General features: G+C 48.6%; 5 protein-coding genes across 8 annotated transcripts; 3 read left to right on the top strand and 2 right to left on the bottom strand.

The window, feature by feature from the left end:
• Positions 1 to 10,371: 10,371 nt before the first annotated feature.
• Positions 10,372 to 14,430, top strand: CUNH3orf22 (chromosome unknown C3orf22 homolog). Its single transcript, XM_027428991.1, has 3 exons — positions 10,372 to 10,460; positions 10,780 to 10,905; positions 14,379 to 14,430. The coding sequence occupies exons 1-3, from the start codon at positions 10,372 to 10,374 to the stop codon at positions 14,428 to 14,430; spliced, it is 267 nt and encodes an 88-aa protein (XP_027284792.1).
• An 815-nt stretch (positions 14,431 to 15,245) lies between these two features.
• On the bottom strand, positions 15,246 to 30,202 carry Chst13 (carbohydrate sulfotransferase 13). Its single transcript, XM_027428849.2, has 3 exons — positions 30,100 to 30,202; positions 22,988 to 23,070; positions 15,246 to 16,085 (listed from the first exon to the last, which is right to left on the bottom strand). Exons 1-3 carry the CDS (start codon positions 30,200 to 30,202, stop codon positions 15,246 to 15,248), a joined length of 1,026 nt encoding a protein of 341 aa, XP_027284650.1.
• Positions 30,203 to 36,979: 6,777 nt separating this feature from the next.
• Positions 36,980 to 67,937, top strand: Uroc1 (urocanate hydratase 1). The gene is made up of 20 exons (XM_027428850.2): positions 36,980 to 37,105; positions 40,119 to 40,249; positions 41,192 to 41,285; positions 41,803 to 41,862; positions 42,148 to 42,276; positions 42,401 to 42,462; positions 47,594 to 47,660; positions 47,752 to 47,895; positions 48,940 to 49,028; positions 50,043 to 50,105; positions 50,368 to 50,547; positions 51,008 to 51,105; positions 51,646 to 51,718; positions 52,841 to 52,962; positions 54,761 to 54,831; positions 58,331 to 58,429; positions 61,728 to 61,827; positions 63,036 to 63,117; positions 65,900 to 65,999; positions 67,580 to 67,937. Exons 1-20 carry the CDS (start codon positions 36,980 to 36,982, stop codon positions 67,718 to 67,720), a joined length of 2,031 nt encoding a protein of 676 aa, XP_027284651.1. The 3' UTR covers positions 67,721 to 67,937.
• A 4,893-nt stretch (positions 67,938 to 72,830) lies between these two features.
• Positions 72,831 to 103,710, top strand: Zxdc (ZXD family zinc finger C). 4 transcript variants are annotated; one of them, XM_027428851.2, is made up of 11 exons: positions 72,831 to 73,898; positions 75,915 to 76,067; positions 76,161 to 76,239; positions 77,130 to 77,260; positions 82,260 to 82,430; positions 85,055 to 85,743; positions 87,322 to 87,406; positions 99,071 to 99,240; positions 99,381 to 99,434; positions 101,044 to 101,145; positions 102,220 to 103,710. In XM_027428851.2, exons 1-11 carry the CDS (start codon positions 72,923 to 72,925, stop codon positions 102,304 to 102,306), a joined length of 2,697 nt encoding a protein of 898 aa, XP_027284652.1. In that variant the 5' UTR covers positions 72,831 to 72,922; the 3' UTR covers positions 102,307 to 103,710. The 4 variants fall into 4 exon arrangements, with proteins under 4 accessions (XP_027284652.1, XP_027284653.1, XP_035304465.1 ...); XM_027428852.2 differs by lacking the exon at positions 99,381 to 99,434; XM_035448574.1 differs by lacking the exons at positions 99,071 to 99,240; positions 99,381 to 99,434; positions 101,044 to 101,145; positions 102,220 to 103,710 and adding an exon at positions 89,315 to 94,101.
• Positions 103,711 to 104,107: 397 nt separating this feature from the next.
• Positions 104,108 to 130,926, bottom strand: Cfap100 (cilia and flagella associated protein 100). The gene is made up of 16 exons (XM_035449035.1): positions 130,887 to 130,926; positions 118,342 to 118,419; positions 117,032 to 117,126; positions 115,027 to 115,219; positions 114,241 to 114,308; positions 113,995 to 114,158; positions 113,671 to 113,751; positions 113,139 to 113,320; positions 112,777 to 112,815; positions 112,575 to 112,701; positions 109,530 to 109,578; positions 109,284 to 109,435; positions 107,012 to 107,147; positions 106,156 to 106,361; positions 105,550 to 105,643; positions 104,108 to 104,221 (listed from the first exon to the last, which is right to left on the bottom strand). The coding sequence occupies exons 1-16, from the start codon at positions 130,924 to 130,926 to the stop codon at positions 104,108 to 104,110; spliced, it is 1,818 nt and encodes a 605-aa protein (XP_035304926.1).
• Between the last annotated feature and the right edge of the window lie 9,666 nt (positions 130,927 to 140,592).

Genomic DNA, 140,592 nt, shown 5'->3' with positions numbered 1-140,592 from the left:
GACCCCTTCATGCCTTCTAAAACAGTACCACCTGGGCCACTCTCACACTACCAACTTCAGGTGCCAGCACAAGGTATAACCTTGGCTACTTCTGGAACACAGATTCTGTGTGCTGACTTTTGGGAAATACTTCCCAGAAGATTTCACTTCAATGATGTTGGTCTTTTCTTAATCACTGCTAATTTCTCAGCTCCAGCTAACCAGCATCAATTGTTCCAGTAAAGCAAAGGTTTCCCTTCAATAGTGCCAATCTCTTGTTAAATCACCACTGACTCTTAAGCCCCAGCTGCCCAGAAACTAAGGATTCTTCAAATACAGCCATGTAGAGTCTTTGCTTCCCTCTGAAACTGAATGCCAGGTCTCCATCATCTGCATTGCTCACAATTCTTATTTTCCAAGCTCCTACAGAAAAGCTCACTGAGTTCTCAACACTCAATAGTTTCCTAGTCAGGAGTTCCAAAGTCCTTCCACAGTTCTCCCCAAAACACATGGTCAGGTCTCTCACAGAAATACCCCACTCGTAGTACCAAGTTCTTAATTTGGGTTAGTATAGCTGTGAAATATCCAGCACAAACGCCAACCCAAGTGACCTATTTCTTCCAACAAGGTACATCTTCTGTCTCCATTATCCCTAATGGTACCACCAAGTCATGAATTCATTAGTGAGTTGACCCTTCGATTTTATTAGAGCTCTCCTTATCTAATCACCTCTCACGGTTGGATCCACCAGCTGGGGACCACACCTGAAGCACACGAGCCTTTGGAGAGAGTCTGAACCACCAGACTGTAAGAGATGTTTTCTCATCTGACTCTTCGAGTTCAGTCTTTGCCAACCCCAACTACTGTAAGGTGGTCCCAGTGAAGAAACAGCATCATCTATTCAAACTCTGTGTCCTCACCTGAATTTCCTGATGTCCTGTTCAAGACACTTGTCTAAGAAGCTGAGAAGATCATCTGGCCCAGAGAAGAAAAGGGAGAAAGCCTAAATCTAGGCTTAAGGATTTGAGCAGCCTTCTGGGAATTCAAGCTCCTAAACAACCCTGGTTAGGTCATCAGAAACAGCTGATTTGACTTTCCAAACTCTTGGGCGTCTCTGCCCAAATCTCCAGACCTCTCAAGTCCTTTCCTCTTTCCTCTCTCCTCTCCTCTCCCTCCCTCTCCTCCCTCCCTCCCTCCCTCCCTCCCTCCCTCCCTCCCTCCCTCCCTCCCTCCCTACCTCTCTCTCTCTCTCTCCCTCTGTGTGTGTGTGTGTGTGTCTGTCTCTGTCTCTCTGTGTCTCTGTTTCTCTTTCCCCCTCTCTCCACCCCCTTAGCAAGATAAGATAAGCAGATCTGTGCTGGCAGGTATACCTGCCCCTCAGCTGCTGTGAGAGATGTCAACAGCTACCTTGTCACTGATTGTGACCTCAGAGGTTTCTGACCTTGCAATGGGCCTGTGGGCCCTGTGGGCCCAACGCCATGGGGTTATGGCTCCCTGGGTGGCCTGGCACCCAGAACCATGGCCAGTGTCAACCCCTGTGGTGTCACTTAAGTCTGTGCACCAATGTGCAGCTCTGATGGTTTGCTTGCTCCCAGAACACCCTGGGCCTGGGCCTCCCATCTGACCAAGACTTCTAAGTGTGGCAGCCGAGTCCAGCTGTGGGGCCACAGTGAAAGACCCCTGCAGAGGTACTTTCGTAGAAGGAGACCCGCACCCAGGAATCAGCGAAACCACGAACTTTGGATGCAAGAGCAAGAGGCTTTATTAATAACATGGATATCCGGGGCTTAGCTTCTGTTTTGCCAAGCCCCGAGCCCCAGAAGGGGGGTCCTTTTTATAGGGGAAAACAGGCACAGTACAGAAGCGAAAAGCATCAAATCAGCATTTTCTCAAGGTTTAATAGTCAGGCGAAACGGCCTTATCTTCTGCTGGTCCAGATGGCTGGCCTTGGGACGGAGCTATCCGGAGCGATCCGGCGGGGGTTGGCCTTGCGCGGGGCGGGGAGTGAGAGCCAGCAGCTGCAGGGATCAAGGGTCGGGGAGAGTGCTGGGGAGGGAAGGATGTATTCGCGCGCGCCCCGCCAGCTGCCGACCAGAGTAGGGGCCAAACTTAAGAGAAAAGCTACGGCGGGGGGGGGGTCTTTCATCCCCCATTTCTCTTGTAACTGAATGGAATCTTTCATTCAGAGGTCTCTGGATATTTTGGATCTATCTGCTTTAGCTGGTGGTATTGTTGAGTTAAGACTAAGGTTTGTATGGCAGATAATCGTTCTCTAATGAATTGAGTTATCTTGTTCAGAATGCAGGGATCAAGTATAAGGATTAATAATAGAATAATCAGAGGTCCCATGAGAGTAGATACAAGGGTAGTGAGCCAGGGAGACATAGCAAACCATCCTTCGAACCATCCCTGTTGGGATTCAAATAATTGTCGTCTCTGGTTAAGTCTTTCTCTAAGCTTGGCCATGCTGTCTCTAACTATTCCTGTATGGTCTACATAAAAGCAGCATTCTTCCTTGAGGGCAGCACATAGCCCCCCTTCCTGTAAAAATAATAAATCTAACCCTCGTCTGTTCTGCAGGACCACCTCAGAGAGTGATGTTAAGGATTTCTCGAGTGCACTGACTGACTCTTCTAGGACCTGGATATCTGTGTGCATGGCTTGTTGTAGAAGCTTAAAATGATTAATTCCCTGTAGGGCAAGCCGGTCCCTATGCCGGCTGCTATGCCCCCCACTGTTATCCCTCCTAATAATAGGGCCACGGTAAAGGATATTGGCTCCCTCTTATATCGGGTTGATTTCCCTAGTACGCTGTAAACATATTCAGGCTGGTGGTATGTGACTTTGGGCCAAAGTTCTATCAATATACAAAAGTCAATGGTGGTATTGAGAACAGTGGTAGAGACACAGGGAGTCAACCCAGTACTGCAAGCCCAGTAAGTTCCATAAGGGGCAACAAGGTATCGGCTGTCCTGAGATAATGGCTCTACTTGGTTACATAATTCTTGATGTGAGGGAGGAATCCTGCCTATGCATAGCCCCTTTCCTGAGACCTCAGATATTGTGAGCTTGTGCTGCATAGCAGCTCCACAACTGGTAGGTGCTGAGGTCTGGTTGGAGTAGTTGCCCAGTATTGCCACGCCTTCATAATATGGGGGCCGGGAAACTAGGCATAACCAGCATTCCTGAGTCTTGTTGGGGTCTGAAAAATTTAAGGCTTGGTAAACTCCTTGGATTAATTGTAATAATCTATCTCCGGTACCTGGAGGGTCTCTGGTTATCTCGATGTTTAGGGCGTCTGGGGTGGGGGAGAAGATGATAGCACCTGGGGTAGGAGTGATAGCTTTAGGAACGGTAGGGGGTTCAGGGACTTGGAATTGGGTTGGGGCTCTCTGGTCCGCTATTACTGGGTTTGGCCCGACTGATTGTTGGCTTAGGGGAGTAATTTGTCTGTACAGGGAGAATAAGGTCACCGGATCTTTCCCTGCTCGGTACAGCCGGAGTCTCCAGACTTTAGGACTATCCCAAGTAGTCCTTTTTCCAGCATCTGTGAACCTTAGGATGAGAGGGTTGCATTTTCCTCCGGGGGTGGCGCCTTGAAAACCTCCCCCTCCGGCACTATCATAACAGGGTCAGCAGGCTCTTTGCCCACATCTCCATGGTCCTTTCCCTGCGTACCCTGGGATCTCCCTCCATTTGAGAGTGATGAAATCCCAATAGGAAGAGGGTTTCCAGTAAGCCTCCCCTGTGGTTTCACATCCCCAGCTTGCACAGTACCCTTCCTGTGGCCCCCCGCAGTCATGAGTTGGTTTATGGCCGGGGCAAACATAAAAATCCTTGCTTCTTGTTCCTATCCTTCCCCCAGGGTGGTGGCATCCGTACCCTGGGAATGGTTCCTGGTCAGAGGGATCCCAGTCAGACCCTACTAAGTCACATAGGTCGACATAGAGAGGAGGGAACCCATCATGTAGAGTCCCTATATAAGTGCTGAGGTTGGCTATTTCCCCGGTCCCTAGATTGGCTATTTTCCAGGTGATATTATAAACCCTGTGGGGGTTAGTTGCTACATGGGGGGTAAACAGACAACCAATCAACAGGAGGGTGTACGAGAGAGTCTTATCTTTAAAGGATTTTGAGTGCGGTGTGCGGTCCATTCTGATGCAGTGGCTGAATCGGTGGGTCGGGCTGGCTTTACATGTGAAGCATGTATCCAAGCTGCAATGCCGTCTACTTTGAGTGCGGTGGGAGTGGTAAGCAAAACGATGTAGGGTCCCTTCCAGCGGGGTTCAAGGTTCTTGGCCTGGTGACGCCGGACCCAAACGGTGTCCCCCATCTGGTAGGAATGGGGGATGGTGGGATGGTCCCTCTGGTCTTTATAAGCTTGAGCAAGGGGTTTCCAGACCTCCCGTTGTACTAATTGTAGTGCCTGTAAATGAGCTGGTTTAATCTCAGTGAAATCTATCTCCCAATGTGTTCCGGGCCGGTAGCCTCTGACTCGGTTCCCAGGAGGAAGCTTCAGTCTGGATGCGTTGACTCGGGTGCACGCATCACATTGCTCAGTTACCTGTTTTAGAATATCATTCTTCCCCAAAAGGAGGTTGAATTCCTCTTCTCGTTCGAGGAGCTACCGCATCTTCTTGGAGCTCAGATGTGTCATCTTATGTAAAAATGTCACTAGGTACTTGGTTACCCGGTAGGGGATGACAGTCTTTCCTTCATAAGTCCAATCCCCGTTTGGTTCCTTTGTGGCTCCCAATTTCTCTAGGGTTTGGATGTCTCTTTGTTCATAGTCCCATGAGGGGGAGGGATGGTCGTTGGTGGGCTCTAGAGCCAGGAGGTTAGTGGTGTCTGTGGTTAGGGCCGCCTCTCTGGCCGCCAAGTCTGCCCTTCGATTGCCCCTGACTTCAAGAGAATCCCCTTTTTGATGTCCGGGGCAATGTATGATACTTAAGGCGGAGGGCAGATGAAGAGCTCTTAGGAGAGCGAGGATTTCCTCCTTATTCTTAATGTCCTTTCCTTCTGAGGTAAGCAACCCCCTCCGTTTGTAAATTTCTCCATGTATGTGTGCAGTGGCGAAGGCATAACGACTGTCTGTATACACGGTGAGCCTCTTACCTTCTGCCAACTTTAGAGCCTGCGTGAGTGCTATGAGTTCTGCCCTCTGCGTGGAAGTTCCAGGGGGGAGTGCCTGGGCCCAGACGACCTGATTCTCTGTGGTGACTGCCGCGCCCGCCCTTCGTTCTCCTTGATGCAAAAAGCTGCTTCCATCCGTGAACCAGATGTGGTCTGGGCTGGGTAGAGGCTGGTCAGTCAGGTCGGGTCTCGCCCCATGGGCCTCGGCCAGTACCTGTAAGCAATCATGAGCCTCGGGCTCCCCAGGGAGGGGGAGCAGGGTGGCTGGGTTCAGAGTCACCAAAGGCCCGAAGTGGACCCGGTCTTTGTCCAACAGCATAGTCTGGTAATGAGTCATTCGGGCATTAGTAAGCCATCTATCTGGAGGCTGTCTGATGACTGCCTCAACTGCATGAGGAGCATATATGGTCAAAGGCTGCCCTAAGGTTAGCTTGTGAGAATCTTTTACAAGCAGGGCTATAGCGGCAATCATTCGAAGGCAGGGTGGCCATCACGATGCCACAGGATCCAATTTCTTGGAGAGGTATGCAGTGGGCCTTCTCCAAGGCCCCAGTTTTTGGGTGAGGACTCCCTTAGCATAGCCCTCTTTCTCATCTATAAAGAGTTCAAATGGCTTAGCTAAGTCCGGTAGACCCAGGGCTGGTGATTCAAGGAGAGCCTTTTTGATGTCGGTGAAGGCTTTCTTTTGGGGCTCTTCCCATTTAAAAGCAACCCCTGGCCGAGTGAGGGGGTAGAGGGGAGCCGCCATTTCGGCAAACCCGGGGATCCATAGGCGGCAGAAGCCTGCCGTTCCCAAGAACTCTCTCAGTTGGCGGGGATTTTGTGGGGTGGGAATGTCTAAGATGGCTCGCATACGGGCTTCCGTTAGCCATCGCCATCCATCCTTTATCTTGTATCCTAAATAGGTCACCTGTTTCTGACATATCTGGGCCTTCTTGGCGGATGCCCGGTACCCTAGGCTCCCAAGAGTCTGGAGGAGGGCTTGAGTGCCTTCCTTGCATTCTCCTTTGGTTTTGGCTGCCAGGAGGATGTCATCTACATACTGTAAGAGGATTAGCGCGGGGTACCAGACCCGGAATCCTGCCAGGTCCTGATGTAAAGCTTCATCAAAAAGGGTGGGGCTGTTCTTAAACCCTTGAGGTAACCTAGTCCAAGTTAGCTGCCCAGAGATTCCAAGGTCAGCATCCTGCCATTCAAAGGCAAATATAGGTTGGCTGGTGGGATGCAGGCAGAGGCAGAAGAAGGCATCTTTAAGATCTAAAACTGTATACCAGGTATAGTTGGGTGGCAATCCGCTCAGCAAATTATAAGGGTTGGGGACAGTAGGGTGTATGTCCTCTATCCTTTTATTGACCTCCCTCAGATCCTGTACTGGCCTATAGTCATTGGTTCCTGGCTTCCTGACGGGCAACAAGGGTGTATTCCAAGGAGATTTACAGGGCGTCAGAATCCCTTGTTCAAGTAACCTTTTAATGTGTGGCCGGATTCCTTCTCGGGCCTCTTTAGGCATCGGGTACTGCTTGACGGATGCAGGAAGGGCGGCAGCTTTTAAGGTTACTATAATTGGGGCCTGGTTGATGGCAAGGCCCATCCCGCCTATCTCAGCCCAGGCTTGGGGAAACTCCGAGAGCCAGTGGTCAAGGGTTTCCTGGTTGCCTGGGCTAGTCTCTTTTTCATGGAGCCTATATTCATCTTCTATGGACATTGTCAAGATGGTGAGGGGAATTCCTTCTGGCCCTGTGACTTTGACTTTTGATTTCTCAAAGTGTATTTGAGCTTTTAGTTTGGACAATAGGTCCCGTCCTAGTAAGGGATAGGGGCAATCAGGCACATGGAGGAAAGAGTGCATGACTTTACCGGTCGCGAGCTGGAGCTGCCGATCTGTGGTCCAACGGTACTGCTTTCCACCCGTAGCCCCCTGTACCCATGCAGTCCGGTGACTCAGGGGTCCGGGTGACTGATTCAGAACGGAATATTGTGCCCCTGTATCTACTAGGAAGGTGACCGGATGCCCCCCGACTTGCAGTGTTATCCTGGGCTCAGAGGGGGGGGGGCTCCTGGCCCTGACTTCTCTAATCTTCTAGGTTTAGAAGGTCAGAGGTTCTTGGCCGTGGAGGCTTGGCCCGGGGGTTCTTAGGGCATTCTTTTGCCCAATGTCCTTTTTCTTTGCAGTAAGCGCATTGATCCCTGTCCAGGTGGGGCCCCCTTCTGCCATCCCTCTGCCTATTCTGTCTCTGACCTGTCACTACTGTGGCCAATAGCCTGCTCATCTCTCTATTCTGCTTACGGTCTCTTGCAGCCTCTTTTTCCTCTGCTTCTTTTCTCAGTCTTTCCTCTCTTTCCTGGGCTTCCTTTCTCCAACGTTCTTCTCTTTCTGTCTGTGTCTCTCTCTTATTAAAAATACGTTCTGCTTCCTTTAACAAGTCTTGGAGCGTATATCCTTGTAAATTTTCTAGCCTTTGGAGCTTGTTTCTTATGTCCGGAGCTGACTGCCAAATAAAGGACATAGAAACGCTGGTGGCCTGCCCTGGATCTTCCGGATCATAGGGAGTATACATTCTATATGCTCCTTTTAGTCTCTCTAGAAAAGTGGCGGGCGATTCCTCCGCCCCCTGTATCACCTGCTTTACCTGGGCCAAATTGGTGGGTCGGCGTCCTGCCCCCCGGAGACCCGCTACCAGCAACTGGCGATAGAGACGTAGATGGGTCCTACCTGCTTCAGTAGTAAAATCCCATTCAGGTCTTTCAAGAGGGCAAGCCGCATCGATTTCATTGGGCAGCTGGGTGGGCTGCCCGTTGGCTCCTGGGACATTCTTTCGTGCTTCTAGTAGAACGCGCTGTTTCTCCTCCGAGGTTGAGAGAACCTGCAAAATCTGTTCACAATCATCCCAGGTAGGTTGGTGAGTTGTGAGGACCGATTCTATGAGAGATGTCAGCCTCACAGGGTCTGCAGAGAAGGAAGGATTATTATTTTTCCAGTTATAGAGGTCCGATGCTGAGAATGGCCAATATTGAGTTGGCCATTCGGTCCAGTTCGGAGGGGCAAAGCGGTTGAATCTGGAGCGGGCTGCTCCCTGCGACCTCTTAGTCGGTGAGCCATTGGGGAAGGGTCAGGTGGGGGAGCTGAAGCCGTCTCTGCCGAGACGGCGGGGGCCGCTTCTGCCTCTGGCGGGGGCGGCAGCGCCGGGTATGGCGGGGGCTCCTCAGTCAATAGGTCAGCCAACAGGTTTTCTCCCGGGGGAAGCACCTCAGGCGTCTTCTTTTCTTCAGCTTTAGCGTCCTTTACCACTGTAGGGTAAAGGCTGGAGTGGGGAGGGAGCTGGGTATTGGAAAGGGTAGGGGTTGAGGGAATGGGCCAGTTGGGGCGGTTAGAGGGAGGAAGGGAGGGGGAGCCCTTGGGGTGTAGGAAAGGACGTATCCAGGGGGGAGGGTCCTGAACCAAGGCCTCCCAAGTGACTATGTATGCCACCTGGTCGGGATGCCCCTGTGGTCCAGGATCCATAGTCTTCTCTTTCACCTGAAATATAGTTTGGAGGTTAAAGGTACCATCTCGCGGCCAGCCCACGTCAAAGGCTGGCCATTCTGAGGAACAAAGAGTAATCCATTTGCGTTTACGCACATCAACAGATTGGTTATGAGCATAATCCTGCACATCTCTCCAGTGTGAGAGTGTTAGGGACAAGGGAGTGGTGATAGTTTGTTCCATAGTTTCTAGACTTAGTAGAACACAGATAATGCTTATAATACAAAGACTAAGCAAAACAGAACAGGCTTTCGCTGCGCGGTTTCGACAGAGAGTCGAGAGTAAGATTTGAGAGGGGGTCGAAGAAGGGGGCCGGCCTTCTTCGTCCCCGGTAAGGATTGCAAATCCCTCAAGCCGAGGACCCTCTCCAAAGAGGCTGGGAAGATGCCCAGTCATAGATCTCAGCTCAAAAACAAAAGTACAAAGGTGAGCCCACTAATGCTTCAATCGCTACCAGGACGTCTCCTGGAGCCGCGGTCGGGAGTCCGAACCCGTCAAATACAAATGTACGCAGCTGTGTACTACCAACGCGGGCGCGCAGTTCATAAAATGGTTTCAGACAGAAAGACAGGACAAGACGAGACAAGACAGTGGATCCACATAACACTTATCTCCCAAATGTGGGTCGGTGGTCCCTGGGCGGGGGTCTCGATCCCGGACCGAGCCCCCAAATGAAAGACCCCTGCAGAGGTACTTTCGTAGAAGGAGACCCGCACCCAGGAATCAGCGAAACCACAAACTTTGGATGCAAGAGCAAGAGGCTTTATTAATAATACGGATATCCGGGGCTTAGCTTCTGTTTTGCCAAGCCCCGAGCCCCGGAAGGGGGGTCCTTTTTATAGGGGAAAACAGGCACAGTACAGAAGCGAAAAGCATCAAATCAGCATTTTCTCAAGGTTTAATAGTCAGGCGAAATGGCCTTATCTTCTGCTGGTCCAGATGGCTGGCCTTGGGACGGAGCGATCCGGAGCTATCCGGAGCGATCCGGCGGGGGTTGGCCTTGCGCGGGGCGGGGAGTGAGAGCCAGCAGCTGCAGGGATCAAGGGTCGGGGAGAGTGCTGGGGAGGGAAGGATGTATTCGCGCGCGCCCCGCCAGCTGCCGACCAGAGTAGGGGCCAAACTTAAGAGAAAAGCTACCGCCGGGGGGGGGGGGCGGTCTTTCAACAGCAGGTCTCCAACTTACAACTTCCTGGGCAGGAACAGTTTTGGGGCTTTGTGATCCAAGTCCTAAACCTTGTCACATTGGAGATTTAAGCTAGGTTGCCTTGGTGAGTTCCAGTAGCCTGTGGGGACCACCCCACAACAGTAAAGTTACAGTTACTGCTGTACAGTAGAGATGCCTGGGTTTCATGGAATCAAAAAGGTTCCCTGGACTCTACAGTAGTCCTAGTCCCACAGGGAAACAGCAGTTGACAGGGCCATCCTGCAAATGGATGGCAGGTGGCTGGATGAGACTCCTGCCACCTACTTGGTCATTCAGGATTGTCTGAGCTATTCTGGAATTCCAACACTCCTAACTATTTTTCTTGGGTGGATGTACACAAAGCAGTAAACTTGCTGTTTCTCTTTCTTCCCTTCCCACAAAAAACGAGGCAATAACAATATTCTCCATCAGTGGGGAAGTCAAATGAGCTCTCCAGATACCACTCATGACCTCCTACCCTTGCTTCTGCTCTGGCAGTGTCCTCTTGTTTTCTAGCTATGGCTGAGAGGGACATAGCCTGACTCCCTCTGTGATGGAATCGAGTGACTCCAAGAAGCCCCGCCGATATAAGAAACACAAAACCAACACCCAGGAGAGACTCATCAAGAAGTTTCCTTACAGGTACAAGATGCCTAGACACCTAGGGCTGAGTCCAGTTGCCATCCCTATATGATTCCTAGGTCTGAGGAGCTGGGATTTTCTGAGGAGCTGGAGATGGGAGGAGAGACTCTAGTCCAAGGGACCCCTCAGGAACACTGTGCTGTGGCCAGTGATCTAACTCTCTCTTCTTCACCTGCTATTCAAGTCCAGGGAAGCTGAAGGGTGGAACAGAGGTTTTGTAAAGCATTGAATATGAGGCCAGACACATAGGAATGTCCAGGTGTGAACTCCTCTGGGTGTGTCTGGCTGCAGGCACTTAACCACTCAGGGGCTCTTCTAGGTTATGTCTGTTGACAGAGCCCGACCAAGCATCCCAACAGTCCTGGAAGGCCAAGAGCAACTCACTGAAGGATCAGCTGCCCTTACAGAAGAATCTGGTGCCAACTCGGTCTATTCCCATGCCAGGGTAAGTTCCTGTACGTGGCTGATCTGGATGGTCACATCCAGACAAATATGTCTCATTGACATCACCCTACCCTATACAGGGAAACCTCAGTCGCCTTTGGGTAGGTCCTCTCAGAGAGTCAGCAGACATTTGACTACAGTGCTCCATCCTAAACCAGCAGGCTGCAAGTGCTGCCTATACAAAGGCATGGTGGACAAGCTGCTCCATCCTGAGGGACTTCCAGCCTGGGCTCTGGAGCTAGGAAACATATATGGGGGCTGTGCAGCCTGCCACATTAGAAGGGTGGGGTGCAAGTGGGGAAATCCCAGGCCCATGACGTCCTCTAGTTCTAAACCCTTGCCTGCTTTTTACCAGTTGTAGGACCCAGGGCATAGAGAAAGGAGAAGGAACAGGGTGAAAAGGGAACAGGGACCTTGAAGGAGAAGCCTGGTGTAGGGGATTGCACTTGCAGGCTCCATAAGGGGGAAGAGAGCAAGGATCCACCTAGCACAATTGTGAAGGCAGCCTTGGGCTAGAAGGTTAAGAGGAGCCAGTCTCAGGTTGAGGACAATCGCTGGTGGGGAGCTAGGAGGTAGTCTCAGGTAGTGGTAACCACAGAAGAAAAATGAGCACGACTTAGCTGAGCCTATCAACCAACATAGCTCACCCAGTGGATGGGCAGGACCAGGGTACACCCTGAGGTCCAAGAAGCATTTGAAATCTCCTGTGTCTAACTTGGATTCCCAAGGCTGGACAAGCAGGTGGCAGGAGGAGTGTGTGGGCCACTCCCTGTGCCTCTTTGGCAGCCATTGACTACAGAGGCTGCATATGAGGCTGGGACAGGCCTGACTTAAGACATCCGCCAAGAGCACTGTCTGCTCTGGCTGGTTGGAACCTGCAGGGTTCCCTGGGCCAGGTGTGGTTCTGTGTGGTTTCTCTAGGTTCGGAGCTTCGGATGCTACACCACAATCCAGTTCAAAGTCTCGACAACCCCCACTGTATAGGCAGTGGGAACTTAAATTACTGAGCCTCCGTTTCCCTAGACTAGACCTTGGCAAGCTGTTTCCTCGGAAGGCCAGTGCTGACCATCCCCACACCACTGAGACTTCAGGGCCATCTAAGAACGTTTCCTAGAATGTCCACTCTCCATGGCCCCTTTCTCAGCCACCTTCTCTCTGCTCCAGGCAACTGCCACAGAAACATTTGTAAAAGGGAGCAATCTTGTAGGCCACCAGAAACCAGGAGTGGTCCATCCCCCACGCCCAAAGACTGTACAGCACCAATAAACTTTGCAGGTTCAAATTCCATTTCTGCTTGGACTGGTCAATTTGCCTCTAGTTTCTCATTTTTTAAAATGGGTATAATATTTAATCACATGGCTTTGGAGTAAAGATTAAATAGAGCAAATAACATTTCTAGAACTTTATCCGGATACATGTGCATGTAAGCCAAGGTGTCGGGACAATAATGGCAGTCATTCTAGTAGTTGGAAATAGCAAGAGTGGGAAGCCAACTAAACACCTGCTAGTAGGTATTGCTGATGCTCACAGCTGCACCTGCAACCTTAGGTAGCCATTAGAAGAAAGAAGCAACTATGTATTGATCTGGAATGATTGATAAGGTATAATAATATTCTTAAATTATAGAAGTACCTGAGAAACTGTCTTGTGTATATTAAAATGTGTGTGTGTGTGTGTGTGTGTGTGAGAGAGAGAGAGAGAGAGAGAGAGAGAGAGAGAGAGAGAGAAAGAGAGAGAGAGAGAGAGAGAGAGAGAGAGAGTATGTGTTGCCTGCAAAGGGACATGTTGGCATGTGTGGGGACATCTAGATGGAGCATAGTAGTTGGTGCCTCATTAGAGGGCACGTGAGTGTGACCATCAGCATGCATAAACACTGAAGTGGTGGTAGCAGCACAGCACTTCGGGGCGTCTGGATGTGACACACCAGGGAGTGTGGCATAGTCAGGTGCCAGCTTCAGCAAAAAGTTTCCATCAGGGGCTCTGTGGAAGCTGAGTTGAGCTGGGAACCAAGGTGAGTGATATAGAAACAGGTGTGAACAGCTGAGCACCCAGTGAACTGTTACAGTGTGAGGGCCAGGATATACCTAATCCTGCTTTTTTTATTTGTGCTTTTTTTATTTGTCGAAATATACGCTTCCCATTCCATAATGAGAATGCTTTCAGTCCAAATCTCTTCGTGAATATTATAAGGTTCGTGTTCCAATGCTCAGGACTCCATCTCCATAGTGATCTTTCCCATTCCCCTTAAACAATTGACCAACTCTGGAGAAGTGAAAGTCATTGAGGCTCTCTGTGAACTCTTTCCATACCTGCTCAGGCAGAGAGGGTGGGTGAGGCAGGCCCCAGCCTCTCACTCCACAGGTTGGTTGGAAGGGCAGAGCTATGGTTGTGGGTTGCTGGGAAAGATACCAGGCCCTGGACTCTCCACGTTCCTCCAGTGGGGAGAAGGGCAGGCTTGGGACAAGGATTCATACATACAGCCATCAGCAGAAGTGGTAGCTCCTTTCAAGATCCATAGAGGCAAGGGCCCGCACGGGCCAATGGCTGCTCACAGAAGTGCTCTGAAGGCCTCATGCAGGTTCCTGTGAGGGAGAACCCAGCTGAAATAAAGGCCAGGGGTGAGTGACTGAGGAGGCAGACCCCAGGGCCCGTCTGCACCTCACAGATGAGGTCTGACTTTGCCTGCTCACTCAGCTGCCTGAGGTCCTTCTTTAACTAGATAGAACTCAGGGTGGATGAGGAGAAACTCTGTAGTGCTGGCAGACCCAACCCTTGAGTGCCTGAGGCCCACAGCTGGACTGGCACAGCCAGAGCCTGCAGCTCAAATCCTGAGAGCCAGGGCCTGTTGCTCCAGGCTGTAGAAGCCAGAGACTAGGGGTTCCACATGCTCAGGCTGGGAGATCGTTTCCCTTAACTTTAACCAGAAGTCCATCTCTAGGCAGTTGTCACCCTCAGCTTCTGGCAACAGAGAAAAAACAGCACCACCAGCAGGCATCAGACAGAAGGCAGCAGGCAGTGTCTGCTATTGTCACAGCTTCCTCCTCCTCCTCCTCCTCCTCTTCCTTCACTTCCTCCTCCTCCTCCTCCTCTTCCTTCACTTCCTCCTCCTCCTCCTCCTCCTCCTCCTCCTCCCCCTCTTCCTCCTCCTCCTCCTCCTCCTTCGGTTTTTTGAGACAGGGTTTCTCTGTATTGCTTTGGAGCCTATCCTGGAACTTGCTCTGTAGCCCAGACTGGCTTCGAACTCAAGATCAATCAGCCTGCCTCTGCCTTCCAAGTGCTGGGATTAAAGGCTTGGGTCACCAACACCCAGTTTAAGGTCACAGCTTCTTGACAGGAATTTGCTCCCCCATGAGCCCCACCCCCACAGCCACTTTTCTTCAGCCACAGCATTTGGCCCTCTGTCTGCCGTCCTTTGTCTCCTTCTCCACCATTTCTGCTCCCTGTTGGTTACCTTTGGCTGCTCTCTAACTCCAGCTGCCCTCTTGCTGCCACCATCACCACCACCTGTGTGCTGCTTGGGAAGTGACCTAGGTTCCATGACCATGTTCCTGTGATCTGCCTACCACCTGGCACTCATGTGCCACTCAACAGCAGAAGAAACTGAGGTTCAGAAACAGTGAGTTGCCCAAGTTCTGGCAGGTAAATGACCCAAGGAGGCAGAGAAAATCCCCAAAGTGAAAATGTAATAAAACATATTTATTTTTTAAAAAAACAAATGACCAAAAACGATCACCATATTGCATCCTGGCCTCTGATGACACAGGGGCAGACCCTGAATCTTGAAATGAGACCAAAGGTAGACCAGTCAGGTATAGGTGGGATGGCACTACTCCACCATCTAGTGACTGCCAAGGTGGCAGGCAGCTCACACTGACTCCTAAGCAGTGCCTGCTGACAAGGATAGCCATACATCCCGAACTGGCCAGGGCATAGCTTCTCTCTGGCTATGTCTGCCCTTGCCAGCCTGAGTGAAGAGAAGACATGACACAGGGCCAGACATCAGACCACACTGAACCAAACCCTAGCATTCAGTCTTGTAGCACTGCGTAGACATGGCCGAAAATGGCCTCTCACAACCACACCACCACCACAAAACAAAGCCTGCCACCTGCAGCAGAAGAGACACTGATCAAACCAAAGGCAGAAAGGGCCAGAACCGTCACCTGAGGCAAGCTGTGCCCAACCCAGTTGGTATGAGTGTGGCCTGTTTCCAGGATCTTGGTCAGGCCCACTGGGTAAGGTATGAGAATGGTTCTCCAGTCCACACTACCAGGTTCATTTCAGACCTCCTGGCGGCCTCTTGGTCACAGCAGTCACAGGTCTTCTCCACACCCACTACCCCTAATGCAGCCGCAGGTAGGAGGGGGCCGAGTAGTTAAAGAGCAGAAAGTCCATCTTATAGAGGTCAAAGAGGCGACGCTGGTAGAAGGGGCTGATGTCCTGGAAGAGGCGCTGGGCCTGCTCACGAGTGGGGTTCTTCTCCGGCCTCCGTGGTGGAGCGGGGAAGCGTAGGCCAGGCTCACCCACCAGGTCCAGCACAAAGGCTGCATCATCTGCCAGCGTCTCGAACTTGCCCACTATGTCATAGCGCACTAGGCACGGGTGGCACAGCGCGTGCGCGCGCTCCCAGTGTTCATTGAAGGGCTCATGGCGCCGCGTGCGCGGGTCGAGCAGGTAGGCCAGGAACTCGGCAAAGCGCACATCGTGGCCGCGGGCCAGCGCGTCGGGCTGCGCGTGTGGTCGTAGGCGGCGCACGATGCGCGTGCCATAGCGCCGCTGGAAGGCCGCGCTGTGTGGCCGCGCTAGCTTGTTGCGGTAGGCGGAGGCCAGGCGCTCGAAGGGCTCGCGCACGAAAAGAAAGGCCAGGTAGTCGCGCAGCCTTCGGTTGACCTCGGCTGGTGCAAAGTCAGCCAGCGAGGGCAGCAGGCCAGGCGCATGCGCCTCGTGCGCAGGGATTGAGCCCGGGTCCCCACGGCCACGCAGCGCCAGCAGCACGCGCTTCCAGTTGGTGCAGGCCACCTTGGGCACGTAGCAGTACAGCAGCCGGTGTGCGTCGTCCACCAGCACGTGCCGCAGGTCCTCTGGCTGCAGCAGGCGCTGGCGTCGTGTGTGGCGCCTGCAGGCCTGGTGTAGCAGCTCGCGCCGCTGCTGGTGTACCTCGGCCATGGTGGAGTGCCCATCCTGGAGGCGACAAGTGATGGAGGCGGGCAGGATGGAGCATCAGAGTGCAGCAGGCTCCAGGCCAAGGCTGCACAGATGCCATGTGCCCAGGAACTCAGGCAAGGGATTCCCCCTACCCCAGGAAACTGGAATCCCAGAGGTGTTACCAGTCTCTGCATGGTCTGGGGTCAGAGTCTGCCCTGGACTTGGAGGAAATGCAGTCTAACTGTTGAGGCGGGAAGGATGTGAAGACCTGGATGTGCTTGCTACTGTGTGTACACTAGGATTGCCGAGAAATTTGGTTTTTCGAGACAGGGTTTCTCTGTAGCTTTGGAGCCTATCCTGGCACTCGCTCTGGAGACCAGGCTGGCCTTGAACTCACAGAGATCTGCCTGCCTCTGCCTCCCGAGTGCTGGGATTAAAGGCATGTGCCACCAATGCCCGGCCTGAGAATGAGTCTTTACAGGACTGGGTAAACTGGATAAAGAAGGATGGCCAAGGGCAGGATGAACAGCATATAACCGCAGACACACAGAGACCCTCTGTTTAAATTCTGACGCCTTATTATGTCCTCCCCACTTCACACACTCTGGCAAGGACAACAGCAAGGCTGTGTGCCCAGGCTACCCCTGAAGTATAGCCCTCCCTTGGCAGCAGTCATTCAGCTACTTGTAGGATATGGGCTTTTATGTGTGTGGTGGTTAAATAGACTTCTGATTCTGTACTAATGAATGGACACATTTCTTTGGACCTTGATTTAATTTTTCCCCCCAACAAAGTTTTTCCTTTTATATGCATGGGTATTTTGCCTTCGTGTACATTGGTGTGCCATGTGCATGCAGTGCCCAAAGAGGCCAGAAGAGGGCATCAGATCCCCTGGAACTAGAACTGCAATTGGGAATGAGCCACCATGTGGGAGCTAGGAATCAAACCTGGATTCTCTACGAGGGCAGTGAGTGGTCTTAACACTGAGCCATCACTCCAGCCCACCACCAGAAAATGTTAATCACAGTGCTTTGTCAGGTAACTTGGCCTTTTCCATGTCTGTCTTTGCTGTGGGGGAAGGGGCACCAGCCACCAGCATTCATTCTAGCACTTCCTGTATTCCAATCACAATATAGCACTGTGAATTAGTTTCTATTCAGAGGATCATGGGCGTGGTCCACTTAGCCTGCTTCAGCCATGCAAAGAACCAAGCTGTACTTCAGAGTAACCCTTCAAATTTATTCTTCAATAGGGTCCTCATCTCTTAAGACCACCTCCTACCACCATTCCACCTCCATCAGATCAGAGACAGAAGGGTAGCTGCTAGGGTACAGGGCTCTGTTAAAATGTATTAAAGTTACTCTTAGTGTTGATAATTGTGCCATCCTTCTGCTGTTCGCTTTTCTGGGAAAAAAAATCAAAGACTTTGGGGAATGAGTAGTTTGGGTCCCTAATTAGCAGCTGCTGGACTTTCCCTGGATCCCCTGACTAAAAGGATGGCATTAAAACAGGCAAACTCCCCGTATGCCAGCACAGGCCATCTTGGACACTTAGAGACACTTTGAGAAAACTGTACAAAGATCACAGCTGCTTCCCCCAGCTCCTGAAGGCACAGCTTCCGCCAGGGGGTAAAACTGTGTTTCCAACTTTTGTTATTACAAGGCTTGATGAGATCTAGAAAACTCTGCAGCCATTTCTGCCTGGGACAGAGGGAGAACATATCTATTCTCATCATCTGTCCCTCTACTCCTCTCTCTTGCCAGCAGAAGGACTGCTGTAGCTGGTCTAAGACACAGGTCTGTGACTGGCCCAAATACAAACCTCCATGTCTGTGATGGGTGATAAAGAAACAAATGCCGTGTTTGGTACCAATGCCCCTTTTAGGCTTTGTGAACAGAGAGTACTCAGACTGCTTCCCTGTAAGGCCCTCTGCACTGTTCCGGGTACTGCAGCATCAGGCCCTCCTCTGGAAGGTCTTCTCATGCTTTCTGTAGTGTGGCCTGAGATTGGCGGCAGGCAGGAGAGTCAGCAAGGGAAGAACACTGCTGCTGCAGCCTGCCCTGAGGCAGGGGCAAGGCAGTCAGCTGTCTGGCAGCTGGACAGTCAGAGAATGGCCAGAGCACATAGCAGGCTTAAAGAGAAGGGGAAAGTGCATGCCCTGCTTCCTGGAAATTCTAGAATGCTGCCAGGTATTTAGGGTCAAGAGTCTCAAATGCAAACCCAAGCACTGTGACGTTGGCTCGTGTAAAGGGTTTAGGAACCCTAACTTTCTGCACTGACATAGGAGCACCAGCATTAGTAGGACTAGATAACCCAGGTCTGGGTAAGGGCTATAACACCATATGGCACCATTTACTGCTGTTCCCACCTGCCTATCCATAGCTCAAAGCTGCCAAGCAACTAAAAACTTGTAGATGGATGTTCATAGCAGCATTATTCCTATTGGCAAAAACGTGGAAACATCTTAAGTGTTCATTATCTGACAAATGGATAAATAGTATATGGCATATCTATAACAATATTATTTGCCATTAATGGGAATGAAAGTATGACAAATGCCACAACACAGATAAGCCTTGAAAGCTTGCTGGGTAAAAGAAGCCAGGCATAAAAGGCCAACTATTGCATGGTTCTAAGGTTCTCTGTCTCTCTCTCTCTGTGTCTCTTTCTCTGTCTCTCTCTGTCTCTGTCTCTCTCTCCCTCTCTCCCTGTCTCCCTCCCTCCCCCTCTCTCTGACACAGGGTAGCCCTGACTGTCCTGGAACTTGCAAGGTAGACCCAAGCTGGCCTTGAACTCACAGTTATCCTCCTGCCTCCTCCTCCCGAGTGTGACTGATAGCACATTCATATAATTCCTTTTGAATGGATGATCAAAACAGGTGAATCTACAGACAGGAAGTGAATTAGTGGTTGTCAGGGGCTAGAAGAGAAGGAAGAGGAATGACCACAATATAATCATAGTCTCTTAGGTTACAAATGTTCTGGAATCATGTAATGGTGAGGTCACATGTAAAATACGAAAAACCACTGAATCAGCCATTTCAAAAGAGTTAATTTATGCTAAGTTATTTCTCAGAAAGTTAAAGTCCTTAGGGATATTTCCAGCTCAGAGGCCATAGTAGAGGGAGAAATGGTAGAGCCCCAGCCTTAGACATGAGATCATGGGTGCTGGTGGTATGGAAGTATGTGGATGTGTGCCCACATGGACATATGTGTTTCTGGGGCTTTTAAAATTATTCTGCAGAGGCCCATGATTCATTAAGTGCCCTGACCTTTGTATTTTATGGGGGAGGGAAGAAAACAAAGTGTTTCAGAAAGGATGGGTGGAGGAGCACTTTTTTTTTTCCTTTAAGTGCTGACAGTTCCAGAATCCATGGGCTGCGATGGGCTTTAGAGTAAGAGGGAGAGAGCTGGTGATGTAATGTGGGGGTTCTATGTCAGTCATCCTGCTTGTGTTAATTCCAAAGGAGAGCTAAAGCAGGGAAGTAGACAAGCAGAGACACACAACTTGAATTCCAAAAAGTGACATTTTGGAAGAGTTAAAATGCACTGTTGTGGGATTTGCACACTGTGTGAATATGGTGTAATAAAAGTAGCTAGTCAGGAGGTATAGGACATCCTGGCAGAGAGAGGAAGGAAGAGGAGGTATCCAGGTATGTAGGAGATACCAGGAGACCAAAACAGTGCAAGGTGGAGAGAGGTAACATCACCTAATAGAACGTAGATTAATATAAATGGGTTAATTTATTTAGGTTATAAGAGCTAGTTAGGAACTAGCCTTCATAATTAATATGAAGTCCCTATGTCATTATTTGGGAGCTGTCTGGAAGAACAGAAAAAGACACATTACAACGCACATCCTAGATCTTGCCTGGAAGCCCACACAAGGACCAGTCTCATCTGGGGAGGACCAGGACCTGGCTGAGGAGACGTGTACGGCACTGAACTTTCACCGTTCTTTGTCACCATGTCAAGTTCAGCCATGCCATTGGGTCCGTAGACTCTAAAAAGATCCTGTTCTTTCTATCAGGAGTGCTTTGGAAACCTGGCCGCACCTGGAGCCCCACAGGCCAGGCTCCCCTCAACCTCCTCACAGCCAGCACATCCTTGTGGAGGAATGCCAGCCATCTATTCCTTGGCTCACTTCCCTACTCATTAACTGTGTTGGGACCTGTGCTTAGCCTCAGAAGAACCATCCTGCAGCCTCACACCTCCACATAAGGGATGAGTCTAGGGTAGGTATGTGGCCTGGCTCTGATCAAAGAGATGTAGGGAAGTTGCCGGCTGCTCCTGGAAAAGGCTTTTCCTGGAGATACAAAGCAAGAGGGCATAGGGGGAAAACCCAAACCTTTAACCACCCACCCCCCATCCCAGGATCCTCTCCTGTGAGGATGGCAGTCATCTTGTAGTCATGAGGCTGCGAATCTGTAACGGCAGTTAACAGAGGATGACAGGGCACTATGCCACTGCTGTCCCATGGGGCTGCTGGCCTTTCTGTCAACACTGCTGTTGTTTACAGACTTGTGAATTCTAAGACAGTCAACATGGTCCTCTCAGCAGATGACAAAACCCAGGTGTGGGAGAAGTGAGCTCCCGGAGGTCATGGCATTTTGTGGGAGGCTGGCTCTTAAACTTGGGACTGTAGGGACTGAACAGCTGGGACCACATCTGCACTACAGCTCTTGTCCCCTCTATTGAGCTTCCCAGTTGTCCAGTTGACTCCATTCTTTGTGAGCTCCATGACTTCTGCAGGGTCCTTGGCCCCTTGCTTCAATTTCCCATCAGTAGATCTGTCTAATGGTAGCCTTATCTAATGGTTTGCATAAGTGGCCAGGTGCATGCCACAAGATCAGTCCTCGTCCCCTGACATTTCTATTGCTGCCATTTCTCCAGAGGCAAGGTATATGGCCTCAAAGTATTCGACTTCAACAGTCCCTGGATCCTGGGACTAAAGACCCGTCTGTCCCAGGCTGCAGAGCTAGTAGAATCTGGGACCCCTTAAAAGTCTGTCCTCCACCTGCTCAATGTGCAACCAGGAGTGAGCCAGACATATTCTGTGAACCAAGACTTCCTTATCTGCAACCCGAGGGCAGACTACCTCACCATTCCCCACACAGCAGTCCAAGAGAATCTTCTGCCCCTGCTTAAAATCCTCCACAGCTCCCCATTGCCCTTGCCACTGTTTGGGCCTTGTGGAATGCTGCCTGCCTCCCAGGCTCAACATAGACAACCTCTCTGCCCTCCTCTCTCTAAGGCTGTTGGTCTAGCTCTTCCCTCTGTCTGTAGTGTCCGAGTTATCCTCTTCAGGTCCCACTACAAATCCCTCTCTCAGGGAGTAGCCTCTCCCCGTCTCTACTGGAATCCCCTTGGGGAGTTCCTTGTAATCCACACTGTTCCCTCAGAGCACAACTCGATTTCATGGACGTGTAAATGCTGGTCAGACTATGTCCTACCTAACTGTGCTGTCTGCTTGTGAGGGCAGGACCCTGGTCCAGCTGTTTGCCACTAAGTCTCAGCACAAGAGAATGTGTTGAGGAATGTTATTTTAACTGGGCAAAGGTGGATTGTGTTTATTTATGGGGCAGAATATTTAACTGTATAAAGGTGTGTTACATTTGTATGCTGCCTTTGTTTAATGATGAAAGGATGTGTAATTATAAAAAGAGATGTGTTGCATTTATTTCATCTTGCCTAAGGCACCTGATTGGTCTAATAAAAAGCTGAATCGCCAGTATATAGTAATGAGAAGGATAGGCAGGGTTGTTGGGCAGAGAAATAGGAGAGAGAAGAGGAATGAGAGAGGAGGAGAGAATAAGGGCAAGAAGCCAGGCAGTTGCCATTCAGCTGGACAGGAGAAGCAGTGAAAGTAAGATATACAGAAAGTAAGAAAAGGTAATAAGCCCCGAGCAAAAGGCAGATAAAGAGAAAGAGGTTAATTTAAAAAGAGCTAGTCAGAAATGAGCCTACGCTAGACCAAGCATTCAAAACTAGCAAGTCCCTGTGTCATGATTTGGAACTGGTTGGTGGCTCAAAAAGAAAAGGCCTGGTACAAGAATGGCTGCATACAGTAGGTGCTAATACATGCTGTCTGTGTTTTTTGGCTGAGCCAAGTATGGGTTCTCCTATGTATGGGTATCAGGCAGGCAGCATTACTTGTATGATTTTAGTCTTTAAAAAGACAACTTTATGATGGTGGCATTCAGAAAGAGCTGCTGCTAGATTTGAATGTAGACTTTATCCTGGGCTTGAGTGACACTTTGTATAGATATCTCCCTGTAGGAGGAGAGGATAGTTGAGTCTAATCCCTACTCACACCATCACCAGGGGAGCAGCTACATCTGCAGTGTCCTGTATGGCCAAGGGTCTGAGCATCAAGGGTCCCAGATGTTAGGAGCATTTTGATTTAGCAATATTTAAGCAGGCTGGGTTCCTTGGGAGATAACCCCACCCTAAGTAAAGGAGTGCTTTGCTGTTGGGTGTGTGGGAGCATATCTGAGGCTGTGTGTGGTCCCAGTAGGGCCACTTGCTCCATCTGCTTGGAGATGATTGGGTGTATGTGTGTTGGGAGGGGGGTCCTCTGAACATTCCCTTGTTGTGCCACAAACTAAAATTTGGGAACTTAATGGCCATCTTCCTGAACTCCTGGGACAGGCATAGATTAATGACCATCTGTTTGCTGGTCCCCTGGGACAAGCATGGCTTAATGACCATCTGTTCACCACTGGTCCCCTGTGACAGACATGGGCTGTTTTACTTCCCTGTGTCTGCAATACATAGCACAAAGCAAGCACAGGCCTCAGTGTGGTGGGAGGGATGATAAGCAGGAGAAACTGGACTTCCAGGCTACCCACTGCCCATACAGGACAGAGCTATGACAGAGGGTATGCAGGAGACTATGGCTTCCTATCCAGGACGTAAGAGGGCATCCCAGCCACTTACCTGGTCCAGGTCGTGCAACAGCTGTAGGGGACTCTTCTTCACTCCTCCGAACCAGCTAAAGCCCAGGGCTTTGTTTTCAAATGCTGAAGGGCAACAAGGAGAGAGAGAGAGAGAGAGAGAGAGAGAGAGAGAGAGAGAGAGAGAGAGAGAGAGAGAGAGAGAGAGAGAGAGATCACTGCCGACATTGGATAAAGTGTGGTCTTGCCAGTATCCCTAGGACACATTTATCCTACTTGTGTGACTTCTCTTCCTTCTGGGGACTAGGTAAGGGGTGGGCACTGGTAGGGCAGTGTCCTTGGGTCATTCCCACACCCATGCCTTACCCTCCACTATTGGAGAGTGGCAAGTACAGGGGACAAGAAGAAAGAAACCTGCCTGCCTTCTGGGAAGAGCACCCAGCCCCATGCTATTCTACTCCCCCGTCTCAGCGCCACCGCCAGTCACTTCTGGAGGCTCACAAGTCTGATGGCTTTCCAGAAAGGCTGGACTGTGGCACAGCCAAGCTGCAGGCTACTAGAGTGAGGGCACCAGGCTATATGAGGCACCACGAAAGCCCTTGGAAGCATGTCCATGTTCCGAGGTATGGATGCTACTCTTGATAAATGCAGCTTTACCTGTTTCCAGAACTGGACAAGGACACCCTGTTTTTAATCTTGCCTTCTTCACTGTACTTAAGACTACAGAGCTGTCTGCACACCCCAGACCTTCTGTGTGTGTGTGTGTGTGTGTGTGTGTGTGTGTGTACTTAGAATAAGGGGGCCACTTGGACCAGGGCTCATGCAGGAAGCCTGTTTTGAGGATGCCTATGAACCCAGCCCTTGAACTTTTCCAGACTCTACTCAGGGAAGGATTTCTGATCCTGCTTCCTTTTTGGTAGAATACCACCTTCATCGGAGAATGAGCTGCCAGGATAGGCGGGCACCGCTAATTATAAGCTGTTGCTAAATACAGCAACTGGCATCAGGAGTCTGAGCAGGGTTGCAACATCTCTCAACACTTGGGGAAAATAGTGTCCTTGCCATCCTTCACGTTAAGATGTGCCACTCTAGGCCACCTAGTAAAGGGGTCATCTTAAAGCCTCAGCAAGCAACTGGGGGACTGTGGTTCCCTCTAGGTCTGTGGGCAGGGTAGGGAGAGTAGCCTGGAGGGACCACATCATAGCCATCTGACCCAAAGCCCTCTTTGGAGGTTCCTGTTCTTCCAGAAGCCACTCCTTGCCCAAGGCCTTCCATTTCCTGGCCAGACCACAGCTGTCTAAGAGCGGGTCCCACAACAGATGCCAAAGGCTCCGTGGGTGGAGGACAGGCACCAGGGGTTCCCAGAATAGCTGTGGTCACAGATTATAGGGCCAAACTATCTCAACCCTGGCAATGAAGAGCCCAGGGCTCCATGCCTGACAAGGACAGGCTGGCTATAGAGGGATGAATGTGTACACACACACACACACACACACACACACACACACACACACACACACACGCCCCACACAGTTGATCAGAAGGGGTTGCCCTTATAGTCCATGGGTCCAGCCCACTATGGACCACTGAGGCTTGCTCCAAATAGGGCCACACTGGAGCCCCATAACCTTCACCCCCCAGCCTTGCTTAACCTGCTCCCAGCTGTACTCCCTCCCCTTCCCGAGACACGCAGAATGGAATGAAGAGGAGACAGCAGGCTTGTATTTCCAGGGAGAGGCCTCAACAGAACTAAGACTACCCCTAACCCCAAGCAGCAGGGAAGTTAACAACTACCCTGCCTTAAAGAGGGAAGAGAAAGAAGAGGAAGGGATGGAGTGCCAACAACAGGAGATAGATGGAGACAGCCCTGGACTGCAGCTGGGAGAAAGCCTAGTTACAGAGAGCCTGGAAGCAACAATACTTTGGAAGGAGACCAGAGCAGACCTGCGGATGAGAAACAGGCCTGTGACAAGCAGAAACATGCTGACTGTTCAGACAGGCTGCCCCCCTCAGCTCAGGACACCAATGTGAGGCCCACCAGAACTTTTGGTACCCAGCCTTGGGTAGAGTCAGTGCCCCTAGAGGGTGGGAGGAAATCCTGGAGAAAGTGCTATAGGCCACAGCAGAGAGCTTTCCCCAGGACCCTATGTCCGCACAAAGATGGGGCCCTTGGGGTACTGGGCAGGTGACACAGGACACTGTGTAACTGTGCTGTGTAGAACTGACCTATGTTGTCCTGTCAGGTGGAAACTTTTACTTTCCCACTTACTAGATGGGGAAACTGACAGTCACAAGGCCAAAACTTCAAGGCTATTGGATTCAAAGACACCTTAGGTTCCAGTGTCTGCACTGCTAAGGCCCAGGCTTCCTGCACATCATAGGGGTCCCCAAGGTCCCCAAGCTCTGCTTTACTAAGGAAGTGCCCACCATGTTGGGGAGGGACAAGGCACACAAGGTCAGAGGGTGAAATACAGTAGAACACACGCTTGCAGGAACCGGTGGTTCCATCACAGAAACCTCCGCAAAAGTTGACCCCAGTCCTCAGCCCCCACTTCTAGCAGGAAGCCCTGTGCCCCAAGGCAGGGCAGGTTGCTTTGGGGGATGGGAGTGAGGTGGGGGTGAGTCCATCCCAGGGCACATTGCAACAACCACATCCTGGTTAATAAGTTCTCAATGCTCTGTTGCAAGACAAACCAACACAAGCACCAGCTGGGGCTGGGGCTGGGGCTGGGTCTACTGGCCCCACTGAGGCCCCCCAAATGCTATAGGGGAGCCCTGCAATCCAGTGTCAGGGGCATTCTTTCCCATGATTGTCCTGAAGGGAGAGGGGGACACATTGGACAAGCTCTTCACAGGAAGAAAGGTCATTCTGTCTCTTTCCAGGCCTACTTAAACTCTATTCACTGACTTTTACAAGCCAGCTGCTGTGAGGAGATTCCTATCTGACCAGTCATCACCAGGTCCACATTGGCTCTGAACTGACAGCCCTCCTGGCTCCCATCCCTGCCCAGGGGCACTAGGAAACTATCTCATTAACCTACTGCTTAGCCCAGTGGGTCATCTCAAAATCCATACAGCAGCCCTACTTTGTGGTGCAGGCCTGTGATCCTAGCTGCTTAGAAGGCTGAGGCAGGAGGATCACAAGTTTAAATACAGCTTAGAGTACCCAGATATCCTAGACAAATATTGAAACCCTGACTCAAAGTTGAAATTGAGGAGGAAGGGCTAGGAAGCTACAAGTAAAGCCCAATGGTAGAGCACATGACATTTGCCTAGCATGAAGGACACTTGCTGCTGGTTTGTCTCCCATCAGAGTCCAGATGCTGTCCATGTTTCCACTGAATGTGACAGAAAACATCTGCAGTCACTGTGCTGGATAGCTTCCTGTCAAGTTGACACAGGCTAAAGTCTTTTGGGAGGAGGAAACCTCAATTAAGAAAATGTCCCTACCAGATGGGCCCATGGGGAATTTTCTTTTTTTATTTATTTTTTTTATATATTTGTATTAGAAACAAGATTGAATTACATGACGATCCCAGTTCCCATGGGGCATTTTCAAATGATTGATCTGATAGGACCCACTGTGGGCAGTGCCAACCCTGGGCTGGTGTTCCTGGGTACTATAAGAAAGCGGGCTGAGGAAGCCAATAAGCAGCCCTCCTCCGTGACCTCTGGTTCATCTCCTGCCTCCAGGTTCCTGCCTTGAGTTCTTTTGATGATGGACTGCCATGGAAGTATAAACTGAAACAAACTCTCTTTGGGTCGTGGTATTTATCACATCAACATACACCTTAACTAAAGCCCAGTCTAAGTCAGCCTCCTTTTAATTTGTTCACAGTGCTTACTACTGATGGAATCATTTGACCTGGGGTAGGGGTAACCCTCTGGAAGTCAGTTCTGTGAGTAAGGGAACCCTGATGTTTTCCTCACCCAGTGTCAATGACTAAAGACTGGAGAATGTCTCACCTCCTAACCTGCCATTCAAACCCATTCAGTGTTGAGAACTGGTCTCCAGATTACAGCACCTCTCCGCCAGTTTTCAGAACCCTACGCACCAAAGCCCAGCACCGCACAGCATGCACAGGCCTTCTGCTCCTCCAATAGACGTACCCACATGGATTCAAACCCCACTCTTAGTACTTATTTCTGTCCCAGTTTGCTTTCAGTTGCCGTGATAAAGCACCATGACCAAAAGCAACTTGGGGAGGAAAGGTTTTGTTTATTTCATCACAAGTCATTCTCCATCACTGAAGGAAGTCACTCAAACAGGAACCTACAGTCAGGAATAAAGGAGATACCATGGAGAAACAGCTTACTGACTTGATCCCTGTGGCCTGCTTGGCATGCTTTTTTATACAGCCAGGACCACCTGCCCAAGGATGACACTGCCCACAGTGCCTTGGGCCCTCCTATATCAACTATTAATCCAGAAAATGCCCCTTCAGGCTAGTCTGATGGAAGCATTTTCTCAACTGGGTTTTCCTCTCTCTAGATGAACCTTAGCTGTGTCGAGTTGACAAAAAACTAACCAGTTTATTCAGTTTCCCATCTAATCAACTGCTATGCTTCTTTCAGTCTACTCCAAGTATCTTTGCTTTGTAAAGTGGAAAGAATAAACCCAAATCACCATCCACCACCATGCAAGGATGGCAGAGGAACAAAGCCGTGCGAACATCCTTGGAGCTGCAATGGCACTGTCACCTGTGGGGATAATGGTGTATTGGGCAGCTGTCCTATCACCCCCTCCCTTGACTCTGGGCTCTAGGACTCAAATCCTGTCCCCACAACTCTTGGCTTAAGAAAGCCGATTCTTTCCCCCTGATCACAGTTAACTCCCTGCTCCTACCTGAGTTGACTGACCTGTCAGAGAGCATTTCCCCAGGAGTCTCCTGAGCTCTGGACTCCAGTTGACCTGGTGAGCCTCTCCATCCAACAGCCACGCCCTCTCCTTTTGCTATCAGTCTGACATTTAGGCTAAGGGATTCTGAGACTCTTCCAATCTCTTGGTTGGCAGATCAAATACCCTAGCCCCACCCCTCAATGTGGGTCTAAGAGCAGATGACATGGAGACCTGGGGTTTTAGTATCAAAATGCAACTCTTTGAGGTGGGACACCTATAAGTTCTCCTGCTCCTAGACAAGCTCAGTGGCAACAGGTTCAACAGACATGTGGTTAGCGGTGTGAGCAGTGGGGGAGCCCAGCCACCAGGCCCAGGCCAAAGGAGCAAAGGACAGAAGGGGGCCTTGGCGATGGGCTGTGGCACCAACACTAGGAGCCCAAAGGGAAGGGTGGCATGAGGGGACAGAGATGTCTTAGGCAGCTGTCCTACTCCACCATGCTATCTTCTCTCTGATTTGGCTCTGAGCCAGAGTTGGTAGCGGATCCTGGGGTGGGAGGACTAGAATTGGCTCCTCCCTAAAATGAGGCCAGTGAGATCCCCAGGGCAGCTAGAACCCAGCCCCTAAGCCCTCATTCGCCCATAAATTTCTCCCCATGAGCCACTGATGACCCAAACTTGGCTGGAAAAACAGGGGCATGTCCCCCTGAGGTCTAGGACAGTGGGACCCTGCCCCCTGCAGCCAGACCAGTCTACCTGTCAGTAGACTGGTCCCACTGTCTACCTGTCAGTGCCTACCACAAGCACACGTTTCTCCCCTGAAGTGAGTGAAGAGCTAGCTCTTGGAGATGAGGTGGGGTTCGCTCTGGTGCACCAAAGACTGAAAAGCTAGCAGCTGGAAACCTAGTCTAGTGGGGTGTGCACATCAGGAGAGACTGGAAGGTAGGGATGGCAGCTGAGGAAGCTCAGAGACCTATCTCAGGCTATGGGGAATGGAGCCAGGGTCCGTGGGGACTTCCCAGGCTAGACAGCATGAGGCCAGCCTGGGGGTGACAGGTGTAGATGACAGCCCAACCTGAGCAAAAGTGCTGAGAGGAAAGCATGAGCCCCTTCTCTAAACAGACTTACACTTTTCTCTCCCCCCACTCACACCCCCTCTCCTCCAGATCCTGTAGGCAAGGATGATCCCAGGGAAGTGGTTGTTTCTTTTCTCTTCTCAGACCTAGCTAGATGAGGTGGCAGGAGGGATGTGTCCCAAGAGGCATGAAGACATGCTGAGAGCCACCAAGACACATGCTCCTCTGCAGACACCACCCAGGGCCCAGACTCTCATCTATCCTCTCATACCACACAGCAGTGATTGAGCGCTGAGGGGCCGGAACCACCATGGCCCAGGACTGGGTAAACATTTGTCTACAATGAATGACAGGGTGGACAGAGACTGTGGCAACAGCAGACACTGGGACCACACCCTAGACTATGCCAAGTGACACTTTAGACATGAGGAAGAACCTATACAGGGCTTAGCCATCCACCAATAGGTCCTCCGTAAGGGCAGGAAGGCTCCCTCGGGGTGGCAGGAGGAGGGCTTTCAGAGGTATCTAGGCACAGCCACTTGTGTCTGGTCATGGAGAGGTAACTTAGTTGGCAGAGTGAGTAGGCATGGACCTGTTGACTACTCCTCAGGCCTCCCCAGTTCTGTTAACCTGTATCCCAGCCCAACCCTGGCCTCCATCTAGGGGTCCCTAAGGAATCCAATGTGATGAAAGGGCTGGGGGTCAAGCACCTTCTACTGTAACATTCAAGCTCACCCTCCCAAAAGCCCTGTAAAGATAGATTCAGCACCTATTCCATAGATGAGACTGCTGAGACCCTGGGAGGGGACAGACCCCCCAATCCACCAGCTTGGACCATGTCCCTCCATGGATATGTACCACCCTGAAAACCGTTTTCCCTGTCCTGAGTAGCCTCTGCCCACCGTAGAGTACAATCCTGTTGGTAAGTGAGCAGACCCCACAGACACAGACACAGGATGGGCAGACCATCACAGACGTAGCCACTGCCTATTCACCTCCAGCCCCTCCACACCTTCAAGACTCTCAAGGCTCAGAGAGTGGGGACACTGACAGCATCCCCCTAGACTGGCCGTATGCTCACCACCACCATCACATCCCGACCCAGACAACGGTAACCCAGACAATGGTCACCTCGCCAGCCAGCAACCGGGAAGAAGACCCCTGCAAGGAGTAGAAGGCACCTATGTTCCACAGGGGCCTCCAGCTAGTGGAGCCCCGCGGGCGGGGCCAAAGCGCACTCACCGGGACGCAGGAGCAGGAGCGTGCACAGGAGCAGGAGCGCAGCGCCCAGACTTGCCACCACCAGCAACCGCTGCCGGCGGCGGCAGCAGGAGCGCCTCCCCATACTGTGTCCTGCACGTGGCAGGCAGTTATCCGGTACAGTACATTCTCCCACTGAGCAGTCAAGACCCAGGGCACGCCCAGTCCTGACCTTAGTCTAGGACCCGCCCAGGAGTGGCGTCTAGCGTCTAGCGCTTCTGCCAAGTGATAGGTTCCCGCTCAAGCTGGCTGAATGGGTGAAGCTGGAACCCGGACAGTGAGACGCAGCGTCTAGCCCTGTTACTAGTCATTAGGACCCTCTTCCCTGTGCAGGTGGGAATTAGGAGTGGAGAAATTCTCAGGTATAGGTGCCCCAGGTCCATGGGCCATACTGGCAGAGCCAGAAGTTGCAGCTCGTGTCGTGAGAGCCAAAGCCATGTTGCTCAGAAACTCAGGCTCCAGGTGCTCATGCTGGACGCTGAACCCTGGGCTTTAACCGCTAGTACTGGGCAGCTATTGTAACCCTAGGCATGACAGCTCTTGTCCCCAGGCTTTGGGACTCCTGGCTCTCAATATTGGCAAATGTCACAGCTTTCAGGCCCAGGGTGCTGGGACCCTCTGCTGTTAAGAATCAATAGCTTCTTGCTGGGTGATGGTGGCACATGCGTTTAATCCCAGCACTCAGGAGACAGAGGTAGGCGGATCTCTATGAGTTCAAGGCCAGTCTGCTGTACAGAGTGAGATCCAGGACAGACTCCATAGCTACTGAGAAACCCTGTCTCCAAAAAAAAAAAAAAAAAAAAAAAAAAAAAAAAAAAAAAAAAAAAAAAAAAAAATCAGTAGCTTCTTCTCTCGGCCTGCTTTTTCCAGCCTTAGCCCCTTGGTAACTTCTCTCCACTGGCCTTGCCTACAAAGCCTCTGCTCTCCACAGCAGCCCCTGGGTTCCCATTCTGGAGAAGACCACGTTGGAGAAACCCTCCACATGGCAACACACATGATCATGAACAGAACAGAAGTGTGGCAAGCAGTGTCTGCACCAATCAGGGCCAGCCCTTTTTGCAAATTAAGGACTAAGTTTGCACCAGTCATGGCACAGGTACCAGGGAAAAGGCTCCTCCTCTGTTGTGGGTAAAAATACCCAAGAGTCATGTTGATTTCCCAGACACTGATGGTGGGCAGAAAGTCCTGCATTCTGTGCGAGCTGGTTGGAACAGCAGTAACTGAGTCCATGAATCAGGAGCTAGGGTGTGCCTTGAGATCCAGCAGCTGAAGTCGGAGTTCAGCTTCCCAAGGTGCCCAAAAGAGTTTAAGGCAAACAGAAACCATGAGGAAAGTGCCAAGGTTGTAGGGCTGAAAGACCTCCTACCAGAGAAGGACCAAATAGCTGTTGGGGTCACAAATCTTCCAGGGCCAAGGATCTTAACTTATGTAATGGGAGAAAAAACAACAAGCAATAGAGGCCTCCTTGTAGCTGTCTTAACTAAAGGGCCTGACTCTTGTCCAGTGCCCCAGGGGCCCACAGCGACTTTCAGGTAGGAAGGGAGGTGGGCTGCACCACCATGCAGGACAGCAGTAAAGTGTGCAGGGCAGAGAAAACATGAGGGAGTCCATCTCTGACCCGGCTCTACCTGTTCCAGTTCGCTCTGGGGTGTCGTCATTCTGTCAAGGCCCAGAAGCATGTCAAATAGTCCCAAATAGTGTCTCCTGCTTTTCTTAATGGCGGAGGCCAGAGCGCTGAGCTGAACCACAGCTCAAGGTTATGGGACCTGTACGTGATAGTCCCCGCCTCATGCCAGGGTCAGTCATGAATGTTTCTCCCTTTCCCCACATTGTAGCCTCACTTTCTTATGTGCCTTCAGGTCCTGCTCAAATCCCAGTCCATGCAGGACTTCTCCAGCCTTGAGGAGAAGTAAGGGGTCTCAGGCATGTCTTCCTGAGCTCTAGGCCTGTTGTGCCTCATTGTGTCACCTACTGCTGCTGCAGGCATAGGGTGTTTGAGTTGTAGAGAGACACCAGAGTAAAGTCCAGCCCTTGACAGGTAAAGAAATGGCCGGGATTGTGGCTTAGTGATAGAAGGTTCTCCTCAACTGTGAAGCCCTGGGCTACATCCTGATGCCACAAAATAAAAAATAGAAGAGAACAACATCCAGCAAGTCCTGTGGGCTGGGGATTGCACCTGACTGGAGGGTCTTGGTGCCTCGAAGCCAGCCTCTTAAGGAACCTAAGCAAGCAGCTGGCCCTGTGTGTGCAGGAAGGGCATGGCTGAGCCAGCACTTAGCCTTGAGGTGTAGGGTTAGGTGCTGCACCCAACACTAGTGTCTTTCATGCCATCTGTGTTTCAGCTCCTGTACAAGAGAGGTAAGATTAAACCCCACTGTGTTACGGAGGTTAAATGAGAAGCAGAGATATTTTAACAGTTTCAGGTACAGCAAGTGTCAGACTTGATATTAGTATTCAATAATCCTAATTTCTCCCTCTTATTACCTATTAGTAAAGACTATGAAATAAATAACAGTTATACATTTAGCTTCAAACAGCGATGATGGTTCTACCTTGCTGGGTGGGAACCCAGCTCATACTAAAACCACATCCTTCTCAAGATTCCCCATCCCCAGGGAATGCCTGCTTCCTTCCAGCTCAGCCCAGAACCCAAGGATTCTGGATCACCCACAATGCATATCTGCCCCAAATCCCACCCAAACTCACAGGGATCCTCAGACATTCACTCCCAGAGCCTGGTATAGTCTTCCAATCTTCAGTGTTTTGTCCATCTAGGTTGCCACCTAGTGACTAAAATTGAGAACAACTCAGCCCACTATTGTCCCTAAAGATAGGAGTCCCTGAAGGCAGCCAGGAAGATTTGAAGTCTTGGAACCTATGTGCAGATGCCTGGTAGATTCCTGGCCCGGGTAGCTCCTGGAAAAGCTTCCTTCTTCCTGCTGCAAAGACCCTGAGTGAGTGTCAATTATAGCTAAGTAACAAATTGCCTTGAAATTTAGCAGCCTCCAAAAACCACTTCAGTGCTGTGGACCAAGACCTGGGGAAGAGTCCCGGTAGTATGTTTCCCCCAGGGGTCCCATGCTACTCCAGTCAGATGGCAACTGAGATGGCCATCAGCTGGAAGTCTAGCAGGCAGCACATTTGATGGCTTCATGATCACACATGACATATGTGGCTGTTCTTACTCAGGGGCCTAGAACCTTGGGACCACAGAACATGACTGTGTGGCCTGTCTCACCTCGAACCACTGAGGCTGGACCAGGTCCCAGTGACAAGACTGGATCCATGCCTCACACAGAAACATGCCTGGGAATTTGAAGACCTGATTGTATTCTGTCTCTACATATTAAAGGAGCAGTGAGAAGGCTCTGGGGTGGGTGCTAGTGGAGGGGTGAAATGAGAGAAGGGACAGCTCCCCACATCCTCCACTGGTTGATTCTAAACACCACAAATCTGACAGCTCAGATTTCTGGATGCTGGTTGTGCCTCTTAGCTTCCGTGTTGGTCAGCGTGGGGGCCTAGCAAGAGGCCAAAGCTGTCTCTGTAGATGAAGTTCTTCAGTGTAAGTATCAATGAGAAAAATGCCTACATCTCATATGGTGCTGATTACACGGGCTCATCTTCACGGCCCTTCATGTGTGGATGTCATCCCATCCCCAGCCACATCTGTGAGATACTAGTGTTGTTAGGGTCATATTTTGGTGTCCATGGTGCTAGAACCTGCAGATACCACAGTCCCTACCTTACATGTTATAGAGTGGTGTGTAACCTGTGAAGTCCTCCCATTTACCTCCAGTCATCCCTGGATGCCTTATATCTAAAACAACAACACTATCATTGTGCAAACATCCTTTAGACTGTATTGCTGGAGGACCCATAGTCAGGACAAACATAGGTACAGGTCCATACAGGTGCAATTATAGAAATATCCTCATATGTGGATCGTGAGGGCCAACCCTCCTTTCACTCATGGAGACCCAGAGAGGCCAAGAAACTTGCCCAGTGACACACAGCTAGTGAGCAGGGTAGTCGTGGCTCAAGTATAGCACACTGCCGTGTTCAGCCTATGTGAGCCCCTCATCTCTTTCAAACATTCACAATGATTATTTTCTGATTAAATAACTTATTCTAGCATGTTTTGTGAGATGGCACAGGTGCCCCATGTGCCATCTGTCTCCCCAGCAGTGACCTCCTGAACATCCCAGTCAGGATGCTTTTTTGAGGCTGTCTGCCCCCCTTCTTGGGGAGAATATTAAAAATGCCTGAATTGGTTAAAAACATTTAAAAATCAGATTTCACAGAGTTTTTAGTTTTTTCCTGAGAGCGGGGCTCTGTAGGACAGATTATTGAGGGTCTCTGTTAGGGGAAAGGGAATTGGAACAGGGAACAGAGGCCAGCCAGCCAGGTATAATGCAATGCCACCTAGGAGAAAGCCCACTAGGACTGAGAGATAGTGGATTGCTGCTTGTGGGGCTATTTCTACCCCCACCACTACCCCCAAAGGCCAAGGGAGTTAGGGTTTATCCAACTCTGCAGCCTGCTTCTGCCCAATGTGGGAAGAATAGGCTCTAGGCACCAACACCAGTGAGGAGAGAGAAGCCTGTGCAGCCTCTGGAGTGTGGGCCCAAGTGTTCAGGCTCAGAGAAGGGAGGACCATCGCTGGGGCTGCCAAGGTAGGCCTACCTCATTCAGTCTGGTCCCAGGGTGCAACAGTACCTGGGACAAGGTGGTAGTGCTAGGCCCCCTGAGCCTGTAAGATCAGGAGGCTAGGTAGGGGCTAGGAGACCTCCATGTAGGGGACACTGAGGAATCCAGCAGGAGGTACTAGGGACCCCAGAATGAAGAAGACTTTTCTCAGCCACAGACTCTGTGTAACATCATTGACAAGGGAACGAATGTGAGGTTTACTCCCTGACCATTCAGTTCCCAATCAAATACCAACAGGCGTTCTGACCCCATCTACCTGGAGCACTTGCCCCACCCCACAACTGAGGGCTGGGTCTCCAAAGCTGCCCCACTTTAGATAATAGTCACAAGCAAGGCTGTGACCTGTGCTTTGATTGGCTGGCTATACATCAGGGTTCCTATGGCCTGCTCCATTTGTTAAAAATGGCCTGAGAAGACCAGCGGTGGTGGCACACGCCTTTAATCCCAGCACTTGGGAAGCAGAGGCAGGCAGATCTCTGTGAGTTCAAGACCAGCCTGGTCTACAAGAGCTAGTTCCAGGACAGCCTCCAATGCCACAGAGAAACCCTGTCTCAAAACAACAACAACAACAACAGCAAAACCAAAAGCAAACAACCAACCAAACAAAAAAAAATGGCCTAAGATTGAAACTTGAGTGTAGATGGACTGACTAACACATCCCCGGTGCCCCCAAAAGAGAAATCAGTCAGAACCTGCTAAAATCAGGCAGTGTGTTTTTTTATTGTCCCATCTGCCAGAGGAATCAGGTGTCAGCTGAGCAGAAAGTGCTAAGGGTGAGGTGTGAGAGGAGTAGGATGGACACTGCCCAGCCCCCACCCCACCCCCCACCCCCAACTTCTGGGTACTCTACGGGCCTCTGGTGTCTTGATAGGAGCCCTGTGAATCCTTACTTGGGGACTCCGTGGGATTCTTTGCACAGTCATGACTGATGGCATTGGTCAATGGTGATTAACCTCTTTTCCCCTCCCCTCCCTGGGTCCAGGAGTAGAAAGTTTTCCTGGTAAACAAGAGGCTTCTGGGGCTGTCCAGGGGCCGCAAGGCCAACTCTCTAGAACACTGAGATAAAAACACTCTCATCACCCTGGAATTCCACAAGATTTGTGAACTGGAAATTGGACAGCACTAGAGGCAAGAGTCCCCTGGGTCCCCAGCCACAAGAGCTTCAGAGACCAATCTGTTTTTCTCACTATGCTATACCGTCTCTTGTTAACATCCCACCCCACGCCATCCTGTACACTGGACTCAAGAGCTGGAGCCACTTCAATGGTGTCTCCATCCAAACGTGGGGTCCCAGGGCTCCAATCTGAGCGTCACTCATGACCAGCTACAGAACTTCAGCAGTCTCCTTGCCCCTCTGACCTCAGTTTCCTGTTTGGTGAAATGGGACTTGAGCTCTGAGAACCATTGCAAGGGTCAGCCACCTTGTGTGCTGCTCAGACTAGCCAGTGTGCTGCTCAGACTAACCTTCCCATTCTGCCTAAGGCTGGGTGTCATGACCTTTTTCTCAGAGGGAGGAGTTGGTCGCCACCCACCTGTGTACAAAGAGACAGGACAAAGGCCACAAGGTTGATCAGGAATGGTCACCTACCAGGACCACTGGGACTCAATGGTGGGTCCTTCCTGGCTAGGGGGAGGGAAGGGACACCCAGCATTGGCCTCTGGTCTGTGGCCAGGATGATGAGGACGGCTTTCTTGCTGAGCTGTTAATGATTAGGAGATGCTGGGGGTGTGGAGAGCTATTACCACACCTATCATCTGGCCCCTTCCTGCTCAAATGTCAGGGGAGAGGGAGTACAAGGGACTCACTTCTGTAGAGTTTGAGCTGGGTTCAATTTCATGTGACTCCCCATCATCAAGACACATATTCCAACATTGCCACCTGTGTGACATCCTCTAAGACAGAAAACCTCAATCTCAGAGTTCACCGGCACCTCAAACTCCATCTAACCTGAGTCTGTCCTGCAAGGAGCTGCTCCTCCTGGTAACACTCAGGCAGCCTGCCTACCTGCCAGTGATCCAAATGACCTGCCCTTTGTGCCCTCTCTGGACCCAATGAGGGGCTGGAGGAGGTGGCCTTGGGGCTGTCTGTCCCCACCCTGCTTGCCCCTGACTGCCCAGTCACTTTGTGCTGGCCTCCACTTCAGTCTCTGCAGCCATGTCCAGCCTCCAGGAACTGTGCTCTGGCCTGCCCCTACGACCCCTTCCTGAGAACCGGGGGCGCTGGGCTGGGGTGCCACATGCTCCGGTCAGGACTCCAGACCTCAGCCCTGCAGAAGAGCAGGTAACAACTGTTACCCAGTCCTCTGGGGCCCTTTGGTGTCTTTTAGATGGTCAGGGTGTCTGGGTACCCCTTCTCTCCACACCTCAGTTGCCCACCCTCTCCCCACCAGCTCCCAGAGAAGGGTGAGGGCATGTGTTAGTGTCTGTCACCAGATAGTCCTCAGCTGAAGACACCCTGGATTACCTTAGGCTTGGAATTGGGCTCCTCACTTCCCAATGTGAGGGACATTGGGAAGCACACAGGACACTGGGGCTCAAGGTCACCCAAACAGTACTTGGTGGTGCTATGGCCACCTCCAGTGAGGAAGAGGAAGAGGCAGGGTGTGAAGTGGCCCTGGCTCAGCACTTCACATGAACCTTGCCCTGCCCCAAACACTGAATGACTCTTGTGTCCTCTGCACCAGTTTTTCTTTTGTCCCTCCCCCAAAACCTCCCAGTGCCTGCAGCTGTGCAGTCACCATCAAAGACACACAGGGCTGAGAGTGATGGCAGCTCAGGAAGGGCCTCACCTGGTGGCCGGCTTTGCCCTAAGGAGTGAGGCCCAAGAACTTTGCAACTGAAACAAGTCCCTGAGCCATGGGGACTTGTTTTCTGAAAGACACAGAAGTATGAAGGCTCCTCAAGCCCCCATCCTCACCCAGAAACTGCTGTCCCGGGGGAGACCACCCCTAAGCTGTCTCCAAGCTGCCCACAGGCAGGGAGCATGCTTAGGAGCAGCTGGGGTAGGATCCTGGTGGACAGGAGCTGAGAGGGACAGCAGCAAAGGGTCCTAGAAAATGGGGTGGTGCCAGGCAAATCAGGGCTGGTGCTAGAGAGAGAGAGGACAAGGTTGGGGGCGGGGGGAGGGGGGTGTCACCCTGCCTTTCTACTTGACCTGTCTGGTTCTACTGAGCTCCTATCTCTGTTGTGGTTAATGTCCCTCCCCCCTTGGTCACCTCCCAGCTAGGCACCACTGCCTTGACACTCAGCCCCAAGAGGTGGGAAGGCTCCTCCACCCGAGGGCCTCTGCTGACATCCATGAGGCTGGGTGATAGTGATCAGCCTCCAGGGTGTTTTGTGATGGCAGGACAGCAGCCAGGAACTGAGAGATTGGGCGCCTTCCATTTCATTCCTGTATGTCACCAGGTGTTTGAAGGATGCAGCATCCTTAAAGAAAAGGCGACTTGAAGATCTGGGGAGTTAGAGGTGGCAAGGGCTAAGGTTTCCCTCTGGGATGGAGTCCCCAAACCAGTAACAGCTTCTCTTTCATTGAATTGTTTTCTATGTGTGCATGAGCATGTGTGTGTGTGTGTGTGTGTGTGCAAGTCTGCATGTCTGTGTGTGTGGTTTGTGTTCCTGTGTATGCTCATGTATGTTCAGGTGTGCATACTTTGAGTTCTCCCTTGTTTCCACTGCTACATACTGTTCCATTTTTTCATTGTTTGGATGGATGAGGGGGGGCGGGTTGTTCCCTGCTTCCTGCTTTTCTTTGACAGCTTTCTATTTAACTAAGGAGTGCTACCTATTACACTTTAGTCAGTGTACACTCAGCAAGGTTTGTTCAACATTCACAGTGTGTCTCACAGCATGAGAAGTTCTTCTGTTAGAAGCACCTTCTTTTATACCCCCTCCTCTATGTGCAAGTTTCTTTTAGTGACCGCCCCCAAATCCTGCCTCATAAACTGCACTGAGTTGGGCATTAAATGCCATAGCTGAGCCCTTTACTATGGTGGGCCCGAATGCCTGTCTCTATTAACACACTATCCTGAGAGCCCTTTCCCTTGGTGGCTCTGCATACCTGTCTTTGCCAACACACCATCATGAGCTTGAGGGTGGGGTTCCCTGGGGATTACATCTAGGTTCCAGCAACACCAGCATGAGCTCATTGAATCCATGGATAAGAACAGTTACTAAGAAGCCAACCCCATATCCTACAAGGGACCTAGGAGGACTTTTTGGCAGAGGTGATTGTGGCAGCTTAGACAAAGTTTCTAGGGGGGAAATGAGGTGTATATGGAGACAAGAGAAACAGTGCATGGAAAGGCAGAGATAGCCCTTCTAAAATGTGGAAGGTGGAGGCAACTCCATGCAAGTTGAGCTGGGTCTGGGTCTGTGGGTGTCACCAGATAGGTAGTGGGGACCTGTGACGGTTTCTGACTAGGGGCATGGCTTGGTGCTTAACAAGACCCATGCCAGCATTGTATAAGCATTTTTGTAGAGACGTTAGGCAGGGCAGAGGTTCATGAATGCGTCAGGTGACAGTTCTGTGCTCTAGCACTCACAGGGCCCATAGGTGATCCCAACAGCGCACTAAGCATGCAGTTCATTAGCACCTAGGAGGTAGGCTCTAATATCACTCCTACTTTACAGGCAAAGAGAGTAAAGGAGAAGCAGGGCACACGGGTGCTGCTGGGAAAATCCCCTGTTCATACAGCTATATCCCTAAAAACATTGCATCCTCAAATCTACATTGTGCCACATGACACTCAGCTTGGTCCTCACATCTCTGATTCTAGCTGTCCCTTGTCCTCTTACGAGGACCTCCATGATTATGGGACTTTTCACTTGGATATTCTAGAGCAGTCCCAAGCTCCTTAACCTTTTGTTGTGAAAAGTGCTTTTCCCCTTGTAAAGAAATGTGCATGTTGGTGGATGAGAATGTGGCCATGGTGGGGTCATTATAGTAGCTACCATAACAACTATGCACACTGCCCCAGTATGCCCATCCCAGAACACAGCCTCTGTACCATGTCTCATGCCAGCTGCCTCTCTGGGCTTACAGTGGCTTCTGCTTTCCTCCTCTGAGTCTGCAGTCCCAAGGGCAGATGGGACCAAGAAGAGAGAGCTTAAGGTCTGCCTTCATAATGGGAGCCAGCTGTCATCAGGGAAGGCTTTCCAAAAGACAAAGCAAGTGTTCTCAGAGTGGCTCAACCAGTGTCTGAGTGGAGCAAAGGCAACCCAGGTGGAGAGAGAAGATAGACTACAAAGAGGTCCTCAAGGCCCTTAACCCAGCATCTCTCTCCTCTCCTCCCCAGCTGGCTCTGAGGAATGCCCTGCGCTACTTCCCACCTGATGTGCAGAAGCTGTTGGCGCAGGAGTTTGCCCAGGAGCTACGACAGTTCGGACACATATACATGTACCGGTTCTGCCCCAGCATTGAGATGAGGTGAGCCCTCGTGGGTGTGGCTTCAGTTAAGGCTGCGCAGAAGTCAGGAGGAGCCTCAGGGGATCCATGGCTAAAGTGGTCAGTCTGTCTGAGCTGGAGGACCTATGGAGGTGGCACAGTGAGTTGACACCCTTGTGCAGAGAAAGTAGGTAGTGGGTTGTCTTTTGGGGGATCTGGCACTGACATGCCTGGTGAGAGGATGGGGTCTTTATCAGATAGGTCTCTGGCCTGCATTCAGTCCGGTTGATTCTGGAGCACAGAGTCTCTCTGGGACACTGTGTCTTTTGCTATGTAGGGAAGAGCTGGTGAGAGAAGGATGGGGTGGAGAATGGATGTCAACGACTTCAAATCTGTCATGTTCTCCGCTGAAGTTCTTATACTGTGGCACGCACAGCATCATGGGAAGCTTTGTGACAGTACGGAATGCTGGGCCTTAGGGCTCAGCTGCCCTGAAGCAAAGCTGAGAATCTGCATTTTGGATGCTGCAGTTTGTGTCATACAGAACCATTGTTCTGAACATACCAGAAACCCAGACTTGTTCTAAATGGCCCAGAGAGTCTTGTGTCCCCATGAGATAGGAGCCATTGCCCTTCTCCCCCTCTGTACCTGCTGCCACCTGCCATGGAATTGCTGCCCAGGGATGTTTAATGAGTTAATGAAAGAACAAATGATCAAACTGACCAAAGGTAGAAGGCTCTGGAAAGCAGCCATCAGCTTCCAGGCTTGAAGTAGGAAGGGAGAGTGATTGGGGTGGACTGGACTTCCTGCTCTGGGCGTGTGGGAACTCAAGTCACCTAGCACCCGATGGATTCTGATGCTCCACATCCCTATGCTTCTAAGGACTTCTCTCAGGTGCTTTGTCAGCTGGGCCAGGGCAGCATCTTAGTGGGACGGGAAGCCTGAGGGGTCCCTTGATGCCTGATGCTGGACTTGCGCTTGCAGGGCCTACCCGATTGATCAGTACCCATGCCGGACACGAGCAGCTGCGGCCATCATGCACATGATCATGAACAACCTGGACCCTGCTGTGGCCCAGGTAATGGCAGGGAAACAGAGGCCACCATAGTCCAGAGAAACATGACCTGAGATTCTGAGTAATGCTAGCAAGCCTGGTATTCAAGGCTCAGCTTACAAAGCTGGCATAAGACAGTTCCTGGACCTTTCTCTGTAACTATAGGGCAAATCAAAAAATAGGAAACAAATATCAAATAACAATAATGCATAACAGCATATTTGTATAAATGCACCTATAATTTTAGCTTTTTAATGGCCACCTGAAAACAAAAGCATTTAGTAATAGTTTATCATAGGGTATCTTAGAATATTATTAACGAGATCCCTTACATCCCTCCTTTTACACGGAATCTTGATGTGGAGGATATATTTCACTTGGTCAGCCATGCTCAGTAGCCCACATGGCTGGTGGATGCTACGTGTCCCTTTAGGCTTCTCACCTTGCCCTTATGTCATTGCTCCTTTGAGTATAGCTGTCGGTAGGGGCCCTGCTCTCTCTGTCCAGGGCCCCATCTCAGATGATGCCACATCTTTTCCAGTTTCCACAGGAGCTGGTGACCTATGGAGGAAATGGGCAGGTGTTCAGCAACTGGGCTCAGGTATGGTGGCCTGGAAGGCACTCAATGGTCCATAGCTCTGCCTGATGCCTGATGATGCTTCAGTGCTGGCAGTCACCTGAAGATGCTTCACTTATAAGAAGGGGTAGAGTGGTGTTATGGGAGGTACCAGGAGACCCTGGAGATTAAAGAGGATCTGGGTAAACAAGGCCACTAGGATGGACTAACTGAGACCCGCAGGAATCCCTGGGTCTGGGTGTGGGGTACGGGACCCATGTGGGTGCCAGTTCACACTTACAGAGTCCTACATGTGCACTGTCCATTCAGTTCTGGCTGACCATGTCCTACTTGTCAAAGATGACTGAGGAGCAGACTCTGGTCATGTACAGTGGACACCCGCTGGGCCTCTTCCCCAGCAGCCCTGGTGCCCCTCGGCTGGTCATCACCAACGGGATGGTGAGTCTGAGGCAGCAGGCATGGGGTCTGCCCAGGGCCAGGCATGAGAAAGGGGGTGCTGTGGGTGAGGGGACAATCCAGACAACACTACACCACTCACACTTGGTTCCTTCCTCTTTTCTAGGTCATTCCCAACTACTCCTCCAGGGCAGAGTATGAGAAGCTGTTTGCCTTGGGGGTGACCATGTAAGTCACAGTGTCAACTAGATGCTATGGTGTCTGCCTTTCCTTGAATTTCACAATAAGACAACATGACTGTGTTAAACCTAATTTCAGGGAATACTTATTACTCTAACAAAATCGTTTCATTCTCACACAGCTGCACCCTGGTAGCTTTGCATAAGTGCTTACTGGTTGTTTTTTTTATAAGTAACCAAAGAAATGTACAACTTTGGATTCCATTGTTTCAAAACATTTTATTATGAATAATCCCAGACATACAGAAAATTGGATCACAAATAAAACATCACACAGCTGGCTTGAGGAAGACACACGAACACTTGCCCGGTTCTGGACTCTATGCAGCTCAGAGAACTTCTGTATGTTTAGAATAAGGTCATTTTACTAATGAAAAAGAAAAATTGAAAGCCATTTTCAGGGAATACCACCAAAATCCCATGGTAAAAGGCATGGTGGCATGTGTCTTCAAACCCTTCACTCACAAAGGCAAAGGCACGTGGATATCTGAGTCCAAGGTCAGCCTTGTCTACCATAACAAGTTTCACGACAGCCAGAGCTACATAATACAGAGACACAATGTCAAAGCAAAGAAACCAAAAAAAGTACTTCTTGCTTTACATGTCTGTCTGTCTGTCTGTTAATCCATCCATCCATTCAGCTTGTCTTTGGATGAACTTCAGAGTCTATTGGAGACACTGCTGGCTGTAGTTTGATCTTTGTTTTGGGTCTTTTTTTTTTCTTTTTAAAGTGATATCTGCATGTATATGATATCTGTACAGTCAACAAACTGCTGGTTGAAATGTTTGAAATCCAATTCCACACTGACCGAATGCTGGCATTTTCTTGCTGTTGTCCCTTGACAGCAAGTGTGGTTACTATAGCCACCTACACAGCATTGTGTGACGTGAATTACACAGGTTCTGTGCACATGTGCACTGTTTGACAGGCAGGATTTAGGTGTCAGAGGATTTAGGTGTCTGCTGGGGGGTGGTGTCTTGGAACCTGCTCCTGGAAAGGATTCTGATGGATGATTCTCCCACAAGACGCACTCATCCCCATGCTCTACAGAATGTGCTCTGACAAACTGTGCAGCTATGTGACTTGTCTCTTTGGGTACAGGACCCTGTAAGCAACCTGAAGGGCTTCCTGGCTGCTGACAGGGTGTGGAAGCTTTCCGTGTGCTCTAAAGCTAACTCGGGCTCTGCATCTAAAGGTTTCACCCAATGTCATGGAAGGAGTTGCACTGAACAAGAAAAGCCTGTCTGCCCCACATGGGACCCCAGGGGACTGTGTCTCCTGTATCCTTCCAAAGATTCTTCATGCCCATTGTCCATGGCTAGGGGTCAAGACCATCGTGGCAGCCTCTATACTCATGCTTGACAGGAAGAGCTCTACCGTGGAGCTTCGTGGCACCTTGCCTTTCCCCATTGACAATACAGTGTGAAGTCTGTGGCGAACATACCTGGCAATTCGTTCTCTTCGGTGGTATTCAATGGCACCATGGCCCTTCTTACAAGGCTTCCAGTCTTTAGCATGGTACAAAGGGTGTTCTGATGCTCACATCTTCATGGACCTCTGGGATCATCACTCAGGGAAACATCACATAAAATGGAATCTGAAGAATTGGGAGCCAGCGACTTAGACTCCAGGTGACAGTCCAGAGTGTAACCATGGCACAGTGCCTTCCCCCAACAACAACCTTGATGTACCCTGGATTTGCCAGGCTTCTGAAACAGATCCCTTTAGTAGAGGAAAAACGGGGCCTCAGAAAAACTAGTTGCTCTGTTTCTGGCTGTAAGTAGCCTGTGTGTTATATTTGCTGATATTATTGGCCCTGGCAACTTTTTCTGCTCCAGTGAAATCAGCCTGGGGTCAGAGGGCTGAGGGAGTGCATCCTGGTCCCCTACTCTCTCATTGTGGCCATGGGATTGGCCCACACTTTTGTTTCATAGCAGAGCTATAGGCCTTGTCTGGCTGTGGTGCAGAGGGTTTGCCACAGGGAGATGTGGGATGGGACACTGACTGCAAAAAGGATAGAAATCAGGCCTGGTCACACAGCCTATCATCCCAGCCCCTTGGGAGGCTGAGGCAGGAGGATCCTAAGGCCTGGCTGGGATACAGGATGAATTAAAATATGATAGTCTGGGCCAGTATTTTTGTCAACTTAGTAAGGAAAAAATGTTTTTCAAAGAAAAGCTAGGGCTGCAGCTCCACGGTAGAGCTCTTCCTGTCAAGCATGAGTATAGAGCAAAGGTAGGAACTGCAGCGGAGATGGGACAAGGTTCACGGTGTAAGGAAACTGAGAAGACCTGGAGACCAAAACCTTCCTGCCATCAGGGTGGCATGGATAGAAATGACCGGAACATCCCATGTGGGAGGATGGGGGAGCAGGCTCAGGCTTTTGGTTGAAGTAGTCAGCACATTGGGCTGGGGGGCAGGGGTGCCCCTAACCTGCATCAGTTGCAGAAAGCTTTTAGTCCAGCAATTTTATGCTGCAAGTTGCCTTGGGAGTGCCATGTGGCATACTAGTTGAGCTCCAAGGACCAGGAACTGTGTATCCCTGGGCCTGTGTCCCCTGAACTTTTAGGACCTGGACCTCATCTAGACAGAGGAGACATTCATAGGTTCTGTCACAGTAGACTGTGTGAGAATTATCAAATGACAGAGGCACAATCTGCAGGACTGGGATATTTGCACAATGCCAGGGCTCTATAGAGAGCTGACCTCACGGGGCTCATAGTGAGTTTCATCATCTCCAGATGACTTCTTTTATACTAACACTGTCCTCTTATGTTTGTGATACTTATTCAGTCTTTTGAGATAAGTGACATGGCCTCCTTTTTGTTTGCTTATCTTTTTGAGACAGTGTCTTGCTAGAAGCAAGAATTCGTGATCTTTGTGCCTCAGACTTCTGAGTGCTGAGACTATCGGTGTGCACCATGCCTGTATATCTCCATTTTTAGAAGAGAAAACAAAAGTTCTGGGTAGTCAGGCGTATTATGCGGTAGACTTGGTATTCATTTGCAGGCTTGTGACAACACACTCTCCAACCAGAGGAGAGAAGGGGCTGGGGAAAGCTACTGAGAGGCAGAAATCTAATAAAAGAGATAATGAACTTGGCGTTGAAAAACAAGCAACAGAGAGACTGTGAGAATCTCCTAGTCTTCAGCAAAGAGTGCAATTAGTCTAGCAGCAAATTCTACTGTCCCAATTACACTGCCCCAAACAGTGTTTGCTAATTATCCAGTGATGGCAGTGGCTGCACTCAGGCATTACTGGCGATATCGATGAAAATTCAATGGCATCTACTAATATTATCTGTGTCTGATGACCTCACAGCCTTCCTGCCTGCTTTCTTCCCTATGAACACAGCCCACAGGTGGGAAGAGATGACAGAAGGTCACCCCACTGCAACTATTCAATTTTTTCCACATAGGAAATAAGATCCAACAGGCTTCCCAGAAGGGTGGAGAGAACCATGGCTTTGAATGTCATCTGCTGTGAAGCCATGACCGGAATGTCTGTGCTGATAGGGAAAGGACCTAAGGGCAGTCTGTGAGGGACAAGCTACTAAAGCAACACCTTCAGAATGGAGCCCCACACTCAACCAAGAATCCAACAGCAGACATCTCTCCGCATGCCAGCTGTGGATCTGGTGTGTGTGTTCAGTGCTACCACCTACCACCTTGCCATGTGTCCAGTGGCACACCCAGGGTCCAGCTCCAGTATGAAGAGGCTTCCCAGTTAAGCCTACTGGATGCCACCTGAATGGAATCTTGCAGAACACGCTTTCCCACGCCAGACACCTTCATCGGGTCGTGTGGCAGGGACACATCATATCCTATTTTCTCATCCTGTTCTTACATCACAGTTCCTTTCTCTCTTTCCTCCATGTGTGGGCATTTCAATGGCTTCAGATATTGGCCACTACTGAGAAATTTGCTCTGAATGCCTTTGTGTGTGGCAAAGTAGACATTAGCATGTAGTATGGGCATGCTGGGCCATGTTCAGCCTTGCTCCGCCTAACCCAATCATCGCCATGCTGAGTTTTAAAAATTAATGGAATGACAGATTTTAGGAAAATAAAATCTATTTGTAAAATACCTGAGAGGCAGGAAGGGACAGGAGGCGCTAGCTTACTATCTCCTTAGCTTTTTATTTTTACTTTAACTTTTTAAATGTTTTGGTTAGAACATAGAGAAATGGGTTTCTCTGTGTCATCATTTTTGGTAATTTTTTTAAGTTTTATTTTTATTTCATGAGTGTGAGTGTTTTGCCTGTGTGTGTGTGTCTATGCACCACATGAATGCAGTGCCCACAGAGGCAAGAATAGGATGTTCAATCCCCTGAAACTGGAGTTATGGACAGCTCTGAGCTGTTACGTGGGTGCTGGGAGCCAAACCTGGGTCCTTTGCAAGAATAGCCATTGCTCCTAACCACTGAGCTTTCTCTCCAGCCCCATTTATAGTCATTTCTTTTTTATATGTATTTCTTTTTTTAACTTTTTATTTTTTCTTTCAGATTTTTTATTTGAATTAGAAACAAGATTGCTTTACATGACAATCCCAGTTCCCTTCTCCCTCCCATCCTCCCCTACCACTCCCCCACCAACTAAAACCCTACCTATCACATATCCTTTCTGCGCCCCCCCTGTATGGTGAGGCCTTCCATAGGGGGTCATCAGAGTCTATCGTATTCTTGGGCCTAGGCCCACCCCATTATAGTCATTTCTTATTCATCATTGTGACTATTCCCTGATGCTTGTCTGTCCCTCTTGCTAGTCCCCTTTCTTCTCTAAGTAGTCCCCCTTCTGCTTTCATGACACATACATGCTTGCTTCTTCCCTTTAAGTCTCCCTCTCCCCTCTCATAGTCTTTCTATTCTATTCTCTCTCTCTCTCTCTCTCTCTCTCTCTCTCTCTCTCACACACACACACACACACACACACACACACACACACACACGTGAAAATATTGATGTTTGTCTTTCTGACTCTGACTCCGGTTTATTCTGGTTAACCTACCGATCTCTAGTTCTGCCCGCTTGTTATAACAAAGGACAATGCAGAAGAACCTTTGAGAGTGGTTAACGATTTAGTCTAAGGCTTCTAAGTGCTGCCCTTTTCTTCTATGCTCAGGTATGGTCAGATGACAGCGGGCAGCTACTGCTACATTGGTCCCCAGGGAATCGTCCATGGCACTGTGGTGAGAGATGGGCACACATGATGAGTGGCGGGCCCCTGCAGGTGGATCTCCTGGGAGTGGACAATAAGCACCCTGCCTCTCCTGCCTACAGCTCACTGTGCTGAACGCTGGTCGGCGTTACCTGGGCATTGAGGACCTGGCAGGGAAGGTTTTTGTCACCTCTGGGCTCGGTGGGATGAGCGGGGCTCAAGCCAAGGCTGCAGCCATTGTTGGATGCATTGGGGTGATCGCAGAGGTAAGATGGGGAGCTCTGCCTGTAGCTCCTTCAAAATTCCCTGATTCACTCATTCACTCCTCTGCCTGCTTGCTCTCCTCTCTCTCCCTTGTCTTCTATCCTTTCCTTCTCTGCCTGCCACACCTTTCCACTCTTCCCATCAAATCTTCTTGATTTCTTCCACCAAACCCCCTCACCTCCTCCACAAAGTCTTGTGCTACCTCATCACATAGGTCCCTCCCCTGCTTGCACAGGGTCCACCACCCTCCATGGTCCATGCCTGCTAGCTTCCAGCCCATGAAGCTGAGATGGTGTGTGTACAGCCATTGCTTCCTGTGTCTGTCCCATCAGATGAGGAACCTAGATGACAAAGAATAAATATTTGTGAATTAAATTAGTGTAGAGCACCCCTCCCCCAGCTTTAGCTGTTGACGTTGGATGGAGGCAGAGAAGCTGCTCCTTCACAGAGGTGTGCACGGGCTGGGGGGTGGGGGGGCGGGCTTGCCCTAATGCCTCTCACATCTGTTTGGAAGATGCCAAAGTCAAGGAGGGAAGAAGGGGGCAGCAGCAGTGAGGAGATTTGAGCTAAGTCTTGGGCACACACCGTGTAATTTGGCTTAGTTGGCACCACCTGTGTCTTGCATGCCTGAGCTTTGCTAGGACTATGTCAGGCTGCAGGTAACAGGACATCTGTAGCAGCTTACATAAGTAAGACTTTTATTTTTTCTCATCAACTGATGTCACTATTGTTGGTTTAGCGGCTCATTAATGTCAGTGCTAGCTCTCTAGATTCTTCTGGGCTTTTTTCATGAAGATAAAAATCGCTGCACCAGCCAAACATGCCATCCACATTCAAACCAGAAAGAAATGAAAAGAGACATGTCCCCTCTGGCTGACTATCTCAGCAGGGAATCGTGTCTCAAAAGCCCCTTCTTTTCTCCCATCGGTTGTAGTGACTGCCCGGAGGCTGCATCATGAAAGTGGGGCGGGTTCATAGGGTAGCACCTCTCAAGAGGCTGTTCAGGGGCGATGTGTAAATGGATGACCTGTGTCCCATGACCTCAGGTTGACAAATCTGCACTTGTAAAACGTCACCGGCAAGGCTGGCTGATGGAAGTGACTGACAGCTTGGACCACTGCATTGTGAGACTCAGGTACAGTTGACTGAGTGGGATTTGGAGCGCTTGACCCTGGACATTGGAAGCAGGGGATAAAGTGTGGTTAGGACCATCCAGTGCCTGATGTCCAGCCACAGGTGCCGTCTAGAGGTTCCACTGTGAAAGAAAGCATCATGGGAGGGATCTATAGGGAGTCCATTCCCCAGGGATTATTGCTGCTGGCTTGTGAGCAGCCATGGGACTCTGAACTTGAGACTCTCCTATATTCCCCTCCCAAGTAATGGAATTGTAGATGAATGTTACCATGCCTGACTTATCTGTTTCTTTCTTATCTATTTCTGTTAGTATCCTCTTGTCTATTTCTATTTCTCCAAATAATTTTGGAATCATCATTAGTAAATCCTACCACTTCTTTGTCCCATCCCATCAGTGAGTTCTATGAAGAGCCTATTAGGGTTGAGGCACCTGTTTCCCAGTAGCCACTGCAGCTCAGCTCAACCTATTTTGTGCATTCCAGCCTGCATTTTTCTTTTTCTTGTATTATGGGGTATATGAGAACAAACCTTATCCTAGCATATGCCTCTGGGTCCACATTCTTCCAAGTACAAGCTCACACAGGCTCACAGTTACACTCATGCCCTCACTCATCCAGACCCATACTCACTAGGCCCAAACTCATACAGACCCCGGCAGGCCCACACTTACACAGATTCATATTCACACATCGGCCCACAGTTACACACAGGCCCACACTTATGTGCAAGCCCATACTCATACGCATGTCCACAGTCACACAAGTGCCCTTAGTCACAGAGGCTCACACTCATATACAGGCCTCCAGTTACACACAGGCTCACACACTCAGGTAATCTCACTCTCACACAGTCCCACTCTCTGACACAAGCCCACACTCACACACAGGCCCTAGGTGACCTCCTACATCTGTCACATTTGGCCAGCGTTGAATGTCTTGCATGCAGGCAGAGCAGCTGCATCCAGGGCATCTGAGGACAGATATAGGTCATCTGTTCTGCTCTTGTGTCCTTCTAGGGAAGCAAGGAAGAAGAAAGAGGTACTCAGCCTTGGCTATCATGGCAACGTGGTGGACCTTTGGTAAGTGGAAATCAGTGGCTTGGGTATCTCAGGGGTGCAAACCAAGTACTTCCAAGCCACAAGCTCTGAACCTCAGCTCTGTCCGTCCCGGGAAGGGCAACATCCTCACCCAGACCCACACAGCCCGTGCATTTTGTAAAGGAGAAAGTAGACACTACATACAGGGTGTGTGGGTGGAGATGCGGGCTGCAGTTTCTGCTGGCTAGCCCTCCTCCAACCCATGCATGCCTGCCCTGCCCTGACCACCCCACCACTTTCCCAGGGAGCGTCTGGTCCATGAACTGGACACTACAGGGGAGCTCTTGGTGGATCTTGGGTCAGACCAGACATCCTGCCACAACCCGTTCAATGGAGGCTACTACCCTGTGCAGCTCAGCTTCTCGGAGGCCCAGAGCCTCATGTCCTCCAACCCAGCTGCCTTCAAGAACCTGGTGCAGGAAAGGTGGGTGACAGGAAAGGATTGCTCAGGGCAGGACAGCGGAACATGCAGGAGCCTAGTCTTTCTGAGCCTCAGCTTCCTTCTTTCAGTGAGGATCATGAGCACAGTACTTTTGGGAATGATGGGATAAACTGAATTGATATTTGTAAAATTCCTAGGGCAGCTTCCATATCTGTGCTGGGTACACACTGGGACACCTAGTACCCTTGTCTGGCACATTGGATCCAGGGTCTGATGGAGAATGCTGATTTGAGGGGGCACTATAAGGCAGCAGGTGTTGAGGGGTTCCGGGTTGTAAGTAGACATGGGAATCAGCCACACTGGGAACAGTCACAGTGAGCTAGAGGAGGCTGGTTCTCCAGGAGACTTCCTGGAACTAGGTTTAGAAGGCCTTGGGAAGCTTGATGGGGTGGGGCTGCAGAGCTGGAGGACAGGTCAGAGACTGATCACCTGTTTGTTGCAGCCTGAGGAGGCACGTCTCAGCCATCAACAGGTTGGCCCAGGAGAAGTTCTTCTTTTGGGACTATGGTAATGCCTTCCTCTTGGAGGCTCAGCGAGCAGGTAAGCAGGCAGGAGTTTGGACAAGTGGTGTCTGGGACATGTGTGAGCCTACCTGGGTAAACTCCTTTCCCCCTCTCATACCCATAGCTCAGCCGCATGGTCACCCAGTAAGTACCCGGGAGATCTCGTTGTGCCTTTTACCCTGTTTTTCCTTCTTGAAGCTGGTCCTACTAGGCAGCCAGGCCTCTCTGGGCCTCAACTTCTCCTTACATTTTAAAAATATAAAAGACCCAGAGCCCACAAGAAATTGTCTCCTTCCAGGCCCTCTTCATGTCCATTTGCAGGGCCACTTGCAGACCTAGTAGGATGGGGTTCTCTGGGTGGCACCCTGGGGCTAACACTGAGTCTGTGGGCGATATGTCTGTGCCCTACACCTAGACCACACAGATGGCAGTATACCACCCAGGGCTGCACTCTGCTTTTTCTCCTCTTATTTTGCCTGAGGAAAGATCTTGAGACTCTGTTCCCAGTCCTTCCCAGGGCCACTTGTTTAAGTCACTGTTTGTGGTCATGGGTGCTCACACAGATCCTGCTTCACAGGAGCAGATGTGGAGAAGAAAGGAGCCAACAAGACGGAGTTCCGCTACCCCTCCTATGTCCAGCACATTATGGGGTGAGTGATGGAGGTTCCATTTTGGGGTGTCTAGTACCTTTTCGGCTCCTCTCAGGACTTAGGACCTGGTCTTTGCAGCTGGAAGAGCCTCCAACACGGATCGTCACAGAGCTGTGTGCTGAGACCTCACGCAGCTGGGAAGTAGCCATGCAGTGGTCACAGCATTTCTTCATAACACACAAGGGCAGAGGAGGTTCTGTGGGGCCTCAGTGAGAAGACAGGGAACCAAGGGCCCTGATGGCCAAGGTCATTCCCTGTGCACACCATCCTGCCATACACCCACTCATTCCCCTAAATGATGTGGCCAGGGAGCTGTCCTTTGGATGATGATTCAGTCCTGAAGACCAAGATGTACAGTGGCTTGAGGTCCTTATGCCATCTGGCTGTTCAGAGCAGGTCTGAGAAGGGCCAGATGCCCAAGAGAAATAGGGAAGTAGGGGAGGGAACCCAGCAGGAACCAGGGCCGCAGTAGATCAGTCAAGGAATCTGGACTTTCAGACTCGCAGGTCTCTGTGTGCACAGAGGGGCCCAGAGAAGGGTGTCAGACATCTCAGGATGGAGTCCAGAGAGGCAGAAGTTGCCTTTGAGTTTTGCTGCTCTGGGTGGAAGCGGAGCCAAGGGTGGGCTGGGACACTGGAGTACATAGTGACTATGTTTTCCCTAGGGAAGAGAAGTAGAAAAGAGACAGCAGGGACATACTCAGCTGGGCTTGGCAAGTATGGAGTTAGTATGGCTCAGGGCTATAATATCCCGCTGCCCACTTCAACTGGCACAGAAGCTGAGTCACCAGGGAAAGCCAGGCTGGGTCTACACATAGACGACTGGTTTTCATGTAGTCTTCCTAAGAGTAATTTGAGAAAACATCTGCTTGTCTTTGTCCCATTCCCTGCTCCTGCCACTAGAGAAGTGTAGTGGTACAAGTTTAGAGACGGGAGCAGAAGCCAAGGAGGAGGCAGAGGAGCAAGGAGGTCCTCTATGACTTATTGCTTAGAGGCAACAGTTTTGAGCTCATTCTGGACCCTGCCTCTCTCCCCGAAGCATGCCCTCATGCCAATCCCCAGCTCAGCAAGAAGGTGCAGGCAGCCCAGGAGGTTGTGACTAAGGAGACATTTGTCTTTGCAGGGACATATTCTCCCAGGGCTTTGGGCCCTTCCGCTGGGTATGCACGTCGGGGGACCCTCAGGACCTGGCTGTCACTGATCATCTGGCCACATCTGTGCTGGAGAAAGCCATTGCTGATGGAGGTGGTACTTCTGGGTGGGTGGCACTCAGGAGTGGTTGGTCTCCCAAATCCCCTGCCTCTGTAGGGCACCTGGTACCTAGTGTCATATTCTGCATAGATCTCAGGACTACAGGCTGCTGCCCAGGGGACCTCGAGCACTTTCAGACCTTGCTCTTTCAAAGCTGTCGAGAGCTTGAAGCCTATCCACAACTCAGGCTCTGCCCTCCAGCTCTGTGCCCACCTCTGCCTCTGTCCCTGCTGGCACAAGGAACTTTAAGTCAGTCAGATATCTGTCACTGCGGCAAACACCTGAGTGAGCCAGCCTTCCTCTTAAATTGGGGAGGTTTTCTTTTGCCTTTTGGCTTCAAAGACTTCAGTGGTCAGTTGGCTCCATTATTTTGGAGTGGAACTCTGCTGGGAACCAAAGGGAGGAGTGGCCCCAACATCTCCTTCAAGGCTACACCCCAAATGATCTCACTTCCTTCCACTTAAAGGTCCCATCATCCTCCAATAGTGTACAGGATGGCAACCAGCCCCACAATGCCCAGGGTCTGCTGGATATTCATACACTGCAGGCCCTCTCTGACTCAGCCACTCTCCTGCAGGCCCCATTCACCAGGAGATGGGAGGGAGTCACTTGAGCATTGGCTTTGTTTGATGCATTTAGGAATGCTTTCTCATTCGCTTCAGCTTCCTTGTATGAGTATGACACCCCATGCCAGGTCCGGTTGGCACCCACCTGATGTTCAAGTTCTCTGAGCATTGGGTCCCTGAGCTCATCTTGATCGTAGATGCAGAGGTTTGGTTCTGCCTCTTAGCCTGGTGACTGAGATCTTCCTGTGTCTACATGTCCCTGATGCTTTCTTGAAGCACATATTGTCAGTCAAGGGCAAAGAGGAGGCCAGACCAAGTTGAAAGAAGTAGCTGGGGTTTTACATTGGGAAATCTGGCCTACTGCCTTCCCGGCTTCTCTAGCTCAGAAGAGCTGCCTGGCCCTAAGCAGGCACAGGTGGGTGTCCGCTGGGTGGCTACTACCCAGTGCTCCACAAAGACTCTGAGTGCCTACAGATGTGGTGGCTAAGAACCTCCAGCACAGCCAATGTCTATATACAGTGTGACCTTGCCAAGCAGGGACACTCCAGCCTGAGGCACTTCCACCAGGCAGAGCAGACAGATGCTGAGGACCTCCAGGGCTCAGGGCACAGTATAAGAACGTAGTGTAATAAGCGGTGATGTGGTCAAATGCACCTTCACTCTATCGATGTTCTCTGCACTTTCCATGGAGTCTCAGCTCTCACATTACCAGTCTGTTCTCACGAGCTGCTCAGACCTGCTGTCACCATGGCCACCCACCTCCTCTTGCCTCCTCCTGGGGTAGGCCAAGCATTCCCACTTTAGGACCTCATGCTGGATGTTCCCTCTGTAGTTCTGTTCCCACAGAGCTTCTCAGCATTGAGGACTCTGACCTTCCCTTTCTTGGGGAGCCTTCATCCTCCTAATGCATCCCCTAGTAACTTAGCTCACCACACACCTATTCACAGCCAACTGTAGTTCTTGTTCCCGTGCCTGGCTCAGTGTCTGGTACACAATAAGTACTCAATAGTTATTCTTTGAGGGAATGGGTGCATCAGTGATGAACTGTAGAAGCCCACCCATTAATTCTTGTTGTTGTTGACTGGTTCCCAAATTCAGGATGGCAAGTTTAGGGGCATCACCCAAGGTCTCCAGGTACCTATGGCAAACATCCATCAGAAAAGAGAACTGGGGCCCCTGGCATCAGATTCCAGGGCCTGAGATACCCCTTCCTTTTCTCCTTGCAGTGAAGGCATCCGTTAAGCTACAGTACATGGATAACATCCGCTGGATCCGGGAGGCTGCCAAGCACCAGCTGGTGAGAGCTTGACTTGGGGGAAGATGGGTACTGCAGTCTCATGAAGGAGGGTGAGCTGTCAAGAAACTGCCCAGAAACAAGGTGCAGGCACAGTCTCAGCACAGTCCCAGCACCCATCTTGCCATGCCCTGAGAAGTTACAAGACCCTGCATCCATGTGCCTGTTGATAGCAGCACCATGGTGGCCACCTTATCCAAGAAAGGGCTTGTAAAGGGTGTCTGGATAGCAACATGGAGAAACTGGAAACCTTAGACAATGTTGGTGGGGGTATAAAGCAGTGCAATCTAGTTAACCCATGCTGGCTGTAGACTTAATAGGATTGGAACTGATTTCAGGGTGCTATAGGTACTGTAGCTAAAATGCCAATGCAATCCAAATGGCTCTTGGCAGACAAATAGATCAGCAAAATGTCTCTCCTTACAAAGCAACAAGTAAGGGTATTCTGCCAATCACTGCCACCTGCATAAAACTGAAGGACATGACATTAAGAGAAATAAGTCATTCGCAAAAGGACAAACCCTTGCAAGCTGCCACTCACATGCAGCTCCTAGAGTAGGCAAGCCATAAACAAGGAAGTAGCAGAGTTGTGCCATGGCTGGGGCTGGTGGGGGACTTGGGAAAATGAAAAGGTCCTGGAGCTGGATGTTGGCGCCAGCTGCACAGCCCTGTGAGGTAGTTCATGCCACCAGGCAGCATGCTGAAAACTGATTAAGGTGGTCAAGTTTATGTTATGTGTATATCTTAGCTAGGGTTTCTATTGTTGCAATGAAACACCAGGACCAAAATCAAGTAGGGGAGGAAAAGGTTTATTTGACTTCCACTTCCACTAATGTTTTAGTCCATCATTGAAAGAAGCCAAGGAAAGAGCTCTAGTTGGGTGGGAACCTGGAGGCAGGAGCTGATGCAGAGGCCCTGGAGGGGTGCTGCTTACTGGCTTGCTTCTCATGGCTTGTTCAGACTTCTTCTCATAGAACTCAGGACTGCCAGTCCAGAAATAGCACCATCCACAACGGGCTGCGCTCTCCCCCATCAATCACTAAGAAAATGCCCTACATTTGGACTTTATGGAGGCATTTGTCAGTTGAAAATCCCTCCTTTCACATAATTCTAGCTTGTGTCAAGTTGAGATAAAACTAGCCGGCACAGTGTATTTCACTGATTTTCTTTTAATGAAGAGGATAGAGGGTGGGCCTGGGCTCTGAAGCAGCAAACAAGGCCCTCCTTCTTCCAGCCACTCCACAAACAGTCTCTGGAGTTCCTGTGAGCAGTGAGAGCTCAGGCACCGTAACACTCTCAGCTGAATGCCCTGGGTGAGTGGTTCAACCTCCATCTGTGCCATGAAGGCAGCAGTGCTGGACCTTGCAGTGGGCCTCTGTGACCATCCCTGGGCACAGCTCTGCCAGGCCTGGAGCTGAGTACATAAGTGAAGGATAAGCAGGGGGACAAATGGTTGGTCAGAAAAGGAATCCGATGACAGAGAACAGCCACCAGGCCCTGATTAGAGAGGATGGGAGGAATGAGGAAATTAAATAAAGAAGGAGCATTTGGTTCACACAAGACTATGCTAGCCAGTAGGTCCCTGGCCGGAGGTCTCAGGGCCAGGAGGGAACTGTCCCCATCATGGCCCATCCCATCTTAGGGCCATATTTTCCATGTGTGCCCCCATAAACCCCCATGTGCCAGTCACAGTCTCTGTGACCCAAGTCTAAGCCATGGGGCCTGGGGCTGGGGTCAGGGTAGAGGGAGTGCTACAGATGGAATACACAAACCATCCAGTGAGGTGGGAGAAGGAGAGGCAGAGCTGGCGGCAGGGATGCCACTGTCTGGGGCTGCTGCAAGGGGGGTGTTCAAAGCCAGCTGCACATGCCACAGGGCCAGCAAGCAGGAGGCGCTGTTCACCTTTGAGTGGAATTGATCAGAAGGAGCTTGCTCACCCTACTTCAAATGGTTTGTGGCAGTTAATCTTCTTGAAAGCTGGTCATTCTTTTTATATATATGACATTCTTGACAAGCATGGCAGTTGTGTTTGATCTCCTCCTCAGTGTGTGACCAAATACCCTACAAGAAGCCACTTAAGGAAAGAACATTTGTTATGGCGCGTGATTTAAGGGAGCAGTCCATCGCGGCTGGGAAGGCGCAGCGTTAAGAGCATTAGGAGCGTGAGGCAACTAGTCACACTGCATCCACGCTGGCGCTCAGCCTGCTTTCTGCTTTTCATAGACAAGGAGCCCAGCCCGGGAGATGGTGCTGCCTACATTAGGAGTCTTCCCTCTTCAGTTAGCCTTCCCTAAAACTCTTCCTAGTGCTCCACAGATGTGTTCCCACAGCCATTCTAAATCCAGTCAGATTCACAATGAAGATTAACTGCCACAAACCATTTTATAGCAGTTTTTCCTCATTTCCCCTAAGAAATATGAACACCTAACAGCACTGATTCACACTTACAGATAAAAAAAAAAAAAAAAAAAACTGGAGGCACCTGTAGGAACCAAGGCCATTAGTTAGACCCAGAGAAGATACTGGTCCCACTGCCCACGCCCACTCTGAGCCTTGTAAGGCATTAGTGTCCTTGTCATCTGTCCTTGCCCTCTTTTGCAGTTTTGGCCAGCTCCCTAGGCAGGAGGGGCAAACACGCTTCTTTAGAGAAAGTGTGGATTTTTGGTTTTTCAGCCCAGGCACTGCCAACATTTGGGAAGGAGGACTTTTAAAAATTGCAGCAAGCCTGCAATTAAAGGCATGTGGTAGCGCATGCCTTTAATCCCAGCACTTGGGAGGCAGAGGCAGGTGGATCTCTGTGAGTTCAAGACCAGCCTGGTCTAACAGAGTGAATGCCAGGATAGGCTCCAAAGCCACAGAGAAACCCTGTCTCGAAAAACCAAAAAAAAAAAAAAAAAGGCTCAAAGAGGCAGGACCCACAATAGGAAACCTCCATGGTTCCCATGGAGTAGTCACTGGGGGTCCTTCAGGGATGGACCCTAAGGAAAAGATCATAGAACAGAATGAGATGTACCAGGCCTCATGAAAAGTCCATTTGTTGGCATGCAAAGCCCACCAGTGTAGTATCCGTTGGGCTTGATGAGAGAGGAGCCCCTAGAGCCTCATATGTTAGAGCTGCCATGCATCTCCAGGGTCCTCTTGGCTCTCCCTAGAAGGACCAGCTGGCTGCAGTTGGCCAGGTCACATGGCTGCAGTGTCACTCACATCTCTCCCATACCACTAGTTCTTCTTTTTTTAAATAAACATTCTTCTTTTTAAAAGATTTTATTTATTTATTTATTATGTATTCAACATTCTGCTTCCATGTATATCTGCACACCAGAAGAGGGCACCAGATCTCATAAGGGATGGTTGTGAGCCACCATGTGGTTGCTGGGAGTTGAACTCAGGACCCCTGGAAGAACAGTCGGTGCTCTTAACCTCTGAGCCATCTCTCCAGCCCACCACTAGTTCTTGGATGCTTGTTTTTAGCTGAGGGGCTTTCTCATTCTCTCCTCTGCAGGTGGTGGGCTCCCAGGCGAGGATCCTGTACTCAGACCAGAAAGGACGTGTGGCCATTGCTGTGGCCATTAACCAAGCCATCGCCAGTGGGAAGATCAAGGTGATATAGCCTGTGGTGCTTCCAGGAGACTTCATAGACACCTTACCACAAGGCCCTGCTTGGGGTTTCCCGGTTATGACCTCTGGCTCACACTCCAGTCTACCTTCCCCCTCTCCAACCTTCTGAGATAGCTGCTCTCACCAGCACCCTGACCCAGTAGCAGGGAGCCTTCACCCTCCCCTAGCTGAGTTCCCTTGTAGAGATACTGGGTTCCCTGAAGGCCTTGGACTCTGTGGAGCAGATAGGCAGAGGGGCCTAGTGAAGAGCTGCTCTGGGAGCCAAGGGGTAAGGAAGGAAGGAAGGACAACATGGAGGGCCTATCACACCCCCCAGAACCCCAACTCTGAGCATATGTCACAAAGGGTGAGCAGGCTTGTTCAAACACAAGTCCCAACAGGGTCTTTTTTGCTGTGACCTGGGCAAATTGGGTCACTCTGACTCAGAATTTCTCTATTCTGTGAAAAGAATAGCATGCTGAAACCCCAAATGTAGGTGTGAGGCTCAAATGAGTCACAGTCCACAAAAGCAATGCCACACATCTTTTGTGTTGTCTTGTTCAAACTGTGATAAATGTCCCCAAGTTCACTTACTTTCCTCATACTTCTGGGGACCCAGAAACCTGAGCCTATATGCTTGAAGAGGACAGTCAATATTTTCCATCTTGTTTAGGAGACTGTGTCCTGTTCTTGGTGGCATTGCTGTCAGGAGGACGGGGTATTACTCAGAGGGACACGGCAGAGGGCAAGATGGACAAGGTCCCAGCTTTGGAGCTGGTGTACGGAAGGGAGACAGAAACATAACTGCAGGTATCAGTTAGATGTTTACATGGGTTGTGAATCCTGGGAAAACATGAGCCAAGGGGTGAGATGGAGATACATGGTTGGTCAGGATGGGCCTTTCTGGAGTGCTGGCATAAAACTGAACCCTGGATAACTAGAGGTGCCAGACGGCAGTTTCACTGCAGAGTTTAAGTCATAGGCTCGGCATGGCCTGCTCAAGGAAGGCAAGGGCAGCTGGAGGTTTCTGAGTTCCACGGAGTCTTTGAGCCTCCCAGCAGGTTGCATCATATTCAATGAGCCTCTGAAATTCCAAGAACCACTGTTGATGGTTGGGAAGGCTAGCTGCATCTCCTTCATTGTACATTTTGAGGAAGATGCCTGGGCCCAGGCTAGCAATAGCATTATCTCATTGGAGCTAAATGGCAGTCCCTGTGGGTGACCTGAGCCCACCTGTCTTCAGCCACACCTTTTGCACCTCCAGGGTTAGTGGCACTCCACCACATGGGTACAGGCAAGAGAGTCACCCACTGTGTCTACTGGGTTCCCAGGGGTCCTGAAATCTTTAGACTAGAGGGAGCACTATTTGCACACATGTGACTGATTTCACCATGTGGTCTCTGTCCTCACAGACACTGGCAGCATGAAAATGGTCCCATCAATTGCCTAGTCTAGATAATCAAGGCTCAGGGAAGGGAGATGGGCTAAGGGACTTGATCACTGGCTTTCAAGCTCTTTGGTGTAGGTCAAGTCCCTTAGCCCTTCTGTGCCTCTGTTGGCTTGCCTTTGAAGTGAGCATGTTAGCAGTCCTGCTGTCTGGGTAGGGTTTTGGTGAAGACCTGTGCTCTCATGCTAGTGTGTCGCACCGATGCCACCTGACACACAGGAACCTACTTGCAGCTCTAGGTGCTTCTTGGTAGAGTGTGTAGCAGGATTTTCTTTGGACTTCCAGCTCCCAGATAATGACATGGAGATTTCTTATTAGTTATAAAAGCTTGACCTTAGCTTAGGCTTGTTTCCAACTAGGTCTTATAACTTAAATTAACCTGTATATATTGTTCTGCCATGTGGCTTCTTACCTGTGCTCTGTACTGTGCATCCCACTTCCTCTGTGTCTGGCTGGTGAGTTCCCTGCCTCTCAGATTCTTCCCAGAGTTCCTGTTTCTGCCCAGAAGTCCCACCTATCCTCTCCTGCCTGCCTATTGACCATTCAGCTCTTTGTTAAACCAATCAGAAAGTGCCTTGGCAGAAACACATCTTGACAGTGTACAAAAGGATTATTCCACAACATTTCCACCTTTTGTTTAATAAAAAGGAAAGGTTTTAACTCTAAAACAGTAAAACTGTATACAATAAGAATAGTTATCAGGTAAAAATTACATTCACAATGTCCAGTCCATTTGTATGCAACAATTTTGGAGAAGGTATTCTATTATCTATCCTATCTTGGTGAGTGCAAAGTTTTATACTTAAACTACTTTCTATCATAACTTGCATTACCAACTTAAAAATATCCCTTAGGCCTTAAACATTTTATTTAGATAAACAACTTAAGCTTTTATGCCTTTCAACCTTTATAAACTTTATATCTCTTTTGTAGGTTTCTTTTTTTAATTTGGTAACAAGAAAAACTGTAAAACTATACCTATCTAGTCTTCAACCTCAATCAGAGACCTGACAAGGATAAGATATTACCCGAGTAAACAGGAAGTGCAGAGCAAACCACTTCCAAAACAATATTTCTGTAGAGGCACCTGGCTGCCTGAACAATCACCCAAGGCTCCTCTGCAACACTGGAGCATCTGTCTTTGGCCTACAGGCCTAGAATGTCTGACAGACTTTTCTGTGAAGCAGGAATTTTGAAGTACTGTCCTACCTTGTCTTTTAGTAAAGTTTGGCGGTCACTTTCTTTTGTGTCCTGTTTATCCTATTTGGGCAGCATACTGTCAGCAGTTGATGAAAGGGCAGTTTCTGGCCCAGTGACAAACTTTGCCACAAATGAAAGCAAACTCCATATGGAGGTTCTTCGATTCCCATCATCTTCTCTGAAGTAGATTGATACTGTCAGGAGCAAACATGTCTCACTGTCATGAAAAGTCTAATGTTATTGAAACATATCAAGTGACATAATCTATAGGTTTCTGAAGTGTTTGAAGACTACCTATCTATCTAAAATATGTCTCTGTTTGACCTTGAAAATATACCTAACATGGCTACAAGTTTGATTGTTATAAATGATTAACTAATCACCTGCATTTCTCTATCATCCTAAATAGTTTGTAATAATAACTTTCAAGAACTAGAACTTTACATTACATTTTTAAATGAGCTGTATAGGTACAATACCTTAAACATATATACAGTATGTTATAACAAAAATAACCTTAAATTTGTACCATACACAAAAATCCAAGGGAAAAGAATCCAAACCGTATCTGAGTAATCTCACTTTTATCCTCCGCCTCATGCTAGCAAGCCTTGTGGACACCACTGACTTGTATACCCTTCCCTGTCCCCCACAGGCACCAGTGGTCCTGAGTCGTGACCACCATGATGTGAGTGGCACTGACAGCCCCTTTAGGGAGACTTCCAATATTTATGATGGCTCTGCCTTCTGCGCAGGTAAGGAAAATGAAAGGATTGTTGTCACTTAATATTAGCCCATTGAGGAGATGAACATCCATAGTCCCAGTACCTCTAGCAGCTGAGTGGGACAGGCATCTTGAGCTTAAGAATTAGAAGCAGCCTCGGTAACACAGAGAGACCTCATCTCAAAGGGAGGAAGGAGATTCCCTGTATTCCGGATTCTGGGCTGCAGGCTCTCTCCCTCCTCTTCCTCACTCAGTACCAGGGAGGGTCTAGGTTCCCTGATCTCTGTGAGAATTGGGGTGGGAGTGGTGGATAAAGAGCTACAAGAGGAAGCAGCAGACTTATGCCTGTGACTCCAGGGTAGCAAAGTAGCAAAAGTCACAGACCTACTCACACCTGTCTCTCAACATGTTAGATGCTTCGAAGGCAACCATCTGGGGCTCTGCTTCTTCATGGGTGCCTGGCTCTATAGTTTGCTATGTATGTGGCTACTCTGTAATGATTAACTCATCCCTGGTGCAGCAAAGCAACTGTGGAAAACCAGAACTAGGGCTGAAATAGTGAAGACTAATTACTTGTAGCCGATAGGGAAGCACTGGTGGCCAAAGCACCATCCCCCCCAAAGGAAACCAGAGGCTCTTTAGTGGGGAAACTCATACTCATTCATGTAGGAAGACACCTCACAACTGGGTATTCTCAGATGGAGCTTGTGCAGCTTACCCATTCAAAAAATGTTGGATAGGAAAAACTCCTGGGTAGAGGAGTGTGATAATAAAAAAATTTTTTCCTCTAAGTCATCTAAGAGGACTGAGCCAGGATGACTTCTGGGCTTCTCTGGAGAGCCTTATCAGAAGCAAAAGTACTACTTGGAGGGGGCTAACCATATTTAAAGAGACAGTACACCCACTGTGTAGTGGTGATCGCCTCTCAAATACCTGTCCAGTGGCCAACATGGGGACTTCACTTCTCTGATGGAGTCAAGAAGCATCATTCATTTGCAATCCTGCTCTAGGCACGAATGGGCATTAAGTACCAGAGAGTGTGGTTGTAGGGAAGGATAATAGGTATAAGTGGGCTCTGTCAGTTTCTGGTGCTTCCTCTGGTTCTGGACTCCCCTGTCTCTGTTCCCCACTTTCCCACTGTCACACTGTTCTTCAGTCCCAAGAAACAGCCTGAGTCTATTTGTCCCTCAGACCACCTAGTGCAAGGAATGATGGATTGTGCTTGCCCTGTTTCTGCAGACATGGCCGTGCAGAACTTCGTGGGAGATGCCTGTCGTGGTGCCACCTGGGTTGCACTTCACAATGGAGGGGGTGTAGGCTGGTAAGAAAATATCAGAGAGTAGGCTGTGGGCTGATGTGGAGACCCTGGGGACCACCTGGGACAGGGGCAGGTCCAGAGGCCTGAGGTTCTTGGACTTAGATCCCTGGGACATGTTCTATGGAGGGCTTTGTGCAAATGTATTCCTCATGTGAACTGGGAACTGAAGGGTCAGTATGTTGGGGTGTGGAGGATGAAGGAACACAGAGAGGGAGACTTCTGTAAAGCAGCTCCAGCAGCTTGGCCTCTACCTATCACAGAGGACACAAGGCAAGCATGCGCAACAATCATGCTCATTTCCGCATTCTCATTCCCACCATAACTATCACACTTGAAAGAGTGGGAGCCCATGATTGCCAGGACAGCAGGGTCTCCACTCTCCCTAGCTCACAGCTATGTTCATACAGGTCACTTTCCAGCCAGCACCAGGACAGGGTCATTAAGGCCTCTATAATGGCCTCTGTGTTAGTCATCATTCTGTTCCTGTAACAATAGAGATCTCTAGCCTGTACAGAGGAAAGGCTTATCTGGTTCATGGCTTCACTGGTTGCAGTCCATAGTCAGTTGGCCACACTGTTTTTAGGCAGCAAAGCATGGCAGGAGCTTCTAGGGGTGGGGACAGAACCATTCATCCATGACAGGGAAAAGAAGAAGAAACCAGGATCCCACGGGGTCCTGAAAGGGCACTTCCTCAATGATCTGAAGACCTCCCATGGGCTTCACTCCTTAAAATTGCCACCACCTCCCTCAAGGGAATATCTAAAATCCAAGCTATAGGGTTTCATTCTGATTGGCATTGGCCATTCCTCTGCTGCTATGAGTATTAACTCAGATTCATCAGGCACGGAATGCAGCAACATTCACTGATCCCTTCCAATCTTTCCACTCCCAGAACCAAAGAAAGAACATAGGTTTTACAGATGAGGAAACTGAGGCACAGAGGGTTTGCCTCTGCTGGGGAAGTTTCCTATCTGAGGTCCACAGAGCTGGAGCCCTGGCTGTATTGAACAGCCAAGGGCACTGTGGTCTCAGAGAAGGAGAAGACCTCTGAGCCAGTGTGGACTGGATCCAGGCAAGCCTCTGTCCTGAAAAGCCAAGTCCTTCCATTAACCAGCTTCCCAGAGCATTCGGATGACTGGTTTGGCCTCATGCCCACCAAGGCTAGAATTCCAGGCTGAAGCCCTGTCAGGTGGCTTTAATTAATGGAAAATGTGACCATATTGCATGTCCTGGCTGGAGAAGAACAGCACAGACAAGAGCTCCCTGGTTATGGAGTACCTGGGAAGGAACAACCATGACTGTAAAAGCTTCACAAGGCAAAAGCAGTAGGCAGGCTGGGGATTCCGTAGGGAGGATGTGGGAAGCCCTGGGTTCTAGCTCTATTGCAGAAAGGGTTGAGAAACCTGGCTCACCGATGTGGCTTCTCCAAGGACAAGCCACACCCCAGTTTTGTGGCTTTAGTTTCTTCCTCATTTGACAGGAATCTGTTACTGAGCTATTTGTCCTTGGGCTTCTTGACTTGCTTCTTCACTTCCTGGACTGACTACCAGTGCCCTGTGGAAGGCTCTCCTCTGTGCAAGGTCACCACCCACAGCCATGTGTCAATTGTAGTGCACTCCATGGCCTTGGCCTCCTTGCTGTCCCTCTTTTGGACTGTCTGCTTAGTGACTGCTTTTGTGTTGTGTGTCCACAGGTCATGCTTAGTGAGAGCACCAGTTGGCTGCAGCTTTATGTGCTCCAGTCTGTATCTGTAGGACAGGGCCATTTGGCCAACTCATTGAGTGGGAGAGATTGTACCTTAGCAAAGACTTCTCTGGGCTATTTCTATAAGAAAGGTTTGCAAGGGGTAGACTTCATGTGTCATGGGATCATTTCAGAGAGCAGGTAAGTCAACGCAGGCAACCTTGGGGCAGTCAGTGCATCTGGGCTACTAGCAGCCCACCTGTGGCATGGCATCTTGTGTGCCATGCAGCCTTCCTGTGTGTCCATCCACTCTTTATGACCACTTAAGAGGTCCCTGAGAAGCAACCTCCATCCCTTTGCAGAACACTGTCCCAGACTCAGTACTAGAGTACTTGTCTAGCATGTTCAAAACCCTGGCTACCAGAGAAAGATTGCTCCCTATTCTGATGGACAAACAGGCATCAAGCAGAAGGTGATATAGAGAGGGTCTTGGAAGTATACATGAAATGGACAAGACCAATTCAGAAGCATAATTGTCTGAGAAGTCAGGATGTTGCCTGATGGGGGATGTCCTTCTGTATATGTGTTTCTCTTATTAGTTGATAAATAAAACACTGTTTGGCCAATAGCCAATAGACACAGGAAGATAGGCAGGACTTGGAAACAAGGAGAATTCTGGGAGAGGTAGTCAGAGAGGCAAGGCAAAGAGATACCATGTAGAGGCCAGGAAGACAGGACGCTCCAGGCACTCTCTGGTAATCCAAGACCATGTGGAAATACATAGATTTATAGAAATGGGTTAATAATTAAGACAGAGCTAGCCAATAAGAAGTCCTAGCCATCAGCCAACGGTTTAATAATTAATATAAGTCTTTGTGTGCTTATTTGGGGGTGAGAAGGGTGGTGGGACTTGGTGGAACAAGAAAATCCAGCAACAGTTGCTCCTCTGTTCTGCTGACCATGTCTCTGTGATATGGAGGACAATGTCACAGGCTCCCCCAATACTGATATCTTCTCAAGCCAATGATTGAAGCCTTGCATGATGCCTGCTTCAAGCAAGTCAATACAGGGAATAAACTAGGAACCTCTTTGTCTCTTGCAGGGGTGAGGTGATCAATGGGGGATTTGGCCTTGTGCTAGATGGAACCTCACAGGCTGAGCAGAAAGCCAGGATGATGCTTGGCTGGGATGTCTCCAATGGTGTAAGTCCCCCAGAACTCCTCAGCTTCTTACTACCCCCTCTCCTCCATGACTCTGCCTAACCAGGTTGGAAGTTTGGGCTGCAGTTCTGGCCCCTCCCCACTAAGGGCCTCTACTCCCTTCGAAGGCCTTCCAGGGCTCCCTCTTTTTGGGGATTTATTTATTTTTATTTGATTTAATGTGCATGACTGTTTTGCCTGTGTGTATATGCACTATGTGTGTGCCTAGTGCCCTTGGGGGTCATAAGAAGGCATCAGATCCCTTGGAACTGGAGATACTGATGACTGTGAGTCACCATGTGGCTGCCGGGAACTGAACCTAGGTCCTCCGGAAGAGCAGCTAGTGCTCTTAACTGCTGAGTCATCTTTCCAGGCCCCAGGCATCCTTTACACCATCCCTTCCCAACTATTTCCACACTTTCCTTTGGGTCTCCTTGTCTCCGGTCTCACCCTGCAGTCTAGCTTCTGTAAATGCAGATGGACCCTGGCAGGCTCAATCAACCCTTCCTCCTGAAGCACCCCTGTACTGGTGTTGAGGCCTCACTCTTTGGGGCTGAGATGGAACCCAGGGCTTCAGGCATGTTGACCTCTGTCATTTTGCTGTGCCCTGGCCTCAAGATCTCCATTTTAAGGCCCATCTTTCCCTGTTTCATGTTGCTGTTCCTTTTTTGCTGTACTGGGTGGCCTTTGCCCATGTCAGGCAGGTGCTATTCCCCAGCTACACCCGCCCTCACTGCCACCTTCGAAGGCAGCCAAAGAACACATCTCAGAAGCTAGATGGGCCTTTCATCCTGCAACTAGGACCCATCTTGACAGTAACACAGCATCCTGAGAGGGAAAGGGGACAGATTCCTCTCCCAAACCACATCACAGGCAGCCCAGAAGGGTCAACCTGAGGTTGGAGGGCAGGTAATGATGAGGAAAGGTATACAGGATGTGAGCAAACCAAAGAGGGATTCCAGAGCAGAGAACCAGAGTGAAGACAGTAGCTCTGGATGACTGAGGTTGTGCCCAAAGGCAGGGCGAAAGGGAGGTTCCTCTGGTAGGGCCACTCACCAGGATGACTAAAATTCAGCATTTCAGTGGGAGGGGGCAGGGTCTACATCCTGACACTAGGATTTAGAGTGAGCCTGGTTTCCTCCCAGGATACCTCACTATCAGTGGTGTGGATATAGCCCAGGGGAGGCTTGGAAATGAGGGGTGGCTGCTAGGTGGACAGGTGTCATGGTCACCGTTTATAGAGGGCAGAGCAGATATAAGAGAGGAAGTGGGCTCGAGGAGGGGTCATATAGCTGATGATGAGGATTCGGAAAGGGAAAAGGATGGGTGCTAGGGATGAGTTTGCTCTATCTCGTTCATTCTTAGAGCTGGGATAGGGATGGGTACAATAATAACTGGCTTCAGATCAAAAAGAGGCTAAGTCAGCTACATGCTCCAGATAATAGAGAGGGATTCTGAGCCTGGCAGATACAAAGGTGGCTCTGAAATCCTCAAGCAGAAGAGGACATAGAGTTTGGGAACCAAGATACCATGTGAAGAGCCCAGTGATGTTGATACCAATGCCGTGTGCTTGGCTTCTGCAGGTGGCACGGCGCTGCTGGTCTGGGAATCCCAAGGCCTATGAGATCATCTGCCAGACAATGCAGGAGAACAGTGGCCTGGTGGTGACACTTCCCCATGAGGTGGCAGATGAACAAGTGATACAGCGGGCCCTGCGGCCCTGAGAAGAGCTGGGGTCCTCTTGATCCGCTCCTTCCCACTACCTGACCCTCTCAGATCACCACCATCCTCCTACACTGCACCCCTACATAGCTCTCCTAGTGTCCCACACAGTGAACCACAGAGGCCTATCAAGGTGAAAGCACTTGTCTTTGACCACTGGGTTGAGGGTCCGGAGAGGATAGGGAACATCTTGTTTGTGGGAAGGTCTTTAAGCCTGCAATAAAGTGGATGGGAAGGAACTTCAAATGCTGGCCAAGCTGGCACCAATCTCCCAGGATTCTCTGTGACCTTCTCAAAGTGTTATTCGGTCTCCTGTCCACCACACTGCTCTCCTAGCTATCCTCCCATGCCTTGTCTATGCCATCACTTCTGGTTCTTCAGAGAACCAGGCATGGGTACACGAAGTGCCCACACCAGGTCCTTGATACTGAGGAGTACAGGGGAGAGGATAGACAGGAAATAAAGAATAAAGTAGAGGCAAGTACATGGCATAAACTGGGCTAGCGGGAGTGGGTAGCACAGTGTCTGAGGCAAAGTGGCCAGGTGCTGGGACATGTGGAGAGGACACACTCTCCACGGGAGCTGTGTGAACCTGAAAAATAGAACCAACCACTTGCTGAAGTCCCTGGGTGTCTGGCTGGGATCTGGAATCCTGCAGGAGTTGCACTGGCCTAAAGTGGGATCTTACATCCTTCCCAGGCCAACCAACAAGATCTACACCAGGCTTGCCTCTGGAGCACGGGCCCTGGCAAAGAGAATTGGATAGCTGTGCTTCCTTGGGCCTTCCTCTGGAATTTGCTACTACTTTATAGTGCCTCCTACCCACCACACTTCCTCCCACTATCCTGTTGCTCTGTGCTCTCTCTTCAGTCTTTACCAGGCCAGCTCTCCTGCTGCGGGTTCCATAGGCTTGTCATCCCCTAAGCTGAGCCAGAGCTAAGAGGAAAACCCAAAGATGGATGAGAGAAAAGGAAGAGAAAGAACACTGAGACCACTGGCCACAGAGAAGTTGTGCTGTTGTGAAAGCATCCACCATATTTGGCTCATACTGGTATAGAACCAGACAGAAGGGACCCTTTGTCTTCCCTAGAGTGCCATAGGGAGGATGTGAGGGTCCTCCAGCAACCCCCTATTCATGATGCCCTGCCGTGGGAGCAGGACTAAGCAATTTGGGTGTGGCTAGTCCTACTTCACTGTCATGAGCAACCAATAATCTTTCCTATGCAGTTATTTAGACTTAAGGAGACACCGAGTCTTGGGAAAATGCAGTTGCATCTGATACAAAACAAAAGAATGTTTTATTGTAATGTTACCATAGTCAAATACCCAAGGCAATTAACATACAAAGGGGTTTGGGACTGACAGTTCTGGATGTCCCCACCCAAGATGAAGACGTCATCTTGGGTGCTTTCGGCCTCTGGCAAAAGCACCCAAATAGCAATGGCAGGGAGCGTATGGCAGAACAAAGTGCTTACACTATGAGCCAGGAAGCAAGGAAGGGAAGTTTGAACCCAAGTTCTACAATCCCTCAAGGACATGTTTTCAGTAAACTACCTGCACTACCTCTGTCTCTAAAGGTCCCACCACTTCCCAACACACCTTTTGAATAAGCTGAGCCATAGCAGAGGTCAAAACTTGGGTCTGGTATCTTGGTCTGTGTTTCTTGCATAAAATAAAGATTCTCCTAGGTCAAAAAGTAGGTGTGGAGCCAGATATCCTTCAGTGATTGTTCAGGGCCTCTGAGCCTCAGTTTCCAAAAATGCCCAGCAGAATCATAATACCTGGATCTCTGTGGAGAGGTAACTTGGTTTTTCTTTATTCTCTATGTAGTATCACAGCAGGGGACCGGGCAGAGGTTGGCACTGGAGCAGCCCCCTCCACACTCATACCCTGGGTGTGCACTGTTTTCATATGGAGCCCCAGCCCTTCCCTGTAGAGTTACTTCCCTGCACTGGCAACAGTCAGCACAAGCTGCTAGCCCTTGTCTTCTGGTAGAATGGCTACCACCTGTGGAGTGTCCAGTATTCAGATGTGGCTAGTGTGACCAGGAAAGTGAATTAAATTTTGACACTTTAATTCATTTAAAATATATTTAGTTCTTTTTCATATGAGTGTAACTGAAATATAATGATATTACAATTACATACCTGGTTTAGACTGTGCCTATTCTATTTTTTCCCCTAAAAGCCAGGAACATGTTTATTTATAAAAATGCAATCCTTTTTAAGATGTTGGGGGAGGCTAAATGGTAGAACACATATTTAGTACACACACACACACACACACACACACACACACACACACACACACACTAAAGTAAGATTTAGCTGAACAGATAAATATATATGATAGCATTAAAAAACAACAAGCCATCATCTGTGGCGAGATACAGATGTGTCCACCAACACGGCAGTATACATGTATAGTCAGGGCTCAGCAGTGTAGAATGGACCCTGTTGTGGCTGGCCTCCTCTGTTGCCAGTTTGCTCAGATTCCTCAGTTCTTTCTATGTAGGTTTCCTGCCTCCATTCTCAGCCTAATTGTACCCCTGGAGAGATTCTTACAGAGTGCAACAACAGCATGCCATACCTCTGTTTGAAAACCACAGTGGCTTCCCTGATCCTTGCTGGAGTCAGAATCTGAGTACCCCAACCTGGAAAGTATAGCAGAAAAACTGTTCCTCAGAGACTGTGAAGTCCAGCAGAGGGTAGAAGGAGACCACGGTCAGGAGGGTTAGAGAAACCAGAGGAGAGTGATCAGTGCAGGATAGACAAAGATGATTCCTTACAACCCCAGGAGGCTGAATCCACCCCATAACAGATGTCTAAAAGTTACTGAGACACTCAGAGAGAATAGAAGACAATAACGTCCACATGCTATATATCGACTGCTTTCCAACAATTTTCTTTTATTGTGGTAAAACACACATAACAAAGTTTGCATCCCAACCCCTTCCCAGGGTGCAGCACAGTGATCTGAAGCACTCCCATGGTACAATGCAGCAGTACCCACCACCCAGGTCTAGGAGCTTTTCATCACACCAACCTGACATTGTCCCCTTCCCTGCCCCTAGTGTCTGTCAGCCTATTGTTTTCCTATGTACTGTGTGCTCCAGAGGCCTGGAAGATGCAGGATCACATAGTGCTTGCCCTTCTGAGACTGCTTGTTCATCCAAGGTCGTGTCCTTGGTCCATCCACAAGGCAGCATGTAGCAGAGCACCCTTCCATGCTAAGGCTGAGTAAGACTGCACTGCATAGTGGACCACATTTGCTTAGCCATTCAGCCACTCATGGGCTGCCGTGAATGTTGCTGTGAGCACAGGTGTGCATGTGTCTACCCAAGGCCTTGCTTTCAGCTCTTTTGGGTCTGCACTTAGAACTCTAACTATAGGATCACATGATAATTCTATGTTTTTTTTAAGGAACTATCAAAAGATTTTCCATAGTAGAAACAATTTCTAAATCTGGAATTTATTTTCTAAACTACTTGCTTGCGATCTAAAACAAATCCACTAAGGCCAGTAAGATGGATCAGTGCTTAAAGGCACCTGTTACCAAGCCTAATAACCCGAGTTCAAGCTCCAGAATCTACATGATGGAGGGACTGAACTGACTGCTATTAAGTTGTCCTCTGACCACCATATACCATCACACACACACACACACACACACACACACACACACACACACACACACCACACACACCTAATTAACAAGAAACTCAGTAGTGCTAAGGGGAACCTAGGGTGTACTCAAATCCCACTACAGAAGTCGCATCAGGATTTTTTCTAGAAATTTTTTTCAGAGTATGTAAATTCATGCACAGACATGCAATGTTTTTTTCATACAAACAAATGGGACCTTTCTATTTCTGTGTTGACTTTTAAACATTTTTTTAAAAATTGAAACATACATAAGAGTCATTGTGGTCAAGTTTGTTATTAGTAGTTTTGTATATCAGATGTACTGTTCAATCAGCACCTCTAATGCAAAACCTTTTGCTCCACAGAGAACCCATCGTTGTTAGAAGCTAGTCCTAATTCCCCATCTCCCTGTAGCCACCAGCAGCCACTAATCCACTGTCTGATGGATTTAGCTCTTCTCGGCATTTTATGTACATGATATTATTACAACACATTTTCTTTCACAAGTTTTTTATAGGTTTGGGCATGTTATAACTTGCAATATTTTATGTTATGGTTCAAAAATATTCTGCTGTATGAACATATATTCATCTGATGATGAAAATTGGCTTATTTCCACTGGAGAGTTGTAACTAAGGCTACTATGAATATGCATGTAGTTTATGTGGACGTATTTCCATCCGTCTCTCGGAGTGGGTATGAGGGAAGGGCATAGCCTTGCATATTAAGGGGCAGGTTGGTGGGAAACGGGAGTAAATCAGTGCGGGTGCAAAGGGCAAGTTGGCAAGATTTTAATAGCATTTGCACTTTCAGAAGGAGGCTGAGGACTGGCTCCTTAGTTATTTGTGAACCCAGAAGTGAAATAGGTTTGAATTTGGGTGGTGATGACAGAAAGGGAGGGACTCCAGACAAATCCATGTGGGAGAAGTGGGGGCAGCAGAGTCCAGGGAACAACTAGCAACTTAGTGGGCTGACCCTATCTATGTCAAGGCACCTTGGTGGGGTTTAAGCAGGGATCCCATCAGGACGTATTACGGGGCAAGCCAGGGCTGTAGTCCAGTAGTACCAGGCAGATGTACACTTCAGCAAGGTCCCAGAGAAGATGTCAAGCGAAGTGGAGAGGCTCAAAGCCTGACTGTAAATTCCGGGCTATGTGGCCCCAGATAAACTTGACACCCGTTTCCTCGCACCTGGCAATCACGGATCGAATCAGCTCGTATTTCCCAAGCACACAGGGCTCGAGGAACTCTTCTTACAAGGTGCGATTGGCTTTCATTCCCTTGCGCTACGCAGATGTAAAGGGAAGAGTCAAAAGCTGAAGTCCCTCTTTTCCCAAGCGGGGACTCAACCCAAAAGTACACGCGAGTTGGAGACCCCGCCTCTGCTCCCCCCCCGCCCCGCCCGCACGCCCTCGTGACTACAGTCCCGGCAGCCCTCGCGCGCCACGCCCACGGCTCTTGCGCACGCGCAGCTCGAGATGTGACTCCTGGCTGTACGATACGTCGAGCTTTGACAGAGGCTCCCTGAGGGGAGCTGGGGCGGACCCTTGGTGTCGCGCGCATGCCTGGCAGGGCCGGGCGGCTCTTCTCAGGAGGCTGTGGCTCGGACGCCTCAGCTGGGCCTAAGATGGACATCCCGGCCGTGTTGGCCGCCCCGGTCGCGCGCGGAGATCAACATGGCGGTGGCCCAAGCCGACTCCGCCGCGGCACGGGACCGTCCCTCGGTGCGGGCCCCGGGCGCCGCCGCCTGCTGCTGCTGAGGGGCCCGGAAGATGGCGGGCCCGGGCCGCGTCAGGAGGAGGCCCCGGGGCCGAGCCCGCCACCCTCGGAGGACGGCAGCGACTCCTTCGTGGTCCTGCTGGAAGTGCCCCGCGCGGCCGACGCCCACGGGCAGGAGGAGGCCGAACCCGGCCCTTGCGCGAGCCCCCCGGAGCAGGTCCCAGCCGCCGCCCCCGGCGCGGCTCTGGCGGGCACGGTCACCATCCACAACCAGGACCTCCTGGTGCGCTTCGACCGTGGCGTCTTCACGCTGGCCGCCGCGCCCGCGCCCGCCGCCCCGAGCCTGCATCCCGCAACCACCGCGGGCCCGGAGCCCTCGAGCGCTTCTGTGTCCCGCCGCGGGCCGGTGGCCACCAGCGCCGGCTCTCCCATCTACCGCTGTCCGGAGCCTCAGTGCGCGCTGAGCTTCGCCAAGAAGCACCAGTTGAAAGTGCACCTGCTGACGCACGGCAGCCTCCAGGGCAGGCGGCCCTTCAAGTGCCCGCTGGATGGCTGCGGCTGGGCCTTCACCACCTCCTACAAGCTCAAACGACACCTGCAGTCGCACGACAAGCTGCGACCCTTTGGCTGCCCGGTGGGCGGCTGCGGCAAGAAGTTCACCACAGTGTACAACCTCAAGGCGCACATGAAGGGCCACGAGCAGGAGAGCCTGTTCAAGTGCGAAGTGTGCGCCGAGCGCTTCCCTACACACGCCAAGCTCAACTCCCACCAGCGCAGCCACTTCGAGCCCGAGCGCCCCTACAAGTGTGATTTCCCAGGTGAGCTCGAGTCGCCGACCCGCGGGGGGGCGGGCTACGGTGTCTGGACCAGGGGCCAAGCTCTGTGTCGCTGTTCCGGCAGGGTTTACCGGGGATGTCCTAATCTCAGTGGGGAGCGTGCAGAGGCACATACCCGTGTTTGGATTCACGTTCCTTTCAGGTAGTTAGGTAGATGTGAAGCCTTAGGTTCCTACAGCGAAGTGGCATGCATAGTCACAACTGTCCCTGGAGGGAAGCCACAAACCCTTTGTTAAGATGCTTTCTCCGAAAGCGACCACTTCTTCTCAGAGTTGAGTTGGGACTTTATTTTTCTCAGTCTACTCAAGTATATTTAGATGAGTCAGAGATCCAACGCTCATGCGGCCCAATATGCCACCTTAAATTACTGAGGGAATGACTACACATTAGTGCCTCTCTGGTCCCTTTCCAGCCTCTATGGAAGCCCCACAGATTAGTGGACACAGCCCTCAGGGATACCTCATGCTTTGAATAAGACTTCTGTCCTTCCCAGTATTAAACAGTGATGCTCCTTCACCAGGGTGAGCCTCTGCAGCCACCCTCAGGTGTGTGGCGCATTTGTTTTTGTGTCTTCTATACTTTATTTTTGTCAGACTTCTTAGTTTCTGGGGCATCATGTCTGTTCTCTTCCATTAACATGTATACACACTCTGTTCTCCTAGTAACATGCATTTTATGTTCATATGTAGGGTTTAGCAACAGATTCTAGTACTGTATTGTTACATGACCATAGACTATCTGCTACAATCTGATCGAAAACCTTTGCAGTCACTTCCTGATGTGAGAATGGTGACAGCAGGCCTCACCATGGTAAAGGTAGCATCATCCTGTGTGTTGTGCTGGGAAGGACAGGGATTCACTTCAAAGTATGAGGTATTCCTGAGGGTCTTATGTTGGCTGATCAGTTGGACTTTTGTAGAAGCTGGGGGTGGGGGTGGGGTTCAGGGGAGCACCTTTAAGTGTCCAGTCAAAGAGGGTTTCTTTTGACAATGTGAGCCAGGAGGTGGCAGTGGGAATGGCGCAGGGCTTCAGGTAAAAGATCCACAGAGGCAGGTTGAAAGAGCATGGCTGTTGATTGGGGCAATGAGGACTGTTGCTAAGGCAGAGAGTGCTAATGTTCAGATTAACTGAATCAGTTACATCCTAAGTAGCAAAGGGACCAGTTTGAAGCTAACTAAGGAAGAGGACTTTTGGATGGGGCAGAGATTCCCTGCGCTGCTACTTTTACTCAGGATTGTGCAATGTTTCACAGTCATAGTGATAGCATTTTAGGGACTCTGGGAAAGAGCTGCAACAAAGATAGCTCCTAAACATCTTTCAGCTTTTTATTTCCCACCCTGTTTAAGAATAGAACATTTTTATCAAAGAAGTGTTGATGTAGGAATTGCTGAGGTGTAGGTTGCTTGGGCTGATGGGATGGGGTGGAGCTACAAGATGGAGGTGAAGTTGACAAGAACCTGAGGACATGGGTAAAAGAAAAGAGAAACCAGATAAGATGTGGGGCTACCAATTGCAGAGGTTAGAGGAAATTAAAGTGTAGGGGATGAGGCATCCCCCAGTGGGATTGAAAATCTTAGCTAGTAGGATTGTTGCAGCCCTGCAAAGCTATACAAGACTAACTCTTGATCTTTGGGGTTTTTTATCCTGCTTATTTCCTGGATTTCACTCAGACAGCATTGCCACCTGAGTTTGTGGAAGACACACCTAGTTGATGCAGAATTGGCTACAGAACTGTCTTGCCAAGGATATGTTTGGAGGACATCCTCTTAATCACTTGTGCCATTACTACATAACACTGCAACAGGTGGCCTGTGTATGCTACCCCTACTGTAGTTTCTAGAAAGCTAAATATTGGTGGACAGGATTTTGCAGAGATGGTTTCCGAGTTTTGTCTTTCCTTGTCTGCTCATTGTGAACATGCCCCAGGCTGTGGACAGTGTAAGCTGCACTGTGTGCTTTTGTCGTCCTATGAGTTGAGCTTGTGCTTTCTTCATTCAGGCTGTGAGAAGACGTTCATCACAGTGAGTGCCCTATTTTCCCATAATCGAGCCCACTTCAGAGAACAAGAGCTCTTTTCCTGCTCCTTTCCTGGATGCAATAAACAATATGACAAAGCCTGTCGGCTGAAAATTCACCTTCGAAGTCATACAGGTACGAGCTGGAGGGCGTACCACAATGTGGACCCATGATTTGTGGTGGCTATTGTGCTCGTAGTTAGTCTGTGCCATTTTTTTCTTTTACAAGGTGAAAGACCATTTATTTGTGACTCAGACAGTTGTGGCTGGACCTTCACTAGTATGTCCAAACTTCTAAGGCACAAAAGGTAAACCTTACATTTTGTTATTTAGGTACTGAAAGTTCATGAAGTATGTGTCACAGAACACTATGGGTGAATCACTTACAGATTTCAGGCTGTTTAAAATGGAGCCCAGTGTCAATGTCTTAGAAAATCAGAAAACTGTAAGAAAAGCACCAAGAATCTCTTCACTTAACAACAGTTGTTTCCTGTTAAGTTTGGTTTGGTTTGGTTTACTTAGCACACTGCTAATACAGTTACGTTCTTGTTTTTTGTTTCCTTTTAGATGTTGTAGCAATACTTTTTTTCATGTTCTTACAAACTTTGAGTAGCGATAATGACAACTTGGGGTCTGTGTACCCATGATGTTCAACATGTTGTGTCATTCCATCTTGGTTACAGCTCCATTATTGGTATTATACAGACTGAGGGGAGTGGGTGGCCTGTGTCTGTTTGCATAACTGGGGTCTGAGGTGCTCAGAATAAAAATATGACTTAGAAAAAGACAGTCTTTATAAGTTGACTTAAGAGGATTCTTTCTCACTCCCACTGCTTTCCCCCCCGACCCCCCCTCCCCTGTGAGTGTGTATGTCTGTGTGTCTATGTCTATGTCTATGTCTTCTGGCTGTCTGTGGCTTGGAAAGCACACTTCTAAACAATTTAGATTGCTTCATTTGTTCCTTTGAGATTCACCTGTTCCTATATTGTTGTGACACTAATTGTTCTGTGTCTGGCTTTGGGGCCACCTTAATTATCAAAGTAGAATTTCTGATTATGAAACAGCTAAACAAACAAACCATGTGTGGACATTCTGAAATGTACTGATTGTTTGGAATGGAGAGAACATGCTGTTTCTGTTCTAAAGCCTCATCCCTGTGAGTCTGTGAGTGGTCATTGTTCTTTCATTTTTGTTTCAGGAAACATGATGATGACCGGAGGTTCACCTGCCCTGTGGAAGGCTGTGGCAAGTCATTCACTAGAGCAGAGCATCTGAAGGGCCACAGTATCACTCACCTGGGGACCAAGCCATTCGAGTGTCCTGTAGAAGGTAACATTTAAAATGTTGCTTTAGCTGTAGACAAAATGCCACACCAACATTCAAGTTTAGCTATAAGTTTGAGTTGCAGAAGTACTAAGATAGTTGCCAGTACAGCATTGTATTTATTTGGTTGGTTGAAAGTACATGCACACTGTCTTAGGAGTATATTGGAAGTAATACAGGGTTGCCTTCTACCCTGCCACTCAATCTGAGGCTCTGGTTTCACTATCTGTTTCACTTGGTGATTTTGAGGGATAGGTGAAGTGAGAAGAACCCTTCTTTATGTGTGGTCTGGCACATAGCTTGGGCTCACTAAAATGGCAAGTAAATAATCTTATTTACCTCGACAAAATAAAGTCTTGTCTTATTTCTTTATAAGAGTATTCATGAGGCTTTGTCTTAGAGTTTCTCTTGCTGTGATAAAATACTGTGACCAAAAGCAACACAGAGTGTATTTCAGCTTATACTTCTATGTTACAGTCCATCATCAAATAAAGTTAGGACAGGAACTCAAAGAAGGGACTTGGAGGCAGAAGTTGATGTAGAGGCCATGGGGGAGTTCTGGTTACTGGCTTGTTTCCATGGTTTGCTCAGCTGGCTTTCTTAGAGCACCTAGGACCACAGGTCCAATAGTACCACCCCCTACAGTGAGTTTGGCCCTGGCACATCAATTAAGAAAATGTCTCATAGATATGCCCACAGACCAATCTTACAGAGTCATTTCTCAATTGAAGGTCCCTCTTTCAAAAAGACTCTAGCTTGTGTCAAGTTGACATAAAAGCACAGGCTTTTTTCTTTAAAATGTTAAGAGTGTAATTTATTTGCCAAAAATTTGTATGGCCCATTCATGTCAATAAGGAAAGAGCAGTCCAGGGTTAGTCAGATGGGCCCTAAATTGATGGCCTCAGCTAAATTTGTTGACTTTAGTTATCTTAGCTGGAGAAGGATAATAAAGACCACTTAACACCAACATCAGTTCTTACAACATACTGAACATAATAGAAATGGTATGATCAAGTTCTCCCTCTTATCAGCATACCAGCTATGAGTGTGGACAGGTAAATAGGAACATACAGCTGCTGTAAGATGTCTGGACTTCAGCCATACTGTTCTTGGGACAGTGTGAATGTCCTGGTCAGCTTAAGGAGGAAGAGCTAGCCAGACATTAAAGAATGGCTGGTGGAAGCAGAAAGACCAGCAGGGAGAATCCCAGGGCAAGAGCAGTTCACTTGGAACCAAAGCCCAGTCTGGTCTTTGGAGAGTTACTGCAGTCCTGGGCAGGGGGCTGACAGCACAAAAGAATCCCATCAGCAACAAAGATAGATGTCAGAGCAAGCTTTAATGATTGGACCTGGATGAGGGAAGCACAGTAGTTGAATGAGTGTCTGACTGAGATTAGGATGGTGAAGAGTTTGGTCATTTGGTACATAAAATGATAAAATGTACCTTCAGCTTGACCCAGAGATTAGACTGTGTGTCTGCTGCTGACTTATAGAGCATGTTGGACTACAAGTGAAGCAGGTGTCATGCAAGTGCTTAAACCCTGTGAGTGGATGGAATTCTCAAGCAATTGAAAATGTGAATTCTGGATTCAAGTCCTGAGTCTGCCACTTGCATGGCTCGGAAAAGTCCTGAGATTTGCAGGTTAAGCTCTGTGCTTCTTTTACTTGTCCATAAGGTAAATAAAATCTCATAGGGTTCTTGCAAAGATTCAACTAATTGAAAATTTTAAATCTTGTAAAAACATTGATATTTGTCAGTTCCTATGATTGTGTGATTGCTATTAGGTGGAGTTTTGTTTTCTGTTTTCTAAGCCTAGGAGGGGAGCCCCATATGGTGGTAAAACAACGGAAGGGCTGCCCTGGTGGGAAGCTCTAAAGGCAGAGTTCTGAGCCAGAAGAATGTCTGTGGAGGACCAACTCAGAATGCTGAGGCCCATTTATGTTGTTTAGTGTTAGTTGGCAAGTTTTGGTAGGGCAGCTCAGGCAGAGTTGCTGAGCAGGAGGTAGGGGACTTCTTATTTTCACAGCTCTTTTCAAGGTGATTGGCAGAAGAAGAAAGGCCAGAAGTTCACTGTTAAAGGGAGAGCATTTGTTTTTGAAGTTTTCAAGGAGCTTTGAGCCATTAAGATAATGGTCCTTAGCAGGGGGAAGAGTGGCAGGGTGTGGTCAAGGCCTTTGCACAAGGCAGTGGTGACTGGTGCAGAGTCTCCACAACCCCTTCTTACTAGACTAAATGAAGCCAGGCACTGTGTTTAGAGTGACATCAGGCACATCCTCAGGGTGGTGGGCAGTGCCAGTGCCCAGGACCTCCAAGTGAGCTATTTAAGGAAAAATAGAGCCATTATGAGAAAGGGCCCAGACTAACTCTGTGCAGTATGGGACTTAAATTCATTCTCACATGAAACTTCAAACATGTTTCTAGACAAACTCTAAGTCTTTTCCTTATCTTGACCCCATGCATCTCATTTTGCAGAAAGGAAAAGCTGCTTTGAGAAGGGTCAGAAGCTTATCTGTAGCTTAGAGCAAATGAGGGTTGCATGCAGGCAACCTTAGCTGGGCAACTCCCTGGACTTTTATACACTTCTGCTCCAAGGCCTGGTCCCATCACTCAGCAGGGGCAGAGTCACCTACTGCCCCTTGCTCAGGCACCTGTGTCTCAGTCTTCTCAGAAGCTGTTTCTACAGCATTCATTGTTTCAGCACTGATCTTGTTCTGCCTCTTATTCTGACTTACTACCTACATGCTCAGCCAACTCACAAGCCTCTGCACTCAACTTTGCCTCCCCTTTCTGGGTCTGTGAAAGGCAGAGCATCAACATGACAGGCAGTCAGAGATGAAGGGAAGGCATTGTAAATGTATGTTCCCTCCAGCACTTGAATCCAGATCTGATGTGTAAGTCAGTTGAGTGTGTAGGCTGGGGAATGCTGTCTCTGGCTCTACCTCTACCTGTGACCTAGAGACATTTGCTCAGTTTCTGGGCTGCACAGAGGTGAAATGGGTGGGGTTATCTTTGGTCATGTGTTGAGGTAGTTCCAACCCCTAGAACTGTAGGATTTCTCTCTCTCTCTCTCTCTCTCTCTCTCTCTCTCTCTCTCTCTCTCTCTCTCTCTTTCTCTCTTTCTTTTGTAATAGCTTAATAGAGGTGTTAAGTATACATTTTTGCAACTGAGCCTTGACTGGAGAAGTTGTTTTGACTCAACTCTGAGCAGTAGATGGAAGAAACAGACAGAGTGAGCTTGATCAGGTCACATGTCTTAGACTGACTAACTCATGGTCTGCATATTCCTTTATAATTTTTCATTTATCCTTTGTGCTCCTCCTAGGGTATTTGGTATATGTCATTTGTCAGTGGCCAGTGCTTGGGAACATAGTGTCATGCTTTGTATTAATCACGGTTCTCTAGAGGAACAGAACTGCTAGAATGAATCTATATATATTAAAAAAGGGGATTATTAGAGTGGCTTATAGGCTGTAGTCCAACTAGTCCCAACAGTGACTATCTCCCAAAGGAAAGGTCAAGAATCCAATTGTTCAGTCCAGTAAGGCTGGATGTCTCAGCTAGACATCAGTATACATTGGAATCTCAAAGAAGACTCTAATGCCAGTGAAGGATGCCTTGGCATCAGGATAGATAAGCTTGCCAACCAGAGTGAGGGCAAGCAGGCAAAAAACAAAAGTTTTCATCTTCCATGTCCTTTTATATAGGCTGCCACCAGAAGGTGTGGCCCAGATTTAGGGTGGGTCTTCTGACCTCAAATCAAGAAAAATCCCTCAAAACTGTTTAGTTTATTCCAGATGTAGTCAAGTTGACAATCAAGGTTAGCCATCACAAATTCACTCCTTGTCAACTTATGTTTCATTTCCAAATCAATAACCAGGTCATAATTACTCATAAAATGATATAACTATCCCACTAAAACTGTAAATGAATTATATATCTTAGAATAGGTGGCAATGTCCCTTGAGGGACATTCTTTTAATACCTCGTAACTTATATATGATAACCACTGACACCTCAATTGGTGTTACATAACATAATCAATCGAAGAAAAAACACAAATATCTTTACAATACATTCTTCACAAAAGGTGACAGAAACACATATCAATTATCCTTAGTTTTGCAACTGTTCACATGGCCTTAGTTGGTAGTTATGGCTACCTTCCTCAACTACCCATTCTGTATTTCTTCCACTCTCAACAAGCACCTCATCAGGTCTTGTTTTGGTGGTTGTTTTAATATTTTTTTAATCCTTAAGTGATCCATACCTTTCTTCTCAAAAGATCTGAGCCTTTGTCATTCTGCATGGATTGGGTTGTAATTTCCCATTGACTTAATTTCTGTTTTAGTTAAGGGTTACTATTGCTGTGATGAAACACCATGACCAAAAGCAACTTGGGGGTGAAAGGACTTATTTAGCTTACATATCCTCAATAATAGTCTATTGATGGAAGCCAAGGAAAGAGCTCTAGTTGGGTGGGAACCTGGAGGCAGGAGCTGATGAAGAGGCCTGCTTACTGACTTGCCCCTCATGGCTTGTTCAGCCTGCTGTCTTATAGAACCCTGAATCACCAGCCCAGAGTGATACCACCCACAATGGTCTGGGTTCTCCCACCTCAATCACTAATTAAGAAAATGCTTGACAGGCTTACCTATAGCCTGATCTTATGGAGATATTTTCTCATGTGGTTCCCTCCTCTCAGATTCTTCTAGTTTGTATCAAGCTAGAACTAGTCAGTATAAACTAGTCAGCACATGATTCATAATTACATTTTGGGGGTGGGAAGTTCATGTGGCACAGTGGAGGTTAGAGGACAACTTTGTAGAGTTGGTTCCTTCCTTCCACCTTTATGTGAGTTCCAGAAATCAAACTCAGGTCACCAGACTTGGCTGGCAAACACCTCCCTGTTGAGTTGTCTTACCAGTCCATAGTGTCATTTCTGATGTCATTAGGAAGTATTTTTGATTATCCTCAGGTGTAACTCTGGTTCCCCTCTGTGTTCCAGGATGCTGTGCCAGGTTCTCAGCTCGAAGCAGTCTGTACATTCATTCTAAGAAACACCTGCAAGACGTGGGTGCTCCGAAAAGCCGCTGCCCAGTATCCAGTTGTAACCGGCTCTTCACCTCGAAGCACAGCATGAAGGCACACATGGTGCGACAGCACAGCCGACATCAAGGTCTGTGACTGTGGCCCCAAGAGCTGCAAAAATGTATATGCCTGAGCATGAGAGAACAGGGATGGTGCCTCTCCCTGTTACCTCTCAGTCATATATAAACCTTCATATAAAGCTTCCACATAGCTCTGCTTTCTTGCTACTCTCATCTTACCACAGCCCCTTTGTACCTGTTTTTGCTCTTGCCTGTGTAGTTCTTCCTTCAAATGTGCCATCACTTTGTGGGTCTCCCTGACACATGTATTCTAAACCTGTCTGCAACTGATCCCTTTGCCCTGTACCTGCATCCTCTGAGTCTGTCTTACCATGTCCGCTATTCTGAACATTGAATCCTCTGTCTTCTTCCTGGTCTTAGGAAGCACCAGATTCTGCACTGAGGACTGTGTTCCAAAGGTGGCCAGGAAGCCCTCCAAGCCTACAGCATATCTGTGTCTCAGGAATGGGCTGGGATATGAGAGAGCCATCATGGTAGTGGTCAAGGGCATGTGGAGGGGAGGATGCTGAGCATGTAAGACCTGACATTCAGCATCTGTATTATAGCACTTAGAAGTCTGCCCCTCTAGGTCTTATCTATAATTGTAGGCAGAACATCATGAATGTAGGAGAGGCAGCAGTGGCTGCTTCTCTCTAGTCCATTCACAGAGAGACAGTGTCTCTCTGGGATAAGATAGGTTCTGCTCCTGGTAAGGTAACTTGGTGGAGGCCATACATATTTCTAACTAGTTCCCCCCTTACTGTGACCTGTGAAGCAGATAATACCATTTAGCATTTCCCAGTTGGAATCCTAAGCAGGGACAGATCTTTGAGCTGTGTTTCCCTAAGCTTTGAAAAGAAGGAAAGTGATACTATGAGCCACTCTTGGTTAAAGCTCCTATTGCAGAGCTCTAAGCAGCTAGAGCTGGTGACACTTTGTGTACTTTATCTGGTTTCTTCTCTTGGGAGAGGTGGTTGCATACTCTGTCCTTTGGATCTCAGACACTATGACCTCACACCATGGCAGTTGCTACTCTGTGTTGTAAAAGCAGTTCCCCTCCTGCTAGTCTGGTGAGTTCCTAAGGTCAAGCAGGGTGTATCTCCTATTTAATGTCAGAGGGTGTCACCTTTCTTCCCAGAGTCTGTCAAACACCATCCCTCTCTCCAGCTCTGAGCTAGTGTTGTGTGACCTCACAGACCTCAGCCTGACATTCCCTCTTAAACAGTATCTCCTTTTCCCTAAGCTAGCTAATTCAGGTTATTTCACAGGAGTTTTCCCTAAACTCTGGATGGGTAAAAGGCCCTCTTTTAGCAGGCCTATGTTTATGGTATATATTGACTGACTCATGTACCATTCATTCATCTTGCCCATTGTCAGTAGAGGACCAGGCACTCAGGGCTGTCTGATGACTCCCAACTTGTGTCTTAGTTCACTTTAAAATGGTCCTGCTGCTGCAGAAAGACTTGCCAAGGTCACACCAAGAGGAAGTACTCAAGCCAGGATCTTTTCTAGGATCTATTGTCATCCAGAGTCACAATCCTAACCATTAGCACTATGTGCTTGTGTTTAGTCAGTGATTTTTCTTTTATATATTTATTTACATCAATTCTGTGGTTGATATTTGTGGAATTAATAAAATGTTAGATGGGAGATTTTTGAGTAAGTTAGCATCTTCCTTCCATCAAAATCAGTCTCCAGAGAGAACACAGTCATCAAGATGTATGTTTGTTTGCTTGTTTTTAATTTTGAGAAAGAAATGGGTTTCCTGTTTCACTTTCTAGAAAGAATCTCTCATGTTTCCTCTCAGAATGTTGTATTGGTACTAAGATATTATTGAAGAAACTTTCTGATATGACAACTAAACAGGAATTCTAGCTTTGGTTTCTCTTCTTATATCTAGACTAGCTGTCTTTTGTAGGCTTGAGTTAAAAATGCGTGGTGGTGCATGCCTTTAATCCTAGAACTTGCAAGGCAGAGAGTTTGAGGCCAGACTGGTCTGCTATGCAGAGAAATTCTGTCTTGAAAAACAAAAACAACAAAAAAGTGCAATATACACTCTGACCTAACCTTCATGCTTAGAAAGTATGCATTTGTTAACAAGTAGTTGATGTGAAGGAACAGAGCTGAGAGCCCCTTCCTCTGCTTCAGGCACTGGGGCAGTTCGGAAGCTGTAGAGCTACATGCATCTGCCTAAAACCTAAGTTTTCAACCCAGCCCAAACAGCCATTTTTACTCCTTGATTAGCCACAGAGGACTCAAACCATTTTGTGGATAACAGTAGATGTGAAGCAGGGCAGAGTTTGATGTGACCAAAGATGACTGAAGCTAATTTAAAAAATAACCCCAGAGCCAGAGTTGGACTCAGAGCTGACTTATGGAGGCTTCATGCTGTGGGGTAGTTTGAAACCTTGGCTAGTGCAGCACAGAAGGAAGGGCAGGCTTTGAAACCCAAAGACAACTTGAGGACATGAAGTATTAGATGAAGTGCCTGTTGTCAAGCCAGCCCTTCATTTAGTGTCTGTTATTCACTGTACACCTGCATTAGGTCTTTCTTTACTCTGGTGGCAAGGTCTAGTGAAAGGATAGTCAGTGTTGCTTCAAAGGGTACCTCAGTCTGGCAAGATAGTAACTGAACTATCTATTGCTTTTGCAGATCTTGTACCTCATCTGGAAGCTCCAAGTTCTCTCACACCCAGCAGTGAACTGAGTAGCCCGGGCCAAAGTGAGCTCACCAACATAGATCTAGCAGCTCTTTTCTCTGACACACCTGCTAACAGTGGCAATTCAGCACCTGGGTCGGATGAAGCCTTGAACTCTGGGATCCTTACCATTGATGTCACTTCTGTGAGCTCCTCTCTGGGAGGGAATCTCCCTTCTAATAATAACTCCTTAGGGCCCATGGACCCCCTCGTTCTCGTGGCCCACAGTGATATGCCTCCAAGTTTGGACAGTCCTCTTGTTCTTGGGACATCAGCCACAGTTCTCCAGCCAGGCAGCTTCAGTACAGATGATTCTCAGGCCATGAGCACAGGAGCAGTAGGCTGTCTGGTAGCTCTGCCTGTGAGGAACTTGGGTCAAGACCCACCAGCTTTGACTCCCAGCAGTAACTTGGCAGCTCCTGACGCCGCACCAACCTCTTCAGGCACTGCCCAAGAGACTGCCAGAGTCCCAGATCTGCTGGTTCCAATAAAGGTGGAACAAGACTTGCCTCCTGTCCCAGATGTGGTCCAGGGGCAGGAAGAAAGTCACAGGCCATCCCAGTCTATGCTGTCCAGCTCTGCAGAGAAGCCAGGGGCTCACAAGGACTCAGAGTTCAGTGCTGGCACCGGCAGCCTCTACTTGGTATGAAGCACTCTATTCCGTCACCACCACTAGCTCACTCCCCTAATGCACCTTGGATCATGTTTGGGATGAACCCTGTCTATGCAGACGGTTCTTTCTGGTGTACAGAAGGACAGATGGAGCCTGGGCAATAGTCTGGAAGCCTGACTGACTTTGACTCTGGAATTGACATTCTTGCAGCTTTGTGCAAATCACTTAACCTATCTGAGCCTTAAATCCTCAGTTATTTCTAAAATAAGGGTTTGGGCTATATGGTTTCTAAGGTTCTTTTGAGTTCTGTGAGAAAACTTGAGGCATTTCCTACTATTGAAATGTTCACCTTCATGCTTTTCACATAGTGATGAGTCCTAGAAGAGCAATGTTGACATCAATCATCTTAACTGTTCAGTGAGAACTTAAAAGCTATGTCAGGATATTTTTATTAGAATTAAACAGTGGTTCCTGAGCCTTCATTCTTGAAGGATTATAACAATACTCCAATTTTGAGGCTGGACAGTTATTGTATTCTATATTTATATCAATTATACCTTTAATATAATTTAAAGTAACTTAAAGATTCCTAGAGCGAGTCTGACTTTCCTCAGTCTATGATAGAAATGATCATATAGGTTTCTCTGTAATGCTGGTTAAATTTTGTTTTAACATTTATTATGTTAAAATTCATGCATCTTACCTTACTTCATGCGTGAGGGTACCTAGTAACCAACCTACTGGAGCCAGCTTGTATTTCTGTCAATGTGAGAGCAGCACAGTCTTTCCATTTCTGGTTTCTGGATTGTTGGTGGCAGAGCTTCACTTGCCAGCATCTGTTTAGGCTGCCACAGCAGTTGCTAAGAGCAGCAGGTGACTAAACAGGGACTGGAGGTAACCACAGCTCAGAGTGCGTGGGAAGCCTGTCCCTGGCACTCCGTGCCTTCCTGTGTCTCAGAGCCTAGCTGTGGGTGGAGGTGGAAGAGCCGGCAGAGCTTGGCTTGGCCTGGGTCGTTCTCTTGCTAGCTGTGTGGCATTGGGCTCCCTTGCTTCTCTGAGTGGGAATGGTGTTGTGAATGGGTTTTTGCATGCCATGAGCTGTAGAGGCTGGTTTCTTTTGCACCTTTTAGTTTTATGAATGAATTTTTTTTTATTAAGTGTTCACAAATTTTTAAATATTCTATCTGAATACTGTTTCTCTGGCACCTCAGGAGGTTTGCTGAATTCAGTGACACTTTCTTTATTGGCATATGACAGTGTGGCATTTGCTGCCAACACTGTCCAGGGCTGCTGTGACATAACCCAGGCATCAAGAAGACTTGTGTTTTAGGGAACAGAACAGTGTGCAGATCTTAGCAGCCTCTCTCTAAAATATTTAAAGTGTGTTTAGACCTTGGAGGAATGACCTTCACTTTTCCAGATGATGAAGCTATGTGCATTTTTCTGTGCTAACAATTGAGCGTGTGATTTCCCAAGTGCCTTGCTGGTGACTGATTCCTGGAGCTCTGATACATTCCTGAGGCAGGCTTAGGATGGTTCTCTAATCCCCTTGCTACCCTTCCTCTGCTGTTTAGATCAAGCAACTGACACACTTTTCTTTGGTCCCAGGAAAGTGGGGGCTCAGCAAGAACTGATTACCGAGCCATTCAACTAGTCAAGAAAAAAAAGCAGAAAGGAACTGGGAGCGATGAAGGTGAGGCCGAGTGTGCTGCAGTGCTGGTGGACAAGGGACTAAGGTCTCTTGTGTCACAGTCACAGGCAGAGGAAGCACACAGAACAGTTGTTTCTGTGTTCTTTGTCTTCTATGTTCAAAATGCCCTTATATCAATTCCTTAGCTTTATGTAAACTTAGAAAACAGGTAGTAGACAGACCTCAGCATGTCTGAACATGCTTGACAGGCCTAAAGAGACTATAGGGAAGTCAAGGGTTCAAACAAGGTGTCAGTTCTATAAGGCTACTGAATAAATGAGCCAAGCTGGCCAGGTGTCAGGAAAGCAGGACGGTAGTTGGATGCTGAGTTGGGCCTGGTCTTGTGTTGGAAACCATGGGCTAGGATGGCCGTTGTCTGTAGAACAGCTATATGAAGGCAGCCTATACACAGCAGTGTCTGGTTGAATCAGCCTGAACCTTTAAGAGTAACAGCTCACTTGAATAAGAAAATGAAATAAAATAGTATCCCATGGGCTAGTTAAGTCTGTGAGATTGAAGGTACAGTGCTGAAAGGAGACTGGCAAATCCTGTTTAATGTCAGCAGGGCTCTTTGGTGTTCTCAGGCATCATTCATCTTTACATTTACTTAAATTTAGTTGGTGCAGTTTTAGTCTTTCTGTTCTTATGTCATAGCTTCGATTTAAAATAACAGTTTTCTTCAAGCAGATGTTTCCTTGTGTACTTGTCAGTGTCATTTGTGACTTAGAAAGGACAGTTCTGTGGCTCAAGAATCTGAAACTTGTAGTGTAAAATTGCAGGGAAAATAAAAGAAAGGGGAAGTGGAGTGCTGTAGAAAAAAATGATCACATCTAAGCCAAATTCATTAAGGAAGTCAGATGCCTTTATTGAGCCCAGTAGTAATTGTGTTGGAGGAAAAGGAGTGCTTCAGACCTCAGGTACATACAGAGTTTATCGCACTCAACCACGCTGAGGCAGTATCTACAGAGATAGTTATTTATCATTTGCAGTATGAAATTTTAAAAGTCTCTTTTAAAACTGACATTTTTTCCTTAATATTGGTATTTGGCAAATGTTGAGGTTTTCAGTTGTCTAAATGTTATACCTGCAGCTGCCACCTTTTGGCATCAGAATCCACAGAGGAGTCAGGCTGTTCTTGGCAACCAGTTATCCTTCTGGTTTAGAGCCATAGTGCTCTCTCCCTCTCTCTCCCACTCTTTCCCATGTTTTGTGGAATGTTGTGTGGGTTGGTCTTTTCTGTGTGTTCAGGTGGCTTGTGCAGCTTGCCTCACTGGTGTAGTTGAGCACTTCTCTCATTGTTGTGTGTTTTTCTAAATTTGCTATTACATCTTGAGACTTGATCTGATTGATTCTTTGGGGGAGAAGAGGGTTAGAAAAACTGAAGTGGTGCTGGAGTTACAGGTTATGAGGTGGCACATGGGTACTGGGAATCAAACCTTGGTCCTCTGCCTGTGCTTTTAACTATAAAGCTGTCTTTCTATCCAGGAAGCAAGAACATGCTTACAGGCAGGGCATTCTAGGGGCCTAGGTCATCTGGCTGATTGTTTACCATGCACTGCAGATTCCCTGTTTCTCATGCTTTCAATAGATTTAACACTAGACAATGAGTTTTGACTGTAATAGTATGACCCTGACATTGTGCAGGCGATTTGTATTTCCTGTGTTTAAAAATTAGGGTTCTTCTACAGAAATGAGCTCTCTCTTCCCTCTCACTGGTGTACTCCATCAGACTCAGCATAGACTCAGAGGCCTATGTCTTAAGCTATTCCCAGTATCAAGTTATAGTTTGACTAGCATTGATTTTGTTTTCTGAGTATCCTGTCTGTAGCCATTGGGAGTGCCTGCAAGTCGATTCTTGTGCCCTCCCAACGTACCCTATCCTGAACTCATTTTGTCCTGTATTTGTCCTAGCCGACAGTTAACCGATTCTCCAGAGAGCCCTGGTTCCTTTACTAGAGACTGGTATTTACAACCAGGATGTGGATCCAAGACTGTGCTGGCTGCTGGTGAGCTGTATACACTAGGTTCTTAATGGCCAGTGCTAGGAAATATTTATAAATATCATGTTAGTCAATCTGAGCTGTGTTCTCTATGCAGAATGTTATAGGGTTGTTTTGTTTTGTTTTTGAGGGTATGTATGTAGTATTTCACACTCCTTGTTACTACATTGGTGTTTATCAGTGAAACATTCCTCTACATGGGATCAGCTCAGAATAAGTGGCTTCACATCAGGTAGGTTTTGCTATTATTGTGGCACCAAGTCTGAGGGGGAAATTTAGGTTTCTTGGGTGTCTGCATTTTGACATTGTGATCAGAGATTATGAATTGTATTTAAGTCTGAGCACAGAGTCCCAGTGTAACTGCACTGTTGTGGAGTCCAGGCTTTAACAAACAGAAAGACATTGTTACTGTAAATGTTAGGCCCACACTTCATGTACACTCTCAGAAAGTATGTGGTCTAAAATCCAAGGCTTTGTTCCCAGTGTGCTGCTGTTCAGAGTATATACAAGAGCACTGTCAGAATCTTCAGCTCAGATGTTGAGCTGCTCCTAACAGAATCGCCAATGTAAGAATTCTCAGTGTGAGAATATCTTTGGAGAGGGAAGGTCATTACTAGAAATTGAACTTAGGTCATTGCACATAGTAAGCAGTGAGCAGTGACTCTAAGGGCAGGGAAAGGAAAGAAAGCATGGTGCTAATTAGAAGGAATAGTAAACAACAAGGCACGTGTAATCAAAACCCAGGGGCATCTGTGTCACCATGAAAACATAAACAACTCTTAAGTGCAGTGCCAGGAGACAAAGATTGAATACGTCTAAGCAAAGTACACCCTTATCGAAATGTATGGAAGGCAAGAGTGACTGAAACAAGCTCCAAAGCAAGGAGAGGTTGTTGTCCATGTGTGGTCCACAGCAGAGCTAAAGAACATTTATTGTGAAAGCTTAGATATCTTAAGTAGTATAAGATGAAATCTGATAGAAACCTAGTGGAGAGCATGAGTAAAGGCTCAGAAGTATTGAAAATGACTCACTTAGTTTGTTTGCTACAGACTGAATGGAAACAGTGAAGCTGTGAAGGAGGTTTTATTCATGGGATTAATGAAGTTAATTTACTAGATTCTAGCCCATATCTAGTGTTTGTAGAAATAATACAAGGAATGAGAAATGAAGAAAATACAACTTATTTCTTCATAGGGAAAGTTTTCTAACCATTTGTATAAATCACAGAGTAAAATTCATTTGGAAGCCAAAATAAAGCCTGCTGAGCTGGGTAGCAGAAGGGAGGGGGAAAAATTGCCTAATTGCATTAAAAAAGGATAGCCGTGGAGTTTCTAGTTTGAACCCTTGAACAGTAGCAGCACTTGATTGGGGTCTCTTGTGGAGATTAAACTACAGCCATAGGGCACTTGGAGTATAAGCTAATGATGACTTGCTGCATGTGAACCAGGGATGTGGCTGAAAGATAAATACAGATGTATGTACAGCAGCCTCCTCTTAAGAATAGAAAGCACAAGATGAAAAACAAGCACATAACAGCTAGTCCTGTGTAACATCTGTTCAGGTTGGAACTTTTGGCTTGGGTGGAACAAAGCATATTCTTAAATGTGCACAGCTATTTAGGCCTTCAGTTTCCATTTCTGAGGCACTTGAACCAAGGAAAAACATCGAAAGAAAGTTGCACCATCAGTGGAAACAGAAATAAACATGTCACATACACTGTAGTCATATAGTACGTGCAATAGCACACCATTCTAAAAGACAAATGTGAGCACTGTAACATGGAAAAATTATATGTGTCAGTCTATTGTGCAGTTTTCTACATACCTTACTCTACCTAGGGTATGGACAGCAAGGACTGTCACCACACAGAATGGCCATAGAAGCTTCCTTAAAAATAATAGATAAAATGTTCTGACCAGCATCCTGAGCATCTTGTATTGACTATATTCTGACTAAACAGGGTCAGAAACTACCTAATGGTAGATCTGTTAATGAGTCACTCATAATCAGAGGCCAGTGAAGAGTCCTACTGTTTTCTCAATAGGTATGTGTGTGCAAGGCTAGAGGAGGGAACATCAGCTCTCCCACACTTATCACTCCCTTGTTTCCTGAGACAGAGCCTTTTAGAGCTAGCCCTCTGTCTTTTAGCTAGGCCCAGCAATTCTGTTTCTGTGCCTTCCCCTCCTTCCATTTCTGGGGTTGTAGGCATGCTCAGCCATACCCAGCTTATTGATGTTGTCTATGGGGATGCAAACTTGGACCCTGATGCTATATAGCAAGCACTCCTAACCACTGAGCCATCTCTCCAGCCCTCAACAGATCTTAAGTTGCATTTCTATAAAATTTAATAGGCATTCTGCTGAGTGTGGTGTCACACATGCCATAACCAGTACTCAAGTGGGGATAAGGCTTCAAAGTTGTCCTCATCTCCCTGGTGAGTTTGAGACCAGCAGCCAGCACCCACTCACTGCTGTGCTCCAATGGCATCCTACAGGTGTGCCCAGGTCATTTAGAAATCACTCCTATTCCTATTCTTGTCATAGGTGTTCATGTTCTTCTGGAGGGCCTTCCCTTGGAAATAAGCCAAAAATAGAACTAAGGTGGATGCTTTGGAGTAGATATGGTAATTTATAGGTGACTTCACTATTGGTTAAAAAGCCCAAGAGATTCAGCTAAAAAATTAGTAAAGGAGATATTTAGTGTCCAGTCAGTAAAGAAATATCTGCCCTCTGGAATTCTCTAAAGGGCAGCAATAGGCAGTGAGGAAATGCGGTTACAGGATCACGGCAGCTCCACAGGAGGAAATTTCACAAGCAGGCAGGCATTCTCCTACATGGAGAAGACAACAGAAGTTAGCCAAAAGGCAGAAAAGGTTTACTCCCTGTTGGTGTGGCTTCTTCCCACCCATACACCAGGGAAAGGTAAACAGTAGATTCCCAGTCTATTGAATGGAATGGAAGTACCTGATGAACAAAGCCTGGGTAAATCAAACAGTGAAATTAATGAACCAGGAAGGGATCAGAGAAGGGCTGTAGTTCTCAATAGGGGAGACAGGAATGCATCAGAAAAGATAAAACCTGGAGATGAGAATGTACCACAGGGATGGAAGCAGGTGGTTGGCAGTCTAGGAAGGGCCTGAGGCTGCAATGTTGTTGGCCGGTCCAAGAAAAAGGCTGACCTCACTAGGGTGTAACAGGGCAAAGCGAGAACAGAGGCACTAAGGTGACCCAGCTGTTACTCCCTGTAAGCCATGGTCACACCTCTGGTCTTCACTGAGAGTGGAAAACAGAGGGTCATTAGAAAAGGGACATGATATCTTTTGTTGTTGTTGGTTTTTGTTTTGTTTTGTTTTGTTTTTGAGAGAGGGTTTCTCTGTGGCTTTGGAGGCTGTCCTGGAACTAGCTCTTGTAGACCAGGCTGGTCTCGAACTCACAGAGCTCCACCTGCCTCTGCTTCCCGATTAAAGACGTGAGCCACCAATGCCCGTCTGGGACATGATATCTTAAAAGGCCATTCCACCTGTTCTTTTGACAACAAACTGACATATGTCATGAATGGGAGGAAACAAAAACAGCTAGGGACTTCTGTGGCCATCCAGCTGAAGCAAGAGTGGCTGGGGTCAGTGGTATCCAAATAGTGAGAGGGATTTGGGCCCCGCCTTGAAGTAGGGACCCTTAGAACTGGGTGTGATGAAAAGGAGTGTTACAGGCCCAACACTTAGCCCCGAAGGTAGTGACACTATTTCACTTGACAGTACAAGAAGGCTTGAAGACAGAATGAACCCCCAAGTAAGAATGCTCAAGAAAGCAAGGGAAATGTCTAGAGACTACACTGTAGATTTTCAAGCCTGTCACATGTCTACCACAGTAGCCCAGCAGGGAAAGAATGCTGGTGTATCATGGGCAGAGTCATAAACCAGAGCATAGGACATAGAAACAGCTAGGGCCTGGTCCATTCTTACATGTAGCAGAGGTGACCCTGTGTACTTCTAACAATTGAATGCTGACCTTTGTGGATTTCAAATGGTTTAGGGCTTTTGAAAAACTAACCACAGCCAGCACTTAACTACACTGTGTTCTACCTGCTATAGTAGAAGGACCCATTTGGTCTCCACAGTCACCTTGGCAAGCTAGGCAGGGAGGCAGTTCTTCACATGTTATACATGTGCTGGCAGGAGGCCAGGAACAGAGGCTTGGTAAATACATCTTGCAGCAGATTTGACCAGAAGACACATCTGATGGGAACTGAAGGTGGTGAGGCAAATGAGTACCACCATGAGCAAGTGTTTGCAGAAGACTACCAGCAGCTGCATCCAAGGAGGCCCTCTTGAAGAGGACCTAATGTGTCTACAGGGTCATTAGGCAATGGTTCTGAGAGGAAAAAAAATCAAAACTGGGTAATGATTCCATGTGTAGCTGCACCTTACTGTTTAGCTTATGAAGATACCAGGAGCCCGTGTAAAGGAACCGTCTGCCAGCTACTGTTCTACCAGAATTTTTGATAGGAGAATATTTATAACTCAAATGTACGTCAACAAAGCTGTACACTTTGCGAATGTTTTTGATAAGTCAGTCTGTAAGAAACAGTGGGTGTGCGGATAGACACGTTTGTGTATATACTTACATAGAAGTTAGGTAAGACATGTCCATGCATGGGTAGTCATTTCCCCAACCCTGGGTGTAAAGATTGTGAATATTTTATTGTGGTCATTTCTGCTTTTTGTATTTGATAATACATCGATTTTGTAATTTTAAAAACTGAAGTTAAAACTGTCACGTTACAATAGCAAGCAGTAGGGTAGCCATTCCTCCTGGATAGCTTATGAAGCTTTCTTGGAGACTCTGGTGTCACTAGTACATGGAAATTGTGATTCCCTTCTCAGAGAGGCAGGAAAAAGAAACCAAGGTGGGCATGTGCTTTCCTCTCCTTTGCTTTGGCACCCCTGAGGTGACCTGCTAGTCCCAGCAAAGCCTAGCCCGTGCCCAGAGAACTATGTGGCTGTGCCATGTACATATATCTGAAAAACTCAAGTGAGTTACTGGCTGAGTTACTTGAGTCAGTGATCTCATCTTCCTAGTAATTTCTTCACTTTAACACAAGTATCTTTGGGCATGTGTATCACAGATTTCTCCACTCTTTCTTTGGCTGCCATCATGAATGAAGATGGGGCTCCTTGAAGGAAGAGGTTTGCTGTCAGCCCAGGAGTCACATTGCTATCACTTCTCTGGAAATTTAAGTACAAAGCACTGGTTGGGTTTGGATTTCATGGGGATGTCATTTATCTATAGGAACTTTGTCCCACCTTATGGGCCACACACACACACCTAGATCATACAGGCCTGTGGTTGAAGTGGCTTTTTGGAACCAAAGCAGAGTGTGGGCTTTACAATGTTACCATATGGTCTGTCCATTTGCCCGGGTGCCTGCTCCAGCTGTACCTAGTCTCTTTTGTGTGTCCAAGGTTGGTAAAGCTCCTTTAGTCAGTGGCCTTTGAGGGCTGTTGAATGGCTGCTCTCTATAAGACCCTGACTGTAAATGATCTTGGGTGGGCCCTGGTCATCTCTGTTCTAAGTCTGAACGCTTTCACTCTCCTGAGTACAACTTTTGTTTTGGCGGGTGGCTTCATGAGAGATTTTTTAAGGCAGGGAAAGATAGCACTGTTCCACAGTGCTAGAGGTGAGCCCATAGTCCTAACCTCAGGACTCTCCTTTAGCCTTGTGAGTCTATCATTTTCATTTCTATTCATGTTTGTGCTTTTTTAGTTTATTAGGCTGCTTTACTTCTGGGACAGTCTGTACCCCAGTTCAAATGTCTTCTGCAGGTTCACTTTGTTCTTATCTCCCTTCCTTGCTCTTGGTGATTGAGAATGAAAGCAGTCCTTTGATGGTAGGTTCCCAACCTTAACCTTAAAACAGCATCATCTTTGCCACATGCATTATCAGGGAGATGATTGATAGAGCCAAGGGGTGCCCCTTGCCAACTCTACATAGTTCCAAAGGCAGGTGTAGTTGGGATGCACCATCTGCTATCTCAGCCCATAGTTCCTTTCTGTGTGAGGAGGTCTGGCTTCATAGGATGAGTGTGATGTTTCTGCAGAAATTCTTGTAAAATGGTTGAGACAGACCAAAAGGTGCTGGAATAGATGTAAATGTATATTCTGTTCACATCCATTTTATTTAACATGTTTGCTGGAGCAAAATAGGGCTCTGGGTGTGAGGTGCAACAGCCACTGACCTCCAGGACACAATGCTCGCCTATGCTCAGGCCTTGATTTGTAGTCAAGACCTTCAGCCTTCATGCCCTTAGAGACTACTACCCAGGCTCTCTGAGTAGCACCTGGAACCTGATCCTGAGATCATAAGAGATGAGGTTCAGGAGGGTGGGACCAGACAGACTGTTATTGTATGGCAGGGGCTATCTCCCTTGTCTGTCTCTTTGCCCTGTTCTTCTTCTAGACTCTGGTGACACCATTTTCCCTTGTCCTTTCTCTTTGGTATGGGATAGTCCTTTGCTTCTGTGATCACTATTGATATTTGCTTCTCAGTGATAAGTGCCACTGTGCTCAAGTGGCTGCTTGCTGTGCTGCCTTCAGCTGTGGTCAGATTCTTCAAAGTCTTCTTTGTCTCCATTGTTGTCTCCACAGTGATGTAGTGGTGGGAGCAAGGTATGTTGTAAAGGGTCTCGTTACATAGCCCAGGCTGACCCAAACTACCCTGTCTCTTAAATGCTGTGTCTGGTATGAAGCACTGTCAGCTACTACTGCATTTTGATGATAGGTTTGCAAGCCATTGGGAGCTCTAGGATACATGATGAAGATGCAGGAAATACCTGCTAAATGAGTAATAAAATATACACAGATCACTAGCCATGGAACACATTTCAAATAGTTATATTTGGTACACATATAAAATACTCCTCATATTAAACCTGATAGAAATGTCATATCTAAGGCTTTCTGTGCACCTGGCCTGGTTCTGAGCCATTGTGTTGTATCTATTACCCAATCCTAGTCCTTCCTGTTACCCCATTTCTGGAGGAGGAGCTTGGAATATGGAGCAGTAATAGCTAATGAGGATCAATACCAGGACTAGAATCTAAGGCAGACTGGCCCCAGGATTTCTGTCTGCCCTCCCTCAGGTGAAGAGGACTGTGGGGATTAAGTAAGGCTGGTCTAGAGCTTCAAGGAACTCCTGGTTAGTTAGACTGCCTGTCAGCATGATTGGCCACATCAAAGACTGGAAAACCATGGTGTCTCTACAAACACACGGTTGGTAAAGTCACAGTCTTTCAGGCCTTAATCAACTGAGAACTCAAGAGGTCCCCCTAATAATATAGTGGCCATCACCATTTTTATTAGAGAGCAGCCAAGGACAGTCACCTCAAAATCTAGGAAAGACATCTAGCCAGAATTATGGCAGTATTTGACTCTGGTGGGAGGTTTGCAGAGGTTGGTGAAGTGGGGGACATGGGGATTGTTAGCATGATGCTGTCACTGAACTTGGAAAGTCCATAGGCTTTAGTGCAAAGCATGAATAGTCTGAAGACACCTGTGGAAACTAGTGGCACTGTGATGGGTCACTCAGCTCATTGCTCTTCTGTTAAACAGGAAGAAGATAGTGGAAAAACTAAGGTAGTAACAATAAGAACAAAAGTGAGCCATTCTAGGGCCTAAAGTGACAAGCCCAGGCAGTATAAGGTCTGCCAGATTTTTGGCAGGAAACATTCAAGTTATGTGGATAGGCATATTTTGTTCAGTTCCTTAAAAATCTCAAAATCCAACAACCAAAAAGATAAAAATCCACCTGTCAGTTTTAAGTTTACTGGGAAGGATAAATAAGGAAGACAGATGGGTAGGCAAAGGAAAGGAAGGAAGGAAGGAAGGAAGGAAGGAAGGAAGGAAGGAAAAGAAGGAAAAGAAGGAAAGAAAGAAAATGAAAACTTGGGGCAACTATAAACTGGGCCGGGTGGCAAAGCCAGCTGCTGTGAGCACCTGGCTTAACAAAGTGGATGTCCAGCATGACTAGGATTGGCTTCTCTGGAAACATGGATTCCTTACACTCTTTCCCTTGCAACTACTGCACTGAAAAACAGCGAAGCGAACCTTATACATGCAGTTTAGAGTACACACACACACACACACACACACACACACACACACACACACACACACACTCAGCCATGTCCATATTTTTGTGTCAAGGAAGCATGCTAGGTTAATAAGAAACGTAAAAGCATAGAAGTGTACTTGTGTATAGTTCTGTGCTGAGTGAGATGTTGTGTATGTTTAAGAAGTGGTGACAGGAAGCTTCTTGGTGTGACAGGCCCAGCCCCAACCCTGACCTGCTAAGAAGAGAGAGAAGTTAGGCAGGAAAACTGTACATAAACCATCAGGGATTTTGAACAGAGACCCTAGCAGATGAGTTGAAATTGTAGTGGAACCACCTCACCCTGCAATGAGGGAGAGTTCGGTCTCTGCTTCCAACATGGACTCTCTTCACCTTGTCCATCAACCTGGTTAATATTTGCCCTTTAAGAAAGGGTTCCTCGATGGGCAGTGGTGTCAAGCACTTTAATCCCAGAAATTGGGAGGCAGAGGCAGGTGGATCTGTGTGAGTTCATAGCCTCAAAGCTACACAGAGAAACCCCGTCTCAGAAAGGAAACAAGGGAGAGGGAGGGAGGGAGGGAGGGGAGGGAAGGGAAGAGAAGAAAGGCTTCCTCAGCCCCTTGCCCTCAAGAAAGCATGCTGTGGGAGAAGCAAAGGGAGAAGCAAAGAGCCACCATGCCTGTGGTTCCAGGTGTCATACCAGCCACAAACATGAACACTCAGGACACCACCTTCACAAGGTGCTAGTAACCTTTGGTCGTGAGGTAAGCAGGTCCATAGGATCCATCGGCCTTGCATAGGGCCATGGTTTGTTTGGTTCGGTTTAGTTTGGTCTGGTCTGGTTTGGTTTTTCAAGCCAGGGTTTCTCTGGCTGTCCTGGAACTCACTTTGTAGACCAGGCTGGTCTCAAACTCACAGAAATTCACCTGCCTCTGCCTCTGCCTCTGCCTCTGCCTCTCTGCCTCACCTCTCTGCCTCTCTCTGCACCTCCTCTCTGTGCCTCTCTCTCTGCCCCTCTCTCTGCCCCTCTCTCTATCTCTCTCTATCTCTCTCTGCCTCTCTCTGCCTCTCTGCCTCTGCCTCCCAAGTGCTAAGATTAAAGGTATACACCACCATTGCCAAGCCTCCATGCAAAGAAGGAAGGAAGGAAGGAAGGAAGGAAGGAAGGAAGGAAGGAAGGAAGGAAGGAAAAGAAGGAAAGAAAGAAAATGAAAACTTGGGGCAACTATAAACTGGGCCGGGTGGCAAAGCTAGCTGCTGTGACACACCTTTGTGTGCAGAGTACTAAAGCTTCTGAGCCTTCTGCCTGCCAGGGGCTGTGGGAGTTTAGGGACTTGGTAGAAAGGCTACAATAGTTTGGTAAGTTTTCCACTAAAATCTGGTGGGTTTGTCTGTTTTACCTCTTGCCTCATGAAAATTCCTTTGGAACAATTTTCAAGTCAGTAAAGCTGTATTGGATGATGGGAACCAAGAAGGTTTTTCCTCATGAGTCCTCAGTCAGGGCCAGAGCCCAGTCAGGGAAGCATGTATTAGATGTGCTGTTTTTATCTGCTTTGTTTTAGGAGCCTCTGAGTCTGCTCATGGGAAAATGAAAGGCAGCGTGGTCAGTCCTCCTCATGTCCACTCAGGCCAGCACAGTTGCTTTTGTGGAAACCTCATGGTACCCAGTGGAGGTCTGCCAACACCAGCCCCTGCGGCTGGGCTGCAGTGTGTCCAGATCCCTGTTCTGCAGGTAGGAAACACCCACGCGGATATTGAGGTCTTCAGGGGCAGGATGGTGGAGGGGTGGCCACTGCCCTCTCAGTAAACTGCCCCAAGTCCCCTGACCTGTGCCAGCCATCTTAATAACCCCAGCCTCTCTCTTCTTCCCAGCCTGTCTCACTGCATCTGTGCAAGCCCTTGCCTTTGTTAGGACTGACGTATCAGGTTTGTGGCACTGTGTTACCCTGTGTCTAGTCCCCTCAACCTGGTCCATCTTCCCCATATCCCTTGGAGGCACACATGGCTTGTACCCCTGTCCTGCCAAGGCCTGATTGGGACCATTATGTGCAGGCTGGAGGCATCTAAGACTCCCAGGCTGGCCCTGTGTAAGCCTCACAGCTGCTAGTATTCATGCTACCCCACCTCTACCCAGACTCTCCTTTAAGCTCTCCTTAGACTGCTCTGGCCATGCTTCTGGGCGCCACTCCCTGCACACCAGCTGGTGCAGGCTTTCATGTAAAAGTGGTGGGGCGTCTTGATTTTCTGCTTTCTCTTTGGTCACTGAAGATAAGGTTCTGCCACCTATCTGGGGGCTCAGCAGGCCTATATTTGACAGCCATCTATGGGAGCTCACTTCCAAATCCCTCAGCAGCCCCATACATACCTGCACTCCCAGGATGACCTCTGAGGAGGTGAATGGGGAAGGAAGGGGTTTGGAAGTTGAGGGATCTGACTGTATCTGGCCCAGTCACACACACACACCTACATGTTGCACATCACTTAGGGCTACAGATAAAACTTCAGGAGGCCAGTGCAAACCTAGATGTCAGAGTCTGAGGGTGGAGCTGTCCCTGTTACTTCGAAGAACTTAGAGACAGGCAAGGTTCACCATGAAGAAAAGAGGTGGGACTGGGGTAGAAGGCTGTGAAGTGCCTGCAGGGTTCAGATAAATGGGGGGTGGGGTGGCAAAGGCTGACCTGGGAAATAGGCAATGAAAGGGTTCTAGACCAAAAAAGAAGCAGGTGAGGGTTTGATGGGCAGAGACTCAGGCTTATGTGTAGCAATCAGCTTAAAATTATGCCCCTTCCACTTAGTTTGACCCAATGGTAGAATAGCTTGAAACTGTGGGAAAGAGTAAGGACTCCCTAGAGATAGGGACAGTGAAAGAAGTGGATGCTTGTCCCAAAGGAGAACCACAGTATGCAGGTCAGCTTGCAGAAGATGCTCCAGAAATGCAGAAAAAAGAGCCCACTGGAAAGATTTATACCACCTAGGTATAAATCTCTCACCTGTCCATTGACAGCTAATGTTGTCTTGGGCAAGTGGCTTTAGCATACAGGTTCAGTTTTGTTGTCATGAGGTGGAAACAGTAGCACTCAGAAGGTCCTTGTGGCAGTGGAAGGATGGAGTGCATGGGCACAGGGTGCTCAATTTGGGGGTGGTAGGCAGCTGTAACTGAATGTGCACATGAGAGGGCTAAACCATTATTTCCTGGCTTGCTTCTGGGGACCTGGCAGCCTCCTCCTCTCAGGGAGCTGTCTACTCTCAGGTCTCTTGTTTGGCTCATGGGAACAGAGAGAAGGCCTCCCCATGGGCTTGAAAAAGTCCTAGGGCATCCATGCAGAATTTAGGACAGTGTTGTTGTCCTAACAAACAGTGCTGTTGAGACTGGGAACAGTTTTTGAGTGTTGAAATAGTAAACATAGGGAGTCAGGCTGCAGAAGATTCCAGACTAAGCTGAATCTTGGGCTGGGTTTGAAGTGAGAGAGATGGAGGGGCCAGTGCCCCTGCTTCCTGATGGACCAGTGTGTGATGATTCTTGCTGCCTCTCTAGGATGACTCCTCGGGTGAAGGAGGCTTGCCACTGGCCCTCAGCCCACAGCGCTCTGCCTTCCACCCCTACTTCACCGTGGATCTGCCTGTCTACGTCCTCCAGGTCTGGGTGCCTACTGTTCTTTCTTTTCTCATTAGACCTCATCACAGGTTTCCCATGTCAGAAGGCTATGGCATGGGTTATCAGCTGCCTTAGACCTGCCCTAGAGGCACACTGGGTTCGTGGTCAGGCTAGCCACCTTGCACTTTTTGAAAAGTTAGGGTTACAGCTTCAAATAAGGTTTGGTCGATACTGCAGTGTCTGCCTGTAGATCGGGTGAAACTTAGTGTAGCTGTGTAGATGAATGGTTAAGCTGAGAGTAGGTAGCCACCAATGTAGCTCTAGGTCTTAATAAAAGTCACTTATCAGGCTGCCAGCCTACCTCAGAAATGTCAGTTCTACTAAGCCCCTCAGAAGATGGCTACTAAAGAATGGAAATGTGAGCCAGATATGATAGATGTAGATGTCACCCAGTAATCAGGAGACCAAGGTTGAAGAACTGCAAATTTGAGGCCTCTTGGGCCACATAGCAAGAACCTGTATCTACAAAACATAGAAAAGGGAGGAAGAAGATGTGGGGTGGTAGGGAGGAGAGAAAGAGGCAGTGAGGGAGGGAAGGTGAGTTACAGACTACTGGTGACCTCAATGAGACCTGCCCACTGCAGCTTGGAGTCTACAGTACTAAAGTAGGAATGCTGAATTCTAGCAGGAGAGTGACAGGTACCACCCATGGCCATCTCCCTGGGTGGGCTGCCTATTGCATGTGGGGTATAAGAGATGATATTGGGTTTTGGGTTTTTTTTTTTTTTTCCAGGAAAGTACATATATTCCTGGGTGCTTGAATATATGTGGACCCATCAGTGGGCCTAGGGAGGAAAATCTGGAAAAACAATGGTTGACTTTTTTTTTTTTTTTGTCTTTCTTGAGACAGGTTCTCACTATATAGCCCTGGCTAGCTGGCCTGGAACTCACAGAGATCTGCCTGTCTCTGTCTTCCTGAGTTGGGATCAAAAGAATGTGCCACCATACCTAGCACATTGTTCTCTGAAGGGACATAGGATGTGGAATAGGTCTCTGCTGTGCCTTCCCCTTGTGTTTGCAGTCCACCCCTCCTCACTTTTCTGCTTGGTTTTGCAGGAGGTGCTTCCAGCATCTGGAGGTTCTGCTGGGCTGGAGGCTGCCCAGGTACCAGGAAGCACTATCAACCTGCAGGACCTTCAGTGACAGCAGCTGAGCAAACAAGGAACATGTTCCAGGCTGCATTTCAAGACCTCAGATGACTGTGGTGTGGGCAGGAAGACCTCACTTGACTTCTGCTCAGCAGTAGAGCCTGATTCTTTGAGACTTTGGGGTACATGTATTCAAAGTGTTTTCATTCTGTTCCAGCAAGAGCCAATTTGGCCTGTGTTCTTTGAAACTGCTTCCATGGGTTGCCCTCTGTGAGATAGGCAACATGTCCATGCCATGTGTGTGCATTCCAGTCCTTTGCAGGTCCCCTTGGATCTGAGCTGGGTAGCACTTACTACATTAAAAGATCCCTGCAGGGAGTAGGTAGAGCATGGCTCCCTGCTCAGATCATCTCTGTACCAAGTCTGGACAGGACCTTCAATTGTAGTGTGTTAGCATTCTGCCTGAGACATCTAGAAATTCAGTTCTTTTCTGAGAGCTTGTGTGACAGACTGCTTTTCACCTCCTGGGATGGTATTAGTGGGCGTGTTGATTTCACTACACTGTATGCCATAGTGAAGTCAAATTCAGACTGAGCTTTAGTAGGTTACATAGGCAGTTAGTCTGAAAGGTGATTGGGGGTGGCCTGGTGCCTGCCAGTGGCCTGCTAGAAGGCCCTCTTCCTAGACTGACTGTGGGGCTCATAGTTTGGCAATGAAGAATTGTGACTTTTAAAGTCATTTTCTAAATTCTGTATTTGGGATTCTTGGTAAATAGTAACTTGTCTTCAGTCTCTACAGTGTGGTTCTGAATGCTGTATGTTATGTGTGGGGCTGGAATGATAGGCATGTTTTATGGTTGAGGTTAAAAATAATCATATTATGTGGCCTTGGCCCTGTGTGTTTTCACAGTGATTCTGTCTTCCCAGAGGAGATGGTTGCCTTGCACATATTTATTTGTTAGTTAAGACTGGATACAGGGTCACTCAGAAATGCATTTTTTTCTTGGGCCTTTTAGAGTGTGTGCTTATTCAGATAGTGTTTTGGTTTTGCCCCATCTGAGTTTCTTTGTTTCTTGGATTCAGGGAGGGCCCTGAGTTTGGGCATGAGTCCTCTTTGGATGGCTCTGTGGTGCCATATGCCTAGGTGCTGCTCCCTACAAGGGGATTATAAGTCCTACTTGAGGAGTTCCTTTCCACAGGTCTCTCCTGCATCACAGGTCAAAGTTTCAGGGCTGAACTTGCCCACTTGTCATCAGGGCCCTCCCCTCTCCATGGGCAGCCTGGTACCACTGTCACCTGCCGCAAGAGCACACTTAACAGAGAAGTTTCCTTCTCCCACAGCCTCCAATGTGTGTCTGCCAAGTGATATGATGGGCTGTTGTGTTCTGAGCACTGGAGCTTCCTGCTGCCGTGGGTCTGACTCTTAGTACAAATGAATAAAAGCGTTTGTATGTCATGTACCAAAGGTTTTGCTCTGGTTTCATTCAAGGTACTGTGCATGCTGTTGAGATTCTTGCCCCTTCTGCCCAGCTAGCTACCAGTTCTTTTGTCTCCAAGGGCCAATGACACCCTGCCCTCCTTGGAGACAGGTTTTGGGCTTCTCTCCAAGCAGCTATTTCTGATGAGAACCAGGATGGTGTTCTGTCCCTCAAAAATGCTTTGGGTGAAATGACAAAAGAAAGTTTCCAAGAGGCTTCCTTCAACAGGTTATTCAGACTCCCAAGAGACATGATTTATTTCCTGTGAGTAAAGGAGGCTGACAGGAGAGCATGAGATGGAGTTAGGGACCCCTCAGGCTCACAATGCCTGTCTTGACTAACTACTGACCTCTTCCTGAGCCCTCAGCCAGCTCTGCTGCTAAGTGAAGAAGAAGAGCATCTCCTCCTCTTCTTTGTTCATTACCAAGGGCTCAGACGCCTCCTTTATTCTTATGATTGGTGGACGGGAGCGGCATACCAATCTTCTGCCTCTCTGCAGGGGCAATAAACATGGTGAGCCTATGCTGGCTATGTAGATGCCATGCTGCCCACATCCCCTGCTATAAGGTTCAGGAAGTGCCCAGCAAAGCCTGGTCAGGCAGACCAGCCACTCAGGGGTGGTATTGACTAAAGGGACTTGGAGTGTGGATCAGCCTAGAAGTCACCATGCCAGCTCCATAGAGCACACTTTTTGAAGGGCAAGAACTAAAGTGCTTCCTAGCTCAGGGCTCCCAAAGGAGACCCTGCAGTGTGACAGAACACATTAGACACAGGCCTCTGAAAGTCAGTGATCACTCTTAAAAAGTGAGCTTTCTGGGACAGATTTAAGCTGTCTGTTCTGTGCCCAGCAACAGCCCTTGACTGATACCAATACCTAGCTCCTGCATGCTCTTTGTCACATACAACATGTTGAACTAAATCATGTGATATGAAACTTTCTGCCAGCCCCCCTAAACTTAGCTATTTCCTTTGTTCTTGGATTTGCTTAGGGAGGTTCTCTGAAGAGGCTTTTCTGCCCTGCCATCCCTCTTGTGGCAGCATGTGTTCTCTCTCTCTCTTCTCCTCTGCCCCTCAACCCCTTTTCTTAATGAAACTCCTCTTCAGGAAAGAGAAGCCTCCCCTCCCCTCCCTGCTAAGGCCCTGTTAGGTTTACACCTCCATATATTGTCCTGTTTTTGTCTAATGCTCTCCCTGCCATCTGAGTCCTAATCATGGCCTGGAATCCTAATGAGCTGCATCTTCAGCTTTGTTTCTGGACTAGGCACTGGAATGTTTAGAAGTATCTTATTATTAGCGGTGTTCATCTTTCCCAAGCAATGAAATGGGCAGCCATGTATCATAGACACCCACTAGCTTCTCTGTCTCTCAGGAGCCATGCTTGGCTATAGGCCTGCTTTCAGAGCTAGACTTTATGCTGTCACATCCAAAAGGCACAGGGCTGTCACAGTCCATTTTTTTATGGGGTGAGGTTTTGAGACCCAGAAGACAGGCCTAATAATAGGCAGTTGTCTGACCTAGAGTCTGTCTGGGGGCTGGACAGAGCAACAGGACCCTGAGACTGGATATTGGTGTGAGTGAGCATCTGCACTTGGCAGGGGTGTTTTGAATAGCACATCTGGGGGATTGGTTCTGGTGAGGACAGCCCTAGGGCAGGGGCACTACAAGTGCCTGGCTTTGGAGACTGCTCCACTCTACCTTGGCACTGAAAGCAATTGTCTGTTTCTTCAGCAGAGTGATTTGCCTTCTTTCAGGGAAGCCTTGAAGCTCAGGCTGGAGAGCCTAGGAGGTACACCCTAGAGTGGCCCTGGACCCACCCCTCACCTTCTTTTTTATTTCAGCTTGGGCCCTGGCTCGAGCCCGTTGTAGCCGCTCCTCCTGCTGCTGCTTCTGTATCCTGGCCTTCTCTTCACGAATCCTGGAGACAAGAGGTGGCTTACAGGGATCAGAGCCTGGGAGAAATCTTTCCTTTTCCCACCCAGGCTCCAGGTCAGCCCATGCCCTCCCACATGTAGAAAATTCCCCCTCTGCCTTTCCAAAGCTTGCAGGGGAAAGCAGATAGGACTATGTAGACACCATGCTTGAGGGTAACTCAAGGTTCAGACCACACAACCTAGAAAGCATGTCTTCCTGGATCCACATTTGTGTTTTCAGTCCCTGTACCTACAGTCCTACACCCTGGCATCTAGCTAGAACATTAGTCTCAGAGCAGGTGCTGAGGCTCCAGAGATGGCCCCATACTTGGGACAGACAGACTTGGCAGATAGTTGTGTCCCATGACCCCTGTCCTCTTGAACTCAGAGGCCTGGCCTCACATGACAGAGTCCTGAACCTGTCTATCTGAGGAGATTCATAAGGCTGGACACTGACTAGAATACCCTGCACCCAAGCCAGGGCTGCAGTCACAGAAGGTTGGGCACGGTGACTCACCTTATGCGCCGCTCCCTCTCCTTAATCTTCTCAGCCTGCTCAATCTTGGCCTGGGGCACTCGCTCCAGATTCTCTAGCAGCTCGTCCAGTTGGTGCTCCACCACAGTCAGCATCTGCACTGTGCCCAGGTTGGCCTCCTGCTGCATGCCCACACAATTCTGGTACACATCCTGCACCTTGAGGTTCAGGCTCTCCAGCAGCATCTCCTGGGGACAGTCGGCCAGTGGTGTGGCATGGCTGCAGGCCCCTGCTCACCCTCACATGATCACGTGCCTGTACCAGCAATCACGGCTTGGCAGCCAGGATGGAACAGCCACAGTGTAGACTTAAGAGAGTGGGGTGGAGCAATGGTACCTGCTTTTCTTAGCCAGAATAGCCCTGGTGCTTCTTTGGGTATGCCTGACTCATCTCATATCCCAGCCCTTCCTCCAGCTTCCTTAGCAAGCCCCCTGGGCCAGGGGGCTGTGCACTGAACACATTCTGTGAGGCCCAAGGTGGATGAACTCAGAAAGCAGGTAGCAACTGCTGTGTGAGTGTTGAGTGGGTATTAATGATCAGCAGCAGGCAACAAGCAACAAGGCTTAGTCAGGCCTGGCCACAGCCAGTGTCCAGTAGCTCTTGGCCAAGCAGGAGGCAGGCCCCTGGCCTGGTGTCTGTCATATAAGGCACTGGAAAGTTCCAGAAAGAACTAAAAACTAAGCGAGTAAATGATACTTCTGTGTTTGTGTGCTGAGCTCTTGGCCCTAGTCCCTACTCTCAAGTGTCTGGGAGCACATGCCACACCAAGCACCCAGGGCACAGGAAGTGGGCAGGGCCTAAGGTGTTGGGCCCTGCCCTGAGACACTCCTGTCCCTACCTGCTGGTGACCCTTATACTCCCCGAAGTGGAAGACACGGGCTTTGAGCTGCAGCTCTGCTGCTGCCTCCTCTTCTTTGGAGATTGAAATCATCATGGTGGCAATCCACTGCTTCAGCAGGTTGACCTCTCTGTCCCTGCAGGGCCAGACAGTTCCTTTAGCACCAGGGCTCCCACCAGGCAAGACCTAGGAGGCAGAGCCCTGCCCTAAGGCCATAGATCTAGAGAGTGGAGGCTCTGCCCACCAGGGGTGGAACTCCAGGACAGTGCAGAAAGCAGTCACCCACCCCTTGCACCTGGTGTCAGTGGGAAAGCCACTAGTCTCTTGCCCTTAACATCATTAGCTATTTGGATCTTGTGGTGTTTCCCAATTGAAATCCCTTTCTATTCCTAGCTTGTAATCCTTAGTGTCGTTTTACACACTATTGAGGTTCAACTTGTTTTCATCTCCTTCGGTCTTTGTATCTACAGTGATAAAACACCCTGTTCTGGACCCCTTTCTTCTGAGCTGTCTGGCTGGCTTGGCATCAAAGCCGTGCTGGAGCATTCCTCCTCTTCTGTCTTTTGGAGGTGACTGAGGAGTGTCATCATTTCTCCCTTAAATGTGTGAATGTATGGTGTGTGTGTGTGTGTGTGTGTGTGTGTGTGTGTGTGTGTGTGTGTGTGTTTTGAGACAGGAGTCTGTCACTGCCTGGGGCTTGTCAATGAACTAGGCCTGCTGGATTCCCTGCCCTTTCCTTCCCAAAAACCATAGTTATAAATGCATACCATGATTCCTAACCATTTATAGCCATTATGTATATAGCCAATACACGCGCGTGCGCGCACACACACACACACACACACACACACACACACACACACACACACACAGCGAGAGAGGCTGGGAGAGTTTGGGAATCAAACACAGGTCCTCCTTCTTATAAGGCAGGCACTTTACTAAGCTACCCCCTTAACTCTTTTAATGTTCCAGCTGGATCTAAGGTTCTTTTGCTAAGTTTATTATCCATTCAATTTCTTTAATTATTTTCTCACAAGCTGTTGTCTGATCTTCTTTTCCTAAGAAAGGGTAGCTGAGTTCATGGGCTTTGACTCAGAAACCACATGTGGGTGTTTCTGGGGATAGCTGTTGCCTGTCACCTGTGTCCTGCTAGGGGCATAGATGGCTGTGTTGAGGAAGAGCAGGTTCTCTGGGATTCTGAGAGGTTTCTGGCCTCTCTCCAGAATATCTCCTTGTGTCTCCAGCCCTTATCAGGTTTCCAGAAAACGGTTTTGCTGTAACTGGAGGTAGCCATGCTGGATCAGTAAGGTGAGTTATGAGGAACATGGCTCCCTATCTGGACATTGAAGTCTCAGCTGGACTGGGGCCTGTGCCCTGGCTGCTTCTGTTGCCTGAGCTGTCTGTCTTTCCTGGGCCACACACTGCTTTCTTGCCTGCCCCTCTCACCTGATATCACCTGGCCCTCACATTACCCACCCTCTCTTCTTCCTAGCAGTCAGTGTATGGGTCTGTCTGCCGTCCCATGCCATCAGCATAAGCTCCCATGGGCAGGCCCAGCCTGTTCCTTGCAGGCCTTGGGCCCACCCAGAAAAGTTGCTCAGAGTTTAGGGACTGGAGGATGAGTCTGAACAATACACCCCACCCAGTACCCCAGCCTAGCCTTCCCTACTCAGCCCCCATGGGCTCTGGAATGAACCCGCAGAAGAAACTGGGATGGGATGGCTGGTGGTCATACCCTATAGCGGGGATTATGGGTCTGAGCATCCAGTGAGCTCCAGATGGGAGTGAGACCAGCTCCTGCCTCCCCTGCTGCCTTGCTGGCTACACCTAGGGTCCTGGGTTTCCCTAGGATCTTTCCAGAGTCCTAGGCCTTTGCTCTGCTAGCCAGGCTTTGACAGACCTGTCTTCCCAGGCCCCAACCATCCCAGACTGGCTCTAGCCTCTCAGTTGGCCCTATGGCTTCCCTCACAGCCTGGGGGCCAGGGTGTGTTGTGAAGATCTCTAATACTTCCCCATAACTGAAGAGTCTTGAAGACCAGCTTCCAGCCCCTTCCAAACCATGCCCTAGGGTATGGTGGCCTTCTGCATGGCAGGGCTGGCTTCCCACAGCCTGGGTTAATGGTAGAAGGGCTGAATGGGAGGTCCTCAATGCTGCCTTCTGATTGAAGGAAGCTCCAAGGTCCTGGTATCTACCCAGATCCTATACAAGGAAGGGGACAGCTAATAGTGTAATGGGGCAGGAGTAGCAAGAGGGGGCAGCATGGCAACCTACATGCGGATCTGGGTGTTTCTCAGAGTGACATTCAAATCATCCAAGGTCTCCTCCATCTCCTGTGTGTTCTGAATCAGTGACAGGTTCTGTTCCTCTAGCTGTGTGAAGACATCCAAGAGCTGCTGGGGCTCAGTGAAGTACAGTTCCATCTCCTGTAAGGAGTAGACAGAGGGTGCTGTATAGGACAGGGCCTGGTGGACAGTGTAGAGTACTTGATAGATGGGGGAAGAGAGCCCAGCCACAGACCTCCCCGTCGCTGTCAGTGTCGTCTTGTGATGGCATCGTAGAGCTTGACCTGAGGACAGACAGTGGGATCAGAGCTCCTGGGCCCGTCTAGGCCACGAGTGGTGGTGGCAGTGGTGGTGGTGGTGGTGGGGCTGTCAAAGGACAAAAGACATGGATGGAGAATGTTCCCTCCCCCTTCCCCCATATTGCCCAGATGTAATACCAGCCCCCATCAAGGTCCCACAGCCAAGAAACTCAAAATTCAGTCACCGGTCTCCAGTTAGAACAAGACTACCTTCTCCTGATCCAGTGATAGGTTACTCTCACCCGACTTGTCAGCCCTCTCTCTAGGTGCAGGCCCTCACTTCCATTGTACCTACCTTCTTTCTTACCATTCATTTTCTGAGTGCCCCCTCTGAGGTCACCCGGGTTGGGCCTGGTTATATGCCCCACTCATAGTCATTGGGCATACCAAGCTCTTCCAAGCAGCACCACACCGAGCAGGGACTGTCCGGAGACAGCTCACAGGGATACAAAGAGGCTGCATGGCCTCAGCACTGTGTGGAGTCCACCTCCACATGCTTCCCAGCCCTTCTCAGTGGCCCCCACCCACTCTAGCTGTGCTGTGCTCAGGAGGTCCAGGTGTGTTATATGGGGGACAGGTGGGGTCATCTTCCTGCCAGATGCCCAGGAATCTGAGGTGGAAATGGAGATACACTGGTGCATAGCACTCTACGAGCACAGAAAGTTGCCTATGCCTCACCCCTGCACCTTCTGGGGCCATGTACAGAAGAGGAATTTGGAGGTAGCACACAGCTCAGCCACTGACTCGAGGTACTTCAGGAGACTGCTGAGCCCCGCTGCCTTTATTCCACCCTTCAAAGGGATATGGTCTTCTCAGTTGTGACCTTGTGCAGCTCACAATCCATCCAATTGTGTTCACCTCGTCCTCTGCATTTTATTTTGTTTTGTTTTTCGAGGTAGGGTTTCTCTGTGTAGTCCTGGCTGTCTAGGAACTTGCTCTATAGACCAGGCTGACCTCTATCTAACTCACAGAGATCTGCCTGCCTTTGCCTCCTGAGTGCTGGGATTAAAGGCATGTACCACCACCACCTGGCTGGCTCCCAGCTTCTTAAACTGTGGGTCCCAACCCCATGTGGGGTTGTATAGCTAAATGTGAGAATTATGGGAAATAATGAGCAACAGTGCAAGGTCTCCTAACATGCAATGACCAGAGATTCATTAAAAGTCAAACAAACAAAGTATAACTAATCTGGAGTGTTTTTGGACAGTGCTCAGCCATGTTGCATTGTGAATTCACTGCAGACTTGGTTCTGAGCACACACACATGTGCACTTTGCACTGTGCATGCTGTTACACCATACACCACCAATTATGCTGCCTGGAACACCTTGGCTCAGATCTGAGGCTCAGGCTCAAGACTACGTTGCAAATTGCAGAGTTTTTACTGTGCATCCAAAGCTTCTCCTCTTATAGAAACAATGTTTTAATTACAGAAAACAAAAAGTACTTTCCTATAATCATTCCATGCATCAAATGATATCTTTGGGATGTCCCTAAGCATGCCTCTGACATACTATGTTTATGTAAAATGGTGTTCTCAGCATTGATGATTATAAAATCAAAAACTGATCAACTGAAAAATACTGAACATGCTCTGCATCAGGCAGTATTAACTCTCCAGCCAAGATACGCAATCATTCATGTAATTATAAACAAGCACCCCATCTCATATGCAAATTTGACTTTTAATGGTGAAAGTGTATGTGTACCAGAAAAGTTCTTTAAATTCCTGTAGGATTTGTGATCAGTAGGTGTTCGGCCTGTGTGCCTAGATTGTAGACCATATACCCTGAGTCCTATAAATTGTCAGGTAAAAGGTCAAAGGTGGAAGCACTGTCCTTGCAGATAGGGAGAGGGACCAGGGTTCAATGCCAGGCCAGTGTGGTCCGCTGTATCCCCAGCTCTCTCAACACAGACAGGGCTGAAGTGACTGGTAGGTAGCTGGCATTGCACTCTGACCTCTTGGAGCCTCTGCACCAGGCTCCCAGCCAGCATCAGCAGTCAACACGCATCCATGTCACTGATGGTAGCTAGTCTATCTCAAAGACGTACAAAACCACTATGCACAAGAAGAAAAGATGCTTACAAGCAGAGAAAGCAGGAGTTTCCCACAGCCCAAAAAGCATATTTGGGGAGTTGAGCAGATGGGAAAGGGGGTACAGTGTGCAGAACCAAGGAGGGGGTCCAGATGGTCCTGGAGCAGGGGGAGACAGAAGATGGAGCATGGGAAGAGACAGCAAAGACTGGGACTGCTACTGAGGAAGTACCCGTTTCTCATCCCAGATGCCCGTATCCACACCAATGCACTGACACTTGCAGCACAAAAGCACTTCAGGGCCAGCAGAGATTTCTTAAGAAAGAATATGAGATGCACCCACCGTATGTGGAGAGATTGATAACATGGCATTATTAAAATTAATTTTTCCTCATAAAGCAATATTGAAAATGTGATGTCAGGATACCACCAAGGTGTATAAAGAGCCAACAGAGGACTGACAGAGGGAACCAACTAGACAATAGAAAGATGAGAAAACCAGGCCACCCAGTGCCAAGACAGGAATTTGTCATCAGGAAAATGTCACTAAAACGCAGATACTATTGGGCCCAGCAGTGACCCTGTAGTTTTTTTCCCAATATTCTGGGGCTCTGACATATGGGGCCTTGATGACCCTCCCAGGATAGCCTACAGACAGGAAAAGCTGCCCTGGCACAAGTCTTCCAGTGAGGAACAACCCCTCTAGCCCCACCCACTCTCCTTTATTATGTTGTCACACTGGGGATACTGACTACCTCAGTTACCTCAGGGCAAAAAACAGACACCTGAGGCAGCTCTGTGGAATGACCCTCAGCTGGTTTCCCTCTCCTCGCCCTGCCCCAGAGCCACATGAAATTCCTTGCCCCTCCCCTGTGACCCTGACAACCTAGCTGTGTCCTTTAGTGCCCTTTGCTTCCCCCCCCCTAAGCCCCCTGGAGACCACTCACATCCTGGATTCCAGGTCGCTGTACAGGCTGGGCTGGCTGGGCTGACCAACCTGCGGGAGGCTCTGAGAGCTGGATGGGGCCTGCCCAGACCGTGTAGACCTTGAGGACTTCTTTAAGCTCTGAACCTCTAGGGGGAAATTAGAAGGTTTATGTGTGTCCCTGGCATGAGGTGTGGGTCCCCTCTGGACTGGGGCAGCCATACCTTTCCACAGCAAAGTCGTCTTGCTCTTGCTGCTAGACCCTACAAGAAGCAAAAGAGAACCCCATATGACTACTGCTGGGCCCAGACTTCACATGATAATTCAGACTCTCATCCTAGGAAGAAGAGAGGGAGGGAAATGCTTGGGAGGAGAGCCCTTGATCCACCTGGAAAGCACATGTCCCTGTGGGAAGGCTCAAGCTGAGCTCCTGGGTGTTCAAAGTAGGTACTTCTATGTGTGGAGGCAGCCATGACAGAAAGGACCACATGGGGCCCCATACATACAGGGTCCCTTCAAGCTGGGCAAAGGCTCTCTGCACCACTATCAGGGCCCACCCTTGGGGAACACCCTTCTCTTGGCCTACCTCTCTCCCCTAATAAGGTGACCATGCTGCTGTCCTTGGTGCTGTCCCCAGGCTCCTTGGCCTTTCTGAGAGCCAGGCGTTTCTCCTCCTGCTCGTCCAACCACTCCTTGGGTGACAGCTTATACAGGAAATCCTTGTAGATCTTGTAATGTTGTAAAGTGTCTTCGAATTTAGAGATTTCGCTAGGCCCAGGGAGGGATGCAGAAAGTTAGGCCGTGTCCACCACCAAGCCCTAGCTGGGAGCAGCTGGGAAAGGAATTTGCCCTGCAGGGACCAGAACACTCAGGATTTCCTGAGTTGTGACCCTCTGTGACCTACAGGGTCCTTATTCTCTGCTCTCACCCTGGCCACAATGGCCCTGTGTCCTGATGGTATGGCCTCAGGAGAGTCACTTAGTTTCAGCTTTATCAACACCCATAAAACAGACTACAGCCTCCCGCAGGGTTTCAGTCCTTGGGAGGCCTTTGTGGTCCCAAGTGGTCCTTGACTCCAGTGGAGTGACATGGAAATGTGCCCCCCACACACACTCTACCTTTTGATGTTCATGATCTGGGCCGTGAGGTCCCTGATCTCAATGATCTTCTCCATCTTGATCTTGGACTCTTTCTCAGCCCTGAGGGAGGGGAAACCAGGAGCCAATCATGGATCATTAAAGGTCAATCAGAAATGGATGGAGCTATGGCCTGAGCCTTGGGCACAGGCCAGCTGGGTAGCTAGTAGGGTAGCCGGGGTCATGACTATGGGCTGAGATCGGGGCCTGGCTAGGTCTCGAGGCTCCAGGTCCTGTAAGTTTGGACTGGATCTGGTCCAGGGTATGGGTTTTCACTGGCAAGGTCACGAGGGCCTGAAGGCTCACAGTTTCATGGCCTGCACTGAGCTACGGTCGTTCTCCCTGAGGAACTCATCAAACAGGGTCGCATCCTTCTCCAGGAACTTCTCAGCCTTCTCCAGCCTGTTCTCCTCCCGGGTCGCCAGCATCTCTAGTCGCTGGATTTCATTGCGCTTCATGGCCAAGGCGTACTGTGGGCCAGCAGAGCAGGCATGAAGGTCCCTGGCGGGGCCAGAGCCAAGCTACAGACCAACCGGACACCGCCGTTCCCACCTGGAGGAGGAACATGCTTCGCTTCTGTTGCATGTAGTCATTCAATGTTTCAGGCTCCACAGTATTGTCTGCAATAAGACCCAGAAGGTGAGTAGGGGAGAGAGGCTGAAGCATCTGTGGGGTCTGTTTCCTTGGATTCAACCATCAGATCAGAAATATGTGGAAGAGAATCACATTTGTACTACAGGTAAAAGAATTCCTTCGTCACTACAAACAATTGCCTACATAGAATATATATTGAATCCCACCATGTACACATCTATGATGACTTAGAGAATACAAGGGAGCATAAATACAATTTGAGAGCATCTCTGTGGGTTCTGATACCAAGGGGGGCTCCAGGAAGTTGTTCCCTGGGATGCTGAAAGGTGACTGTTAGTCTTCTCATGTGGAGACTGTCTAGCTTGGGCCTCTCTTATTATAGCACCCCGCACAACTCATGAGGCTGGCACAGTTAGAGGAGTCCAGTGCTGGCCATGACCTATCAAATGCTGCAGTGTGACCAAGATGACCAAGACCTGGAAGGCAAATTTCAGATGTGGCCTCCTCACTGTAGTTGAACTGCCCATTGACTGGGAGTTGCTGTTGTTGGGTGGGCCTAAGTCTCTGCAAGCTGAGCTTGCCTCTACCTCTGCATACCATGCAGTCTCCATATGATCAGCATGTCCTGGAACTGTGGCCCAACAAGACAGAGCTCTTCAAGGTATGTGGTGTCAGACACACAGAGAGAGGGCTTTTCTTAATCATCTCTTGTTCCTGCTTCTGCACAAGGCAAGGGAGCTATACCTTGGGTCATGGCCAGCTTCCAGGTAGTGTTGTCACGGAAGCCGTGCAGTTGCCGGGTCTCAGTCATCAGGTCCTGGTCCTCCATCTCCTCTTCTAGCTGCAGCTCCCGGCGCAGGCTAGTGTGCTTGGCGGACACCTTGGATGAGTAGGTCATCTTCTGGTGCACCCTCATCATCTTCTTTTGTTCACGCTCCTGGGGGTGGGAGAGGAGGCAGGCAATGAGATCTGGGCTCTTGTCAGATGGGCTCTCGTTTCCAGTCAGGCCTACACATAGGGAGGGAGGACGGACACACACACACACACACGCACGCACGCACGCACGCACGCGCACGCACGCACGCACGCACGCACGCACGCACGCACGCACGCACACCCTATTCTAAGCACTCTATTGGTCCTCTTAGAGGACTGTGGACTCTTGCACACAGCCTCTAGGGTTGAACAGGACAATGACCACCTGATGATGGGACACAGGAGGGGCAGCTATACCAAACATAGGTGCCAGTTCAATATGCAGCCAGGTAACAAACTAAAAGACGATCATCTGTCCCTTTACCCAAAGTCCCCTTAAACTGAGACCAAGAATTTGATTTGCTAAAACTGACAAAAGACTTAGGGAACTTAAACCTGATTCCAAAAGGTTAGCAGTACCTTTTGCAGGATGTTCTGCCACCTGGCTGGAAGATTACTGGTAGCCAGTGCTGTCTCACATTGTGGGCTTTGCACTAAAGTCTCCTCAGTCTGTTATCTGCTGGGCCCCACTGAGTGGGAAGTACATGTGTAGTAATTCTACTCTCTGGGTAGAATGTATATGTGGGGGACCTAATGAGGAATGTCCTTCTGTATATATGTTTCTCTTATTGATGAATAAAACTGTTTGGCCAATAGAGGCAGGAAGATAGGCAGGACTAGGCGATAAGGAGAATTCTGGGAAAGGTAGGCAGAGAGGGCCCATCAAAAGGAGACACCATGTAGCCCCCAAAGGAGAAACAGATCTGAACATTCTCTGGTAAGCCAAGACCATGTAGAAATACATAGATTAATAGAAATGGGTAAAAAATTAAGACAGTAGGAAGCCCTAGCCATCGTGTTTTATTTGGGGGCTAAAGTGGCAGTGGGACCAGACTAGGAAGAAAACTCCAGCAATAGGGACTCTCTGGGTAGAATGTATTGTGGGGACTCCCTTAGTAGGGAAGAGTTGCTGGATGGGGAGGGTATGAGTTGGAGATGTCTCAAGGGCAGAAGAGCAGCATGCAATTGCACATGGACATTTTGCAGAAGGTATTACCCCAAGGTACTGCCAGGCTTGGAAATAGAGATACTCAATACTGCATCCAAGAAGAGGAAGGCCCCAGGTGAAGTCTAGAGAGAGGGTTCTCCATCCTGTCTCATTCTGGAACTGGGCATGGGTCACAGGCCTGTTCCGGTTTCTAACACAGAAGCTGAAGTATGTCTTTCACCTAGTGCTCCACTGATGCTGCCATGGAGCCATGCCCCTGAGAACAGCAGGTGCTGAGCCTGGATCAGGGGATACAGACTGCCAGGTCAGGCCAGAAGAAAGGAGGGGTATAGCGGGTGGGGAAAGGATTCCCCAGCAGGTAGAGGTAGGTTACAGCAAGTGAAGGAGGGGGTGCAGCAGGTGGGGGAGGGGTGCAGGAGGTGGAGTTAGGGTACATCAGGTGAGGGAGGGGTTCAGCGGGTGGGTCCATAGGAGGGGACCTGTGAGGTGTGAGATAGGGAGAGAACGGCATTCTGCACAGGGGAAAGTGGAAGAGGTAGAGAGATTGCCACAGCATCTGAGGAAGCCATCTGTCTAAGGCCCAGAGACAATGACAATGGGAGTCATGGGACAGGTTAGAGATGCGAGAGCCAGGCAGGCTCTGCACTTGATTTTATAGGATAAGTGAGCCAATGATTGCTCAGGACAGAGAGTGAATTGAGGAGGGAAGCATTTAACTGAGACAGGAACAGAGAGCAGGGAAGCTTCCCAGGCCCAGATACTTACTGCAATGGCTTTATTCTGCTCCTGCTCTCTGAACAAGAAGAAATCCACATCTTCTGACATGTGGAAAGGGTTACTTGAGGGGTCAAGTATAGTCCCTGGAGAAGGAAAAAATAGCCTATGTCTCAGGGGTCCCCAGAGTGCTCTTCGATCCAGCCACACTTGAAGTCTTCTCCTGGATCCTTAAGTCCCACAAACTTTCCTCTGTGGTTTAATCTGTGGAGAGGGGTGGTGTCTGTCTCATCCATGGCTGCATCTATCCTGGTGTGAAAATCCCACCAGAGGGAAACCAGAGCCTCCTGTCTAATGCCAAAAGTGATGGAACTGAACAGGTTTCCTATGGGTAGGGCAAGTGGGGTGCAAGCCAGGCCAACTCCTGGAGACCCCAAAGAGACAGGCAGAAATCCATCCAGAGAACCAGGAGAAGGCCCTGAGTTGGGGCTCATGCTGGTCTACTCTGTGAACCCCAGGTCATGCTTTTCTCTACTACACTGATTCAGATCCTAGCATGGACACATAGTGTGAGCTCCAGGGAGGGGTTCAGTAAGTCAGAGGGATGAACAGCACACACAGTCCCCATCAGTATGAAACTCCAGGACAGCTCTGGAAGGCAAGGGGGGTAGTGTGGTAAAGGCTTGTTAAAGAGCTCTGGAGAGAGGAAGGGTAGCTAATGTCTGCTTTAAAAGACCTCTGTGTCCATATTTATGGCCACATGGAGTTTTGGTCAATGGAATGTGAGCCAGAACTGTTGGATGGGGCTTCTGGGATGGCCCTTTCCTTCATAGCTGAGGTAATGAGAGGGTGGTGTTTATAGTTTTTATAAGTCTTGATTACGTTGATATGGGCAGGCTCAGCCCACCATGGGCAGCACTGCTCCTTGGGTTTGGTACCTGGTCTGAACAAGAGTGGAGAAGGTGTTCTGAGCACCAGGCTTGTATATGCATCCGTTCCTCTGCTCTCGTTCCTGATGCCTTGGCTTCCCTACTACAGGGACTGTGAACCAGAGCTGGGCGCTGTGTGTGTGTTTGGGCAGCGGGGTATCCTTTCTTCCTGCCTTGAGTCAGACACAGTTGTGCACATCAGCCCTTCCATGACCATGAGACAATCTTATATTTGAAAATTCTAGTGAGACAGAAAGACTTAGGACCTGGTCACCCAGAAGTCTCTCAAGGTTTTCCCTACAACCTCCTTGTGTTTCTGTTGAGTTCTGTCCAACAGGAAGAGAAATACCCCACTCTGCCCTGTACCCTGGAGGCCATCTGGACACACCCTAGGAAAGGGGCCAGGCTTAGCCTCTACCCTTTTTGGGAAACTACCTTTGTTTTTCTTTGAATGTTTCTTTTTGTCTTCAAGGAAGGAAGAGGAGCTGTTGATGAACTCCAGGCTGCTTTCTGGTGAGACACAAAAAAAAGAGTCACAGCAATGACCAATCTGACCCTGAGATCTGTGAACATACAGCAAACATGGTGCTGGGTTCCAGCCACACAGGGCACCAACTTAGCTACCTCTCAGAGCCTCTGGGTCTACAAGTGAGATTAGGATGCTGACCTTGCTGAGAAGACTGTGAGGAAATGGCATGAGCATCTCTTTCCTGAGAACTGGAAGGAGGCAGCTACTTCAAGCCTTCCCTTCCCTCAGCCCCCTTGTTATCTCCCTGTAAGCAACAAGCCCCTAATTCCTCCCAAGGCAAAATGGAAATGTCAATATCTCATTCCTTGGGAAGCTCTACCCCCTTCCACCTGAAAAGGGTTCTGCTAGCCTGTGATCAAGAAATCTAAGTTGAAGGGCCAGGTTGGTCCCTGAGGCAGGTTCGTATTTTTCTTCAGATGACTTTAGGCATTGAGTCAAGCTGCTTTACTGACCTTGTCACCTGACACCCACAGCAAAGAGCCTTGTGGCTTCTCCCAAGACAGTCAGGACTCCAGCAGGGGCAAACAGAAGAGAGCAGAACTGAGCTGTGTGGGTAAGTCAGGGAAGGCTGTGGCCCCCAGTACCCTGGGATGGAGGAAGTCTTAGGTGGAAGGGTGAGAGTGAGCAGAGCCCTGGAGGCCCAGAAAGCATGTCTGACCAGGAGGAAGACAACCTGAAGGCAAAGGATGGGGCATCTGGGAATTGAGGCATCTTGGTTTCCATAGAGCCCTCCTGCTGAGTTATCCTGCTTCCTAGAGTCTATGGGAAACTTTCCTGGTAGTGAAATTTAATTATCCCATCATAAAAATTAGAAGATACTAAAAACTAAACACTAAACACAAACACAACAAAGTCTAATAAATAGACCAGACCAAAACCAAGTCAAAATTGTACTTCAAATCTCCATTCTTAATTTTAAAAAAGGCACATACATTGTCAAAAGTTTTCAATTCTGTGGTGTAAGAAGCATCCTTACCCATTCTTTCTTCTCAGCAAAGGCTTTTTTTCACCTTGAAAGAGTCTCCCTGTGTGTCCTAGGCTGGCGTCAGACCTATTATCCTCTTGTCTCAGCCTCAGTGCTGTATCTCTAATCTATCTCTAGTATATAACTAGGTAACACTAGTGTGCCTCTGAGGACACAGGCACATATGTATACATACAAGCAGGCAAAACACCCAAATACATATTTAAATCTTTTAAAAAGTGTTCAAGAGCACATGAATTTGAGGAGGAGGAGGGAAGGGGTAGATCAGGGATGAGTATGATCAAAATACATTCTCAGATTCTCAAAGAATAAAAAATATGTTTTAAGGGTTTTAGACATAGCTTCAGAGTTAAGAGTGATCCCTGGTCTTTGCCACCTCTAACTCCAGCTCCAAGGGAAACCCTCTTCTGGCTTCCCAGACCCTTGCAAGCATGTGACAAAAACATTTATACATAGATAAAAGTATAATATTTTAAGAAGCAAAATACATTTTGTGCATGCACAAACACCTCTTGCTTTTTCACTACATGCTGCCTGCTGTATGGCTGAATCGTGAGAACCTGATGCTAAATGAAAAAGCTTGTCATAAACGTAATCAGCATCCAGGATGGATGGGATGAATGCAGGTCAGGTGCCAGCATTGCTTCAGGACTGTCATCAGTCCTGGTGATTAATAGTCCTTTGTGTTGAAGCTTTGTTTCTAAGGAACATTCTAGCACCCACCAGCTTAAGGTGAATGCCATTGTAAGTCCCACAGCAGACTTCCTCACCTGCCCACAACTGCACTGCTCTACACACTTTTGAGAGTTATTGTTCCTTGCACTGATTTCTGACTCACTTTACTGTAGAAAGTTCATGTGAGCTGGGTGTGGTGGCACACACCTATGATCCTAGTACTTGTGAGGCAGGGGCAGGCAGTTCATTGAGTTCAGGGCCACTGATCTACAAAGAGTGGAACTAGCCAGTTAAGACCCTATCTCAAACAAAAATGTTCATGTTACTGCTTTCATGGTAGAATGGATATCTTAGGGTTTCTGTTGCTGTGATGAAACACCATGACCAAAGTAACTTGGAAAGAAAAGGGCTTATTTCACACACAGTTCCACATCATAGTCCATCAAGGAAGAAAGTCAGGAAAGGAACTCGAACAGGGTAGGAACCTCGAGACAGCAGCTGATACAGAGGCCATGGAGGGTTGCTGCTTCCCGGCTTGTTCATCCTGGCTTGCTTATCCTGCTTTCTTATAGAACCCAGAACACCAGTCCAGGAGTGACACCACACACAATGGGCTAGGCTCTCACCTATCAATCACTAGTTTAAAAAAAAAAACAAAAAACTTTACAACTGGATCAGTGGAGGCATTTTCTCATTTGAAGTTCTCTCCATTTAGATGATACTAGCTTGCTTGTGTCAAGTTGACATAAAACTATCCAGAACAATGTGTCACTCCAGGTCACCAGAATCTGTGTTCTAAGGCCAGAATCACTTAGACCAGGCTCAGTACACATGCTTGCAAACAGACTTTTATTTCTGCCAGCCAGTTCCCAAATAACCACCCAGAGACTTATTAATTATAAATGCTTAGCCAATAGCTTAGGCTCATTTTCAGAAGCTCTTATAATTTAAATTAACCCATTTCTACTAATCTGTGTGCTGTCCAAGGCTCACTTATCTCATGTATGTACTCCCATCCTGCTTACTCTCCTTAGGCCTCCACCCTTCTTCTTCCCAGTGTTCTCTGTCTTTCTCTCCCACCTAACCTCTCCCTGCCTTGATATTGACCAGTCAGCTCTTTATTAACAATGAGAGCAACACATCTTCAATGTGCACAAAAGCATTTCCCCATTTTTAATTAAAACACAAAGTTTTAATTATAACATAGTAAATTATATACAACAAAATATTATCAAGTAAAAATTAAAGAAAACACTCTATCATCTATCTTATCTTTGTGAGCCTGAAGTTTTATACCTAATTTACCTTTTATTATAACTAAGAAAACTTTAAGTATAATCATTCAGTCTTTAACTCCATCAAAGACCCCAGAAGGGTATGATATTACCTAACTGTTTTTGTTATATATAGCCTTACTATGTTAAAGTTCGTTAAAGGAAGAAATGTGGATTATTCCTTTACACTGTGTGAATATATGTCATTGTGATTGGTTTAATAAAAAAAGAAAGCTGACTGGGCTGGAGAGATGGCTCAGAGGTTAAGAGCAGTGGCTGTTCTTCCAGAGGTCATGAGTTCAATTCCCAGCAACCACATGGTGGCTCACAATCATCTGTTATGAAGTCTGGTGCCCTCTTCTGGTGTGCAGATATACATGGAAGCAGAATGTTGTATACATAATAAATAAATAAAATCTTTTTTAAAAAGCTGACTGGCCAGCAGCTTGGCAGGTGGAGGTTAGGTGGGACTGTCAGACAATTGCATGAAGAAGAAGAGGAGGAGTCTCTCTCGAGAGTCTCAGAAGTCACAGAAACAGGAGATAAACTTGCCATACTGAGAAAAGGTAACAAGCAATATGGATTAACTGAGAGTTATTGAGTAAAGCATTATTCATAATAGCCAGATGGAAACAACCTAGATGTCCCTCACCTGAAGAGAATAAAGAAAATGTGGTACATTTACACAATGGAGTATTACTCGGCAGTAAAAGAAAAACAATTTACAGGCAAGTGGATGGGACTAGAAAAAACCATCGTAAGTGAGGTAACCAAGACCCAGAAAGACAAATGCAATATGCAATTGCTCATAAGTGATATTAGATGTGAAGAAGAGGACAACCAGGCTACAATCCATAACCCCTGAGAAGCTAGGCAACAAGGAAAGAGAAACCTTGATAGAGGGAGCCACATTATGGGGATAAGGAGAAATTTGGTACTAGGAAAACTCTGAGGAATTCATAAGGATTATACTAGTTAAGACTCCTAGCGATAGTGGAGAGGGTGCCTGAACTGCCCTTCCCTTGTAATCAGGTTGATGAATACCCTAATTGTCATCATAGAACCTCATCCAGTAACTGATGGAAGCAGATGCAGAGATCTACAGCTAAGCACTGGACTGAGCTCCTGGAGACCAGTTGAAGATGAGGAGGGGTTATATGAGTAAAGGGGTCTAGATCATGATAGGAAAACCCACAGAGACAGCTGACCCGAGCTAATGGAAGCTCACTAACTCTGGACTGATAGCTGGAGAACCTGCATAAGACCAAACCAAGCCCTCTGAATGTGGGTGACAGTTATGTGGCTTGGGCAGTCTATAGGGCCACTGGCAGTGGGACCAGGATTTATCCCTAGTGCATGAACTTACTTTTTAGAGCTCATTCCCTATGGAGAGATACTTTGCTCAGCCTCACTACAGAGGGTAGGAGCTTGATCCTGCCTCAACTTGATATGCCAGACTTTGTTGACTCCCCATGGGAGGCCTTACCCTTATTGAGGAGTGGATGGGGTTGGGTGGGTGGGGGAAATGGGGGGAGCAGGAGGAGGGAGGGGAGGGGGAACTGTAGTTGGTATGTAAAATGAAAAAAAAACTTTTAAATAATGTTTTTTAAAGTTAGCTAGTAACAAGCCTGAGCTATTGGTCAAGCATTTATAATTAATAATAAGTCTCAGTGTGGTTATTTGGGAACTGGCTGGAGGGAGAGAAAGGCCCACTTACACATGACTTCTTCCATAAACAGGTATTGGTCCTTGGAACTGGGGAGACAGCTTCGTTTCAGACGATGAAGGGTAGACCTGGATGACTGGGTCAGTGGTGTAGTTGCACTTGCATTCAATTGGTTAAGAATGTCTATTTTATGTCTTTTAGTGCAAGTTAATGTCTAAAGGCCATGGCTCATTCACGTGACTCACACATACCTAGCTGAACTAGCCCCTTGCTGGACCCTGGGATTATCTTTAGTCTTCCATCATTTCCCAGCTTTGCAATGGGTTCTCTGGATCACCAAGGTTAGCACTATTGACCAGGTCCCTTGCACTGCCACCACTGCACAGCCCCAGGCTCTTCTCTGCACACTCCTGTGCTCTGAGGACCCACCAGCACTTGAGGCCTCCAAGTGCTGTGGGTCTGCTCAGCCTTCTGAGCGTTCAGTTGCTGGGGGCCAAAAGGAAGGCCTTTTCTGGATTTAGGTGCAAGGATGTGCCCTGTTCTGGGCTTGGTGCAACAGTAGCAGAAGGCTACGGGGGGGGGGGCAAGGGTGCTAGAGGTGGGTGAGGGGAGCTCCAAGTTGGGCAGAGTGGACAGAGACCTCAACAGACAATAGAAGCAGAGGAAAGGCTGAAACCCAGAGACGAGAAACTTCTGCCAGGCAACAAGGAGAGTTCCTAGGAACCACCAAACATTAAAGGTTGAGGGTAGGAGCTGCAGCAACTGAAGTCTTGGAGCTGCCTCCTGGACTTGCCTGCATCTTCTACTCCTGTAGCTGAGCTCGAAAATAGCAAACAATCAGGAGGGTTCTACTTCAATCAGTGGGGGAACCCTGCCTGGTCCTGATGCCCTTTCACCAGCCAAAACGTGACTGCTTTTCCTGGGGTGCCCTCTCCCCAGCACGGCCAAGAGACTTAGGGGACCAGAGACAGTTTGCCATTCAAAGGGCATGAGAGGGGTCACAAAGCTGCTTCAAGGAGGGGCCAGGCTGCCACCAGCTCTTCATGGAGTTGCTGCCGCCACTTACCCCTGTGCTCACATGATGCACCCCAACCCTTGCTTCCCAGGCTGCCCATCAGTGCAGACCAACTTGGGCCTCATCTAGGGCCTCTCCTGACATGTTGTACAAAACTATTCTGAGTCAAAAGATCATCATAGTTGGTCCTGTTGGATCATATTAGAAAAGGGAGGGGAAAGGTCATGGGACCCTCTCCAGAGTATCCAGCCACCCGTCCCTACCAGCTTTATACAATTCTACCCTAAAGGCATGTAGTCTTGGGTCTTGGGAGAGGGGCCTCCATCTGCGTGACTATAAGAAAGCCATCATCTCTGCTGAGTAAAGACTTTCTAGGTGGCCTTTGGGGGAAATCACCCACACTCCTGTAAGTAACACCTCACCCATGCTCTATAATGGTGGTTCTCACTCTCCCTAATGCTGTGCCCCTTTAATACAGTTCCTCATGTGGTGGTGACCTCCCCAACCATAAAATTATTTTTGTTGCTACTTTATAACAGTAATTTTGCGACTGTTATGAACTGCGATGTAAATATCTGTTTTCCAATGGTCTTAGGTGACCCCAAATGGGTCAAGACCCACAGACTGAGAGCCACTGATCTATAAGTTCTAAGTGAACTTTAGTAGAATCATAAGAGTTTGATGTTGGTGACCTTGGGAGGGGGGGGAGTAGACATTGTTTCTGTCTCTCTCAGGAAGGAATTTTAGTAACAAGATACTATCAGATAATGGCCAGGTCCTTGACATGCAATCCTTGTTTTGTTTGATCCCAGGGGTGTGAGGACATGTGTGGTGGGGGTGGAGCATGAATGTACATGCATAGGATATGTTGTGGTACCCTAGGGAACAGCAAAATCTGAGCTCTGCCTCAGCCCTTAGTGCCCAGATTTGGTGTGTCATCTAAACAAGCCTGCAATCAGCTCATAGTCCAGAGATGTGCAGACAGAACAAACAGTTCCCCAACACTCAGGCTAAACCGAAACATTGGAGCATATGGGGTGAGGGTGGGGTCAGACACTAGGACCCTGGCCTCCCTGTCTTGTCTTCACTACATACCCTATCTCATTCACTCATCTTCCTTGTGATGTATCCAGGACTAGAATCACTTTGAGATGTTACTTTGGTTCTTAGCTTTTTTGAAGATCTGCCAGACTGCTTTTTTTTTTTTTTTTTTTTTTTAGCTGTATCTTCCACTGTTCCTGGTCCTCATCCTTGGCAACACCCACTGTTTTATGCATTTGTCATTTATTGACAAGTAACCTAATGCGTGTGAAGTGGCATCTCATCTGGGGTTTGGCTTTAACTTCCCTATTGTGAAGGTTTAGTGGCTGTCATTTGCCCACTTGAGGATAGGTTCTTTGTGGTTTGTGGTTAAGCTTTAGGGATTCTTTCTAAATTCTGGCTTTTAATACCATATCAAAGATTTCAAAGTGTCAGATCAATGTCTAACTGTCCCAGGGAGGGTCACAGAGCAAGAGCCAGTGGGGCTGAGGGAGTGGCCTGCTCTGTGCAGCCTCTCAGCAATTAACCTGGCCCAGGCTTCTAGAAAATAAGGTCACCTTGGCCTCCTTGACATATGGAACTTAAGCCATTCCACCAGGGGCTGTCATGCTACCAGCCTCCCTGGAATTGACCACTTCTCTTTGTGTGTGTGTGTGTGTGTGTGTGTGTGTGTGTGTGTGTGTGTGTGTAGTTTTTGATACAAGTGTGAGAGCCAAAGTTACATTTTAAGTTTTAATTACTATGCCTTAGAGATCCATGAAACAAAAATGCTTCTGATCTGCAAGCCCCTCACCCAAGAACAGATAGTTCCTGAAATCCTGGAAGCTATTGTTTATGGTAGGTAACAAGCCACATGTTTTCACTCTCCTAAACAAGTTTGTTTGACCCATCTGCACCAGATGTGCTTGATCACGTGTGAGTGGGAGTTACGGAGGCAGGAAATATGTCAGGATATATGCTTGCCTCTGATTGGACCTGATGGGACATGAAATGAATTATGGGTTTTCCTTCTTAAGCCCTTGATTCTGGGCCATTTCTTGGGAACCTGGATATTTAATTAAAGCTTGCTTCAAATTTGACTTTAAACTGTGGTAGTGGTCTTATTCCCAATCAGTAAGATTAACATTTTCTGGAGGCCCCAACGAGATTCAGATCACCCACCCAAATTCTAAAGCTGGACCTTCAATCCAGAACTCCGAAACTGAAGGGTCTTGAGATGTCCCAAGGCTCTGAGGCTGCCTTCAGTTCTTGGACTATTAGAGTGAGCTGCCATGCTAAGAAAAGCAACAAGCATCTATGGAGGCCTCCTGGTGAGTCATAATTTGGTTCTGTTTTGTAGGATCCCATTCTGGGATGTGGAGTGGGTTTAATAGGACCCCAATATTCTCCCATCCAGGGCATATAGCAAGATGCCACCCACCCACCTTGTTCTGGTTGAAAAGTTTTATTCCCTGGGGAAAGTTTTATCTTGTTGGAAAATTTTGTCTATTTCTCAAGGAAGTTGTATATGCTTGTTTTGTTGGAAAGTTTTGTCTCTGTTTCTTGAGAGAGTTGTGTCTCCCTGTTTTGTCAGAAAGTTTCGTCTGTATTTCCTGGTGTGTCCATAACTTTTGTTGCAGGCATGGAGCTGAGCTAGAAATGAGTCAGATATTTTTGCTGTCTCTGCTGCTGACAGCAGCCAGTCACCACCTCTGCCATGGCTGCATTTATGGCTGGGGCTCAGAATGTATCTCTGAGCTCTCTGGTCACTGATCATGAGCAACAGCTGGGTTTTGCCAGTGTGTCACAGGGCTAGAGTTCCTAAAGAGATCCAAGTTGCAATGGGTGACCTTAGCAGTTTTGGAAATGCTGGTGCCATGTGACAGCCACCAGAAGCAACAGCCACAATGAAATGGAGCAGGCTGAGATCTAGAGGGCTGAGTATGTATATGCTGTCCAGGGTTGGACCAAAGAGGTGATCCAAGGCTCTCAAGAAAACCGAAAGGATTAGAATGAATTCCAGATGTTGAGCTCTGAATTGTTTGTACTATTGGAGCTTGGTTTTGCCTTATGTAGATTGTGGTTATGCCCTGTTGCCTCCTTCTTGAAGTAAAAAAAACAGGATACTTTATTTTTATGTTGTAGGAACATTTCAGCTTTTCTGGGCCCTGACAACATCATCCTAGTTTCAGCATGAAGTATTTACAAAAGAGAGTACATTGCCCCTTCTCCCCCAACAGGCTGGAATGTTAGATAGAAAGGAAACTCCCTGGTATAGGGGGCAAAATATTGCTTATTGGCATACCAGAAAAGGCACCTGTTAAAACCAAGTAGAGCCAGATCTATCAACAGGAAGATTCATTAGCTGAAATAGTTCAATAGTGTGATAGGGCATTCAACCTGCTCTATATAAAACAGAGTTTATGGTATAGCTTTAAGAGAAAATAGTTATTTCTATATAAACCATTCAGGAATTGTTAGAAATAATCTGGCTATATTTGGAGAAATTGCAAAAAATGGAGACTTGAGATGAACTGGTCCCCATTCTCATTCCCAGGTTCCTTTAGATATTGGCTCTGTCAGCCATCACAGAGCCTTTAGCCATTCTGCTTCTGCTAATTGCTGTTGGCTCTTGCATTGTTGATGCTTTAACTAAATGATAATTCCTGTCTGGGTACCATTAAGCTGATGGTTATTAGATCCCAATATAAACAGGTACCCATCACAGAGTCAAGGATTTGACTCAGGATACAACTCAAGGGAGGAATATGAGAGCCAAAGTTACTTTTTAAATACTATGCCTTAGAGATCTATGAAACAAAAATGCCTCTGATCTGCAAGCCCCTTACCCAAGAACAGATAGTTCCTGAAATTCTGGAGGCTATTATGGGAGATAATAAGCCACTTGTTTTTCATTCCCCAAAACAACTTGTTTTTTTGTTTTGTTTTTTTTAACTCATCTGCACCAGATGTGCTTGATCCTATGTGGACAGAAAGTACATAGGCAGGAAATATGTCAGGTTTTTTGCTTGCATCTGATTGGACCTGATGGAAAATGCAATGAATTATGGGTTTTCCTTCTGAAGTCCTTGTCATACTTGATTCTGGGCCATTTCCTGGGAACCTGGGTATGGACCTGGCCAGAGCCCATCTACCTGGCCAGTATTTAATTAAAGTTGCTTCAAATTTGGCTAAACAGTGGTAATAATCTTATTCTGTATGGGGAGGGTTTAACACAGGGTTTCTTTCTATAGCTTTGGCTGTTCTGGAACTGGCTTTATAGACCAGAGTGTCCTGAAACTCACACAAAGACCCTCCTGCCTCTGCCTACCAAGTTCTGGTTGAGTGCCCAGCCACCCTCTTCATCAAACTATGTCCTGGAAAGCTGTACACATCTGACTAGAGTCCAGAGTTTTAAAATGGCATCATTAATTTGAATGAGGAATCACTCAAAAAGTGAATAGATGACCATATTCCTAAAGGTCTCAAAGGAAGGAAGTGCCACAAGTGGAAACTAGGGTAAGAGTATCCCAAAGGCCTGGTGATGTGTGTAGGTTAACTACAGGACTGAGTTTAGATGGCTAGTGAGCTGGCTAGTTTTATGTCAACTTGATGCTAGAGTCCTCTTGAGAAGAGGGAACCTCAATTGAGAAATTGCTTCCATGAGATCTGGCATTGTCCTAATTAGTTATTGATGTTGAAGGGCCCAGATCATTGTGGATGATATCACTCTGGAAAGGTGGTCCTGGGAGCTGTAAGAAAGCAGGTTGAGCAAGCCTTAAGGGAAAGCCTGTATGTCTCCATGCCTCCGTATCCTTTCCTGTCTCCGGGTTCCTGCCCTGACTTACCTCAGTGATGGACCGTAAAGTGTAAGAGGAAGGAACAAACTCTTTCCTCCCCTACTTTTGGTCATGGCACTTATCACAGCAGTAAACCTTCAAACTGAGACAGCCAGGTTGCAGCTCCCACGATGCAGTGAACTCTCTGAAAGCCAGGTTGCTCTGAACTGCCTCACGAAGTTGTTGTCCCCAGCCCTGCCCAACAGGGAAGGCCTGCCCATCTGATACCAACCTGGTGACCATGAGTGAGGCTCTTTACAAGAGATATGGGCCTGCACCACAACTTGGCTTCCAGGAAAATAAATTTGGCCATTTGGTAAAAGAGCACTCAATCATGAGGGTCACATATCCTCAGCCATGTATCCCTGAATGAGACCCATGCTGAGGCTGGCTGCTGAGGTCCTGTGAGCCAGTAGGCTGGTCCTTCAGTCCCAGTCTCTGCAGGAAGCTGTGGCCAGCTCTGGGATCCCTCTGACCTCACAGCTGGTTTAGGCAAGCCAATCCCAAGTCTGTTTGGCTGGCCTGGTTTTCCCGAATACTCACCACCCCTCAAAGTTTCTCAAACTACCACCTTCCCTGAACTAAACACTACCACCCTGGGTCCCCCTACAGAGGGTTGGTTACACCCTCCCTTCTTCTTGTGGTAGCAGTTTTCCTGCACTGTTCTGTGTTGAGAGGTGTCACCATCTATTTTAGCCTCTAGTTTTAAGTACACTCAGACAAGAGAGAGGAGGAGAGAGATAGTGAATATGGGGGGAAGTCTAAGTATCCTTGTGGGAGCAAGTATGTATAATAATTCATTTTTTGGCAATACACAAAGTGTCCATTGTCAGCAGCTGGTGAGAAAGCACATTCCGCTCACACTGTGGGATTTTGAATCTGCTCAAAAGTATGAAATGTCTCCAATTTTTTAAAGATAGCTTTTTGCAATAGGGTCTCACTATGTAGCCCAGGCTGGACTCCAACTCACAATCCTCTTGCCTGATTTGCCCCAGTGCTGTGATTACAGGTATACACCACCACTCCTGGGGATGCTCAGTGTGTGGGCTCATGGGAAAAGCAGGGTGTGGAAAGGCGTTTTTTATTGTGTGTTTGAAAGGACACACTGTAGGCACAAGTTTCTGCTTAGATGTGCACAGAGCTGGCTTGGAGTTGTCTCTTCCCATCACCACAGTACCTGGGGAGATGTTGGGGGTAGGCCTTCAAATAGGTGTGTGGGGGAGTGAAAATACACTTTCCAAATTTGAACCATGGAGGACTTGCCCCAAAGGCACATTAATTTGGGATTTAAAAGCTGAAGAGAGCAGAGAATGCAGGGATGGCGGCATTGCCCACCTCACAGCCTCTCCAGATGCCACCAATATGAGCACCCGACATCACACATGTCATTTGGCCTGAGAAAGGACATTTCACCCATACTGGGACCAGCCAGCCCGCCTCCTCCAGGCTCAGCCTAGCAATCACAGCAGAAAAAAGTAGGGAGGTTTGCTTCCATGGTGGCATCTCTCCTGACCTGCAAGCATCTGCAATGTGTTCTTTCAAATCCATGCCCTGAAGTCCCTATCTCCACAGCACTTCAGAATGTGGCCTTGTTTGTAAGTAAGGTCCTTGCAGATATGTTTGCTGAAGTTGAGAACACCTAACATAAACCCAAGTTCCAGGGACACTGGAGGAACACTGTGGAAGTGTCAAGGCAGAATGGGTGATAGGTACCCTTAAAGCCAAGGGTCAGACTCTCCCCAAACATCAGCCCTGTACACCTTCCTGTCACTCATGGCTGAGAAAGCTGTTTGACAAGTTTCTACTGTTTACAGCGTGCAGTCCCTGGTGATCTGCAACACAGCAGGCCATAAGAAACTCATACATGGAGTGAATTTAGGACTACTTAAACCCTTGAGTGAGCTCACATCTAACTGTCCCAGGCTCCAGGGGTCCTTTTGACCACTGGGAGCCCCCACCCAGCTCAGTACTTACTGTCACGGGCCACTTTCATGGTGGACTGGGTCTTGGACATCATGGCTGAGGACCAACCAGTGTGCAAAGCTTGGCCTTAGCTGAAGGAGATTCTCGCCTGGGGAGTGACACAGTACTTGAGTGGGTGGTCTCCCAAACCCACAGCCCTTCTTGACCCTCAGTGGCTGACAGCAGCTTACATTTCCACTACGTAGTAGCCTAACACTGCCTATCCTAACATAACCCTGTATCCAGGTTTGGTGGGATCCACTGTTCCCCTCCTGGGTAAAGCTCAGCTGCCAGGATTTTCCTGTTCTTAGAACATACCAACTTTAGTCAGCCTGGAGCCTCTCTGCTACCTCTCACCTAGCTGAGGTTGGAAGGGGGGGTAGAGGCTTCTCCCTTTAAATCCGAGCTCAAATGTCACCCTGGGAGACCTTCCTGCACCAGTGCAGTTCTTCTTTATAGGGTCAAGTGGTTACCACTTAAAAGGCTTTTACTGCCCATTTCTCCCAGTTTGCAAGCTGCACCTATCAGAGTTCCTGACGGTGTCCTGGGTATCCTTCAAATAGAAAACAGTTTTCCTGTTTGCAGAGGCCCAGCCAGTGTTCCAAACCATCGACCGCCGGGAAGGGCTGGGGGTGGAGCCCAGGGTTGCTTGCAATTTGAGCCATCCCTGCCTCAGCCCCTTTAGAAAAGGAAACATCACTCGGGAATCCAACTTCCTAACATCCTGACCTCCTCCTGCCACGCCATGCCCTGGGGCAAGAATGCAGCAACAAGAGGACAGATGGGTGCTTAAATTAGGCCTGTCATAAAGGAAATGGAAAGGAGCAAAGAGGGGTGCTGGATCTCGGGCCCGCGCCCCATGGCCACCCCTCCTGGAGCCCTTGGCCCGGCACCTCCTGCACCCACCAGCCGCGCGCACCCCGCTCGCTCCGAAGCCTCAGTCCACAGTTCTCCAGTCTTCTGGCCCTGAACTGAGTTTACAGTTTACGCCAAGGCAACCATTCTCACAAGAGCTGTGATGTCACAAGGCTCCGGAGGCGGGCCCGGCACACTGGAGCAGAGTCCTGTGCTCGGACTGTAGCAGCTAAAGAGCAAAAGACACCAGCCAGGAGTGGAGCCCACCGAGTCTGGGTTGTTACAGGTTGGACACAGGGTGTGTAAACCTAGAGCATCAGCCCCTCCCACCCCCAGATTCTCCTGCCCACTCTTGAGGAGTTTGCTGCGCTGGGGCACACCCAACAGCCTGGCTCCTAGGGGAATATTTAGGGAACTTTGGATTTGGGGCTGGAGTCTAGAGCAGTCTTCTAGATCTACAGGCCAGGAATGTGCCAAAGATAATCCCCCTTAGTTCCTGGTTCTAATCAAGGTTGCTGGCGCCACCAGTTGGGTGGAGAGATAGATCCTAGGCAGGAATGCCAGGGGCAGGATTGCAGAGGCAGCTCCTCTATAGAGTTGGGTGGCAGGGGCAGGGGTGGCAGGTCCTTGAATCACCAAAGGGACAGTCCAGCCATGGGGGAGCCAGGCAGAAAGTGTTGTGGGCCCTGCGTGTGGTTTGGGCATAGGTGGGCTTTTAATACAGCGAGTGTTAAATACCTTTGGAAGCAAGTGGCTTCCTGCACCGTGGTGCAGGCGGCTTTTGCACTGTGGTCTGGAATCTCCAACATTCTGGCCTCAGCTTCCCTTCTCTCTTTCGAATAAGTGAACAAACCACAAAAAAACAAAAAACAAACAAACAAACAAAACTACACCAGATTTGATGTTGGGTAAACCAAGAAGAGATGTGCATGTATTAATTAAGCCACTCAAACAAATATTTCAGGAATGGGTTGTCTTTTAGACCACCAGGCTTTTAGGAATCTAGGAGAATAAGCCACCCAAAGAGAAAAAAACAAAGGAGGAGGCTGCCAGTCGTAGCATCAGCACACTTGTCCCGGGTCTCCCGGGAACACTCACAGGTCTTTCCTACACACCAGGTACTGTTCAATATGCTCAGCACAAATCTGTTTATTGCTCACTACCACCCTGATTCCTATGTTTGGTTCTGAACCACCACCCCTCAGCATAAGAAACCAGTGTGAACAGAAGTTCCTGGAAGAAAGCCACACCTGTGTTAAACATTCTACAAGCCGCAGTGATGGAAGAAACCTCAGTGACTGTGGAGAGCTGGAACGCTGCAGGGCTAGAGACAAATTATCTTAGGCAATAGTAACCCTCGAAATTGACTTGTTTGAACCGGGCACACGCCTTTAATCCCAGCACTTGGGAGGCAGAGGCAGGAGGATCTCTGTGAATTCGAGGCCAGCCTGGTCTCCAGCGTGAGTGCCAGGATAGGCTCCAAAGCCACACACAGAAACTCTGTCTTGAAAAACCAAAACCAAAACCAAAAACAAAACCAACAACAACAACAAAAACAAACAAACAAACAAACAAAACCCAAAACACTCGCTTTGTAGACCAAGCTAGCCTTGAACTCTTGAACTCAGAGATCTGCCTGCCTCTGCCTCCCAAGTGCTGGGATTAAAGGCATGTGCCCCCACCACTCAGGGAAACAGCCATTTATTGATCACATCTGTGATTGTTGCAACATTCTTGTGACTGTTAAGTAATTCTTTTCGGAATGTTCAGACCCCTAACTTCCACCAACCCAAAGGCTAAGAATGTCCTCAGCATCTGAGGCCTACAGCAGAGCCCCACCCCCTTGGTTGTAACCTGAGTCTGTGTTCCTGGGGGTTGGGGGTAGCCACTCATATTTGGCTACAGAGTAAATTCTTTTTCCCTATGAGACAGACCTGGGTTAGTATCAACACCCAAAAGGGCAGTTAACCAGACACACCCTAACTCCCACCAGCTCCTCTTGTGATCTTATCCCTTATTCAAAACAATGACTTATGGACTGGAGATCCCAGAAGCCTGGAAGTGTACTTGGTAATAATAAGTGCTCTTGCTGTGGCTCTTGGTTGCTTAGAAGGTTAGAAGGAAAATCACTCAGAAGACGGGACCTGATAGGGAAATTTAAAACAAATTTTTGTTTTTACTTAGCAGGCACAAACTCAGGTCAGCAGGCTTGGTAACACGTGTCTTTGGAATTTTTAATCTAAGCCTAACTTTAGCTGACAAAAAGTTTATTTCAAAAATTAGATGGACTAAGGGGGTGATGGAAGTCTGGGCAGATGTGTGAGAAGGCCACTGCGGCTGTCCTTGCAAAGCCCTCTGTATGGGGGCCTGGACACCCTTACAAAGTTCTTTTCAAAGCTGTGTATGTCTAAAGTTTGAAAACTTTTCACAGTAAAGTGTTTTCAGAAAAGCTAACAATCTTCCTAAAGGAGAAATGGCCTATTTTCCTACTTGAAAGGTGTACCATCCGGGATCTTGAGGACAGACAGGAAGAATTACCCAGAAACAGTTAACCAGGGAAGAAGGCATGGGGAACCCCCAGGTACCCCCATCCCAGAGGGCCAGGGCACTAGGCATAGGATGAGGGAATCAGTAGAGAGCCCAAAGCTGGCCACAAATATATCTTGTCAGGGCCACTGCCGACCTGCAGGTGACTCTAGCTATGTTTTCTGAATGCCAGTACCTTGTCCCTTACCCCAAAGTCTCTGGCTTCCATGGTGGTAGGTTTGGCTTGGGGAAGGGGGACACAAGACACTTCCACATGGGAAAAGTATCACAGATCTACCAAGATGGCAGACTCCTCCAAGGGGGCAGATTTTGCATCTTCTCTATGGGCCTGGTTTTGTCATAGGCAGACATTTCTGATATTGCCTGTCTGGGCAACTTCCTATGGGATGATGGGGGTAGGAGGATGTTCTTTATTCTGCTGGCAAGTTCCTACCTGTTTCCCAGGAGCCACTTTGGAGAGGCTCAAAGAAGCGTGTGGGCCTCTTGGACTGACCCTCCTAGCAGGTGGTAGAGGCCCACACCTTGCTCTGGCCCATCGACTTCCTGCCTGCTGGTGACCTGCTAGGTCCAGTGGATAGAGGAGGGAGAGTCATCCATGTTCCTTCACTCTGTATCTCAGCTGCTCTGAGTCTCTCACAGTTCAGCCACTCCCTCTTCAGTCTTCACAGCCTTCCTCCAGTGCAAAAGTGACGCTCTGTGTTAAACTCTCTGTCTTTGAACTTCTTAAGGGACTGGTAGCCAAGTCAGGAGCCCAAACCCATTGGATGGAGGCAGTATAGCTTGGTGGCCAGAGGAGGAGACTATGGCATTCTTCAGGGTTGAATCCAAGCTGTTCTACGTGACTGCACAGCCTGGGGGTAAGTTCTGGCTCAGTTTTCTTATCTCTAAAATGGGAATATTATAAAGAAAGAGTGAGTGTGGTTAGCACAAAGATGTCATCTAACAGGACCTCAAGTACGGCTAATCTGCCAATACAATGTGACGCCATGGTCCGAGAGCTGTGTCTGGTTAGATGAGGTCCCTATGTAAGTCTGCTTCATAGACAGACCTACCTGCAGGGCATCTGGTTTATCTGCAGTTATTTCAATGAGGAAGCTAAGAATCCAGACATGAAGTCATTTTCCCAAGGCTACACAGCTGACTGGGACTCCTGCCTCTTCCCCAAGCCTAAGAGAGGTGGGCTCTGCAGCTGGGGAGGAGAAAGCCCTGGGACTTCCAGTTGAAGATGAGCCTGTTCATTGCTCAGACAGCTTTCCTCCCCTGCCCCACCTATGGTGGTCAGCCTTACAGTCCTGACCTATAGACCAAGGCCACTCAGACCCCTAGATGTGCTGTCTTCAGCCTACTTCCTAGATGTCTGGAAGCTTAATGGAACAGAATAGAACATTCTCAGGACTTTCCAACTTCAGGATTGGAGTATTGCCGTCCCAAGGTCAAATGTCAAGTCCCAGAATGCTTGTGTGGAGTTTCTTCCTGCTCAGAGGTCATATGCTCTGGAGCAAGGCTGTCCTTTGTGACAAACTGGAGCTCCACATGGGAGGCATGACTGCTAACTAAGCCATCTGCACTTTGTTGAAGACCCCACACACACACCTCTTCTCTGTGTTTCAGAGGGAAGCTGTTCAGGAGCTGAAAAACCCTGAAGACACCCCACTCCACCTCCCTGAAGTGTCCCTACCCCAGTGCTGTGATGGCCCTGCTTGCTTTCCGTCCCATGCAAACTGACTAATGGAGTTGCTCTCCTACCAGTTCAGGCAGATCATTCAACTGGACTCTGGGAAACAATGGCCATCCATATCCCAAACAACAGCTGCTGTGCTCATGGGATCACAACCTCTATAAGTGGATCTCTGAACCTAGAGTGAGAGTCTACTGGCTTTGGGCATCCAGGATGGGGCAGCCTGGGGTAGCACCATTATGACCAGTTTAAGAATAAATGGGATCTAAGCAGGCAGATGGAGCAGTTGAGAATGAGAATCAGGGAAGAGAAGCCCGACTCCAAGAAACACGCACGCCTATGGGAGGGCTTGCTGGATGTTGGGGAATGTGGTGGTTTGGGGAAAAATGGCTTGTATAGGCTCGTAAGGAGTGCCACTGTTAGGAGGCATGGCCTTGTTGAAATAGGTGGAGCCTTGTGGGAGGAGGTGGGTCACTGGAGGTGGTCGTGGGGTTTCAGAAGCCCAAGCCAGGCCTAGTGTGATTCTCTCTTCCTCCTGTCTGCAGATCCACATGTAGAATTCTCAGCCCCTTCTCCAGCACCATATCTGGTTGCATGCTGGCATGCTCTGTGCCATGATGATAACTGACTAACCCTTTGAAGCTGTAAGCCAACCCCAATTAAACATTTTCTTTTATAAGAGTGGCCATGGGCCGGCCATTGGTGGTGCACACCTTTAATCCCAGCACTCGGGAGACAGAGGCAGACGGATCTCTGTGAGTTGGAGGCCAGCCTGGTCTCCAGAGCGAGTGCCAGGATAGGCTCCAAAGCTACACAGAGAAACCCTGTCTCGAAAAACAAAAACAAAAAAAACAAAAACAAAACAAACAAACAAAAAGAGTGACTGTGGTCATGGTGTGTCTTCACAGCAATAGAAACCCTAACTGAGATAGGGAGCATAGTGCTGAGGGCAGTGGTGATGAGAAGACAGGTACCTACCAGGTCACAGTGGATGTAGTCCAGAGGCAACCAGAAGGTGGGCTTTCCCTGCTCTCCTCAGAGCATAGGTTGACCAGGCCACTGTCAGATGCAATTTCATCTGCAGCTTTAGGAAGATGATAGATTGGAGGAGAGGGCAAGAAGACAAGGATGGAAAAGATGGCAGAAAGCAATGGCCGCTGCTAAGCAAGACACACTAGTGGCTTAGATGAAGGTAGGGCAGTTGGGAGGGAGATGAGTGCTTGCTACTCACTTGGAAGAACAGGTGGGCTGGGGGCAGCGAAGGCATGGTACCCGGGCTGGACTTGCTACCATAGGGGAACTGGTGGAAGTGTGCAGAGGTGAGGAGTGCTATGGGCTCACTGGCTCTGGTGTGAGGGCTGAGCCTGGATTCACCCGGAGTTGACCCCTCCATGATGCCTGAACATGGAAGGATAGTGTTTACTATATTCTATTTGCTAATGGAGATAGGGTAGTTTTTAGAGTGATGAAAATGTTCTGGGGTTAGATGGGGGTGAATTGCACAACTCCCTGACAGAGAGAGTGCACCTCAAGTGGCTACCATGGCAAACTGTGTCTGCAGATGCTGAGGCACGCAGTGAGAGACACTGGAAAGATGTCAGAGGGTAGTCTTGGGTTCTCCTGGGGTAGGATGAATGGGGGAAAGATGAATGGTAACCACTATCTCAGTGGTCTTGGTCATGGTGCCATTTTGCTGCCTTGTGGGTGTTGCTGACAGAAGTGGGCCTAAGACACATGCTCTTCCCTAAGCTCTGGGTCAGACTGGGTTCTCTAAACCAAACCAGTGACTATTTCAGAGGGCAGAGCACCAAGGCTTGAGGTACAACACAGTGAAGTGAGGACTTTGCACGGTGTGGCCTTGAACACAGGTGAGACTGCTTATGGGTGGCCTGTGGTCTATGGGGGAAGGAGATGAGACTAACTCAGGAAGAGAAGGAGGCCGGGAGGAGGAAGGCAAGATGGGTGTGTCATCCTGCCTTGTGTGGAGAAGGCTTAGGGGATCTGATGGGAGGTTGGTGGTGGGCCCTGTGCCTGAGGAAGAGAGAACCACTCCCCGATGGCCTCTCCACAGTGCAGGGTGGCATAATCTCAACAAGGCCAATCACTAACGATGCCTTAACATTTTGATTCAAGAATTGTCTCTGCTGGCAACACCTCTGATAAGAAGGAAATGTCATCTTTCACAATGGGAAACCACAGCAGACCACTTCACAGCATATTTCCTTAGCTAAAAAAAATAATTTCCAGCTTTCCCTACTGGAAATGGTGTAGGAGGACAAAAGTGAGCCTGGGGGACCTGACCCTGGGATGCTGGTGAGGGCTCCTGACCCTGGGGGTGCTGGTGAGGGCACCTGACCCTGGGGGTGCTGGTGAGGGCCTGGACACCCAAGTTCATGGTGATTTGATCAGCTGCACCAGGTCTGCTTGCTACACAGTAGACACAGAATCTGTGAGCCTGGGAGCAGGGGTCTTGTTCAGGGCTCACTCCAACAGTGCCCCAGGGAAGCATAACACAGGCTCTGCCTTGGACAAGTGAAGCAATCACCCTGCGCATGTACATACACCAGAACAGTATTTCTGCACAGTGGGCTCATAGCCACATTTCCCCCTATTGGTATTTTTTTTCTTACAGTGAAGCTGTGGAAATGCAAGTAGCAAGAGTTCCTCAGTGACCCATTGCCCCGTGATGCCCAAACCCCATGCAGCGGCTGAGGAGGCCTCAAGGGTCTGGGTTGTGCACCCTCAGCCCCTGCACACTCTGGGCTCTGAGCCTACCCAGTGTGAGGCTTTGTCCAGCCCAAGTCCTTCTCCCTTTTCCTTCCCAGCCTCAGGCTTCAGTGGCTCAACGTGGCCATCCCTGACCCCAAAGTCCAGACTGATATATCCTCAGTGTGACCCCAAAGCAGAGGTCACTCTCCACCAGGGCTCCTGTGGTGATTCTCATAAAAACTGGAGCCACCAGGTAACAATGATCCCAGTGTGTCTTGGTGTGGGATCCAGGATATGGATGCTGCAAGTTGAAGGACTCTGTCAAGATGTTCAAAGCTACTGAGGATTACTGAATATTTACTTATCTGGTTATTTTCAGATAGAGTTTTACTATATAGTCCAGGCTGGTCTGGAACTTCTTGGGTAGATCAGGCTGGGAATCTTATTATTGCCCACCTTGGTCTAAAATTGAAGCTGTTCACCACCATGTCTGCCTGTGTACATGTCAACTTTGAATGAAGCATCTTTTTTATTTTGTTTGTTTTTTCGAGGCAAGGTTTCTCTGTGGCTTTGGAGGCTGTCCTGGAGCTAGCTCTTGTAGACCAGGCTGGTCTCAAACTCACAGAGATCCACCTGTTTCGAAGCACCTTTATTACTACCCTTTCTTGCCACCCTCCTTCCCTAGTAGTCTCTAGGAGATAAATATTTACAGGAAAGACGAAAATCCGGGTGGAGGGTTGAATGGATGGGTGGATGTCAAGAGAGTTACATGATGCTAGGTGGACGAACGGCACGTGGATGGTGAGTGGAGTATGGAAAGGTGGGTAGGCGGCTGTGTGAGTGGGTGTATCTTGTGTGGATAGGTGTGGCATACACGCTGGTTTGCGGAATGATGGTTCCTTCTGACTACACCCACAAATGAAGCAATATCTACACACACCACCAGGTGTCGCCCTATACTAGCTAGAGTCCTGGGCCTCCCGTGTGTGCAAATCCCTGCCCCAAAGGGATTTACAAAAAAGGAACCTTTTGTACCCACCAGGTGAAAGGTTCCCAGTGACGTAGACTTGTAAACAAGTTGCAAAGACTGGAGCTGGGGACCCACGTCAGGGGAGACCATGCAAACAGAGTGCATTGACCTTGCTCTGCTCACCCCGGCGTCCCTGGGGGAAGGAGTACAGGTGGGGCCAGCGGCAGAGTTCCCAGGCCATAGTGTCCAGACTGCACCTTTCTCTAGTTAGCTGTGGAAATCTGCAGAGACGTGGCAAGGCTGAGAGCCTCAGAGCTACTCCCACACATCCCCTGCCAACCCCCCTCCTCCAAACACCCTCTTCTACCCTGCCTGATTCTAAACTTTCGGGGAATTCTAAACTCAGAAGCCAGCATCAGCCCAGCCCAGTCACACCTGGCTGTCATCAGACCCCAGTTTATCCTAGATAACATCCAGACTCACATTTACACCCAGACTTCTCTAGGTTTTTTTGGGGGGCTGATCCTACAAGGCTGATTGGCTGGTTAGAATTACATAGATATGGAGGGTTGGAACATTGCAGGTCCAGAACCAAACTGTCTTGGGCTGTTTTTAGGTCCCTTAAGTCGTTCCTTGCCCATGTCCTGTCTAGCCTAACTGTGGCTACCATGTTAGACCTTTTTGGATATACTAACAAACCATGCTAGCGTCAATGACCCAAAAGCTGAGAATGCCATCATTCAGCTTCTGAGTCCCAGAGCAGCCCTTTGCTTTAACCTGCCTGTCTAGTGTTTCTACTACCAAAGCACTGAAAAGCACCTTGATTTACAACTTTCCTTGTTCTGTTGCTATAAACTTGACGAGACTCTTACTGTATTGAAATGTGGCACTTAGGGAACCTGAGTCTGGATTCCTGGGCCACGGCCACTCGTGTTTGGCTCCAGAATAAACTGTCTACT

This window comes from Cricetulus griseus, chromosome 8 (genome assembly GCF_003668045.3).
Source record: "Cricetulus griseus strain 17A/GY chromosome 8, alternate assembly CriGri-PICRH-1.0, whole genome shotgun sequence".
Lineage (NCBI taxonomy): Eukaryota > Metazoa > Chordata > Mammalia > Rodentia > Cricetidae > Cricetulus > Cricetulus griseus.
This window is presented reverse-complemented; position numbering and strand designations above follow the sequence as displayed.

What these genes read in the sequence shown, in the direction of transcription:
- CUNH3orf22 (XM_027428991.1), top strand. Translation starts at nt 10,372, where the DNA reads ATGGAATCGAGTGACTCCAAGAAGCCCCGCCGATATAAGAAACACAAA. An exon ending in ATCAAGAAGTTTCCTTACAG is followed by an intron (nt 10,461 to 10,779) that starts GTACAAGATGCC and finishes GGGCTCTTCTAG; the next exon opens with GTTATGTCTGTTGACAGAGC. An exon ending in CGGTCTATTCCCATGCCAGG is followed by an intron (nt 10,906 to 14,378) that starts GTAAGTTCCTGT and finishes CTCTAACTCCAG; the next exon opens with CTGCCCTCTTGCTGCCACCA.
- Chst13 (XM_027428849.2), bottom strand. Translation starts at nt 30,202, where the DNA reads ATGGGGAGGCGCTCCTGCTGCCGCCGCCGGCAGCGGTTGCTGGTGGTG. An exon ending in GCTCCTGCTCCTGCGTCCCG is followed by an intron (nt 23,071 to 30,099) that starts GTGAGTGCGCTT and finishes GTTGCCCTTCAG; the next exon opens with CATTTGAAAACAAAGCCCTG. An exon ending in TGTTGCACGACCTGGACCAG is followed by an intron (nt 16,086 to 22,987) that starts GTAAGTGGCTGG and finishes TGTCGCCTCCAG; the next exon opens with GATGGGCACTCCACCATGGC.
- Uroc1 (XM_027428850.2), top strand. Translation starts at nt 36,980, where the DNA reads ATGTCCAGCCTCCAGGAACTGTGCTCTGGCCTGCCCCTACGACCCCTT. An exon ending in GCATTGGGGTGATCGCAGAG is followed by an intron (nt 47,896 to 48,939) that starts GTAAGATGGGGA and finishes CCATGACCTCAG; the next exon opens with GTTGACAAATCTGCACTTGT. An exon ending in TGGCTCTGCCTTCTGCGCAG is followed by an intron (nt 61,828 to 63,035) that starts GTAAGGAAAATG and finishes CTGTTTCTGCAG; the next exon opens with ACATGGCCGTGCAGAACTTC.
- Zxdc (XM_027428851.2), top strand. Translation starts at nt 72,923, where the DNA reads ATGCCTGGCAGGGCCGGGCGGCTCTTCTCAGGAGGCTGTGGCTCGGAC. An exon ending in TCACCTTCGAAGTCATACAG is followed by an intron (nt 76,068 to 76,160) that starts GTACGAGCTGGA and finishes TTCTTTTACAAG; the next exon opens with GTGAAAGACCATTTATTTGT. An exon ending in ACAGCACAGCCGACATCAAG is followed by an intron (nt 82,431 to 85,054) that starts GTCTGTGACTGT and finishes TTGCTTTTGCAG; the next exon opens with ATCTTGTACCTCATCTGGAA.
- Cfap100 (XM_035449035.1), bottom strand. Translation starts at nt 130,926, where the DNA reads ATGTCCAAGACCCAGTCCACCATGAAAGTGGCCCGTGACA. An exon ending in TCAGTGCAGGCCATGAAACT is followed by an intron (nt 113,752 to 113,994) that starts GTGAGCCTTCAG and finishes CCCCTCCCTCAG; the next exon opens with GGCTGAGAAAGAGTCCAAGA. An exon ending in AGAAACACCCAGATCCGCAT is followed by an intron (nt 107,148 to 109,283) that starts GTAGGTTGCCAT and finishes CTGGCCCTGCAG; the next exon opens with GGACAGAGAGGTCAACCTGC.